This window comes from Phoca vitulina, unplaced genomic scaffold (assembly GCF_004348235.1).
Source record: "Phoca vitulina isolate PV1807 unplaced genomic scaffold, GSC_HSeal_1.0 scaffold9, whole genome shotgun sequence".
NCBI lineage: Eukaryota > Metazoa > Chordata > Mammalia > Carnivora > Phocidae > Phoca > Phoca vitulina.
The window spans coordinates 23,124,687-23,268,865 of record NW_022589712.1 but is presented as its reverse complement, the minus strand read 5'-3'; the positions used below and the strand labels follow the sequence as shown (position 1 = coordinate 23,268,865).

The window sequence follows — 144,179 nt, the reverse complement described above, 5'->3', positions numbered from 1 at the left end:
CCAATATGTTATATAGTATGAATTAATCTGTCCACTTTTCCAGGTGGCCAGCATAGATGTCTTCTCTTATATATATATTACTTCCCTCTCTTTGCTCACTTCTCCTACCAATAGCACTTAATGGTAATGAATTCTGCATGTCAGTGAGATCCATGGTATTTTGAGAACTATTCCAAGGATTAATGTTTCAGAAAGTTCAGAAAAAGTACAAAATTTGAGAAAGAATTATGAGAGAAATGGGTTCCCAGAGAAGTATTAATCATGTTTAACTTGCATCAAGTTAATATTCCTATGGTCTAACATGCTTCAAGTGTCCAATAAACTCTTATAGGCAGAAAATTATGCCAGTTTTTCCCCCAAAATTGGTTATCATTCCTTGAGTTTCTCTTGATGGTTTATTATTTGCTTAGAGCTTTACAGACCATTCATTGAGTTCTGTTAGAAATATTCATCTTTAAAAGATACTTAAGGATGGTAGTTTTAAATACAGTTGTTATCTGGGCAATGATAAAATAGTCTTAGGTAATTACATCCATCATCTTCAACTCACTGAAGGCAGGTGGCTTTAGTGAATGAATTGTTCATTTCACTGACCAATTTGCTTCACTTAGGGACCAACTTTGGTAGTAACATAAACCTGTGGAGCAATACTTCGTAGAAATACAGAATGGGCAAAAAGAATGACATGAAAAGACAATGAACCAATATCTAAGAACAACAACAAAAAAGGGATTTAGTGAACATTTAAAGTCTGAAGTGTGAAAATAATTAGCTTCTAATAAGAATGAAACAGAAACAGACTCTTTTTTTTTCCTGAGGCTATTTTTAAGATGCTTTTATGATATTAACTATATCTGAGAATAATTTCCACCATGTCAAGGAAACAATTAGGAACACCAACAACTGACAACATTTTAAGATTACTGGATTACCATTTAGGAAGCATAATAGGACATTTTAATAGCCTGATAACTCTTTTTATAAGCAGGAATCTTCCCTCTGAAATTTGCCATAGCCTAGTCAATTGTACATACACCAATCATCTAGTCTCTGTGACTCTGGCTTTCCTCACCCCCCAGACTCATCTCACAGACTGGTTTCATGCCGATGGCTACTACAAGATTGTATGGTCACTCTCCTAGAATGCCAGGGGAAACTTAAGAGCTGAAACAGAAAGCAGTTAGCCTAGGAGCACCACTTCCTGACAAGGTCAGGTTTTAGCTGGCTAAGGCACAGTGAGAATAACTCCAGACCTGAGGTCAGAAGTCCCAGGTTCAAATTCAGATTCTTCTGTGTTTTATATGTGCCATTTTGAGCAAATCACTCCACCCCCAAGCCTCTGTTTCCTCTCCTAAAACAGTCACGGCTACATCTAAATGTGAAATTGACATATGACACTTGACATACAGAAACTACTCGGAATTGTGGGTGAACCTAAATCTAAATGTTGAGAAGATTCCAGAATCCCTCATTTAATTTCTACTCTCACTCAAACCTAAGAGTTTATGTCCACGTTAATGTAAGGGACACTTTTTATATGTTATTGATATGTATTGATATACTTAAAAAGAAAATATGTTGAATGGGGTTCGCTTTAAATGTTCACAAAATGGAGGTGCCTGGGTGGCTTAGTCGCTAAGTGTCTGCCTTGGGCTCAGGTCATAATCCCAGGGTCCTGGGATCGAGCCCCGCATCAGGCTCCCTGCTCCGTGGGAAGCCTGCTTCTCCCTTTCCGACTGCCCCTGCTTGTGTTCCCTCTCTCGCTGTGTCTCTCTCTGTCAAATAAATAAATAAAATCTTTAAATAAATAATAAATAAATAAATATTCTCAAAATGTATGGGAGAATAGGTGAAATATAAGATTGGCAAAATATTCTTAATTGATGAAGCTGGAGGATGGGCAGTTGGGGCTTACTACACTATTTTCTCTAATTTGTGTATGCTTAAAATTTCCCATGACAAAATATGTTTTTTATACATTTTACGCACACACACACACACACACACACACACACGGGACACTTCTCCAGTGCATACACAATTTTAGTAATTATCTTGTTTGTTATATACAGGGGGTATGCAGAGCCCTGCCATATATTTCATGTGCAATCCATTTACTGGCAGAAGTGTTTAATAAATGTTACTGACTTGAATACAAATAATAGCAAACACTATGTGCCAAGCACTATTCTAAGTGCATTACCTGTATTAATTTATTTAACCCACACAATAAGCTAATGAAAAAAAAGTTAATTTATTTGTGTGTATGCCTAAAAGCACAGACAACAAAGAGAATAGAATCCCTTGTGTCTTAGAAATGCTTCTAAATAATGAGGAGCCTGATTTTGTGCATCTGTTCTCTGCATCCCCTAAGCTCGTTTGTTTTGAGAATGCAGGGAATCACTCCAAATCCAGGATGCAGGAGTCCATAGAAATGGTCCAGGTGGCTGGCTGTTTAAGAGAGAGGTACATAACAGTTACAGCTATAAGCTTTTGCTGCCAAGGAAGAAAAAAGGTCAACCTAATTCTATCACAATACATTAATCAAAACAACTTTTCCATAAATCACTGGGGATTATAAAGGATAAAGAGAAATTTTCTTCCCTTCACTTCTTAGTCTTTTGATTTTGTGTATGCTCCAAATCAAGAACTTTTTTTTTTTTTTACTTTGATGGCTGATATAGTCTTTTCTCAGATCCTATCAAATGGTTGGGAGTATTAAAACGATCTCATTTTAAGATGTCAAAGAAAAAGACAAGAAAGATAGGTTCATGTTGAGAGCACCCAGTGGCATTTGGTGACACTTTCACCTTTGAAATAGCTGTGCTTCTTATTGTTCTTTTCCTACTAAACTTGAAGCTCAAAAATTTTGCTTCAAAATATGAAATTTTAAAAAATTATTGTACCATCTACCAGCAATATGCAGCATTTATTATTCAAAATAGACATAAAACACTCAAAGACATTACCAGAATACACAATGATTTTGAAAAATCAACAAATTTTGACAGCCTTGTTTATATTAAATTTTCCAGTATGGTAAAGAGAGAATGCAAATTCTTCTTCTTCTTCTTTTTTTTTTTTTTTAACAATACACTATTGTTAACTATAGTTACCATGCTGTAACTTAATTCTCTGGAACTTATTTACCTTATAACTGAAAGTTTGTACCATTTGACCACCTTCATCCATTTCTTGGCACCACACACCAAATTCTTCAGCATGTGATTACTCTATTTTCAAAAGTATAAAGCTCATTTTTTATTTAATGTTTTCTTTTTCAGTATAATGCCTTAGTACAAATCCAGGAACTATGTTACTATGTTACCAATGCCTATTTTTCCACATAAATTGGATTCTCTTTCATTATACAATTAATTTTTTGAAAGGGAAACTGTGTTCCTGCTTCTCCAAGTTTATTATTGATAAAGATATTAGGCAGTCATAAAGCTTTAAATAAATTTTTACTGAAAGATTATTTTAATGTTAAGAATAAAGTAGATTTCAATTGTTTAAATTATTCTGTATCAATATGATGTATAAGGCTATAGTTACCATTTATTTGGAATATGCAATTAAGAATTTGAGGATTATGCTAAATAAGATAAAATGGTCATATTCCACATTGCTCTATTTGGACATGCAACTGCCTTTAAAATCCTGGATTACAAAAATGGTTAAGCAGGGGTGCCTGGGTGGCTCAGTCAATTAAGCAGAGGACTCTTGGTTTCAGCTTAGGTCCGGATCTCAGGGTCATAAGGTCCAGCCCAGTATCTGGGGGGCTCAGTGCTTAGCAGGAGTCTGCTTGAAATCCTCTCTCCCTTTCCCTCTGCCCCCCCCCCTACACTCCGTTCTCCTTTCTCCCCTATCTCCCCCAATGCTCTCCAGTGTGCTCTCACTCTCTCTCTAAAAAAAAAAGAAAGGTTAAGTATTCCTCTGATAAAGAAATGGGGAACACTGCAGATGGAAGGAACAATGTCTGGCAAGAGAAGATAGAGGGAGAAAGCAGGAAAGAAACCTAACCATTGCCATATGCAAAGGGCCAGTTACCAAAGAGGACTTGGTGAAAGCCAACAATCCTGAATAAAGGAAATGAATGCATTTTTTATATTGCTGAAGCAAGGAATTCAAGTTGGAGAGCAAGCAAAGGAAGCTTAGGGGAGAGGTAAATCAGAAAGGATTTTTAGAGACCCTATAAACATTCCAGGAGTTTGAAGTTCACCCTAAGTCAGTGGTTCTCAAACTTAGGTGTGCATGGGAGTCACCTGGAAGGCTTGTTAAAACAGACCCCACCTGGACCCCACCCCCAGAGTTTCTGATACAGTAAGTCTAAGGGAAGGGCCTGTGAATTAGCATTTTTTGCAAATTTCTGGGAATTGCTAATTCTGTTGATCCCCAGATCACACTTTGAGAGCCTCCTTTTTAAGAGAAACCACTGAAGGATTTCAATGGGAGAAGAGACTTTCTCTTTAGAAAATTCACCCTTACTGTACAGTAGAAAAGGGATCAGAAGGGAAGCAGTGTGGAGGCTACCAAGAAGATGTTGCTGCAGCCCAGGCAAAGCATTTGTACTTACCTGAACATCACTAGTCAAGAGTTAAGAGCACGTCACAGGTAGAGGTCAGAGATTGTTCTCAAGGCCCTGGCTTGAACACCATAGGTGAATGGTTGCAACATTTCCTGTAATAAAACTGGCTGAGGAAACACTTTTAAGGAGAGGAGAGTGTGGAACAGTTAAAGGTTGAAGGATAGTGATGTTCTGGTAATTGTTTAACACTTGCTGTCCAGAGTGGGGGATGAGGGAGGGGAAGCCTGATTTTTTAGGGCTTGCAAATTTACATAGGGTAAATATTCCCAGAATGGCTGATTCCCAGCTCCCAATGTGATGGGAGAATAGGGAAGAGGTATGCAGCAACACCTATTACGTAGCATTTCCTCCATCTAAATACAAAGCCAAACTCCAGAACCGAGAGTGCTACTTTGGAGTTGTGAGCATCATTTAGGAGCATATTAAGTTGCAAATACAGCTGTTAAGTTTTCATCAGACAAGCAAAACACAGGCAAGGGTCTATTTGTGACACCAGATCACAGTCTAGATGAGGCCATGGGTGACCAAGGCATTAAGGGAATGTATCTCAAGAGATATGGGAAGAGAGGGGTGGAAGGGGTAGTCCTGGAAGAACAGGCAGAGTCTCAGTGGGTACAGTGGGAGTCAACCATTAGATAGCATGCCCTTAGCAGTGACCTAGCTGTTGCTTGAGGCCAGAGTTCTTGTCTCCCCAGAACAGTAGCTAGAATAAAGCAGTGACTTAATGTTAAGGAATAGGGATAGTAGCTCACCTAAACAAGGGTTATGGTATGAAGCGAGAGTCCAGGTAATAGAAGAGAGACATTTGATAGGAGTAGATTTCAAGGAAAGTGAAAAACCCAGTTATCCAGACTGGTGTCCAAGGTCAGAGGCATACCAACTGTATGGTGTGAAAATGCTGAACCATACAAAGCTGGGTTAAACCAGGCCTTATAGGCCTTGGATCCTGATAGACTGTAGAGTCTAAGAGATTCAGCAGAGTCAGACATCCCAGGTGAGGCTAACAGAGGGTTTTAGAGGTTGAGAATCAAGGAGGGAGTAATAGTTATTCAGTTTGTATTAGCCCCTTTTAATTATCCTACAGAGTACCCCTTCCCTGTGAGTTATCCCTATCCATGGCCATGCGATTGTTTACTCCCAGCATAGAGAAGAAAGTGTTTTCTCAAAATGCAGTTTTTATATGTATTGCTTATGCTCACTAGTTAGCAGATTCCATGTAAAATTAGAATGTAATAAAACATAGGCTTCATCAAGTCCTAAATACAAGGAGAGACGTTGAGTGTCCTAATGTTAAATGTGCCATTGGAAGGGGGCGCCTGGGTGGCTCAGTCGTTGGGCGTCTGCCTTCGGCTCAGGTCATGATCCCAGGCTCCTGGGATCGAGCCCCGCATCGGGCTCCCTGCTCAGCCAGGAGCCTGCTTCTCCCTCTTCCACTCCCCCTGCTTGTGTTCCCTCTCTAGCTGTCTCTCTCTCTGTGTCAAATAAATAAATCTTTAAAAAAAAAAAAAGTGCCATTGGAGGAGTCAGAAATAATCATTGTAACTTGTAGATCTTATAATAAATAAATTCAACAAAAGCAATTGCAAATTATCTGAATTAATAACATCTTGAGGAGGAGGCAGAAACAGAAGAATTTTGTTTTCAAAGTCTAGCACTGTTTTGGACTATTTCTGTATTGATTTCCCTTATACCCAACTAAAAAGCATAAAAAGTCTGGTCTATTTCTTTTACTGAAACAAATAATTTCAGGTTCCATAAATTAAGTTAATTTGTTTTTAAAGCAATACACAATTTCAAAGTCAACTTGAATATATTTCTTAAAAAAAGAAAAAGAAAGAAAGAAAAGAAAAGAAAAAAAAGTTATCCAAAAAAACTTTTAAGGGCCCAGCATTTTCACAATGCTGCCGTAAGGGGAAAAAATTAAGTGTTTTGTTTTCCCTAGATTTTTTTTCCTTTAGTATTCTGTTTTTACCTCACTTTTAGACTGTTTCTTTAAAAAGAAAAAAAAGTTAAGTCATTCCATTTGGTTTCTATAGTAACAAAAACTAATTTCTGGCTTTCTTCATGAGCTATGATCATGTTGAAACAAAAGAGGACTCACGGGTCTTGCAAAATTCATAAAGTTGTGAACAAATAGGACTGCCATCTTCTGGCATTCGTCTGAAATGACAGATAATTGTATCAATTCTGCCTCCTAACCTTAAAATTTTCCCCCTCATATTTCCTTCTGTTATTTCTAACACAGCATAATCACGTGGCACAGTTCAGACAGTTCTTGGGTGACCTCATTAAGTTGCAAATAAGCCTTTTTGTCCCAAAGGGAACATGAAGAAGTGAGGATGTCTTAATGCAAATATTTGTCCCAGAAAGTTGGAAGATAAATACACTGGGAATTGAAAGAATCAAAATCTTTCCATTTCTTTCAAGAGGTTATTTAATTGTTGTAGATTAAAAACAATTCACAGCATAAGCCATGAGGTTCAGAGGGAAATTTTACCAGTGACTACTCTGACAGAGCTTTTCTCTCCAAGAAGGAATGGAAGGAGGACTAATGGAAGAGGGCATATAAGACCAGGGGACTTCCTCCCACCCTCTTCAGCTGACAGCAGTGAGTTATGAGGTGTTACTGAGTGAAACAGAGTTACCGTAAGAGCTGTCCAAATAACTTATGGCATTGAATCACAACACCATCTTCAGGAGATAATTCATGTCACCAGTGGAATGTTCAGTAATATGGATTTTCTCCAAAACACCATATTTAACAGGCAGCACCATTAATGGCAGAGTGAATTATTTAATAGAATTGAACTATACTCCAACATGGAACAAGAGCTGATTAAAATGTATGCATAGTTGATAAAGCCATTTAAACTAAATACTGGCTGTGGGTAGCAAATAATAATAGGTCCAAAATGTTAAAAGATGTCAGCGAAATCAAAGATTAAAGAGGGTAAAGAGTAATCTAATTAGAATGTGTCTATATTTCAACACTGCCTTTTTATTATTACAGACACAATAGTAAATTAAACTTTAAATGCATACAGCAGATATTATTCTATCAGAAGAGTTTATTGTTCCAATATCTGTTCTTTACAATATTAGGCACAATAAATAATTACTTGAATAAATGATTCACTTACTCTAATATTGATAAGATATTACCATTCCTAAAAGAGAATATTCCTCCATGATTAAGTCCAGAACAGTTGGGAATTTCAGACTCACAAAGTCAAAATGCTTCCATGAAACCTTTAATTTATGAATTAAAGACTCTGTGTAAGCTGTCCCAAATATGAGTTAGAAGCTGCTCATCAATAATAGATTGAGATAACTATGGAACATTATAATATGCAATAGTAGTAGTAAAATATTATTGATTCCATTTGAACAATATTACTACCACTTGCCTCAAGCAAAAACTGACTCAAAAAGACCAAAATGAGACTTTAAAGCATTTACCCCCAGATCAAGCCTCTATGAAAAGAGTCAAAGTATTATAATTAGCCACTAGTTTTGGCTCCATGATCAATATGGCATTCCATCCCAGTATGAATCCCTACCTCTGAACCATTGTTAATTGCATCTGGTCAGTTTACCCTGCGTGACTATGGACATTTCCCTGTAATTGTTGATGCTACTGAATTTCTCTGCACTGTATAAACAACGAGTTTCTTTCTCTGAAATTTCAGTCTCAGAGTGCCCTTGCACTCTTTTCAGATCAAGTAATTTTCCATTTCACAATCTGCTTCAATAAAAGAACTAATTGTACTAGTCCGTGGTCGTATATACAAGCAATTACAAAAGTAAAGAGCAAGTGCCTAGGGGCGCCTGGGTGGCTCAGTCGTTAAGTGCTGCCTTCGGCTCAGGTCATGGTCCCAGGGTCCTGGGATCGAGCCCCGCATCGGGCTCCCTGCTCAGCGGGAAGACTGCTTCTCCCTCCCCCACTCCCCCTGCTTGTGTTCCCTCTCTCGCTGTGTCTCTGTCAAAGAAATAAATTTAAAAAAAAAAATCTTTAAAAAAAAAGAGTAAGTGCTTAGTACAACTCTATTTATCCTATTGAATATTCTGTGTCCTCTATTTATCTTTAAGTTATCTTTTGCACTCACCATCTTCTTTGTATTTCCACTTCCAGTACCCTCATTCAGGTCTTCACAGATGTTTTTCTGCACTATTCCGGGCAATAATCTCCACCTTTCCCTAACAACTTCTCCCCTCTACAAACAGTCTTCCATTCTACTTTCATATTAGTCACCTGAAAAACAACTCTGATTAAGTCATCCCTTTGCTCAAAGTCAACAATTGCCTTTAACTTGCAACACAGAATCCAGTCATGGCATGTTTTACTAATGTGCACACTCTGACAGCAGCTTACTTTCCTAACTCTCCCTTCTACAATTCCATCTGGGGAGTTTATGCTGTAGCCAAAATAGACCACTTACCATTTCCAAGACCTGCCTACTGTATGTTTTCCTTCCACCTGACATTACTTCATCCCAGATCTTACGTACTACCTTGTAACTGTCTTCAAGACCTTGCTTAAATGTTCTCAAAATAGTATAATTATTAGTTCTTATTGTTAGCTCCACCTGGAAGAAGATGAATCCCTTTAGTCAGCTACAAAATCAATTCTCATTCACTCTTTTATTCATAAAGTCAATAAACACTTGTGGAGGACCTACTAAACACCAAGCCCCATGACAGGCACTACGGATTGAGTTATGCCAACAAGATACCTGCCTTCATGGAACTCACAGTCAGGTGGGCAAACAGACTGTACGCAAAGTAATAAATAAGAAGCCTAGAAATTGGTACAAATTCTATAAAGGAAATAAATACGGTGGTATAAATGTGAGAGGTAATTTTACCTAGGGTAACAGAAAAGACTGCCCTGAAAGAAAGACAAGCTGAGACTTGAAAAGTAAGCAAAAACTGGCTTATGAAGTGCTCGAAATGATCATTTCACCTGAAGAAACTACAAGTCCTGGATATTAATGGTTTGGTACACTTTTAAAAGTCCAGATGGAGTCTTTAATAGGGTTTGAGGTCAACTTGGAAATTTTGTTCTATCAAGCTGTGCAGTTCATGGATAGAGTTTGGGTTTTGTTTTAGGAGCAATGGGAAAACAGTGAAGTTTATTTATAATAGTATCCTTTCATTCATTCAACATTTATTAAGTACCCATTTTATATCAGGAACAATGCTAGCTAGTTATTAAGAACTTACAGTTGAATAAATGAATATTCCCTCTAAGAAAGAGATAGACATTCAGACAAATCATGTAATCTATGTACAATTCAGTCAGAGCTGGTTGCTAAAAGAACACACAAGAAGTAACAATTTCAACAAAGACCATCCTGAATCTGTCCATCCCCTTTCTAAGTGGCATAAAATACTTACCTTGCCTTAACCTGCTTTAATGGCCATGAAATAGACATAAACAAAGGTGATTTCCTTTTCATGGCTATGGTCAATTTTTGGCTGGTACAGTCCTAGAGAAAATTCTGGGGAAAAACATGAATGATTAAAATTAGAGAAAGCCATAGGAAGCTTGATGGTATTGTGTTATCAGATTGATAGCTAAAGTAAAGCACCATGCCTTCCTCATTCATCAAATAATTGGGACAGACTTTATGTCACAGTGGAGCCAGTTAATGTATGTAAAACATGAGGAGTGACACGGTATCTCATACAAGATCAAGTGCATCACCACAATAGTAATGACATGGTGATTACTTGTCTCTAGGCTCCTCGTTATTGCTGGCTTTTGCAATATTCCCCAAAATGAAAAGATGAGGAGAGAAAGAATTCCAAGAAGAGCTGGATGAAATTTACTGGTTGCTACTTGGTTATTTCTCTTAAACTTAAATAAAGTTTTGGTTGTTATTGTTATTGTTGTTTGTTTTGTATTTATTAATGATAAAAATACTGATGCCAATGCCCTCTGCTAAAGACCACCAGGAATAACATTATAGCTGAATGAGTTGAGTTTTTGCTTGTTGCTGTGAGGATAAATGCATATCATAAGGACCCATGGGGTTTCTCAGTAGGGAAGTATTAGGAACTACTTGTTACAGGATTTGGGTTTGTGTTAGGTGATGTGGGGAGAGGATCTAAGAAAGCAGGACTGGGCTCTGGATTGGATGCTCTCAGGAATCAAGGGTAATTCTACGATTTGGTGTTGTAATAAAAAACCCAGGCTAACCCTGCAATTGGTAAAGAAGCTGTATCTACTCATAGTTAGTCAAGATAGCTTTGGGGCAATTTGTGTGGCTTGGACAGTACACATATTTTATCTGTGTTCAGACATGGCTACATGGTATTATTTTTTCTTGAGCTATAATGGTCACAGCATTGCCTTATCAGATGTTTATGTTCTGCAAAATTGTTTATATCCGACAGAAGAACACTAACGGTCTTGCTTGAGTCCAGGCCAGCTCCTGAATGTCAAGTACTGTTTTTTGTCTTTCTATATAGTTGCAGTGGATTGCCACGGCTTTGTTTGTTTGTTTGTTTGTTTGTTTTGGTACACAGAGTAAGGTTTCCCTCATACCTCCATAGAGTAATAGCTGCTGCTCCCCAAGAAGTAAGCATATGCATCAGACCCCAGACATAATGCTTCGTCACTGATGCATAGGACACCCAGGAAGGACTTATCAGAATCCTTCTCAGAGACACAAAATGCAGATTGTGAATGAGGAAATTTCTCTGATTCCTCTGATGTTTTTAACTTGGTGCTGCCTGAGATCGTGTGCCCTGAAGCTTGAAGAAGGGTGAATAACATATTTTTTTAAAAAGACAGAAAAAAAGAGGTTGATACAACTTTCAAAAATAATCTATGGGCTTGGGCACAGTTTTGCCTAAAGCCCTAGTCCACCCTTAGATTTCCCAATCATACCAGCCAATAAATTCTTTTTTTCCTTAATCTAATTGTAATTAGATTTTGGTCATTTGCAGTCAAAAGACCTGAAATAATGCAGATATATCATGCACATAAGTGGAAGTTCTCCATTCAAGAACTGAAGGTCACTCTACTAAAATTAGTATATAATCTGTCAACAATTCCTTACATGTATATTCTCATCCATATCTTGAATTTGACCACTTCTCTCCAATATACATTGCCACCATGTTGATGCAAGACATCAGCGATATCAGTCACTGTCATGTGTAACATTGCTCATCTTCCAGCTTCTCTCTGATCTGTCTTCCGCACAGCAGCCAAAATCGCCTTTAATAAATAGAAATAATAAATATACACTGGGTTGGTTAAAACTCTTTAAAACTTCCAATTTTCCCTAAAATAGATTCCAAAGTCTGGAGTTAGGATCACTGCCTAACTCCCAAACCTCATCTCAGTTTATCCTCTCCCTCCCCAACTCAGCTTCAGCCACACTGGTCTCCTTTAAGCCCATCAAATAAATCCTGGCTTGCTTTCTCCTTCCTTCCTTCCTTCCTTCTTTCCTTTTTTAAGATTTTATTTATTTTATTTTAGAGAGAGAGAGAGAACATGCAAGCAGGGACAGAGGGACACAGAGAATCTTAAGCAGACTCCCCACTGAGCACAGAACCCCACAATCTCAGGACCCCGAGATCATGACGTAAGCCAAGACCAAGAGTCAGACATTCAACCAACTGAGCCACGTAGGCTCCCCAATCCTGGTTTTCTTTCTGCCATGACCACTTTATAAGCACTATTTCCTCTACCTGGAGCCCTTCCCTAATCATCACTGCCCACCAGACCCAGCCCTAGCCCCTAAATATCAGTCAGATTTCTTTCAGGTAGAATGATGCAATAAAACAATATTAATAATAAGATAATTTTAAAAAATCATTTTGGAAAAAAAACAATAAATACATAAATACATAAATAATCATTTTGGGAGGCTTCTTTTCATCCTTCTTCTCAGCTTAAACAGGAGAGTTTTTTTCCCTATTCTCACCCAGACATTGTTATTCTCTATCTTGGCCCTCTATTTCTTTAAGAGCACCAGCATCACATTATAATGATATGCTGATACTTTTTTTCTTGGTTATTGTATTTCTCCCACACTTCTCTATAAGGCCCATGAGGACTGACACTGACTATTCAGTATAAATAATTTGTTCTTGACTAGTTCTCCACTTTCCATTAATTTTGGAGAATTCTTAATATCCTTTCCCCAAGATTTCTCTTCCACTTGAGTTAAACACTATCTGTTGCCGACAGTTGAGATGTCTCTGTTCATGTCTGTTTTATTTACACTGTACACCCAGGACCTAATAGAGCACACATTACATACTTGTTGCTACATAAATATTTATCGAAATGAAATTTTTATGCTATTTCATGTAGAAAACACAAATCTAAGCACTGTTGCTATAATCCCCCATCAAAAAAGGAAAAAGAAAAGAAAAGTAATCAAATCAGTGTAGCTGAACGCTTTCTCTGCACAAGTTTTCAGGCAAAGAGGCTTACTCTAAGACCTTGATCTCAGGCAGAGAGAGATTTCAAAATCCTGGAGACCAGTGATTTTCTACTTGGCTGGGGCTCCAATCATTTGGGGACTGTGAGATTAAAATCAACATCATCAAATATAAGTAGTCATAATAGTGCAGAGTAATAATTGGTTTACAGGAGTTTCATAGGCTTAAATTGTATTGTTTGTACATGCCTTTCTTACTATTTGGGTCTGTTGAGTAGTTGTCACAATAAAGTGTCAAAACATCTTGGGAAGCTTAACCTTGAGGTTACCAAAAAAAGTCTTTTCCTCTCTAAGTTGAACAATAACAAAAAAAAAGGGGGGGGGGAAGGGAAAACTATCGAGAAAAATATTCTGACATTGAAGCTGTACATTGCTATACATTACCAAGAAAGCTGTACAGTTGTTTCTCATGGAGCCATTAAAGATAAGATACTTATCTTACACCCAGATAAAGCTTTGACGCAGATTATGATTCTAGTGATCTATGGTTGTTTATGAAGCTAATACAATGAATCTATAAGAAACCACCGTATTTAAACTTGCTTTTCAACTCTACAGTTTAAATGCCATTTTACCATGCAGAATTTAGAGATAGGAATAGGATTAGAATCTACATTAGACCAGCAAAGGACAGTCCTGAGTTAGCCTGAAGTGTTAGACTTCACATTTATGCCAAGGTTGATTATTTCCCCCCTTACTAGTGTTTTATCAATGTCTGATTCTGAGCAACTTTATTTTTGTTTTTATTACTAAACGTAAGAAGATAAAAAAGAAAAAAGACCATCCATGTTAATCTTCATCTACATTTTTTGTAAGTCAATGAAATAGTATTTCTTGATCAACAAAACACCTGGTACCCAGCTGGAGAACAAAAATAGAATTACAATTCTAGCCTTTCTCAGTGCTGTTACTCAATTATACCTGGCCTTTTTGGGCAACATGCCTCCCAATGGATAAAATAACCGAATGTGGATGGGTGGAAGATTGGTAAATCATTCAAACTATGGAATTTACAGCATTCAAAAGTTCAGAATTTTCAATTCAAGAACTCAATCAGAAAAGTAGACACTCACAATAGCAAATGCCCACACCTGACCCAAAGTCTCTGGCCTTTGTATTCTAATCAGTCGACTATATCCAACCATAAGTATTTAAATTGGAAAATATTTGACAGGCATTCATAACTTTTATACATTATCTTGAAAAACTTATCTGTGCTATATATAGTGTTAAGAATACAATCTAAGATCATATTACACAGTGACTCTTTTTAAAATTTTTCTCACTTACTGTATCAAGCAAAATAGAATGTAGTCAGTTTTTAGTTATAAGGTCCCAAAAAGGGAAGAGCTTTTCATGAAGATATAATGGGAGTCAGTGGATTACTATCCAGCTATAGTAGAGTTATGGTCCCACAGAATGGCTGCTTTTACCTGCAGGAAGGATTTTGGGGTACACAAAGAGATGTTTCCTGATGACCAACTGTGAGCTTTCTTCTCACTTCAAACCACAGAGCATTTAAGATTAAGGTAAATTCTAATGGTATGAGCATCCCATGTGGCTTTCAGGAAAAATATTCCAGTTTTGCTTTATGCCCTCGACATTTTCCCAGAAAAATATAATCCAAATGATATTTTGTAAGAAACCTCACACACTGTGACACCAAAGACACAAAACTATAAAGTTGTATCAGTACCTGACCTGGGGAAATCCATGTTTATTGTTGTAGAGTAGTGCAGAGGATATAGGCAGAGTAAAACATAATGAACCTAATACTTCATAGAGTTGGATCAAGTATCTTCTAAATCTTGTTCAGAGGAAGTGTTTCCATTTAGTTCAGTAAGAAGAAGGGGTGCAGGATGATTTCTTGAGACATTGCACAAAATGCTTCCACTCTTTATTTCCAAGTACCTTCTTTATCTTGTAACCCAGCACCATTCAACCCTTCATTTATTCAGTCTGCAGTTAGTTCGTGAGCACCAACTACATTAAACTGCAGTCCAAGAACTGTTTTAAGCCTTGGGGATATAGTATACATCAACACAGATAAGTGGCTGATTTTACAGGACTTTTATTTGAGATGAAGAAGAAAGACCATAGAAGCAAGTAAAGAAAAGATAAGTGCTATAGGAAAATAAGTAAGGACAAGAAAATGTGATGGAATGATTTGAGAGTGGCTACTATAAATTTTTGACCACAGATAGCTTTTCTGACAAGAGTCAGCCATGTGAATATCTCAGAAAAGAGAGTTCTAGACACAAGGGACAAGTGCAAAAGCATTGAAGTCGGAAGCTGTCTGTGTGCTGCAGGAACACAAATGAGGGCCAGTGAGGCTATAGTTCAGTAAGCTAAGTAGGAAATGATTTAAAAATGTAGTCAGGAGCCAGATTATGTAGCCCAAGCAAGTAATTTTGGCCTTATTCTAAATGTATTAGAAAGCCAAGGTGTGACATGATTTCTGTTTGCAATGTGGAGAATGGATTTAATTGGGGACTAGGGTAAACAGGGAGGTCAGTTAAGAGCTTACTGCATTAATCTAGGCAAAAAAGAATGGTTGTTTAGAGTACGTGCTAAGAGTTGAAGAGGAGAGAGAGTGAAAGACTCCAGATACACTTTGGAAGTAGAATCAGCAGGAGTTGCTGATGGATTGGACGTGGAGAAGTGGGGAAAGAATTAAATTAAATTAAACCCAGTCCTGGGTTTATTTTCCTTCCAAAAAGGGTGAAAGGCATGCCATTTACCAAAATATGGAAGAAAGAAGGATCAAGTTTGAAAAGAGAAGGATCAAGTTTGGGAGTAATGAGTTAGCTTCAGACACACCAACTTTGGGGTGGCTTTGAAATGTCCAGAGCAGATGTCCCCCTAGACAGTGAAATTTGCAGATCTGGCCCACAGCCGCTGCCCTCTTCAAGGCCTGCCCAGCACCCATGTCTCTTGCTCTTGGGAAAATCAGCCTCACAGTGACTAAATAATCCCTCCCCTTTTCTTCTCTTTTATTTTCTCACCCTTAGTGGAAATCTTTCTTTTCTTACTCCCGAAAAGTTAAAACTGTTCAGCCTAGGATACTATAACATAATTGAGCATAGCTTTGCAGTTTTAAATGACTCCCTATTTGATCCTAAATATACTCACTCTATCAAAAAAGAGTTTATTCTTACTTCTGTTTTAGTAATGACTGATGATGAGTCCCCTTCCATCAGGCTACCCTTAATGCACCAACTTCAGACTGCCACTTCCAAATCAAACCCGTACCCACCCCATCTTTAGTTTAATTGGCTGATTCTACTTAAGTCTTAGGATCCTCTTCAAAGTCTTCACTGCAGGTTAAAACAATAAACAATGTCCTCTTGATTTGTTTCACAAGTGTGGGCATTTTATGAAATATTTATTTACCACAACTATAAAGGGCAGTTTTTAAAGTTTTCTGGAACCTTCATAAAGAATGCATTAAAGATAGCTTATAGTCCATATTAATAGGATAGAATGCTCTTTGAAATACATAAAAGCTATCATATAAAACATTCTATGTTTCCCTGATAAATACCCAGTAGAGTAAGCACCATTAATTATATTTCTGATTTTTGTCTTACTCTATGAATATTTTTAGGTAAAATAAAAACAAAAACAAACAAAAAAATGCTAGTTTCTGCCTTTTCACAAGAAGTTATATATAAGAAGGCAATTTCCGGGGTGCCAGTCTACTAAGCGTCTGACCCTTGGTTTCAGCTCAGGTTGTGATCTCAGGGTCATGGGAATCGAGCCTCGTTTCAGGCTTACTGCCAAATTAGTGTTCTAGGAAAATTATAGAACTTGACCCTAGAACTTTGTGATTTTTTTGTCCTCATATTTGTAACTTCCAACCTAATTTTATTAAGTACTATTTTATTAATTAAAATGAAACCAATATGGTATTCTAAAACTGAGATCAATATAAAATGAAGAACTAAAAAGCATTAAGTGTTCAAACATTTATCTTTATTTCCTATTTCTTGATTTCATTCACTAATAAATTCTCCTAAAGAAAATGTATCCTCCTGCCCTGTGCAGTGAGATATGCCAGGTCATTTTATTTAAACAGTGATAGCTTTCATTGATATGCTTCTTGGAAAACTACCTGGAGACGGGAAATAGGTTCTAATTTATAAATACTCCAGACAGCTTATTATAGCTTAGGCTGAAATACAAAACTAATGCGGATCAAGCACAACTGAAATCCAGCATGCACTGTAACATGGTCCTTGTGGAGTCCAAGAGATTTATTTAATTAAACGCTTAGGGAGAAATAACGCTGGTCTTGGTAATTCGCTATTTGGATAGATTTATGTTTTTAAGATACGTTAGAAGTGTACACTAAACTTGATTCCTATTGAACTTTATTATGTATCTGCAAGATACCACACAGTTGTTTAACCAAACTCTTCTTGCTGTTCCATGGAGAAGCTTTTCCCATTGAAAACCACAAACTTAGGTGAATGACTAAGTCTAATGGAGACAATAGGGTTATCTTAAAATGATATGTAGGGTTTTTTCCTCCTCCTTCTGCATTCTCATAGGACCATGTTTACATACTCTCTTTTATACAGGCACATTAATAAATGTGCAAAATGATAAAAGATGGGTCATATTGGTGAGGACTTACACTTTTTGGTTTGAAGAATGCAGCAAAATATTACACAAAGTAAATAGATACATTTCTAACATTCAGCAGAAAATTAAAAGCTGTAAGCACCCTCAGGCTCGCAATTAAATTTTTGCAGCATATGAAAACAACAGTTTGAACATTCTAGTACTTGATTTTCATTTTTGATTATGTACAATTGCCAAAATACCTCGAGTGATGACAGGTTTCTCATTTCAAATAGTTCTAAGTACCATTAAATATTTTGTAAAATACTCTTTAGGTCCCTAATTGGGTTCAATTTATATTATTCTTCTACTCTGAGGAATAAAGGGTAAATATTATCTGTTTGTTGCCCAAGAGTAGAATTAGTTCCCAGAAATAAAATCTTGGTTAAATTTTACTATACACTACTTCAAACACAAATTACCCACCACAGATTAAGACTTGGCTCTGTATATAAGAAAATTTCCTGTTTGAAATTTTGGTAAGACAAAACATATGGAAAAAATAGGGCTCTTGGAAGAGCTTGGTAAAATAATATAGAAAATGAAATGGTGTAAAATGCTGTAACCACAGAATGTAAGTAATGTTTCCTCCAATAACCATTAAAGATCCACTTACAATCAGACTTTCTTTAGCACTCTTGTTACTCTTTTATCACTTTACAAAAGAAATAGTTTTCTGCACTAAAGTTGACCATATTTACTTACACCTCGCGCCTTGCTTTGAAAAAGTCTAAGGAAAACTTGCACAAATATTAATTTATTTAAAGTTGAAATACACATGCTTATTCTATCTAAGAGAAGCTTAATGGTTGAAACATTTCATTTCTCAGAAATTTAGTGGAAATATTTCCTGTGTGTGCAATGAAGCCATTAATAAAATATTAGTAAATGGAAAAATTATACTTGTTTAAAATCCATTAACTGTTTTACAGCTCTATACAATCATATAAACATTTAAGACATGTTCTAACAAGCAAATAGTCAAATAAAATATGTGTTTTGGTATCAAAAAAAGTTCCATTAATTTTTATTATTTCTCTTCTTTTTTTATATATCATGCACAAAATAGAGAAAAAAATTGGGAGCAGAAATTATGGACCCATATTTTTATATATGAAATTATTTTTATAAAAATATTCATATGGGGGCACCAGGTGGCTTAATCAGTTAAGCACCTGACTCTTGATTTCGGCTCAGGTCATGGTCTCAGGGTTGTGAATCTGGCTTAGCGCTAGGTGTGGAACCTGCTTAAGATTTTCTCTCTCTCTCCCTCTGCCCCTCCTCCCTGAGCTCTCTCTCTCTTTAAAAAAAAAAAAAAAAAAAGTATTCATTTGGGTGACCCAGAATTTAAGCTATTATTCTTACTCTAGAATGGATAAACATAGACTCAAAGACCCATTTGTTTTTGTCCTCCATCATCAGGTAACTTCCACATTCCAGGGAAGAAAATGTTCTCATACTTATTTCTATCTTCCATTCTATCTTTCAATAAATTAACTGAATTTCAGATTCTTGGCAGTACTGACCAGAGATAGAATATATGAATTTAAAGTCAGATAGATAAGAGTTTGACAAGCTCTTCCATTTGCCTACCAGTGTATTAACCCCCAGTGTCCACACCCATAGAATGGCAATCAGAATAATGCCTGCCTTTTGAGGTATTCCTGTAAAATACAGAATCTGGCACATAGTAAATTTTTAGTAAATTTTGTTACTTTACTACATGAAGAAAGATAACTTTTAAATATAATAATAGAAGCTACTCTTGTTGAACGCTTATTATTACTCCAGGAATCATGTGAGTACTTTACATGCATTACCCAATTTTACCCCTACAATATTGTGAACCCATTTCACAGACAAGACAATTAAAAAAGAGCATTCTCTGGTCCCAAGCATTGCAAAGATCCTATCATGCTGTAGTTCTTTTGAAATACACCTGGTTTAAAGAAGAGATTAACATAAAAGGACATTTATCTACATGAAAAATCATAATTGAGTGGAATTTGCCTCCATTATGGCAGATATTACCACACTAGACATATTTTTTCCTAATATTACCTTGAAATAAGATACTACTAGACAGAATTATATAAATCAGGAAACTTACTACCTTTTCAAAGGTCTGTTTCACTCTGTTTATTTTAACACATTTGGTTTTGCTTTTTGGTCTACTTCTGACTAATATGCATAATTAGTTTGATTTCCTTCTGTAGTTTGATTTCATAGATAAATTTAGGGTATACTTCTTTTAATTTCACTCTCTGGTATTAAAAACAGTCTTCAAATGCCCGGCAATAAATATAAAAAGCTCAAAAATAAATATGTGAAGCATGTATAAACATATAAAATCTAACCAATGCCAAACCTTGAGTTCTATTTTAATATGAATTCAATCTCATATGTGTGTGAGAGTATGTATGTGTGTATTAGGCATGAAGTTTTGTTTGACTTGAAAAGTATATGAAAAAAGTAAATATTAAATATTTGCCCTCATCATGCTGTATATAGAACATATGCTAATATATTAATTCTCAAGTGTCTCTTCCAAAGAAAATATTTGAAAAAATGGTGCAATTCACAGGACTTCTTGAAAATGAGAAATCATTATAGTTAGTGAGTGAATTAGGATTATAACCCAGGAGTGGAGGGCAGCAGCCAGATTCAAAACAAAAGTTGCACAATCTTCAACCTGCTTAATTTATGAACAGAGTTCAAAGTATTGACAGAGTGTCCAAACTTCAGGGCTCAACATTAAGAGAAAGTCTGACTTTCAGTATTAATAGCAACCAGAAAGAAAATTTTTAAATGTAGCCAATAAATAAAAACTTAATAAATAAAATAAAATGCAGACCAAAGTTTGATAATATTGATAATATTATATAATCAGGCATGTGGCTACTGTTAAAATTCTTTGTTTAAAAGAGGATAACTGAAGTTTGGTGCTATTTTTATTACATTAGTGTCATTACAGAAAAACATTTTTAACAAAATAAGTATAAATTAAAAAAATTTTCTAAAATATCTCCTGAAAATATGTTTTTCATTCCTGAAAAACAAATCAGATAACAGATTATATAAAAACATTATTCTCATAAACTTTAAATTCTCAGGACTTTATAATTAAGTTGAATGTATATCCCTTTAGCCTCATATATATGTATATATATATAGTTTCATACATATATAGCATATATCTCATAATATACGTGTGTGTGTGTGTATGAGAAATTAAAAGGATCTTGCAAGATATATTTGCATATACCTTGTAATATCCTTGTATTTACTTTCACCATCACCTTAATACTAGCAAAGAGAAAGATTCTGCATGGACCAAGGATTACCCTTGGTTCTTTAGATTTTAATGGATGAGCCTTAAAAGATTTAAAGACACTCAGAATCCATGTAAAATTTGTGTGTAATATTTTGCACCTTTGTGATGAGTAGATCAACAACTTTTGCAAAGGTTAAGGACAACTAATCCAGATAGAAGAGAGTTACAACTGAGTTGTGATGGAATAGTGGGAGCATGCACCATGGTGAAGCATCTGGTTTTAGATCTCACCTTTCCCACAAGGCTGTGTAAATCCTCTTTAACTTTCTTAATATTTCTGATCTCAATTTTCTAATCTATAAAATAAAGATAATGAGAGGATATATTTCAGAGATGAACTTAACATGAAGTGAATAAAGCCTAAGTTCAGTGCCCCGGCAATGTGTTTATGTGATGGGGTATAATTGTGTAAAATTTGCAAAATTGTGTATTTTTAATAGAGATATTCCTCAAATTGTGTAACTTCATGGCCTACCAAAAATTGATCTTTCTCTTTTTCATGTTAGCGTTTATACTGAGTATTAAATTAGATAAATAAAAAAGATAAAGCTTTAGGATTATGCCTAGAACAGGGAAAACACTTGATTAATGTTCACTACCATTATTATTATCAACCACCATAGGCAGTTTGCTTGTGTTTATTTTTCCCATTGCTACATACGATTGAATATTTCATATCTTAAAGAGTATGGCTTAGGGGTGTTTAAGAAAGAGCTTAGTATATTAATAGAATTTTCCATTTAGCAAATTTGGAAAGAGAAATAGTATGAAATATATTAATTCAAATGTTACACTTACTGATACAAATTTAAGAAGGGTAGCTTTTAGAATTTAATCAAGGCCATGTTTGCATTTTGGTGAAATATCTAAAATACTTATTCAGAAAAAACTGTGGTACTACACAGAGTAAACTTGCTTAAATGATGTCAGATGGCTGTTGCAAGAGAGGATGAGTAAATGATTGAATTCACCAGAATTATACTAATTATTGTATCTATAGAGAAACATCTAAATATCCAGGGATTTAGCAATGTATACAAAAATGGCCATGCCATTTTCTAAGTCATAGTTTGGGGACATATGATAACTAATGTAAAATCAATCATATTCATATGATATCTATTTTACTATTCATAATCAAATGTCATCATACCTTTTAATCACACACCTAAAAGTTACAGACATAAGCTGTCTCTATAAATTATGATTAATCACACAAAGAATCACAATAAATACATATGGACTTGTGATTAAGCTCTACCTTTTGAATTTTCTATTTTATTTAAACAAAGGAGATAAATACATGCTCTGGTTATGAATAAAATTCACCAGGAAAATATGACTTGTATTTCAAATAATAGGAGTTTGAATATTACCCTCATTGAATCATCAAATCAATATAGGAATTCATTTCATGCTTCAAGATGAAACAAATTTAAGATAAATACACTAGAGTTGGCTCTAACAACAGCTTAAATCCTGAAGCAATATTAATTTATACACATGTAGAATTGCATCTTGGATGACTTTTAACGTGAGATATATATTTTTCAATGTAATTTAAAGTCCTGCTCAGAGAAGAATGCTAGCTGTGTTTGTCTTGCCTTTTCTGAGTCAATCATGAAATCACCTCATGAATTAGCTGAGCGATAGTAAGAATGAGGAAATTGTTTCTGCTCTGCTCAATAGAGATAGAAAGGTAAGTTCTTTCCAGGTAGTGAGTTGAATGGCTCAAATCACAATGCCATTTCCTGCTTCATGCTGTGCCCATTTAGTAAAACTGAATTGGTCATCATGTTCTTAGCATTGCTTTTCAGAGATGTCATACGCACTGCAGAAGAGCTGGGAAGGTAGCTGGTTGATCTCTCTTGATAGGACTTCCTCCCACAGCAGAGCTGGCTATTGAAATGTCTCCTGAAGCTTTCACTGAGTAGATAAAGAGCAAACGGATTGACACAAGAATTGCAAAAGCTCAGAACACGGGCAACTAAGGTGACAATCATGTGGCCTAGAGATGGGTCAATCTCATTATAATTGAAAGACCTATACATGTAGAGAATGTGATTTGGAAACCAACAGAAGACAAAGCAGCCCACAAAGACCAGCACAATTTTAGCCAGGCGCTTCCGTGTCTCCATCTGCAAATACAAGGAAACAGTCCCATTGGTTAAAATGAAAATGGAACCATCTGCATGCAAAACATCATGGTGCAAAAAGAGTAAAAACTTACCATGGCATGCAAATGCATCCAAAAATACAAAAATTATTTTCCTCAACAAAGTGATAATTTCAACAGTTTAACAAAGCCTGTTTTGGTCATTCTACCCTTTCATCTAAAAATATCTGACAGCCTCTACAAGACTAGATGATAAATTATTAATAAATGGCTATGTCTTCATTTAAAACCGTGACCTATAAAAATTCTCTCTTATTTTTAACTACTTTCCTGTTGCTTACAGTCTTACTGTGTATACTTCAAATATAAATCATTTGTTTGTATTAAATCCATTGAATTAATGAACCACACAATATACTTAAGATTAGATTTTTTTAATCAGGGTAATTGAAATAGAGCATGACTTTTTATTTTTATTTTTATTTTTTTAAAGACTTTATTTATTTATTTGACAGAGAGAGAGCAGGAACACAAGCAGGGGGAGTGGGAGAGGGAGAAGCAGGCCTCCCGCCGAACAGAGAGCCCGATGTGGGACTCGATCCCAGGACCCTGGGATCATGACCTGAGCCAAAGGCAGACGCTTAACGACTGAGCCACCCAGGTGCCCTAGAGCATGACTTTTTAAATCCTTATTCCACACACACACACAAAACACCTTGAGATTTAAACTTCTGACTCACATAAATCACAACCTTCTGATGTAACTATTATTCTTATAAGTATTACTATGTTAGATTACCTTTAAAAATAAAAAGATATTTTCTTTCTTTTCAAAAACTTTACATACTGTGTTCACTGTAAGAAAGTCTTCAGGAATGTGATAGATAAAATTCAAATATTGGAAATAAATCTTTTTAATCTAAAAATCATTTTCTAACATCTAGAGTTCAAGGTTTAGCTCTTATATGTCTTACTTGCTTAAATATTTAAATAAGGCAACATGAATGTGAAAACTTAATTTATCAAAGGATATTGATAGTAGGCAAAATGATATTTCTGAGCTAAAACTATTGATAGTGAATTAGAATATTCCAAAGAAAAGTGTAGTGAGTGGTGATGGGGGAAGCAAATAAAGGTGCAGTAAAGAGGAGGAAAGCAAAATGTGGTACCCCAGATGTATCCTGGTGGCATGAGTTAAGCAACCTGGCAATATTAAGGGGCTCAACGTGAAATTTATTATGAAGCAGTGTCCACCCTACAGGTGGAACATGGGTGCAAGGATTTTAGGGCCACCTATACTTGGAGACTCAAATGCACAGGCAGGCTGTTGGCATTGAGAGTACTTCTTACTGATATCAAGCCTAGTTACCCAGCCAGAGTTTATAAGTCCCAATAGAGAAATTCACAAAAACAAGGCAGAACTAAGGCCACTTTAAAAAATAAAAGTGGAGGTGGGAGGGTAAGAGGAACTCAATTTTAGAAACCAAAGCAAAAACTCAAATACCCAAATTGAGATACAAATTGGATCACAAGGCAAAGGAAAAAGTGCATTGAGCCCATGACCTGAATTTTTTTGTTTCAATGATGCTAGATATTTAGATAATAAATCTATTAACTTATCTACAATTACTTTAGTGACTGATTGATTTTTTAGCTCTTAAAGAAGATGTGGATCTCTGATGTTGATGGTCATTAATAAGTAGAGGTTACTTTCCATGCAAGAACTCTTTCGAGATTCTGTTGTTGTTGAAGTGTGCAACACCCCAGCCTGTGCCTCCTTCTACAACCCAGCAAATTTTAATGATTTGTCATTCAACTTGCCTTTAAATTGGTGAAGAGCCAACCAAACCTCCTCGTACCTACAGAACCCTTTGGAAGAAGTTCCTCCCGAAGAGTCCACAAAAGCACAACTTGAAACTGTCCCGCTAGACAGTATGTCCATCTATTTGTGGATTAACACAATTTGTTTTACCTTAAGTTAGTATCTCTGTATATTCCTTAAGGAAGAAAGACTATGTAAGGTGCATTTGTAATTTTAAATTAGTGTATGATTTTTATAGGAGAAGCTATAAAGTTGAGTTAAAGAAAGTATGACCTCTTAATCACTCTCACCCTTGTTCTCTGCCCTCTGTTCCCAGAGCCCCATTCTGGCATCCTACCCAAATGGCATCCCCAGTTCCCAGACCATGTCCTACAGTCCTTTCCTGATGAATCCTTGTCCAAGACTTTCTGTCATCCTTAATGGGCTAATGGGAGAAGAGACAATAATTAAATAAATTTATACTTGAAATGTGATCATTTTCTGGTTTATTATGTCATTTTTTGCATGAACATTTGAAGGTAAAGAAAAGCCTTCAAAGACATTGAATTTTAATAGCTCCGGCCCGGATGGCAGAGAAGCTGGACTTCAGTGGACCTCTACAGAGCTATAACATGGCCACATATTGGAGATGCCTCCCCTCCTCCTCCCGGCACAACATCCCTTCTAGTTCAGGCTAATGCAAATCCCGGTGCCCTGGGACTCTGTTTAATCTTTCACAGTATTGAGAACCCACGAAATAGAACAGAAAATAGCAGTTACTGCCTCTGACCCACACACCCCGAACACACACACACACACCCTACCAAGCTTACCTGTTTTTTAGTATGTTCATTGTATTCTCCAGGAAGATTATGTGCACTTTTAATTAAGGTCTTTGCAATATGATAATAATAAACGCTAATAATAGCAAGTGGTATGAGGAAATAGACCAAGAAGATGAGCACCGAATGAATCTTTGGGTGTAATTCGTCCGTCTGAGGGTAGGGTATGCACGCCGTGAAGGTGCCATTTTCCAAGCTATCAATGCTTGTCACTTCCGAAAACACGGCTTCCGGAACCGCCAGCAGCACGGAGATCACCCAGATCCCCACCGCCTTCACACCGGTCCACAGCACCGCCCCGGACGTTTGGATGTCCATGGGGTTGACAATGGCTCTGTACCTGGAAAGACAACACGCCTCACATTACTCTCTTAGAAGGAAGATGTAAAGGGAGGGAGAAAGAGAGAGGAAGGAAGGGAGGGAAGAAGGAGATCCTACTTGCTAATACTCCATTATTCCCTAGCTGTTTTGTAGTGTATGGAATATTTCATATCTCTGATGTCTGTCTGTCTGTCTACAAGTCATTCCACTGCTTACTAGCACAGCAGACAGGAAGAGAAAGGGAAAGATTTTAAACTGTCATTCCCCAAATTGCATTCATTTGCTTACCTCTTTCACAAGTCTTATTCTAAATCAGTAATACAAAAAGTATCATTTATTGAATATTTTTATTTAAATCATTACATTTTCAAAAAAGGCTCTCAATACTGAAATTGCTCTAATATACAATAACCCTAAAATATAAAATGTTTACAAAATGATGTTACTAAGTTCTGTCTTGATACCCTTCTTCAGCTTTTGAGCCTGAGTCTCCTACTTTTTTCCTGAGGACATTAGTAAATCTTACAGACTAATCGAGACTGGGATTTCTGAGGTAATTCAATCATAAGAACTGAAAGAACTAAAGATGAAATGACATTCTGTCTTTGCAGCTCAAATTTATTTCATGTTGAGACCTCATGAAATCCTCTCTTCCTATATAAAACCATCATAATGGTAAAAGGAACCACACTCCAGGACACAGGGCTTAAACAACTCAAACAGCTAACTCAATCACACACTTTAGGGTAATAATAATGCAAACAAACCAAAATTATATGTGAACATCAAATTTTTATATTTTTCTGAAAGTATTTCAGCTCACAGTATACCTAGAAGGTTAACACGAGACAGTAAAAACTGATTCTAGTCAAACAAATCTGAACCATTGTCTCATCTCTGATATCCTTTGGAAAATCACTTAAGGTCTTCTTTATCTGTAAGGTGGGGATAAAAACATTTCTCTCAAAGTTTTTTGATTATAAAAAAATGGAGAGAGCACCTATTACTGTGCCTGCCAATTAGCAGATATTAACCATACCATGACTCTGTACCTTCTCCATATTTACATTTGATTTAGTCTGGTGTTCTACAAAATTCAGAATATTTCAAGCACCATAACAAGCAGGTAAGACATTCTGAGGTTCTATAAAGCTGTTTCCCATTGCCCACAGGAGAGGAACAGCTCCCAGCCTGAGGGGAGCCTCTCTTTCTCCTTCCTGATTTGCATCAAGTGTCCTTCCCAGGACCTCAATAAGAAAAAGTCCATATTTTTATCTAGAGAGTCTTCCCATGTATAACAAGAAACATATAAATTTTAAAGTAGAACAACAGCAAAGGGCCTTGACACCAAATTAAATAAAGAAGCATGCGTAATGCATTTATTTTACCCAGACTTTGCACATGGCAGAACACAATATACATGTGTTCCTTCCCCATTCTGCTTAATTGCACGTTCTTAAGAAACTAAAAGAAGCATTACAATCGGTAACTAGAATGAACTGTTTTTTTCTGTTTCTTTTAAATTTCTTATTAGATTAATACATTCAAAGAAGTTTTGTTTTGTTTTGTTTTTGTTTTTGTTTTAATCAGAGAGCACTACGAGCCTATAAAGAACAATAGAAGCCCCTGATTTCATTTCAGGTCCTGCTCCTGGGTTGAACCAATTTCACGTCATTACCTCCATATGTCTAAGAAATGTCCTCCTGCTACTGTCTCTTGAAATAAATATTATCGACATTTGTTCTCGACATCCTGTTATTAAAGGTGAAGATTTTCTCTCTTATATCACCTCTATTCCTCCCATTACCAATTTCCTGATTTAGTATGCTATATTCAATGTTTATAAAATAGTCCCTGTACTGTTATTATGACTAAACAAGTATCTCTCACTGCAGGATTAAGTAATATGTTATGTTGTCTTTCTTAAACATGTCTCTGATATCTAGAGTTGCTACTTGATCATTGTTTTGTTTGCATAATTTTCCATGTTCCCGAATTTACTTTTTTAAAAAATGTTCTTCTACCACCTTGTTGAATAATTGGAATCCCAGTGCTTGAATCTCAATTCCTCTTTCTTAGTCTTTTACTTTATCAAGCTCATCTCCACCTTCTTTTTGGTTTTACTTTCTAAGATACTTTATTAGCTTTAGCTTCCATTCTTTCTTCTGATTTTTTAAATTTCTGCTATCATATTTTTAATTTCTAGAAGTTCTTTCTAGTTTTCAAGTCACTCTTTTACATAGCATCCTATTCTTATAAATATATGTTCTTATTACATATCTATGGAACTAATTCAGAAAATTTTGTTTACTTCTCTTTCTAGTATAGTTTCAATATGGCTAACAATAATAGTAGCACAGCTTCTCCCAAGTTTCACGCAAAAAATTTTTTTCTCATATTAAAATCCAAGTATTGAATAACTCTTAGAAGAAAACCGTTCCCTTCACAAAGTCCAGTAACTGTATTTTAGTACCAATATACATTATTTTCACTGTGAATCCATTTTTTTCTTTTTACACGTTCAGATGTCCCTCTTTGTTTTTTTTTAACATTAATTGCAAGCTGTTATTCTTGGAATTCATGGAAATATAATTAAAGCAGATATTGAACAAACAAAAAACAAACTAATACATTCAAAGAGTTTTATTTGTTTGGTTTCTTTATGCTAGAATTTCTCCTCAAAAGTTAGATATCTACTACCTGCCAACTCATATTTAAGATCAAAGTACAAAACGCTAATGGTAAATTCTTTTGTACATGGAGGAGATGAAAAATGACCAGAGAAATTTTGGGGGTGATGATTACTAAAAATTGATCAAATAACTAGCTTTCCTTGTTAGATTTCAGAAAACTCAAAGAATATTCTGAACTTTCTTTTGTGGATTTAAAAAGAAGGAAAGCAGGGGCTCCTTGGTGGCTCAGTCAGTTAAGCATCTGCCTTTGGCTCAGATCATGATCTCAGGGTCCTGGGGTCAGGTCATGATCTCAGGGTCCTAGGAACAAGCCCAGCATCAGGCTCCCTGCTCAGCGGGGAGTCTGCTTCTCCCTTTCCCTCTGCCTCTACCCCTGACTCATGCTCTCCTCTCTCTCTCTCTCAAATAAATAAATAAATTCTTCAAAAAAGGGGGGGAGGAAAACAAATGTCACTCCCCACCCCTTATTCCCACCCCATATCTAACCACATAAACATAAAGCATGTTAGGGAAACTGCGAAGAGGAATGAAGGTTATAACTCTTTCATTCTGACAAGATTGCCATAGTAGAGCTAGCAACAGATCTAGAATTCTTGTTTTAGGAGAAGCAAGAAACCTAGTAGGAATGTAAGACATGGGTACAGAAGGCCTTTCCAACAGGGACGATTCCTGGTCATGTCCTGTAAGGAAGGGAAATAGACTTTGGATCTTTCCCTAAATGACATACATGTAATGGAAAGGGTAGTACTGACAATTCTATAAAGCCAGAAATCACAGTTTACAACAGTAGATTACTTAAGTGTCATTATTAGTACTTAAACATCACATAATTGCCAGAGAATAAGTTTTACATTGATGTTTCATGTGCATCTTTGAAAGGATAAAAAGTCAAACAATACAGTGCAAATTAGTATGGGCATGTTTAATCATCTTTCCTTCAAATATTTATAAAAATGTAGGAATGAAACAGTCCCTCAGTATGTAAATTATCTCATTAAATTTAGTAGCATAACAGGTATGTGTGAAAAGTTATGTGTTTTTTTCATTCAGATAGTCTCAGAAAGGTATCCCTAATGGAAAACTAGAAAATAATCAATCAAAAGGGATTAAAGAAAACATAATTACCATTTATGTATTAAATATTAATAAATAGTATGCTTCTTCATTAATTTCTGTTTTGAATCTTGCCTTATCATATCTGTGTATAGTCTAAATTTAATGTAAAGGGATAATGGAATATAATCATATTACAAAATATATAATGAAAATTAGATCATTTTAGCTTATATAAAGTCATCTCAATATCTCAAAATCTCCAACTACACATTTCTATAAACCTACTAGCTACATTATCTATAGTTTCTTTCTTTTTCTCATCATAGTTTCATTTATCAGAGGACAACAAAGAGTTTAAATGTGAACAATCTGACAAAGGAGAGAAAGGTATTGTGGAAGCAAGAGAAAGAGAAAATTTCAAAAAGATGTATAGACCCTCCGTGTCAAATACTCTGTAAAAACAAAAACAGAAACCTCCTTTGCTTACTGTTGTATCTAAAGTGCATAACACAATGCCTGACCCATAGTCATTTCTCAATGAACATTTGTTGAACTAATAAGGAAATGTGGCCTGAGCAGCAAGGAGATCACTTATTAAAAGCAGTTTTGGTAGAGTGGGGTGGTCGTTGGATAGTAGGTTAAGGGGAGAATGGACGTTAGAGATGGAGACACAGTCTAGTCCAGTGATGCCCAAGCTTTATCAATATTCAGAATCACCTGGAGCTGAAAACAGATAAAGTATTAGATTTTTCCCCAGACTTACTGGCACAGAGTCTCTAGGAGGTAAAAATATGAGGTTCTGCATTTTACTAAGATTTTCAAATGATTCTGAATATAAACCAGGTTTAGAAACCACCTTTCAAGAAGATTGACTGTGGCAGTGTGCATCTTTCCACAAGACCCCCGTGAACTTGTCTGGTGCAAAGGACATATATTCATCAGCGGAGAGTATCTGGAATCCAGCAAAAGTTCAGTGTTAAGAATTAGATGCCTGCCCTTTACAATATGTCACATCATGTTTTGTTTTTTTTTTTAAGATTTGTTATTTGAGAGAGAGAGAGTGCACACAGCAGGGGGAAGGGCAGAGGGAAAGGGAGAGAGAGAATACTCAAGCAGACTCCCTGCTGAGCATGGAGCCTGATGCAGGGCTCCATCCCAGGACACTGAGATCATGACCTCAGCCAAAATCAAGAGTCAGCCACTTAACCAACTGAACCACCCAGGTGCCCCACATCATGTTTTATTATTTTAATTCAATTAGCCAACTTATAGTACATCATTAGTTTTTGATATAAGGTTCAATGATTCTTTAGTTGCATATAACAGCCACTGCTCACTGCATCATGTTCTAAACGTATTTATAGCTTGTAGCAGTAAAACTTTTTGTGAATAAAATTAATAAATTTATTATTTAAAAATATCTATTCAAGACCATAGAACAGAATGTCTAAAACAATAATCTTTTTAAAATAATGTAATAAGTGGGATGTTAGTTTGGAAAGAATGAGAAATACAGGATTCAATTACAGAGGGCTCAGCAATTCCATTTGTTTTTTACACTCCCCCCACCAAATTACTTTGTTCTTAACCCATTAAAGTGTATGATTTAAATGACATATGAAAGTGTCATGAGGAGGAGAATGACAATGACAAATCGTGTTGGTGAAGGCAACAGGTTGGAACTAGCCAGTCTATGATTAAAGGAACTGGAGAAGGCCTATAGAAGGTAAAGAGCTCATTGTCATTAATTTTACAATAGGCTCATTTTGTTCTCCACTTTAATGTCTATTATCTAATAATTACCTGCATATGTGAATAAATATTGGTTTGAATTAATGGGTTATTTGTCATCCTGACACACAGCATAGTATAAGTAGTTACACAGCTACATACTGTTTAAAAATGCTTTCACATTAATTATGTCATTTGATAAAATAATCCTGTGCAGTAAAATTAATTAAAGTACCCATTTTACAGAAAATCTCATTGAGATTAAAGGATTAAATGATGTTGAAATGACTGCCAGTATGCAGATGATTGGGGATTCACACAAGACTATCTTGTGACTTCAGTCTATATTTTTTCAGTTTATGGCATGTCGCGGAAGATGCAACTGAAAAATTAAATGCTTTATCTGTTCTACTCATTTTTAAACATTCGATCTCCTTGTCCTTTAAAAGTCAGTGGTATTTTTAAATGGAAAGACTTGACTTATGTCTGTAATCACATTTTCTCAATTTAATGATCATTTTTATGGGAGTAACTGAGCCTCAATACTACTAGCAAGTAATATTTCATATTTTTTAAAGATTTTATTTATTTATTTATTTATTTATTTATTTATTTATTTATTTGACAGAGAGAGAGAGCACAAGCAGGTGGAGCAGCAGGCGGAGAGGGTGAGGGAGAAGCAGACTCCCTACCGAGCAGGGAGCCCAGCAATGTGGGGCTCGATCCCAGGACCCTGGGATCATGACCTGAGCCAAAGGCAGACACTTAACCACCTGAGCCACACAGGCGCCCCTATTTCGTATCTTTTAAGTCATCTCTAAAAACTGCATTTTCATCAAATCAATGTAGATACCTGCAGTCACCTCCAGGTCATGCTCTCATAATCTAAAACTGGCTTCTCATGAGATGTTTAATGCTTGGTTGTCTCTTAAGATGTGATTCTCTCGATCTCGGACTTGTAGACGCCGAGCCGCTCTGCAAGTCGCCGTGCCGCGTGCAAGCCGGAGCCGCACCTCCCGCATGGCCCCTCCGGCCCGCCGGGCACCTCAGATGAGAGCGGCCCCTAGACCAGCGCCGGCAGCTCAGCCTCTGGCAGCGGCTCCACCAGCTGCTGTCGGCTCACCTGCTGCCTCGCCCCCGCAGCCAGGTCTCAGTGGCCCAGATGGCAACCCCCGCAGCTGGCGTGGCTGTGGGCTCTGCTGTCGCGCACACGATAGGTCATGCCATCCCTGGGGGCTTCGGTGGAGGAGGCAATGCTGAGCCTTCAAGGCCTGACGTCACTCACCAGGAGCCTCAGGGAACCCGGCCAGCACACCAGCAGCAGCAGCAGTTGGCCCATGCCACTACGAGATGAAACAGTGTCTGGAGTGTGCCCAGAACCAGGGGGACCTGAAGCTTTGTGAAGGTTTCAGCGAGGTGCTGAAACCGTGCAGATTTGCAAATGGATTAGCCTAATCAAGAAGTTGAAATTGAAGATATGGAAAATCATCTCTCATAACCAAGTTAATTTAGCATAAAAATATAATTGAAGGTGAGTATATAAGGTGTAAAACCACCAGTTAAGCTTCTCCTTCATCATTAAATACAGCTTTCTTCAGAATTGGAATGAAAAATGTTGTTCTTACTGTATAGAAGTTCATTAAGATGGTTTGAATTTGGGGTTGGGCAGATGTTTGTGTGCCTCCTTAAATCGCCTTTTGTGATGTTCTCATTTGTGAATTAACTAGAATAAAGTGATTTTCTCCCAAAAAAAAAAAAATGTGATTCTCTCCTAAAAATTAATTTAAATTAAATCACAATTATTAAAATTTTCATTTTCAAAATATTCCCCCCAAACTTCCACAAACAATGAAAGTAAAGAAGGCCTACACTGAAAGTTGAAAGAATATTCTTTTTTTAAAAAAAAGATTTTATTTATTTATTCATGAGAGAGAGAGAGAGGCAGAGGCAGAGGGAGAAGCAGGCTCCCCACGGAGCAGGGAGCCTGATGTGGGACTCGATCCCAGGACCCTGGGATCATGACCTGAGTCGAAGGCAGACGCTTAACCGTCTGAGCCACCCAGGTGCCCTGAAAGAATATTCTTAATGAAAATCTGCAGAAGACAAAAATCAAAACCTAATGGCAAATAGAAGAATCAAAGGAAGGGCTAGGGATAAATAAATGGTTAGCATTTATTCTTGTTCCCCTTGAAGTTCCATGAGTAACTGGAAATAGAAAATACTGCCCAGAACCTCAATAAATCAGTGGTGTTCACAAAGATAGGCTATTAACCTAATAACAATGAGTATTTTGTATCAATAATTAAAACAGTAAGTTAAGAGACAGCTCATTAAGTTTGAACCTAGCAATATTAAGCTGGTTCATCACTTGGAGCCTGGACTGAAACTGAAAATAACATTGATCATACAAAAACAAATAAGAATATAGGAACAAAAACAATTTAAAAAAAGGAAATGTAATGAAGACATGTATCTTTTTGTATAGAAAATAAACAAATGAACTTTCCAGTTACCAGTTGTCAGTATATTTGGAATGTGGGTGAACTTAAAATAATCTACTGGCTACATAAATATTATCTAAAACCTATATATTGATTCAAAAGTAAACATAATAATGGAAAGTAAATACACAAATATAGCATATAACTATCTTGTACTGAATATTCAATCAACTGCTTCCAGAAGAGAATCATATACACCTCATATCAACATCAACTTTTCCAGAAATACAATAAATAAACAAGTCAGGACTAACTAAAAAACTTTAAGTATGAACTTATTAAATGGAATATTATACAACCACAATAAAGGATGAGATCATGTCATTTGTGACAACATGGATGGACATAGAGGGTATTATGCTAAGAGAAATAAGTCAGATTGAGAAAAACAAATACCATATGATTTCTTTCATGTGTGGATCCTGAAAAACAAAACAAATGAATAAAAAAATCAAAAAGCAGAATCAGATCCACAAATACAGAGAATGAGCTAATAGTTGCCAGAGGGAAGGGAGGTGAGGGGATGAGCAAAATGGGTGAAGGAGGGTGGAAGATATGGGTTTCCAGTTATGCAATGAATGTCACGAGAATCAAAGGAACAGAGAATACTCCCCACTTGCCCTTTTACCAGAGTGAGGACTTTTTTATTGTCAACTTGTTCCAAAAAAATTTAAGGGAGCTTAAAAATAAAGATACAAACAACATACAATGACAAGAGGGAGAGGGTGAGGGAATATAATCAATGTTATTGTAATAATGTTGCATTGTGACAGATGGTAGCTACACTTGTGGTGAGCAATAGAATAATATATAGAGAAGAAAAAGAATGTAGCAGGAGGGGAAGAATGAAGGGGGGGAAATCGGAGGGGGAGAAGAACCATGAGAGACGATGGACTCTGAAAAACAAACTGAGGGTTCTAGAGGGGAGGGGGGTGGGAGGATGGGTTAGCCTGGTGATGGGTATTGAGGAGGGCACGTTCTGCATGGAGCACTGGGTGTTATGCACAAACAATGAATCATGGAACATTATATCTAAAACTAATGATGTAATGTATGGGGATTAACATAACAATAAAAAAATTTTTTAAAAAAAGAATAATATATAGAGAAGTTGACTCACTACGTTACACACCTGAAACTAATATAACATTGTATATCAACTATACCCAAGTTTTAAATTTTTCTTTTTTAAAAAAGAACTTGTTGAGAATGAGAAAATAAAAATGCAATAAAAATTTTTAAAAGACCTTGGAGACTGGTCAACCCTCCTGAGGAATCAGCAACTGGAAGAACAAAAGTAAATTGTTATTTTCATTCCTGAAACACACACAGGAACTGTACTGCTGGGACAACTAACAATAAGGAAGGTGTTGCTGAACTTCACTGTCTCACCTCCTGGCTCAACCAGAGCAGATGGACCCTATTTAAATGTAGCACCACAGGCAAAAGACTGACAAATACATCTTAGAGTGTCTTTGTTTCCACTAAGAAGTGGGCCAAAGAGAATCAGCATAAATTATTAACTGAAAGACTTGTCTGAGATGTTGCAACATGGAGTAGAGTGATAGGTAGAGCCCCAGAGACAGAACTCACCATCCAGCTGCCTTACCAATACTAGTGTCCCTTCTCCTCTTTCGGTCTTTCTCCATTCAATACCCAGGTAGGGAAATAATAGGATCCTGGCTATAGTCCCTCACCTCTACAGTTGAAGACATCATTCTTAATTTGCAAATGAAGAAAATAACCACCTTAAGAGCATGTGTTTTGCATTATTTTATCATCTTCTCCAACTAGAACATCTGACCCTAACAAAGGCAGGACTAGCACCCACATTCCTGGCGCATTCCTTCTTATTTATAGTGTGTCCCAAAAGTTTCAGATCAAGGTGAGTGAATAATCTTCAAAAACTATAAAGTTTGCTCAAAAGCTAGAAGCATTTGAGACCAATGAATAAAAGATATCTGACTTATTGGAGTTAAATATAGCAACTTTTGTTTAACAAAAAAAAATACAAATTAAAATTAAAAACTAATAAATTAAGTGCAGGTTATAATTTATCTTGTTTTATGACTATATAAAAGTAACACCAAGCACTTCTTACGAAAAAAAAATGCCCTTTTTGCATCGGCAGATAGAATGCTTGCAGACAAACATGTGACTCACATTTTGTGATAGTATAAGTCAACTTATAGTCTTCAACTTTTATTTTTCCTCTACCTGGGTTTCCTCCCTTTTTTATTTCATTGTATGTTGTTTGTATCTTTATTTTTAAGCTCCCTTAAATTCTTTTGGAACAAGTTGACAATAAAAAAGTCCTCACTCTGGTAAAAGGGCAAGTGGGGAGTATTCTCTTAGGAGGTATTGCCAGTCTGAACTCTCCGGAAGAGTTGAGAAATACACTCAAAGTGCTAATGTCAGCACAGAGAAGCAAGGGCTTCTCACATACTACCCAGGGCTCCAGACCAAAGAAGAAATCATCTGCAGTCCGGGCCAGCTGGTTAATCAGTATCTGAGCTTCAGTCAGGAGTTTTGGTGAAAACCCAGCAAACAAGATTATGGCATGCCCCCCGCCCCCCACCACCCCATTACTGGACTGAGACTGATAAAAACGCTTCTGACAGCCTAGGAAGTATAGATCCAGGGCCTACATTTGATCTATTTCACTATTTTAACAAATAATTATACTGAAGAGAGTATCTGTTTGCATTGGTATAATATCCAAATAATGTTAATGATTCAAGGTTCATACCTAATAGAACTAGCTCAGTTATGGAATTAAATCTGATTATCTTAACTAGCAAACAAAAGCTTGAAACCATTCATATTTTAGCACTTTAGTCAGATTTGGTGCAAAATTATTTTTACATTCAATCCAACATTGGCTATTTAATATCAGAAAAACAACTTGGTCTGATACATTAAATTAATATTAATTTCACTTTTATTTTTATGGATTTTTAATATTTAATTTATAAATGCATTTTAGTTAACACATAAAAAAGAATAAGATATCTAGTTTTACATTTGTAAATATATAAAGTTTACAGTTCAGCACTAGGAATCTGAGAAATTTTTCCTATAAAAGAAAAAGAACTCACTCTTAAAAGTTAGTTGCATTCTAATTAGGGGCTTTTAGAGGCCAAAATGTCTTCAAGAATCAAAGAAATTGTATTCTACATTGTATTCTACTGTAATAGATAGTGAAGGAGAGATCTATAATGTCAGCCATAAACAAAGTATGTTTATGGGACCCCACCTACTCAGTATCACAGCATATAGGTGAGTGTGTGAGTGTGTGAGTGTGTGTGTGTGTGTGTGTGTGTAGAACTGTTATGTGTTTTAACCACAGAGAATATGCAAGTGCCTGTAATTCGCTATTTAATGTGAGCAAGCAAACAAGTACATTTTCAAAATACAAAAAAATTCATCAAGATAAAAGTAGAAAACAAACTGAGGTCACCATTCCCACCATCTCAGACCAATGCTGTGTATCCCCCCACACACACACTCTGGCTGTGATATGTCTCTGAGGCACATCTACGGTGGACACAAATGACCTTTCCTAAAGATTCATCAGTTGAAACTTCTCGAAAAAGTTTGGAAAGCCAAGGATTAATAATCTCGAGTACCAAAAGTGTCACCCACACAACCCTTTGGCCCTATCAACAAGGTGATTTAGGCCCTCGAGGTAGATTATAAGTATTATATTTCTTATTTCAGTCTCTGCTCTCTATAACATTGAAGTCCACATCACATTCGGATATGCTTTCTGAAATAGAATTATCTTCCTGTTCCTTTTTCTGCATCACTGTGATCTCTACTTCTAAATTCTCTATCTTTATTTTCTTAAGCAAAGACATTTAAGCCATCTCAAGAAAATAGGAGATTTGGTTTAACAATTTAAAAACTCTAACAACAGGGTTTTGCGGGGTTGTGTGTGTGTGTGTGTTTTGTTTTGTTTTAGTTTTCCTGTTGCTACAACTACTCCTTAATCTTGACTTTGAGATGTTTCTTTTATTTTACAATCACATTTTTATGATGTTCTTTGCTTTTGTTGAATCTAATGAATCAGCTTTTGCAATCATTTTTCCTTTTTTACTCTTGGGTGCTTTGTTTCAAACTGAACTTTTCAGTCTACCATTAGTAGGAAAGATCATTAATAATTTCTTATGATTAGAAAAGCAATAATGTGGCTTAATGTGAAGAGTATGGTCTTTGAACTGAGCTCAAAGGCTAGCTCCGTCATTGTAAGATCATGAAAATGCTGCTTAATTTCAAAAGTTAGTTTTCTCCACTTCAAAATGGTAATAATATTAATACCTACTTCATAGAGTTGTGAGGGTAATAAACTCACACACAAATAAGCACAGTGCTAAGGGAGATTAGTCTTCTACTTGTTATCAAATTGACAGGAAATCAAAATATTTGCTTAAATAAAATGTGAGGAGATCAAGTACTGATCAACAGTTGATTACTATGTTCTGGAAGAAAAGTAGACGTGTAGACAATATAGAGCAAAACATTTCCAAAGCATTTTAATTGAATATTGGGATGTATTGGGTCATTTCATCACCAGGGATTCCAGTTCCCTAATTTATGTTTCCAAAACATGCACTAATAGGCAAATCTGGACCAAGTAGAAGAGGCAACCCAGCTTTTTTTATCCTTAGTAAGTTATCTGTGCTGCATTTACAGAGTACTTGACACATATAACAAACCAAAAATGTCAGTAAGTACATGAGGAAGAGCATGTTCTCTCAGCTTGGTCAGAGCCAATTTACCTGTGGGTCTCCATGATAATAGGTTGAGAAAAATGGCATGAAATAAACTCAAGCCTTGGATCTTGCTACTCTTGGAATTAAAGCACAACAATAGTAATTTTAACTAGTGTAGTGATAGCTATTCATTAAGTTTTATTCTAATCATTAAGTAGAATTCTTTTAACTTTCTAATTAAAATAGGTCCTATAAGGAAGGGCAGCTAAACTAAAAAGTCACATTTTAATTATAGGAGTCAAAGAAAACTTCATAAAAGGTAATAGAAATGGTGTCATATTAGCAAGATGAGGTACATAATTTACCCGAAGTCACCTATTTTTATAGGAACGTGGTTTTAGAAAGAATACGACACAAACCAAAATGTCAATAATATTTGGTTTAAAAGGACAGAAGCTCTCAACTCCCCAGTGATTACTGTCTTTCCTTCAACGAGGAACAGCTCTTCAATGCCAGAGTGAGGGAAGGGTATTATTGCAAATACCAGGAAATTTAGATGGACTCATTTTCCATTAATAACAGCATGTAAATTGAAGAAGAGAGTGACCACCACCTTAATTATCCAAGTCCAATTGTTTGTCTAAATAGCTTACGTCCATACCCCATCCCCAAGGGAATTAGACCAGGGTTCCATGCACAGTTGCCTAATTGAACATTTTGTCCCCATCCCCATTCAGACATCCCTCCTGCTTAAAGGCCTGAAAGCATGATCATAAACAGACTGAGGTAGGGGCACTGGACCAGGAGTCAGCAGGCCTGGATTCTTCTCTCTGCTCTGCCAAGGGAACTTAACATTCCCTGGACCTCAGTATCTTCACCTGGAGAATGACATAGTTGAACTTAGCTGATCTGCAAGGTAGAACAGTGGACACTTCCCCGTGTTTAAAATATGTGAAAAGCAGATTTGATATCAAAAAAATCGGAGGGGGAGATGAACCGTGAGAGACTATGGACTCTGAGAAACAAACTGAGGGTTCTAGAGGGGAGGTGGTGGGGGGATGGGTTAGCCTTGTGATGGGTATTAAAGAGGGCACGTACAGAATGGAGCACTGGGTGTTATATGCAAACAATGAATCATGGAACACTACATCAAAAACTAATTTTGTAATGTATGGTGATTAACATAACATAATAATAAAAAAAACAACTAATGATGTAATGTATGGTGATTAACATAACATAAAAAAAAAAAAAAAGAAGCCTCCATAAAACTCCAAAAGGATGGGGTTTGGAGAGCTTCCAAGCTGCTGAACACATGGAGGTGTTGGGTGAGTGGTGTACCTAGAGAGAGCATGTGCATGGAGGCACTGTGCCCCTTCCCATGTACCTTGCCCTATGTATTCATCATCTGGCTGTTCATCGGTATCCTTTATAATATCCTTTATAATAAACTGGTAAGCATAAGTAAATGTTTCTCTAAAAAAAAAAAAAAGATACTGTTTTAAAGAAAACTAAATATAATCAATATGAATTTGTCTTGATTTATGAAATAAAATGTATTTTAAATGTCAAAAAAATGTATTTTTACAGCACCATTTTAAGACACTAAAATTGGGTACCTACCTGTTGGGGGCATCACTTGACTTGAAGTATTAAAACAAGAATGTATAGTCATCTGTCTGAAGAGCATTTACTATTGTAGTTGTTTGACTCCAAATAGATAACAGAATTTAGTTAATAAGTGTAAACAATGTTTCCCCATATTTGAAAAAACCTCAAAATCAAATATTTCCCTAATATTAAGTCAGACTTTCTTACCTATCAGGTTACTAAAGTACTGAATAAGGAAAGTGCACTTCTAAAATTTGGGAACACAAGAAAAGTTTCTACATGATAGTTGCACCGCTGCCCAATTTTTCTATAACTTTTCTATGAAATAGATAATAAAGATTTCCAATGTGCAGGGGAGGAGGAAGACTGGGATATGCAATTTTAAAACTGCTTTCAAACTAAGGCAATATTAATTATTTTAAAAGTAATAATTTTCTTATATATATTTTCAAGCTTCACATCTCAGTCGTTTTAACTCCTTTTACTCTAATTCCCAGATACATTCTCTCTCCCTCTCTCCTTGCCCATCCCCAGCCTTTCCAAACTACCCCCGCCCCTTTCCACCTCTTTTCCAGACCACACCACCACTACCTGCGCCCCTACCTGTCGGCGCTGAGGGCTGTGAGAGTGAACACGGAAACCCCCACGGAGGTGAGCTGGATGACCGGGATCAGTTTGCAGCCCACCTTCCCGAACATCCACTCGTCAAAGAAGTAGCGCGAGGCATCCACCGGGACGCAGGTGAGCAGCAGGAGCAAGTCCCCAGCGGCTAGGTTAGAGATGAAGATGTTGGGGACGCTCCTCATGGCGCTGTTGGTGATGAAGATCTTCACCAGCATGATGTTGCCCAGCAAGCCCACCGTGATGATGAGCAGGTAGAGGGACGGGATCACGCAGCGGATCGCGAACTTGGCGCTGGTCCCATCCGAAGCGGGCAGGAAGTCCCTCTCCGACACCCCGGGAACGAAGCCGCTTGGATTCTCGTCAGCGGTCTGGGAGAGGTTGCAAAGAGACTTGGGGGGCATGTTCTCCTTTCCAAAAGAGTCCACTGGAGTTTTCATGCGCCCAGGTGCCCTGAAAAGTGCAACACACACTGGGGCTTAATCCATTTCCCTGTCACAGGCACAAGTTTACTGCCTGGGGCGAGCTAGTCACACTGCCGCGTCCCAAAGAGGACCGGGCCTTGGGGAGAAGTCTGTCCACGCTCCTATGCTTCACTTCTGGAAGGGGCACATTGGCGCCTGCTGGCTCCAAATTAAAAAAAAAAAAAAAAAGGCAAAGCAGTTGCGTCTTTGTTCTAATCCTCAGTGGTTTATTTTCCTTTATAGCTAGCGGAGAACAGTCCTTTTGTGAACAAAGATTTATCCCTCCGGAATTAATAAAAGTACCTGCCCCACAGTTCGCGGGGAGGGGAGGAAGTCATCCTGCCGCTGACCAGCGAACGGCAGCTGAAACCTTGGGCGGGCACTTTGCTCTTCCACAGCTTTGCTCTTGTTTCTGCAGTTCCTGCTGGCATGTGCGGAATTGGAGGCGATCTGAGTCCTCTCTCTCACTCTGCGCCCCTACACAGTTCCATCCTCACCCGCCTCCGAGCGGGAGGAGCTCCAGACAGTTTTGGAACCTCCGAATTCAGGGGCTGAGCTGGCAAGGCCCTGACACTGGAAAACAATTTAGGAAAGAGAAAGTGACAAAGGATGGAGCAAATGAATGGAATTCCCTCCCCATTCTTCTTCCTTGACCCAATTTTTTTCACCCCAAATAGGGAAACTCTTTCCAAAAGCTGGCGTATTAGCTTTAAACATATTTTATTGAACTAGAGTATGCACGCGGTAGGCAATTCTTAAATGCACAGCTTAATCTAACCACCATTCAGAGCCTACAATCTAACCACTATCCCTTGAAGTGACCACTATTTATTCTGCCTTTTATCATCTGAGATTAGTTTGCTGCTTTTGAGCGTCTTATAATTGGAACCATAAAGTATTTAATCTTGTGTCCAGTTTCTTTCACTCAACATTATGTCTGTGAAACCCACTGTGATTTTGTGTGTACCATTTTTCATTGCCACAGAGTATTCTAGTATAAACATACCACTGTATTTATCAGTTCTAATGTTGACGTTTAGATTCTTTATAGTTTTAGCTAATTTGGACAATGCTTCCATAAATATTCTTTGCCTGTATTCTGGTGCACATTTGAATCCCAGGTGTAGATTTTTTAGATCACAATGATTGAATATGTTCAACTTTAGTAGAAATGGAGAATTTTCCAAAGTGAATTCCAACTTTTTTTCTTTTGGAAACTTGCTGGACAATATCTACTAAGGCTGAACATATGATTGCCTATGACTGAGCAATGCTACCCCTAAATATACACTCAATACATATAGAATGCACGATTTTTTTAGTTTCAGCTGTACAAGAGAGTGATTCAGCAATTCCATACATAACTCAGTGCTCATCATAAGTGTACTCTTTAATCCCCATCACCTGATAACACGACTTTCCAAATTAACACCATCTGATTTTAATGTAAACTTCTCAGAAGTGGCACAGTTCTGAAGTTAGCCAAATAACACTCTTCATTAGAAATGACGTTAGGCTGGTTCTTGTTTACTAAAGAATAAAATTGTGTGATAAAAAGAAAATTAGTCAAGAACTACTTACAATGATCTAGCCATAAGCTGATGAAATGTGCCAACCCATTTCTAAAATGTAGGCAATTTTTAAATATTTCTGGCCAATAACAGCATTTAAACATCATAGTTTCATTAGACAAGATAAACATTTGCACTGTAGTCAATTTTATGTTTTCTAACTTGATTACAAATCCTTATCATATTCTTCTTGGATTTCATTACTTAATTTGTTATTAGGTTAAGGTTGGCTAAATAAAATAAGTTTGAATATATGTATATAAATCATTTTTATATATCATATATATCAAGGCACTTAATATTACATATAAGTTGAGAATGTCTCTAGGAATTTTATCTTCAAAGTTATTATTTACATTTTGTCTTTTAACATCCAATCTTATTATGCAAAATAAATTAACTACCAAAGCAATCTTCTATATTATGAAATCTCTCACTTTCAAACTGCAACTCTCCCATTCTAACCTTTTTTATGTGAAAACATATTGTAGTCTAGATTGCTGTATGAATATCTGTATTCTCCTGAGACTATGTCTGATGATGCTAAGCATTTAGATGAGAAAAATGTTTAGTCTAAAAACTGGATTAATAAATATCCAATTGTTGGCATTATAGAAATGAAGCATCTAGATTATTGAATTTTTGCATTTTAAGTGAATCCATATGTATTTACTCGAAGTCTTAGGTTCATGAGATTGGAGAGTGTAATGAATGCTTTAATAATAATAACCTTACTGATATTTTATTAAAATATTATAAAATTATTATAATTATGTATGTACCATTTAGATATATCATCATATTACATATAGGTGCATGGGTATTGTCTCATTTGTATAGAATCAGTACACATCAGAATAAACATCTACCAAATGGACAATTTTTTTTTATTATAGTCTATGTTCTATACATCACATTAGGTTCCTTAGAGTCATATCTAATTTAATGTTTGTAAGTGTTCTATGAGATACATATTTGAGTCTTAATTTTGCATATGAGATGATCAAAACTCATAGAGGTAAGGTAACTTCCTTAATTTCCTAAAGACTTTAGTAAAACTGTATTTTGAAGTTTATTATATTTGACTTCAAAGTCCACTGTATCTTATTGTTCCAAGAGAATAAAATTGCATGAAAAAATGTGATTTTTATATAATTGAAGGACACATTTTAATACTGAAGTATTTAATGTTTATAAAATATATATTATACATTTCATTGCCCTAACCTGAACAAAATCTATTCAGAAGTATATATAAACATTCTTCGTTGTTTAAAATTCATGAAATAAGCTGGAAATCACAACCAAAAAAAAAGAAAAAAAGAAAAAAAGAAAAAAATCAGTCAATGGAAACTAAACCAATAATTATACACATGACAAAATAAATAGATAAAGATATTAAAAATGTAACTAAAACCTTATACCATGTGTTTGAGAAGGAAGAAGAAAACATTAGCATTAACATAGAGAAATGGTGAATATAAAAAGACATAGTGAATTTCTACAGAGGAAAAAACAATGTCTGTGATGGGAAATAAATTTTATAGGATTAAGAGCAGATCAAACACTGCAGAAGAGATCAGTGAATTTGAAATATAGTAATAGAAATTATCCAAATTAAAATACTGAGAGAAAAAAAACCTGAAAAAAAAAAAAAACAGTGTTATCAGTGCACTGTGGGAAGCATTCAGTGACCTAATCTTTCTGTAATTAGGTCCCTGAAGGACAGGCGAGAAAGAAAAAATCAAAATAGTGACCCAGTATTTTTTCAAATTTGATGAAAGCAAATCCCAGGCAGAAGAAACATGAAGAAAATTCTACCAAGAAGAAAAACTGGAGGCTTTCCCACTAAGATTGGGAACAAAGAAAGGATGATCTCTTTCACCACTTTTAGTCCACATTGTACTGGAAGTCTTAGCAATGCAATAGGACAAGAAAAGGAAATGAAAGTTATACTGATTAGGAAGGAGGAAATAAAACTGTCATTGTTCAAAAACGGCATGATTATGTAGACAACCCAAAAAATTCAACAAAAATCTCCTGCAACTAAAAAGCAATTTTAGCAAGGTTGCAGGATACAAGGTTAATATATAAAAGTCAATTGCTTTTTTATATACCAGCAGTGAATAAGTGGAATTTGAAATTAAAAACGCAATACCATTTACACCAGCACCCCCAAAATAAAATACTTGTACCAATCTGAAAAAATATATACAAGATCTATATGAGGAAAGCTATAAAACTCTGATAAAAGAAATCACATAAATAAAGGAATGAAATAAATGGAGAGATAATCCATATTCATTGATAGGAAGACTCAATATTTTTAAGATATCACTTTTTCCCAACTTGATCTACAATGCAATATCAATCAAAATCTTAATTTGTGGATATTGACAAAGTGAATCTAAAGTTTATATGGTAAATCAAAAGACCCAGAATATCCAACACAATATTGAAAAAGAACAAAGTCAGAGAACTTACACTACCTGATTTCAAGATTTACTATAGAGCTACAGTGATCAAGACAGTATGGTATTGGCAAAAGAATAAACAAATCAATGGGACAGAATAAAGAGTGCAGAAATAGATTCACATAAATATAGTAAACTAATCTCTGACAAAGAAGCAAAGGTAATACTATGGAGCAGAGTGTCTTCCAGCAAATTGTGCTAGAAAAACATATCCACGTGCAAAAAAAAAAAGAAAAAGGAATCGAGACGCAGATCTTACACCCTACACAAAATCAACCATCAACCTAAGTGTAAAACATAAAACAATAAAACTCCTAGAAGATAACATAGGAGAAAGCCTAGTGACCTTGGATGGCAATGTTTTTTTAGATACAATATTGAAAGCCCAATGCATAATCAATAAGCTTGACTAAATTAGTGAGTCGAAATCATACTTCTGCTCTGCAAAAATACAGTCAAGAAATTGAGAAGACAAGCCACAAACTGGGAAAAAAATATTTCTAGGACACATAGGTGGTAAATGACTGTTATCCAAAAATAAAAACACTTAATACTCAACAATAAAAAAAAACAAAAAACTCCAATTAAAAAATAGGCAAAAAATCTGAACAGATAGCTTTTCCACCCACTAACCCCTCCCCCAGCATGCCTTCTGGCAGCATACCATTTACTTCCAGGTCTGGGCTCCTGCTAGGCTAGCACTACCATTGACTCTCTCTAGCCATTGTCATGATCATCTATTGGGACCTCATCAGTCCCATGATAAGCTGGGTAGCTCCTGTGGGTGGAGGGGAATATGGCCAGTAAGACAGAGTTAACACTGTTGAGTCGCTCATTGGTGAAAATGTCTTCGTTGAAAGCCCCAAGGGCAAAGGTACCCAAATCACAGTGATCACTGGAGTTGATATTGTCATGAACCAACACTTGCAAGAAACCAGATTCACAAAAGAAACCCACAAGAAGTACATCAAAGATTATATGAAATCAATCAAAGGAAAACTTAAAGAACAAAGACCAGAAAGAGTGAAACCTTTTATGACCGGGGCTACAGAACAAATCAAGCACATCTTCACTAATTTCAAAAACAACCAGTTCTTCATTGATAAAACCATGAATCCAGACGACATGGTTGTTATCCTGGACTACCACGAGGATGGTGTGACCCCATATGTGATTTACTTTAAGGCTGGTTTAGATGTGAAATATGTTAACACATTTGGCTACACTTTGGATGTTATCATGTGTTATCATAACTGACTGCTATTTTTCATCCACACAACACCAGGACTTAGACAAAGGGACTGTTGTCATCTTGAGCTCTTCATTTATTTTGACCTTGATTTATTTGGAGCAGAGGCATTGTTTTTAAGAAAGAAAAAAAAAAACATGTCATGTAGGTTGTCAAAAAATAAAAAGCACTTAAATTCAAAACAACAATGAGATACAACTACACACCTATTAAAAAAACCAAAAAACTGATAAGAGCAAATGCTAATGAGGATGTGAAACAATAGGCACTCTCATTTATTGCTGCTGGAAATGCAAAATGATACAGCCACTTTGGAATAGTTTGGACTTTCTTACAAAACTAAATATGTTCTTATGATAAAATGTATCAGTCATGCTTCTTAGTATTTACTGAGATGAATTGAAAATTTAATGTCCACACAAAATCCTGTGTATGGAAGTTTATAGCAACTTAATTCATAATTGCCAAAACTTGGAAGTAACCAAGATGTCCTTCAGTAGGTGGACATATAAACGATGGTATATACAGACAATGGAATATTATTCAGCACTAAAAAATGAGCTATTGGGGTGCCCGGGTGGCTCAGTCAGTTAAGCATCTGCCTTCGGCTCAGGTCATGATCTCAGGGTCCTGCGATCGGCCCCGCATAAAGCCCCCTGCTCAGCAAGGAGTCTGCTTCTCCCTCTGCCCCTCACCCTGCTCATGCTCTCTTGCTCTCTCTCAAATAAATAAATAAATATTTTAAAAGTGCTATCAAGCAAGGAAAAGATATGGAGGAAACTTAAATGCATCTTACAAAGTGAAAGAAACCAACCTGAAAAGGCTACATATTGTATGATTCCAAATGTATGATATTCTGGAATACACAAAACTATGGAGACAGTAGAAGGATCAGTAGTTGCCAGAATTCACATTATGGAGGAAGCAGAGGAAAAGAGACAGTGCACAGAGACTTTTTAGGAGAGTGAAACTACTCTGTATGATATCATAATGGCGGATGCATGCCATTATACATTGGTCAAAAGCCATAGAAAATACAACACCAAGAGTGAACTCTAATGTAAATTATGAACTCTGGGTGATAATGATCTGTCAATATAGGTTTATTAATTATAACAAATATCTGAACACATGCAGGATGTTGATAGTGAGGTTGTGTACCTATGAGGGGAGGGGATGTAGAGAAAATCTCTGTAACTTTCCATTTTTTTTGTGAACCTAAAGCCACTTTAAAAATTGCTCTAAAGGGGGCTCCTGTGTGGCTCAGTCAGTTGAGTGACCGGCTGTGGATTTCAGCTCAGGTGGTGACCTCATGGGTCGTTAGACGGAGCCCCACCTGGGGCTCCACACTCAGTGGGAAGTCTGCTTGAGATGCTCTCTCTCCCTCTGCCCATCTTTCCCCACACTCTCACTCTCTCTAAAATAAAGAAAATAAATCTTTTAAAAAATTGTTCTAAAAAATAAAGTCTTTTTTTAAAAAAGATAAATAGAATAAAATCATATTTAGTTATAAGGTGCTGCATTTAACCTAGATATTTGTATCTATAAGAACTCCTTGATAGAATTATCTGTTCTATATTTTAATGTCAAAAGAAGTCTTGTTTGGGATTGTTTTTGTTTTTTTAAATAAACGCAATAAACTCTACCTGTGGCTTAAAAAAATTGTACCAAGGTACATCATAATCAAATCAGCATTCAATGAGAAAGAGATTTTGCACAAGGAAGAGATAAGCTATGAAAGCAGAGAGCTCCAAAGCTCTCCCTAAGGAAACTTACTGTATCAGGAACAGAGTATGAGCAAGTTCAAGATGAAAGACACTCTGAAAGACAATCAAACAAAGAAAGTGACTCTCATAGTAGTTCAAATCCACATGAAAATCAAAGAATGTGGGTAAATTTAGTTAGAAAGGACAGCATGTGCATATTTCTTCCTTTTTCTTCTTTTAACTTATTTTAAAAACAATTGTATAAAACAATATGTATAAAATTATATTGTTGGGCCTATAATATATAAAATATAATAATATTTGACAATTAATGCACAGAGTAGGTGGGTGGGAACAGAATTATACAGGAGTAAGAAAAGACACTAGATAAATCCATAAGAACAAATAAAGAGAATCCACAAGAATAAATGAAAAGAACCAGGAATGGTAAATAGGAAAGTTACTATAACAAACAATAAATACATACTTGGTCTTTCTTCTTCTCCCAGCATCTTTAAAAGGAATAATTATATAAAGTAAAAATTATAACAATGTACTGTTGGGCTTTTACTACACATAAACTAGTATTAATTTAGTATAAATCTGAAGTAGATTCTGATAAGATATATATGATAAGGCCTAGAGCAACCACTAAGAAAATAACACAAAACATATAGTAAAAAAATTATCGAGTAAGGGACAGGTGGGGCTGGGTAGGGAGAGATAGATAGGGGGCTATGTAATCAGGCTCACAGAAATCCCAAAAATGTGGAGGTGTGGCGAAACCAGAGATAAGGGAACAAACCAGAACACCCTGCCCTAGGCATGGGGAATGGCTGTCTTTTTTATAATAATCACCTGCATCCAACAAAGAATAACCAGACCCTAAAAAGGAAGTAAGGCATTGAAGGTGCTATCACTAGTCCTTGCTCAATGGTGATATCAATAGAGATGTTAAAAGGATTTAAGTTCCCTGGTTAGCTTTCTATAAAAGACCAACCCTAAAGGCCCTCAGTGGCAACCCTGTCAGAACCCCTCTCACTCTCGAGAGCTTTTTCTGTATCTTCACTTAATAAAGTTCTATTTTACTCACTCTCCTTTGTCCACAAGATTCATTCTTCGACTCCATGAGACAAGAACCTAGCTCTCCTGCATCATTATTTAAAGAATTAAAACGTTAAACTAGAAAATATTTACTTTATACAAAAGAAAGCAATAAAAGAGGAACAGAACAAAAAAAGTATGAGATGCAAAAAAACAAAAAGAAAAATGTCACACAAGATCCAACTACATCAATAATAACATAAAGGGTGAATGGATTAAACAATCCAAACAAAAAGCAATGGTTGGCAGACTGTGAATCACAGACCTGTACCTCTGAAACAAATAATACATTATATGTTAAAAAAAAAGATAGTAGGGAGGGAAAAATGAAGGGGGAGGAAATCGGAGGGGGAGACGAACCATGAGAGACTATGGACTCTGAGAAACAAACTGAGGGTTCTAGAGGGGAGGGGGGTGGGGGGATGGGTTAGCCCAGTGATAGGTATTAAAGAGGGCACATACTGAATGGAGCACTGGGTGTTATACGCAAACAATGAATCATGGAACACTACATTAAAAACTAATGATGTACTGTATGGTGACTAACATAACATAAAAAATAAAATTAAAAATTAAAAAAAACAAGATCGGGGGCATCTGAGTGGCTCGGTCAGTTAAGCATCTGTCTCGCTCAGGTCATGAACTCGGGGTCCGGGGATGGAGCCCCATGTCAGGCTCCCTGCTCAGTGGGGAGTCTGCTTCTCCTTCTCCTTCTGCCCCTCTCCCTCTCTCGTGCTTTCTCTCTCTCTCTCTCTCTCTCAAATAAATAAATAAAATCTTAAAAAAAAAAAAAAGACCTAACTCAGCATGAGACAGGCACACTTTAGATTCAAAGATACACATAGGTTTAAAGGAAAAGAATGGAAAAAGGATATGCAAACAGGAGCCATGACAGAGCTGGAGTTCTATACCAGCATCAGACAAAATAGCCTTTGAAACAAAGGGGTTACTAGAGATAAAGAAGGATATTTCATAATGACAAAAGGGTCAGTTCATCAAGGATATTTAAGAATTCTAAACACATTTGTACATAATAACCAAATCTCAAAATACATGAAGCAAATATTGACAGAACTTAAGGCGAAAACTGACAATTCATTAGTAAGAGTTGAAGATATTAATATCTCACTTTCAATAATGCCTAGAACAACTAGACAAAGGGGTAATGAGGAACTGGAAGACTTAACACTATAAACCAACTAGACCTAACACACGTCATTAGAACAATCCACTCAGCAACTGAAAAATACATATTCTTCTGAAGTACATATGAAACATTCTCCAGGATAGATCACAGGTTAGGCCAAAGAACAACCTTCAATGGATGTAAAATTATTAAAACCATTAAAAACATTAAAATGTTTTCTGACCACAATGGAATAAAATTCTAAATCAATAATGAAGAAATTTAGAAAATTCACAAATATGTGGAAATTAAATAACATATTCCTTAGTATCCAATGTGTCAAATAAGAAATCACAATGGAAATTAGAAAATATTTTAAGATGAAAATAAAGATACAACAAACCAAAATTACAAGAATGCAACCAAATCAGTGTTTAGAAAGAAATTTATAGCTCTAAACACCTGTATTAGAAAAGAAGAAAAATCTTGATTTAATATCTTATTCTTTCATCTTAAAGCAATGAAAAGAACAACCTAATCTAATCAAGCAGATGGGAGGAATTACAAAAATTAGAGCAGACATTAGTGGAATAAAGAACAGAAAAATGAGAGCAAACTTCATTCTTTGAAGAGATCAAAAAACTTGATAAAACTTTAGCTAGACTGATCAGAACAAGAGAGAAGACTCAAATCGCTAAAATCAAGTATGAAAGAAAGGCTTCACTTCTGTGCTTTCCAGAACACCATCAAGAAATGATACACAGAATAGAATTTATAAATCATATATCTATTAAGGGACTTTTATCTAGAATATATAAAGAGCACTTGCAACTCCATGACAAAAAGACAACTCAATATAGAAATGCACAAACGATCTAAATAAATCCAAAGAAGATACATAAATCCAGAGATCTCCAAAGAAGATATATAAATGGCCAATTAGCACATGAAATGAAGCTCAATATTATTAGCCAGTGGGAAAATGCAAATCAAAACACAATGAGATACCACTTGGTACCTACTAGGAGAGCTATAATCAAAAAGACTGACAAAAACAAGTGTTGGCAAGGATGTGGAGAAATTCAAATGCTTATACATTGTTTGTAGAAATGAAAAATGATATAGTCACTGTGGAAAACAGTCAGGCTGTTCCTCAAAAGGGTACAAAAAGAAGTGCCATATTACTAAGCAATCCACTCCTAAGTATTTACCCAACCAAATCATATATTACACAAAACCTTTATGATCACAGCATTATTCATAATAGCCAAAATATGGAAACAACTTAAATGTCCCTCAACTGATAAATGGATAAATAAAATCTAATATATCCATACAATAGAATATTGTTTGATATTAAAAAGGAATCAAGTACTGATACATGCCACAGTATGGATAAACCTTGAAAATGTTATGGTAAGTAAAGAAGCCAATCACAAAAGACCACATACTGTATGATTCCATTTATATGAAATGAAATGTATAAAATTTAAATGTAATGTCCAGAATGAACAAATCTATAGGGATAGAAAATACTTTAGTGGTTGCCTAGGACTGAGGAGTTAGAGGGAAGGGGCTGGGAGAAAATGTGGGGAAAGTTTAACGGGCTTGGGGTATGTATGAGGGTGATGAGATATTTTCAAATTGATTGTGGTGATGGTTACCCAACTGTGAATATATTAATAATTTAATTGTACACTGTAAATGGATGAATGATATGGTGAGAATTATATATCAATAAAAGTGTTGAGAAGATGAAGAAAGAAGAGGAGAAAGAAGAGGAGGTGGCTCAGTAGCTTATCATGTTTAATGATTAACTATGTATAGAAAATCTATGGACCCCCTAAATTATGGACGTTTCTAACTAGGGCATGTAATTCACATCAGTCTTCTTGACAACAGCTTCCATGGATAGATCAAAATAAGTCATATTCAATTAGGGAACTTGTGGGGACAAGAAATATATTAAATTTTTCTCAGATAATCCTACTAAGAAGTTGATTGGCTATCTCAGCAGACTCTTCCCATTGTGAAAACATTTCAACTTGATCCTATAACATGATCAAAGATCCTGGCTATGCCCACAAAATACTTGAATTCACTGATGCATGGTCTTTGGCTTATATCACTGTTGATTTATATCACAACAAAATCTGATACCTGAGAAGAGGTCATTTTTGTTGAGAAAAGGCAATGAATACAACAGTCATAATCTCTGATTTGTTGATAAAAACCAAAGTTAGATACCTTTCTTAATGAGAAGAAAAAATGCTCTGGTTATATAATAATGTGATTTCTATGAGTTTTATAATGTTACTTATAAAAAAATTAACTCAGTTGTCCCTTATGTAACAGTCTCTTAAACCTTAGCCATCTAGAGGAAGGTTTTTTGAAGTAGTTTTATGCATCGCTAGTTTCAAGTAGGATTCACAAAAATGTGAAATTGATCACTTTATTCAAATTAGAACACAGAATTGGGATGGGATTCGTTTTTATTGGAAGGAAATTGAGCTTTGAAAAACTGAGGATACCAGAAATGTCAATGACCACATAATCTGTGTAGAAATGTGACTTCAGAGAACATGCATTAGTTTGTTCTTAGTAAACTCTGCTGAATTCCCCACTTAAAACGCAACTCTTTCTTCCTTGGTGAGATACCTCTCAAATAACTTGCTCAGAAGCCACCAAGTCACTTCCTAACACATGAGCAGATGTTATTTGTGAAGCTTAATTGCTAAATTGACAAAATAAGCAAACAGTTCCATCCTTTCTAATTAAATAGCCTTTTCTTATTCTGAAAAATTAATTTTTCATTTAATGCCACAGTATATCTGGTTCCCATTCTGAATGTTTAGTGGAGCTACAAAACAAAAGGACTCTTCCACCTTTGAACACTGGGCCTAAATGTTGATCTGGTAAACAGTCTGCTAGGTATCCCTCAAAGATAAATAGGATTATAATTTCTTGGGAGTTAGTAGCTCCTAAGAATCTCTTTTGAATTCCATATTTTGTGCTTAAAGGAATAACCACAATGTCATTCATTTCCCCCCCTCTTCCAGCATATGAATGGAAGGAAGTTCATACAGGCAAATGACTAGGCTTAGTTTTCAAGTGAAAGAAGATACTCTCTTTTTTTTTTTTTTTTTTTAAGATTTTATTTATTTGACAGAGAGAGACACAGCGAGAGAGGGAACACAAGCAGGGGGAGTGGGGGAGGGAGAAGCAGGCTTCCCGCCGAGCAGGGAGCCTGATGCGGGGCTCGATTCCAGGACCCTGGCATCATGACCTGAGCCGAAGGCAGACGCTTAACGAACGACTGAGCCACCCAGGCGCCCGAAGATACTCTATTTTTTAAAAATATTATGAAGTAGACAAGAAAGAATATTATCTTCAAACTCAGTATAAAGAAAGGATTGGATAAATCTCTAAAATTATTTGATGTGGCATCAGTACTCCTCAAATGAGAAACAATGCAATCAGGCTGTTCTTATCCTCCAACATCCTTATTAACTACCAAATCTCGGGTTTTAGGAGTTGACTACTCAATATTTTGTGTCTCATTAGCGCCACCTGCTGAGTGCTGCTCACACTTCGTAAATCTCAGTTATGAATCAACTGCTTGTAAACACATAAAGAACAAAATCAAAATAACAAAAGAATGACAATAGAATTATTATATCTCCAGCAGTTTCTTTTCATCTGTGCTGTTTGAGTATAGGTGCAATAACCAGAGCAGTGACTGTCAGGTCAGAAAAAGAATTAGCTTTGAATTTTATTTCTATAACTATGATACTTAATTTGATTAATAAGGGTTTTGCCTTGGCAAAAGCAAATATTATTAAGCTAAAGCTGCCTTACCCATGTCATGAATTTATAATATAAATTATATAAAATAATGCATGCAAAAAATCTCGGCAAACCACAAAATATTAACAGTGTAAAACATTCTATACAATTTAACCCATAATGGAATGTCATTTTCAGTTTTACTTTAATTTTTTTCAAAAATTTTTAAAATGCCATAGCTGAATTTATGACCCAAGCTAGGCTACTACTTTAGGTTCAGTTGATTTAAGCATTTGGAAAAGCTGAAATATTTCATTTCGCTGAAAAGAGATTTCCTACATTTGATGGTTTGGAAGCCATTTCTTCTATCTTGTCACTTCTAAAAACAAAAGTAAAGGGGTTAGTCTTATAGCCTAAAGTCGTATTTATTTTTCAGTTCTGAAAATGCATTGAATCTCTGAGATTCTGTATGCATAAGAAGACTTCATTAAAAATGCATAAGAAGACTTCATTATTGGGGTGCCTGGGTGGCTCAGTCGTTAAGCGTCTGCCTTCAGCTCAGGTCATGATCCCAGGGTCCTGGGATCGAGCCCCACATTGGGCTCCCTGCTCGGTGGGAAGCCTGCTTCTCCCTCTCCCACTCCCTCTGCTTGTGTTCCCTCTTTCACTGTGTCTCTCTCTGTCAAATAAATAAAATCTTAAAAAAAAAAAAGAAGACTTCATTATCAAAAATGGAGTTGGTAATTCAAACTTCTGATTTTGCTGCAACTACTGAGTCATGAAGCACATGAAGAACTTACTGAGTTCATTGACTTTTGACTGTTGGCGAGTTTTATGAAACAGAATGATTTCTTGCAAGAAAAGTTCCTCTCACAAACTTTAGTTGTTTTACAATCTACCTGTGGATCATGTCTGAAGTAATAAAATAATAATAAAAAACAAAACAATATAAAATAGTAATTAATAAAATAAAAATGAAATAATCCCATATATTTTATTAAATGCATTCATTACACTCATTTTTTTCAACTATATACATAGTACAGGTAGAACACCAGGACTGAGGAATCGAACAATGCTAATGTTGCTTATTTTCTTATCCACAGTATCCAATTATATAACAAGCAGCCAACAGAATCTGGAAGCATCTAAATATCTCTAAACATTCAAATATTTGTCATTTTTGCCTGAATTGTCAATTTTTACTTGAATGTTTCCTTTTCACATGGAGGTTTTCATATTTCATAAATATAAACATAGCCCAAATATTGAAGTCACTTACACTCTCCAAATGCAAATATATGAATGCTTAACAGATACCTTCCTTTGGCCCAATTCCCTCCTACATTCACATCTTCCTGGCTGTCCCTCTGGATCCCCCAGAGGTTTCTCAGCATGAAGAGCCCAATTATGAAGTAGGAAAGTTTCACTCAAAGCCAATACAAAGAGCTCTGGAGAGGTTAAAAGACTGATATGAATTTGGTCCACCGAATATAACCTGCAGCAATATTGCCAGAGAAGACAAGAATTTGAATGAGCCTAGGTTAGAAAAATAAATTACTTTGTGGCCTTGAAGGCAATCTCCGTGGGTCAAGGTTAAGGTCTTTGTCTTTGGTGTTGTATGGAGAATCATCTCTATTGCTGTTTTTTCCAGATAACTAGGTGGTTTTGACATTTTTGTGGTCAGTAATCTGATATTTTTTCACAAATTGTCTTTCAGAAAATGGAAAGTGTTCTCATTAGTTGAGTGGGAATGTTTGATCATACTAACAAATGTCTTTCTCAAAATGTATCATAACTTTAAATCGAGGTCAGGGTATTAATAAGACTACTACCTTCCTCATATATATTTTCTGTGTCTGGTCTTGTATTTCTGTATGTATTGAGCTAATGTCAACAGCAGGAGAAAATAACATCTTGGTTCAAGAAATGTAGTCTTGTTAATATTTATTTAGGAAGTACTGATCTGATAAAGATCATCAGTAAACATTCCAGTCAAAAAAACAAAAATGCATTTGTGTCTACAAATATATTTAAATTCCATACCTGAAACTTTAATTCAAGGAGAAAAACAGACTAGCCCTGAAACTAAGGATGGTGGCATGAAACATAATAATTATAAAGGTCATTACAATTTACTGATTAGGGTTTATATGCCAAATATCCAGCTAGATAATCTACGTTCATTATCTCACATATTAGTCTTAGCAATGGTATGAATTTCATATTATTATCCCCATTTTCCAGGGAAGAAAACTAAATCTAGAGAGGTAAAATACTATACCCAAGGTCAGCCAGCTAGACAGTGACAGAAAAGATAACTAAAGTCTGGTGAATCTGTTCATTAAGCCCCGCATTTTGGCAAAGAGCTCCATCTGCATGGATTAAGAGGTACTTTTCCCTACTTCACTTAGAGTCATAGTCTGCTCACCGGTTTTTCTAATTTGTTCAAAGATGTTAAGTGGCCTAGTATTAGCCCTGTGCATTGCCAAATGTTTTGAAAATTCAGAGAGAAAATTTGCTGTTAGTTCAGTTGATCAGGGATGGAATCATTGACATAAGAAATGTAAATTTAGCCCCCTAAATGGGTAGGACTTTAGTGGGGAAAATAAACAGTATGGTGGGAAGATGAAATAGGGCGTTTTGGAAAATGCAAAGGATCTACATATGGAAAAGAAATAAGGCACATTTGAGGTGTAGGAGATAGTCTGAAGTGGCTGAAGCATAGATTTTTCTAGAAGAATGGGATAACAGAGTGAAAAAGGCCAACTTATGGAATACTCAAAATGCTAAATTAAGGTGTGTAGTCTACGGTCCTTAAAATTTGGGAAGCAAAGATGATTTTGGAGGGAAACAACAAAACCATATATAGAACAATTACTCCAGCTTTGGGTGTAGAAGCATTTGAGCAGGTAATAGAGCAAGAAGAAGACAGTCTCAAACTATTAATACCAGACCTGAACTGCACTAGTAGAAGTAGAGGAACAGGAGGGGAGAGATATTCAATCACTAGAAAGGCATTATTGTTCTTTCTTTCTATGAATGCTTTTTTTTTTTTAAGTTCTTAGTTCTAATATTTGGCATCAAATTAAAACACTGAGCTCTTTTGGAATTTGACATATGGGTAATGGTTGTGAAAAATTATCCAAAGACCTTAAATTATGATTTCACAGAAATGTTAAATCAAAGAAAGAATTTCAATACCCATTGCTCTCTGCAGTATCTTAATCTCACAAAAAAATACACTCATCCAAACACATATGCCCACATCCACACAAAAATTTATCTTCAGCCTAAAATTATTATAAGAAGCTGTACATAGAATATTTGGCTCCAAGGGGGTATGAAGAACCATTAAAATCTTTTTGGATACCAAGAAATTCAAGGATTTCTATACTTAGAGCCTTTTATAAAGGACTCAAGGATAAATTACTAGAACCATACATTCACTAACAGTCTTGAAACCCTCATAGGTTGTTGATGCTTCTGCTTCTGACAAATCAGCAATCAATGGAAGGTCTCTATAGCATATCTGTGATACCATTCAATTCCAAATTGCTCTGTCTACTGACTCCAGGGAATACACCCCAGCAAGGTCCTGCTTTTTCACAAGATCTTTTGTGTCATTTGATAACTGATGAACAATTTTCTGCTGGGTACTATTGAGACATTCTTTTATTTTCTTATCCATTTAAGTTTCTATTCATAATTCAGTGTTACATATTTTTAACAGATCTGTTGGCACAAAATCATCTTTCAGCTTATTGTTACTGTAAATTTTAACTGTTGTTAGCCAAATAACCCCATAATTATTTTCTTTGTCCTTAATACCTTAATATAATTGCTTTTAATAAATTAACTTCTAACATTATCATGATTAATATAATTAGAAACCTGCTACCTCACCCAAAATAAGAAGTCCCATATTAATTTTACAGATAAAAAGTGCTATTAGAAATTTGCAGCACACAACTCATCTTAAGCTATTTGTAACTCAATAACAAACAATAAAAAATGGGATTGGTTTCCATTCACTGGAGTGTCTAAAAATGCTTGTGATGACAAGTTCATTAGATACGCACAGGACCTTTTAATACCTTGAAAAGTTTATACCCCTAACATATAAAGCTGGAAAAATCACTCCTTCTGAAACTGTCAGAGAATATGCGATGGTTTTAGTTCATCTGACTCATAAAACTGAAATAATTATAGTTAGTAGCATATTAATAATGTCATCTCACATATGGTTTCATATTTTACTAGCTCCAGTTCATTTCCATCCCAAGATCTATATTAACATTTTAAAGATAAATTAGCACATTCCAATACTTAATAAGTAGGAATTCATAGAAAAATAGCCATTAAATTTTCTTTACAAAAAGAAGCAAAGGTGGTTTATATATTAGGTGTTCAAAACAGAGAAAGGCATTAATCAGCTTTCAAAAGCTAAATTTGTCTCAAGCTCATTATTATTCAAAGCAATGAATTTTCCCTGGTAACATGTCACAAAGGGAATAAGGAATGGAAATTCTAATGATAGCCCAGCAATTTAGCACAGGGTTTTAATTCAGTAATCTGGAATTTGTGCACATAAGACTGAATATATGCATTGAAGTTTGATTCTATAAGCATTTCATAAATTAAAGGAATGCTATGTATTTCAAAAATACAAAATATGATTCAACATATACTAAAATTAAGCAGCAATTACAGTACACCTTACCAAACATAGAATCATTAATTTTTCCCACACTAAAGTTTATGACAAAAGTACTGACAATTTCTCAGTATGTCCAACATTGAAAAATTACAACAAATTGATGACTTATGGAACTTACGGTGATGAAAATTGGAGTGAAATCAGGGACAAGCATCAACAAAGAGTAGTACTAAGCATGAGTTTTTTGAGTTTGACTCTATAGCAAATGATTTTACAAAAACCATTTGATGTCAGGCATGTACCTCCCTACAGATACCTGGTTCACAAAAAATAAAAAAATAAAACTTGGCATGCCCAAATTTAATAATTCCATATTTTTTCAGAAAGATGAAAATAACCCTCCAACTAATAAATCTAAAGCATCCAGCTACAGTGTCATAATGCTCACTAACTCTTTTACCATTTAAATAATTTGAAATCACATGAAAACTTGAACATGTTGAAAGGCTATGCTAATACACCCATATCTGTAGTCATCACTAAGTTACTACTAAGAATATTAATCATGGGCACATAGCCAATCCTGATGCCAAAGTTTTTCATTTGTCAATGGCAATTTGTGGTAACTTCAAGATAAGAGCCCTCCAAAATCACGTTTATAAGATGCAGGTTATTTCATAATGAAGAAGCTATTCATTGAGAAATTACCATAATATCCCTTAAGGTTTATCTAGGAATCACTCTTAGGAGAAATGCCTATGTTCTAAAGATCTTTTGGGATATAATGACTATTTTAAAAGTGTCAGGGGGCCTAGAAGTCTTTGGGAAGTTAATGCGAATCTGACAGCCAAAAAATATTCCATCTTCTGGTACAGCTGAGGGACAAACACCTAGGCTGCCTCCAGGGCTTTTTTTTTTTTTTTTTAATGTCAGGGGACTAATTGGTCTAACTACTGCTCCCCTTCTACATTTCCTCCATATATTTCCTTCCTTTTTAAGGTCAGGTGCATCAGGCTTGAGATGTATTCAGGAACACATGTTCAGTTTAAAAAGATAAACATTTCCATGTTCATTTGGGTGGCAGAATGTTGTAGTTAAGAATCACAGGGAAGGGAGACATAGGAAACCATCTGAGCAGTTATACAATAACGCTTGCTGTCAATACACCCAATTCAGATGCCTGTGTCAGGTCTCAGAGAGCACCAGAGCAATGGGTTTTTCTGCACTGAGAATACAACATCCTCTCATTTGTGTGTGTTTCACACTCATGTTCCCCAAGCATCTTAGGAACAAATTATGAGATGACAATGTGTATGCAGGAGGTTTATTGAAGAATGCTTTTAAGAATTGACCCCAGAAAGAAATGAGGAAGGCAGGACTGAGCAGATGAAGAAACTCCTGCAAAGCAGTTGCATCTGAAGGTTCCATCATCCCAAAAGCTGGGATGCCCTTCAGAGTTGTTCTGAAATAGAATGGGAGTAGGCTTTTTAGCTCTTCATCAGCCAGTTTCTGGCTACGTGTCACCCTCTGGGAAGGAACACTTGCTCAGGTGAGACATTTCCCTGCAGCAGAGGGCTATGCTCAGCGAAGGATGTAACTGGGCCCTGTCAGCAGCCAGTATTCCTAGCAGCGGCGGATGGTATGTAGGAAAAGCACCATAGCCTTTATCACACCAGAAAAGGAGATGTGACTCATCTAAATAAGAAGACCTCATCAGGCTTAGCCTTCTGAATCAAGCCAATTCATGGATAGCTTTGGCTGGTGCCCTAAGAGCTGGTCCAGTCAGTTGCAACCAAGTTAATTGGTCTGCTTTCATCCAAATGGTAAAGCGCCAAGAATTTCCAAGGACTCTAGCATGGGTGGGTCCTTAAATGCCTGCAGACTCATCTTCAGTACAACAAATGAACAACTTCTCAAAAACAATCATATCAACAACAACACAATAATGTTTTATGTTAATTTGGTACTTACAGTGCTAGATATTATGTTAAATACATAATCTATCACCCTATGAGGTGGGTACTATTATTATTTTTTGTTATAGATGGGAAATTGAAACCCAGGGAAAAAGCAGAAATGTATCCAATATAACACAACCAATCAGTCACAGAGATTGTAATGAAGCATTTCAGACTCCCTCATGCTAAGCAACTGTACTAAATTATCAACACAGCCTGACTTACTGCTGACCCTAAACTACTTGACACTCGGATAGAATTCTGTTGACTTCTTAATTTTAAGTGTAAAGTAAGATCTACTGTATTACAAATACTGCAAAATTGAAATTATATTTGCTCAGAGATCCCATGATCTTTACCCTTCAGAACATTATTGAGAATGATGAAATTAGTTTTAAAGGCTTTTGTGTTATAGTAGAAATAGAATGATACAAATTGGATGGGAAAACTAGAAAACTGGACCAAAAAAAGTAGCAATCGTTGTAAAATTTGGGGCAGCCATTGGAAAACAAGCAGCACAATACTGAAGTCACTGAGAAGAGAGAAATAAACCAGGCAAGCTCAGACTGCATGAGCTTATTCCCTAGGGGCAGCTCAGCACCCCTCCCCCCAGTTCAGGAAGTGGAAACCCTAACATTGCTCAGTGGCCTCACTGAATCGAGGAATCAGAAGTCAGTGTTTGAAGAGACAAAATGGCTAGAATTTAGAGGGCAGAGTATTATAGAGCCAGGAGCTAAACAGAGAACTCTAGAGATCAGAGGGGGTCCATTTGAGGCTTTGACTGAGTGCAGATCTGCTCATGAATAGAAGAAACTTCTCAAGGTCAGAGAAAATCACCCATAAAGAGTTGAAGTGCAAACTGGGTTGAGAATAGTTTGTGTTTCCTCAGCCAGTGTGGAAAGACTTTGTAATGCAATGTGTATCCTATAGAATATACAGGATACATACATACTTCTTTAGTTGTGAGCCTAGATTTGCCTGACTACAAGCTAATCTAAACCCATCTTTACACGCTGAAATCAAGCCTGAAGGTATCCAACTGACTCGAGTAATCTACCTGTGTACCAGGACAAATTCTAATACCAGTGAAACGAAATCAACAAAATACAGCAACCAACAAAATGTCAGCAATTCAGTTAAAAATTACTAGGCATACAAAAAACAGGAACGTATAATTCATAATGAGGAAAAAATTGATCATTAGAATAGACAAAAAAGAAAACAAAACAATTATTAAAATATACCCCTTCTACCTTTAAAATGGTAGAGAAAAATATTACATGATGACTGAGAAATGGAAGATTAAAAAAAAAAAACCCACATTCAACTTGTAGAGCAGGATTGGCCCTAGAAAGGTTGGCAAACTTTTTTCTTAAACGGCCAGATGGTAAATATTTTAGGTTTATGGGCCGTATGACCTCCGTTGCAACTACTCTGACCTTGTAGCACAGACAATACATAAATGAATGGGCATGGCTATGTTGCAATAAAACCTTATTTTACAAAAGGGGTGGCTGATCCATGGGCTACAGTTCACTGACTTTTGTCCTAGAGATAAATATACAATATCACAGATGAAAAATGCCCTGAGTAGGACTAACTTCAGATGAGACCCTGTAGAAGAAAATATCAGTGACATTAACATAAGAACTATTCACAATGAGAAGAAACATTTAGAGAGAGGATCGGGTACCATATAAAGCACTCTAGCATCTATGTATTTGGAGTTTCAGAATAAAAGGGGAAAAGGACAGAAAGATATTTGAAGAAATAATGGCTGATTTTCCCCCCAAATTTGTTGAAAACAAATCCACAGATCCAGAGAGCTCAACAAATCCCAGCAGTTGAGGAAAATGAGGCTTTGTGTTGTTAGCTAATTTTCCTGAGGCATTTTCATCACAAGCTGTGATTCAAATCTATGTTTGCTGATTCAAGAACCCACGTTTTGACCTATTTGGTGTACTTCCTCTCAAGTTTGATACAATGAGTCTAGTCTCCGTAATAAGAGCAAAAGTAGTATTTATTGAGAAATCAACTAACTAGTGTCAGGCATTGTGCTAGATATTACCTCATATATTCTCTCATTTAATTACAGCAGCTATTGGGTAAGAATTATTTTCCCCACTTTACAATTAGAAAAACTAAAACTTGCAGAGTTAACACAAAATGTTTAAATAACAACCCTAATGGTAGAAAAAGACACAAATTCAGGTCTTCTGGATTTATAGACTGTATTCCCCTATGGGGCTTGACTGTATGGATGAAACATCTGAAAAAGAAATAAGGCATATGTGTTATATAACTAGAAACCGTGCAGTATAGGCATATTGGAAATAGGAAATGCACAAACTCATTGATGAAGATGAAAAACGAGGCCTTCAATTTAACCATTAGGTCAAGCAATTATGGTAACATACAAATTACTCACAGTAAATCTCACAGCAAGTATAATAGCTCCAACTATGGTTATAAGACTTAGAATCATAAAACCATAGAATTGTGAAATTATTGATTGCGGAATCCAGCCTATTCCTTTTGGAGAAACGGAAATGCAACCCAGGAAGTTAAATCATTTGCCTAAAATAACATGATTGGTTATTGACCCTTTCTGCTAAGGCATCCCCAGTTCCATTCCAGAGAATATAAATTATTCATGCAGAAAGACAAACCCAATTTTGGCAGGTCAGAGATTTCAGTGAGATGCAAATTGGTTAAGGATTGTGATTTATGAATTGAGGCACCTGTCCAGATTGCCTTATCTCAGCTGTCCTTCTGTGAAATCTACTACTGGGAGTACCTAAATTGATCTCTATTTCATCCCATTCAACAGTCATTGGATATCTCATGAGGAGGAGAGTAAATTACTGTAACACAATGCAAAACTCTGAGAATCAAGGGATGCTAAGGAGGAAACTTATAGAGATTATTTCTCCTTGTTTGCCAGATGTAAAATAAGCCGAGATAGTTTGTGACTGTACTCTGAAGGATTAACTATAAATCATGCTTTATTTTAAACAAATTATCAGCATGATAAATGTCAGTCACATATATTTATACATTCATACATACATATATGTACACACAAGCACACATGCTCTGCTATAAACCCAGTGAAGGCAGGAGCTATATTATTCTCACACATTTCCAACAATGTACATAGCAGCTAATATTTTAGGTACTCAATATTTACTGGGTGAATAAAAAAATGAAGGTGAATAAGCACAAACATGTAAAAAAACATAGCTCTAAAACAATACCTATGACTAGGTTTAAAGTATTAATTTAGAACAGATTGCAAATAGTAATAATGAAAAAATATTTATGGGTTGGTATGTGTTAGCCAGCCTGACTAGTGCTTTCCTACACTGTTATTTCATTTGATCCTATCTTGAGTTCTGTGCAAAATTAGAGGTTTATCCCCTTTCCGGGCTAGACCACACAGGTCTTAAATGTTTTTAATCTCAGAAATTTTAGGACTCCAAGAATATCTGGCAAAAGATTATACATGACTCCCGTAGTTTAGAGCAGGACCGGAAAATAGTAGTAATCAATAAATGTCAGCAATTTGTGTATGCATTTGTGTGCGTGTGTGTGTGTGTGTGTGTGTGTGTGAAAGCAGTAGTAGTAATAGTAATAACAGTAGTAGTAGAAAAAGATCTGAACCTGTTTTCACTCCTCTGCTGAAGTTAAAAGCTTTAAGCAAGTTTGAGCAAGCAAGCCTCAAATTTTGGGCCATTTACTCAGGAAATTGATGGAGGTGACTGGGTCATTTTAAAATCTTTGGAGCTGGGACAGCAGAGTTATGTTTTAGTGATTAAATTTACTCAAAGCTTCCCTGGGCTTCAATCCCACTAGTCTTGGCATCTTAGTAGACTTTAAAGGAAGAGAAACTCCTTCCCAAGAAAGATTAAACAGAGACAGAGGAGAAACATTGAAAATAGACATGCATATTTCAAAGTTACTGAAAGAATAAATCTTAAAAGTTCTTATCACAAGAAAAAAATTTTTGTAACTATGGATGGCAACAAATATTAACTAGATTTGCCATGGTGATCATATTGCAATATAGACAAATATCAAATCATTACATTGTACACCTGAAACCAACATAACGTTATATGTCAATTAAACATCAACAAAAATTTTTTTTTTAAAAGTGGGATTTCCATGTTATTCATTCTTCCCAAAAATGTTCTTCATGGCCAATACAAATGTTCTTTATGTTGAAGAAAGCAGTGGCTCTTACTTGCTTAAAGTGGATTATTAATTGAATATTCTGTAGTCTGCATAACTAAGAAAAATTAATAGAAAATAACAGATGATTTGGGGTCTCATTAAGCACAGAAAGAATGTTTTCCCAAATACTTTAATAATCCTCATACAACAACTCTGTGAGGTAAATACTGCCATCATCCCCAGTTGGAGAAACTGAGATTCAGAGATGGTAAATAATTTCCCCGAGATCTCAGATCTAACCAAGTGGTAAAACTGGGGTTCAAACATAGGTTTTCGGATTCCAGAGCCCATATGGTCCGCCCTCCTCACATGGATACCAAATGAGAAAGAAATTTAGCTGGCTTCATTTCTGTGGAGTCCTTCACATTTCTCAAGTACTCCCCTGGCACGTATTATACTGGGTTAGTTCTCTGCTTGGCTTTTCCTCTTCACACTGAGATCAGGCCAGGAGCATGGGAAAACGGCCAGCCTCCACGGCACCAATAACCTCTGAGCTTTTTGCAGGAGAAAATAAGAAAGTCTGGACTTACTCCCCCCTAATTCCTCATGTTTCAGGGTCCTAACAATCAGCCTAATAATATTCTCATGTGCCTACAGCTCACCAGTTAACAACAAGCAATTCATTCACTATCTTTCACTACCTGGTTTTGCCATCTATTAACTGTAACTTAAACTCTCTAGGCTTTGTCTGTAAAATAGACCTAGAAGAGAACATATATCACAGAGTTGTAAGAATTCAGGGAGATAATTTGTTTAAAATACTTAATAGCAAATAGAAACCATTCCATAGGCTAATATATTATTATTGGATTTTTATTATAGGAGAGTTTTTTCCCATTTGCTCTCGTTCTTCTCACATCCTTTTCACATCAGGAAAGAAAGGCTCAGTGGACAGCATACAAGCAGGCCCCAAACTTTAGTTTTAATTAACTGATTCTCTAGGAAGAATGCACATATCCTTGATCTCCAAATTGCATTATGAAACAAGCAAGTTTCTTGAATATTAGCTTTCCTCACTTAATTACCCCAGTCATGGGGTTGATTGTAAAATCACTACACATTCTTCACATTTCCACATCCCTGCCATTGGAATGTAACTTCAGATCTTCCTACCAAGAGCTGGAATCCACACAAGGTTGCCATGAGACTTGCTTTGGCTACTTGGACCTTAGCAACTCTGAAGCAAGCAGAGGCTTGAAAAGCTCTTGCACTTTTGGCTTTTTCAACTCTCTGTTTTGGAAATTCTGTAATTCCCACCACAAGCAGAAGTCTGGGCCAGTCTCCAGAATGACAAGAGACATGTGCCTTAGTCACCCCGATCACTCTGGCCCAAGTCTGCCAACCTCCAGACATGTGAGTTAAGTCATCCTGGATAATCCACCTGGCAGCTGACCTGTTGACTAACCACATATGCATGCAAGAACCCAACAGAGATCACTAAGCCAGTCCAGACAAGGAGAAATAACCTCCTAAACCATGAGCAAAATAAATGCTTTCTACTTTGGCCATTAAATTTGAGAGTGGCTTGCTATGAAAAAATTCTTAACTGATACAGATATTGGTACCAAGGATCAGGCACTACTAGAACAAAACCCTAAAAATGTGGCATCATCTTTGGAACAAGGCAGTAGGCAGAAGGTGAAAAAGTAACAAAGAAACTATTACCAAAGGCAGGAAAAGCAATGTGAAACTATTAGTGGAAGCTGGAAAAGCATTGAGAAAACAACTGTAGCAGGCTGGAAATATGGTGACTCATATGATACAATACGAAGACAATCAGCACAATAGTCACCTGAAATAACATGAAAGATAAAAAACATACTAATGAAAATTTGATTCTGGCTAAGAAGCAATTCAGAAAGAACTCTAAAAGTTAACAGTTTGGTACTCCTAGCCACATTTGATAAGGTATAAGAAGAGAGTGATGACCTAGTGAAGGGACCTAGAGATGAGATTGCAGGCAAAATTTGGGGAAAATACAGAGGAATCAGGACTTGCAACATGGGAATTCTTTTTGGTTTGTTTGGTTTTTTTTCATTTCTAGTGTCCCTGGCCTGTAAAAATTCCTAAAGCAAATCAATAGTATGACTATAACATCCTTCGATAAAACTCAAAATATTTAAGACATGACTAATGACCATCCCAATTAGACCAAAGCTATTAAAAATCTTTAAAAGCATGGTCTCAGAGAAGCTTAATCCTTTCTTTAAAATAATTGTGGGTATAACTTTTTTCAAACTAAGTGCATTAAAACTGATATATTGGAAACTAAAAAAGTGATTAAGAGAGTTGTACCAGCAAACAAAACAAACAAAAGCAAAACAACTACTAGTTCGAATCAAATGGATATTAGTCAAACTAAAAAAAGACTTCTGGCCCTCCAAATTTCTGCAGGGAGCAGTCTGAGGAAAATATTCAGCTTCAAATGCAACCATTTTCTGATGAAAGTGGTCATATATTTTCGGCTAAGAACACAGAGGATGGAGCCACAGACTATTGACAACAATGCACCAGGAAACCACTTCGATTAAGAAGTACAGTACAGTAGACTGGGAAGCATCTTTCAAGGAGTAGCACTATGCCTTAATCATGGGATATTCTCTGCCTTCAGAATAGGGAGAACTGGCACTATGTCCTATGCAAAATTTCAGAATTGCTATGGGCCAGTGACAGCAGTGTGCCTCCTGTTCTTCCACTTTGGAAGTGGAGGTGTCTGTTAGAGTCATCCTATCCCTGTATCACTACTGTGCATTAACGTTGTGTGGAAGATAACTTTTCCTTTTGTTTCATTAGATTCTAGATCACAAGGAGCCACATATCAACCACATCCAGATTTGCACATGATGCAAATCACAAAACCTTGAACTTCAACCCTAATTAGAGCATTTGATGAGACTTTCACCATTCTGGAATGAGGGTGAAAACATGTGCAAGAGATATGAATATATGTGATCAGAGGGCATATTGTGATAGAATATAAAATTAGTCACAAATTTTTCCTATTTCTGTACCTATACCTCTGCAATGTGACTGCAGATCCGTCAAGAGGGAGTAGCTATTTCTCGAATCTGGGTTGGCGGTATAACTTACTTTGTCTAATGTAACATTAGCAAACATGAAGCAAGCAGAGGACTAAATAATGCTTGCATATTGGGGATTGTCCTCTTTTGCTGCTTCTGGTACCCTCAGCTGTTAGCATGTAAAGAAACTCAGGTTGTCATCCTAATTAACAGCCCTACCAATTGCCAAACATGTGAGGCCCAAGTCACTATAGCCACTGTCTTAGCTGGTGACTTTACCTTACGTTTGGAAGGCAAAACTGGGCATTCATCATTTACTTCTTAGCACTTTCCCCTTGCAAGCCAGTTGTCCACAGAGATCAGCAGTTCTACTCTGCTCTTCTCATGCAAAAATCTTAAAGAGGCAGGGAGGCACTCCATGTGGGAAAGGCAGCCGTGATACAGCATTGACGAGGCCTGCACCTGTGTTTGCCTAAGAATCACACTTTCCCAAAGAGATAAACCACATCCCTCTTCCAACATAATCTTTATGGTAATAAGAGTATAATAAGGGTGATATTTTGGCCTCCATGTGCTTTATCCTTTTGTCTTATGACTTGATTGGATCATAACCTATAAAGGGAAGAGCAGTATTATTTATCTGGTCCCTCATAGATCCCAACAATGAAAATGATACTGTGTTTCTCCCATCTACACATGCAATTAAGGTTCAAGCTAATTTTGTTCATCTCTGAAAAAACACAGGAAGACTTTGATGATTTTTACATGTCTCACCATAGTATATAATGGTCTAAACAAACACATTCATTTTTGCACATGGTAGAAGTCAAAGCAAGATTCCTGCCATGCAAAAGATAGTTTGGCTTTTGGATACCCCTTCATAGAAACCGATACATAGCAAACCTGGAATTCTGTTTCTGAGAAGATGAGAATATACAGCAATTTCTCTCATCCAACAGCTCTGAGAGAACATTACATTGTTTATTTTCCCTATCCAGTACAACACCCTTATTCAACAAGGCCACTGCCCCATGCCCATTGGCTATAATTGCATGTGTTATACAATCACTTCTCTGCTTGCTAAGCAGTGAAGTTGTCAAGAGTTACAACTTTCCCAGATCACAAACAAAACTAAGATGAGGAAGGCAGGTGAAGAAGCAGATCTGATCCACCATTGGCTGTATGGAAGTATAGGTGGGTAGAAGATATTATACAGATGTATCATTTGGAAGGCATCTCCTTGTCTGTTCTGGTCCCTGCTGATCCCAGCACTCATAACAATGTCTAGCACTTGATGTGTTTATTGAAGGACAAAAGAAAGGGAAGGCAGGATTGTTCACATGATTTGTGCTGATCCTGGTCTCATCTTGGTTGGCAGGACACTATCTTTTCACTCAGAATAGAGATCTAACTGCAGATTTTTCCATGTCCACGGCAAGCATTCAGCAAAAAGACAAATATAGCAACATATCCATAATATTCGATGCTGTAATAGCTGTCATAACCTGTGTTACAGGTTCTTAAATGTCCCAGAAATTAGTCCTTTTCCATAAAAGTAAACAAGAAAGAATCAGGAATATTTCCCGTGTAATTATCTTTTCAGACATACCTAAATGGGGGGTGGGGGGGAAGATCACTGGAAATTTTGGAGAAAACTCTAAGCTTAAGAATCCACTGATTTACATATAGGCAATTCTCAGGTAGTTGAGAGGCCCTGAGTGCTCAGAGCCCTTGTTGGACTGGCCTCTTGCTTTGCTGGCACTCCTGTCTGTCTGGCTGGCTCTGCTGACGGTGTGAGTAAAGGGATTATTACATTGACCACATGCCCTCTGCTTTTCTTTGTTTTTGTTTTGTTCTGTTTTGGGACAGAGATAGGAAAGTTGACTGGGGCCCCAGAGATCTATGAAAAAAAAAAAAAAGAAAAGAAAAGGAGGAGGGGAGAGAAATTTGCAGGGATAAGTGTTTTCTGCTGTAAGGGTCATGAGAGAATATGAGTTTTATTCTGGCAGAAGCGAAGTGGCAATGTGGGTCAAGAATTAACCCACAGGGATGCCAGGATAACAGCTCCTGAGACATGTCTCTAAATTACATCAAAAACGTCTATGAAGGATGTGTAAGTATTATACAAACAAACAAACAAAAAACAATTGTTTGAATCTTGTCTTGTATTTTAACCTGATTTCATAAGTGTTGATGAATAAGAACCTCTACATATATGGAGAATAATATAAATATCAACCGTATACTTCAGAATATTCTGAATTTAAAACTATAACTAGAATAATTCAGGAAGTACTTTTAGCTGTTAGTGTTTTAAAGTAGCTCACTCTCTTCTCAATCTGATAATTAAGAAGTGGAAAATAAGCTGTAATGACAATTAAGTAAACATCATTTGGTTGTTAAGATACTGTGCATACCAATGAATTTAATATTAGATTTGTTATCTAATTTTCTAAAAGAGGTCCTAGATATTTTAAGATTCTCTTGATTTTATTGCAAAAGGATTACAGGGGTAGGAAGGATAGTCATTGAATTCAGAGCTTTTTAAATATTTCCAAGATTATACATTTGATTAGCAACATGTCCCTATTTGACTGTTGCATTTCATATTTTCGGAGTGCAAAGTGGTGAGCAATCTCATGATGCAGAATTTGCATTGGGCTTAATGAGGTCTAAAGTTCTATCTTGCTTCAAAAATTCATGAATCTTAAATATTTTAAAATGTGAAAATGAAAACATCCTTTAAAATGTACTTCTTTAATGTTTGTTTTCAAAACACCTTTTTCTCCTAAAACCATTAACAGGTGAAGCCTCCAACCGTGATCGGTCAATTCCACACCCTTTTCTTTGGATCAGTAAGAATGTTCTTCCTTGGGGTGTTAGGTTTTGCAGTCTATGGGAATGAGGCTTTGCACTTCAGTTGTGATCCAGACAAAAGAGAAATAAATCTCTTCTGTTACAATCAGTTTAGGCCAATCACTCCACAAGTAAGTTTTTCTGTGTGCACGTAAACCTTCCCCTATGCCAGATAAAAATTGTTTTCTTTTTAAATGTAAAATAATGTCATAATAAGATGAAGAATTCCCTAACAGGTATTATTTCTAGAATTATTACTTGTTCTCTAACTGGCTATATATTTCACGTAAATTAATTTTAGTTGGTCAAGAGTTTCTTCCATCTCCACAATTCTGTTATCTATTGATGTTAGTATTATACTCTAGGCCTGTAATTAGAAAATGGAAATTGGGTAGCTACTAAAATAAAATACTTCATTATTATTCATAATTGGTAAGTGAGGACAGCAAAATAGGAATACATTTTTTACAGTTACTAAAATTTAAAATTTTAAACATCTTAGTAATTAAATATGCTCAACATTACTATCTTCATTATATTATTTTTATTGCTCATAAGACTTACGAACCTTAGAATTGTTAAGTTTGCCTCTGTTGAGAGTCAGTCTCTTTCATGTGTTTTTGGTAATATGTTGGCTGATTTGACTAAGATATTTCTGACATGCTTTAGGTGTTCTGGGCCTTACAACTAGTGATTGTCCTGGTTCCTGGAGCTATTTTCCATCTTTATGCTGCATGTAAAAGCATCAATCAAGAATGCATTCTTCAAAAGCCTATCTACACTGTGATTTATATCCTCTCTGTTTTATTAAGAATTAGTCTAGAGGTGATAGCATTTTGGCTTCAGATTCACCTCTTTGGTTTCCAAGTTAAACCCCTCTACCTGTGTGATGCTGGATCTCTTGGGAAAAAATTTACTGTTATAAAATGCATGGTGCCAGAACACTTTGAGAAGACCATTTTTCTCATTGCGATGTATACATTTACTGTGATTACAGTAATATTATGTGTTGCTGAAGTTTTTGAGATCATATTTAGAAGATTTTGCTTTCTAATCAGGCAATGACCAAAAGGGTAATTACCTACTGTCATGCCACAATTCTTTATCAATCTTTTTTTTTTAGTTTCATCTTATTCAGTGAGTATCTCAATTTCCAACATAAATATCTGTTCTTTAAACTTACTTCAGTGTGTCTGAACTTCATGTCTAATATAAAATATTATACTAAGTTCTAAGGCAGGTATTCTCGAACAAACATTTCATTCTATTTTAATTTTGTCATGTACTAGAAAATATATACAGAACTAATGTTAACTCGTTTTTAAATAGTACTTTTACAGAGTTCTCTCACACAAAACATCTTAAATAATCACAGTATTTTGTGGCCAGAGAAACTTTTATTATCTCTTTTACACAGAGTGGAAAATTGAGTCTCAGGGAGGTTAATATATATGCCCAAAGTCATATAACCACATTAGAATTCAGATCTCCTAAATGTAAAGGCTGAACCCTTTTGGCTAAACTTTGAGGGTGTAATTATACTTGCATTCATATAAAATGTAACTTAAGCACAAAAGTTGTAAATTAATTATTAAGAGTCATTCTATAGTTTGATCACTAACTTAAAGAAATGAAATAATTACATTTTTAGCATTATACTGTTTTCTTGACATTTTTAACATTAAATGATATGGTAATATAGCCACCAAATAAATTTAAAATGCTATGGCAAATATTGTGAATGGTTTCCTTGTTTCTTGTTGAAAAAAAAAAAAAAAACACCTCTCACAGATATCCTAACAACTATAGCTTTTATGTTCAAGATTATTGAACTGAAAAACTATATATTAAATTATACTTCCTGAAGAGCTATGAAATTATTTCAGAAAAACTTTTATCAGTTCAGTGTATTCTTTTTATCTGCCTGTCTCACCAATAATCACCTTTATTTGATATCATTTAAAATCTTTATGACTGCCTTGTACTGATGCCTTATTAGTAGAGTATAGTCAGTCAAATACTGAGATTTTCAATTTTTTCTTAAGCATTATTCAACCTATGTTAAATATTATGAATTTCTAGATTTAGGATTTTAAATCATTGAGGCTTTCTCCACATAGAAAGCACAGGAAAAGGGCCAACTTATTTTCATTCAACAAAGAGCTGTTAAGTATCTGTTATTGAATATACACTGTACTAAGAGTTCATAGACAAAGATAACTAAGATTTAGTACCTTTATGAGATATTTAGTGAGTAGTCCAGTGGCAACTTAAAGAGTGGAGGCTGTGGGAATAGCCCACCCTGAAAGGAAGGAGTATTTATTCAGTCTTTGTTTAGAATCACTGGCCCTATGTGCTAAGAAACAGCAACAATGTTTAGTCCACTTTATTATTATTTTTAAATTCTCTATAGGTAGCCCACCTTTTATTGCCTGCACCCAGGGTGGATTGCTTTCACCAATCCTCCCACAAACACAAACATGTTTATCTTGGATCTATTCTCCTGCACCTTTGGAAGTAAATTTTTTATTCGATGCCAGACATTGTGTGTTTTACCTTGTTGGATGAGGGATATTTTTTTCTTCTCATGAATAGTCTTAAACTTTATTCTGGGGCACAGTTAAGTTACTTGGAAATGGTTGATCCTCTGTGCTTCCTTTTAAGTTTTGTTAAATGGAACCAGTGTAGTTCTTCCTGAAGGATTAATTTTGCCACCTTACCAAGGCAAATCCTTTCTGAGGACTCTATCAGATAATCCTTTGGTATTTTGGACATGTTATCTTTCCACCACTCTCAAAATTCTACCCGCAAGCTGGTTGACTCCTCTCAGTCCATTTGGAGTGTTATAACAAGGTACCATAGATTGGGTGGCTTATAAACAACAGAAATTTATTTCTCACCATTCTAGAGGCTGGAAGTCTGAGACCAGGGTGCCAGTACAGTCAAGTTCTGAGATCCCTCTTTGAGCTACAGACTTGTCCTGGATCCTCACATGGTAGAAAGAAAGTGAGGGAACTCTCCGGAGTTCATTTTATCAGGGCACTAATCCCATTCATGAGGGCTCTACCCACATGACCTAATCACTTCCCAAAGGTCTGACCTCCTAATACCATCACATTAGGTGTTGGGATTCTAAAACATGAATTTGGGGCGCCTGGGAGGCTCAGTCGTTAAGCGTCCGCCTTCGGCTCAGGTCAGGATCCCGGGGTCCTGGGATCCAGCCCCGCATTGGGCTCCCTGCTCAGCGGGAAGCCTGCTTCTCCCTTTCCCACTCTCCCTGCTTGTGTTCCCTCTCTTGCTGTGTCTCTCTCTGTCAAATAAATAAAATCTTTAAAAAAATAAAAATAAAAAAATAAAATATGAATTTGAGGGGGGACACAAATACTCAGTTCATTGCACTCATGGTTGCTACATAAATTGTTGTAGCTACAGGAAATAGGTCTCTATTTTCCAAAGAAAGAAAGGAAATAGGTCTCTATTTCCCAAAGAAAGAAGGGAGAAGTAGCACAGACATTGTCTTGGTTTGTCTCTTAGGATTTTTCTCAGGGAAGACCTTTTTTTCTCTCTTCTCCCCAAAAAAACCCAACAGGCTTCTTCTTAATATCATTGCCCACTCATAGATGAGCACTGATTTATTCTTATTCTGATTTATCCTCTAGTACATTGTCAAAGTATGACTCTTTGTAAAGAGATTTTTTACCTTGGCTGTTGGGAAAAGCAACTAGTCTCAATCTTGTCTGAATTTTGGATAATGTTTCTTTCAATCTTTTCCTTGAAAGATATTTAAAGATGTTACACTGAGCAGAACTCAGTTGGAGACACTTTACAGGTCTCTGAAGCTCTCTTGTTTGCAATTCTCCCCTCCAAGGTATTCTGCCCTCCAAAATCTAGCCTCCTTGGCCCCCCTGGACTCTATCTCCTTGCTGGACAGGCGATGGCATTTCTAAGCCACCATAGAAACCCTGCTTACCCCTGCAAACAGTACCTGTTGTTATGTATAAGGATACAGATCCAGTGAGAGAGTTGGTTTGGATAATCTTTTTAATTCCTTACTGATCTACTACTTTAAGATTTCATTTTGTTGGTAACTATATCAGGATTGTAAGCACACAGTTATATACACCTGAATAATAAATGATATATATAAATATGACACTTATACAGTGTAAATATAAAATATTTATAAAAACTGACTGTTCTAACCAAAATGCAAATGTAGTAAAAATTAATAAGACTATCAATATTTCATAAAAAGCTCATGGATCAAACAAGGTAATTTAAACTAGTTTTTCTGTATTTATAAATGAATAGCAGTCAGAATACTACTTATTAAAACCCATGGGATAGGGCCAAGTCTGTAGTACACAGAAAATTGAGAGCTGAAAATACATTTATTATTAAAAAGAAATAGTAAATGTAATTTAAAAAGTAAAAATAAGAACTTCAAAATAAAACTAAAAAATACTAAAATAATCTAATAAGGATAAAGGCAGAGAATACAGTAATAAATTAGAAAACAAGCATGAAAAAACAACAAAATATAAATACAAAATGGTAAAGGAAAATAATAAAATAGACAAATTTGGTGAATCAAATTAAGTATGCAAATATACTATCATAAGATTCTTATATGCGAAGTTTTATATTATCACCTGAAGTATACTGTGATAATTTAAAGATGTATACCGTAACATATAAGATAACTGGTAAAGCAAAACAACAAAATTTGGGCTAAAAAGCTAACGAAGTTAAATAAAATCATAAAATTAGTTAATTAACATTCAATTAATCCAGAAGATGGCAAAAAAGAGAAAAAGGAAACAAAAAATGATGGGGCAAATTGAAAGCAATGACAAGGCAGTAGACCTAAATCTAAAAATACCAATAGTAACAATAAATATAAAATGTCTTAGCACCCTAAACAAAAGCAAAGATTGTCCAGATGTGTTTTTTTTTTTAGAAGCTAGACCAAACCATTAACAAGAACACCACCTTAAATATTTTTGAATATTTAAAGATTTAGTATTTAAACCATTCAAATATTTTTACAACTAGATAATGAGAAAAAAAAATGGAAAAAAATAGATCATGCAAAAGCATAAGAGAGCTGAAGTGGCTATAATATGAGAAAACTCAAGTAGGTTTCAGGGCAAGGGAGATGACAGGGATAAAAGAGACATTTAATAATGATTAAAGGATAATTTCATCAGGAAGCATAACAGTTCTAAATGTGTATGTCACCAGTTACAGAGTAGCAAAATATATGAAGCAAAACCTAACAAAATTCAAAAGAGAAATAAATTCAGTTACAATTAGAGATTTCAACACCCCTCTCTCACTAATCAATTGACAAAGTAGAAAGAACATCAGAAAAGAGATGGAGTACTTACATGTTACTAATAACTGACTTGCACTGATTGATATTTAGAGAACCCTTCACCTAACCAGCATTTTTTTTTCATGTACATGTGGAACATTCACCAAGAGGGACTCTTTGCTCGGTCATAAGAAAGTCTGAATAATGAAATCATATGGTGTATGTTAGCTGGTCACAATGAAATTAAACTAGAAGTTAATAAAAATAAGATATCAGGAATATGCCCAAATATTTGAAAAACTAGCAATAGCATCTATCAACCTATAGATAAAGGAAGAAATTATGTGGAAAATTGAAAACTACTATAAACAAATACTAATGCACACAGTTTCTCAAAATTTGTGGAAAGCAGCTAGAAGAGTAATCGACAGAATATTAGAAGTTATAAATATTCTGTTAGAAAAATTAAGTTATAAAGTGATTTAAACCTCTCACCTTAGGAAATTATAAAAAGAACAGTTTAAATACAAATTAAATAGGAGAGAGATAAAAAACACAAAACCTTGAAGTAGAAAACTGAAAGACAACAGAAAAAAATCAATGAAACAAAAAGTGGTTCTTTGCAAAGATTAGTAAAACTGTTTTCTCACTAGACAGGTTGGGATAATAAAAGAGAAAATGAAAATGACCCAGATCATAAATGGAAAAAACAGGGATATCACAACAGAATATTTAAATGATCATAAGGAAACATCATGCATGAACAATGTTATGTCAATAAGTTTGATACTTACACAAAATGAATACATTCCTTGAAAGGCACATATTACTAAAAACTTAACAATTAAACAGAAAATATGAATATCTTTATACTTATTAAAGAAATAACATTTAAAATAAAAAGCTTTCCCACGAAGAAAATGCCAGGCCCAGGTAGCTTCACTGGTGAATTCCATCTATGTCCTCCCCTAACTTGCCAAGATTTAAGCCCCAACCTGGAGGGTGATGTGAGATCCTTCAGCAACTGTTCAGAGCTGGATGGAGGAGAGTTTAGGTCTTTCTTCATAGTAAGTTCTTCATTATAAAACATCAACAAGAAGAAACAACCTCATGTTATTAATATTTATTTTCTTTCACACCATAATTTTAATGTGCTGTTATGCTAACAGTCTCTGTTACTTTTCTTCCTCATATCAATACTCCTCTCATGACGGGAGTACAGTACTTGGAAAGAAGAGAACATGTGTTGGCAGATGGCATAAAATCCATTTCACTTACTTGCTTATTTTGCCCCTTTCCTCCTTTAGAACACATGCAAATGAGAAAGGGACCTGAGCAACCTCCAGTCTCAAAGGGAGAGATCAGGAGAATAACAGGAAGGTACAGCTTTCACTAGGAATAGAACACATGATTTTTCAGACATAGGATCATTCAATAGGAAAAACTTAAAGTACAAGGATATATTGGTATAGAGAGACATTAAAGTCAATAGTGGTTAGATTCACAGGCTCTGAAACCAAAGGACATGGATTTTAATATCAAACACTCATATTTACTGGCTTTGATCTGCTGCAAGTTACATAATTTCTAAGTGCCTCACTTTTCTTATCTATAAAATAATGAAAATGATAATACCTTCTTCATAGGGTGTGGTAAGGATTAAATGAATTGATGTTAAGTCCCTAGAAACATACATGATTCATAATAGATGCTCAGCAAATGCTAGCTAGTTATTACTACTCTGTTGTGCCAGAGGAGAGGTAAAACAATTCACATCTCATGACCTTAATCTCAATAGCAGGAATTGCAGCTTCTGATCAAGGCAATTAGGGCAGAGAGTCTAGCTTAAAGAGACTGGAGAAACATCAGCTACATATTGATGATTCACTGGGGCATTGGTCCTGAACCCTGGATATACCATTAAAATTTCCTGAAGCCCTTTTAAAAACACTGATATTTAGGCTCCAACCCAGAACTATTACATTGGGGTGGCTTGGGGGTGAGACCTAGATAGGTCTTTGAAAAAAAAAAACAAAAAAAACTTCTTAGGTGAACTTTAAGAACAACCAGAGTTGACAATCAAGAAGAGGAAAATAATAAATGAGAATTCATAAGGACAGAGAGATGACATTTATGGTTATCACACTTTGCTTTAGTTCCTCTACCAATCCAACTATGGTCAGGTTCTAGTGAGCCCGCTCTTCTAGGCTGCAGAATGTTGCTTTCTTATTGTATCCTCACATGGGGGAAGGGCCAGCTAGCTCTCTGGGGTCTCTTTTATAAAGGCATTAATCCCATTTATAAAGGCTCTGCCCTCATCACCTCTCAAGGACTCCACCTCCTAATACCATCACACTGGGCATTAAGTTTCAACATATGAATGTTAAGAAGACCCAAATATTCAGTGTGTAGCATATACATTATCAAGTGGTAGTGAATGTTACCAAGATTGGGGAGAATACAGGTCTCAATTTCTCCTCGGGTAAAAAAAAAGGCAGACCCAGAGTAAGGTAATGTACTCTGCAAGCAGAAATAGACAAAGGATGTGGATAGGGGTAATCACAAGGACACAGAGCAGTTTCTGCGGGGAGGCGGGGGTAGATGTTTTGGTGATTAGAGAAGAGCAGGCAGGACAAATTTCAGAGGTTGAGATCTTTTTCCTTGGAGATAGTGTGATTTCAATAAAAACTAGTTTTAAGATGAACCCTCAAAACTGGGAACTGAGAAAATAAAGCAGTACAGATGAAGGTTACAGGAGGAGGCAAATAAAGTGTAAAGTCCTGGAAAATGACAGAATGGGATGGAAAAGAGAGAAAAAGAAGTCACTAATGGTGGAAGGAAAAGCTGATGCCTACAATGGTATGAGTCAAAATACTTGACAAATTATTGATCATTCTCCAGAAATAAATGATCTTCAGATTCTTCATGCACCAGTTCGGAACAAAAATTCAATTTTCTTTAAGCTTAATGTGCTTAGTATTTAAGTTGAAAAGAGTCTGGTTATTTTATCCAATATGTCAATACAGAAGAATTCAATATAAAAAAATCAATATAAAAAATTAAACACATCATCTCTCATCTTCCACAACAAGTGAATTTAAAGTTTCCAAAATCAGAAAAGGACGCTATTAAGATAATCTGAGAAACTGGAAGTGATAATTTCTGAATGATATTAAAGGCAATTCACGCCTTTACCCTTTCTCCCAATCAACAAACATTATTCTCTTCTTGCTTTTCCCTTTCTACCTTCCGTTTTGCGGAAAGAAAGAGGAAGGAGGGAAGGAGGGAAGGGAGGGAGGAAGGAAGGAAGGGAGGGAGGAAGGAACGAAGGGAGGGAGGGAGGAAAAAAGGCATGGGGGACACAACAAGGTAAAACAAACCAAAAACTCTTTTCCCTCCCACCCGCAGCCAGCAGAGAGCGCTGGTGCCACAAGCGGCACAACCGCGGAGCCGCTTAGCCTTCTCTGGGTTCTAACTGCCAAGAGCGAGGTACATTGAGGCTGTCCCTGTTGGGAGCCCGTAGTTGACTTGCTGTCGCTGAGCAACAGGAGAATGGGCGGGATTTGCCATTCGCGTTCGTGCGCGCGACCTACCAGACGGAAGCGGAAGTGTCGGTGGTGCGCGAGTAGGAAGTGGTGATTCCTGGAATAGAGATGGCCGAGCTTGCTCCGCTGCCCCCACTACCCCCTCAGTTTAAGAGCATACAGCATCATCTGAGGACGGCTCAGGAACATGACAAGCGGGACCCTGTGGTGGCTTATTACTGTGAGTCTTTCCGAGTCGCCGTGCCCCTCTTTACCCTCCAGGGCCCACACACCACCCCTTGGTTTTTAAGGCAGGCCCCGCCCCTTCAGCTTTAGACCTGAGCTTTGACCTCTGGCCTGCCCTGGGAACCCAGTGGAGCCCCGCCCTTTTCAGGGTTTACCCCACCTCACCAGCTCTCCGCCCCCTCGCAGGCCCCAGAGAGGCAAAACGTAAAAAGCACGGTTGGTGTTCGCCGCCTCTCTGGTCTTGTGCTTAAATATTCTTAAACTGGCTACATGGGCTCATGAGCTAACACGCTGTCTTGAGGTTTTCTGTGTGTACTCAAGAGAGTCTCCTGTCTCGAAAATAACCTGGATGGTTAAGTAATTGTGCTGAGGCTAAAACGAAGCTGAGTGTCCCAAAGACAGTAATGATGTGTACAGAAGGAAGGTAGACTAATCGAAAACATAGTAATAAGTGCAGGTTAAGTAGGACAACATGCAAGCTCATTAAAAAACTCATAAATGGTGAAATGGAGAGTAGTTGCTACAAAACTAGCACTTGAATTTGACCATTTTCCCACCAGTGAGGATTTTTTGTCTTGACTTCTTTGAATAATACTTGGGTTTGAGACATTTGGTAGTAATACTATGACTTTGGTTGGTTATGAAAAATATAGTCTACAGTTGGAGAATAGATTAGGTTGTTCAAACTTTTTCCTTTGCAGTAAGTCCAGTAGTTTTATGTAAACTTTAAACTGACTGCAAATAAAACAAGTGACCAAGCAACTGTAATCTTCTGTAAAGGGTTTTTAGCATTGAAAAGCTCAATATAATGTGTCCTGTGCTGTGAACATTGTAAGGTTTGCTAAAATCTGGTCTATTGTCTTCCCTATCATACTCCAGTACCCCATTTTCATGTCTCAAGTGTACAAGGCCTTTTTAAACCTCCATGTTCTTCAATACCTTGGAATGTCTGTCTTTTTTTTTTTTCACTTGTCAAACTCCTCATGATTCAAGATTTAACTCAAACGTAATCTCTTCTGTAGGCAGTAAGTTGATTATTCCCTAGGCTCTACTTCATTTTGTTCAAATCATGCCGTATTAGTTCCATTATATTTGTTCTTCCAGTTCCTCAAGTAGGGACTGTTAATCATTTATTCACCTTTTATTTATTGAGTTTTCTTCCTGTGTATCAAACATTACCAGGCACTGTGGCTACGGTTCCTGCGTTCATGGAGCTGGTACACAAGTGGGGGAAAGGGGATTAAACAATAAAATGAAAATATTATATGGAATATTAGAAGATTTTGAAGAAAAATAAAGCAGGGAAAAAGAATAGGGAGTACTAGGATTAGGGTGGTAGGGGGTGAGAAGGGGATTTCACTTTAAAGGTACTCGTGGAATGCTTCACTGAGTTCACATCTGAGCAAAGACTTGAAAGGAGTGAAAGGCTTTGCATCATTGGAAAAGAGTATTCTCAATAGAGGGAATAACATATGCAAAAGTCATGAGGCAGGGGCTTGCTTGAAGGAGGATCAAGGAGCCCATTGTAACTGAAGTGGATAGAGGGAGGAGAAAAGTGATAAATGTCAGAGAGGTAGTTTCTTATAACAATGAAGTAGGAACCCTTGTTCCTGTCTAAAACTAACTGCTATTCATGAGCTCTGTGTTACATACCTTTGTGATAGCCAGGGGCTTTTATTTTCTGTGTCATCATCTTCTCCCTTTTGCTATATCTTTCTAAATTTGCCCCAGTTTCCTTTATTTAAAAAATAAAATAAAATTTTAAAAGAACTCTCACTGTGACATTCTCCTAAAGTTATAGTTCTGTCTTCCTAACCTCAAAGTTAAGCTTAAAATAGTTGTCTGTGTTGTCTTTACTTTCCTATCTCATAGAGCCTTTCAGCTCATTGCAGCCTACTTTTCATGCCTTTTATTTCACTGGAACTGCTCTCCGCAGGGCCATAGACAAACATTTTCATTGCTAAATCCAAGTGGTACTTACAAAATATTTTTTGTTATAAAACATGCATATTAAAGAACACATACAATGTGTATACAGTTTAAGGAATAATAAAATGAACACCAAGGTACCCACTGTATTTGAAGTTATTAGACTTTTTAATTTTTGTCAATCTGGTGAGCATGAAATTCAAGCTAAATTTGCAATTCACTGAGTCTTAATGAGGTTGAGCATCTTTTCCTATGTTAATTACCCTTTGTGATTCCCCTTTGAAATACCTATTTATTGCTTTTGTCCTTTTTTTTATTTCAGTGTTTGTCCTTTCTTAAATGTAGATATTACTCTTTTGTTACATGCATTGCAAATGTCTTCTCCAAGTTCATAGTTTGATTTTTCACTCTATTTATGAAGTCCTTTGATGTTCAAAAGTTCTTAATTTTAAAGTATAGCTAATTTATCACTCTCTTATAACTTATATTCTGATTTTCTAGGACTTGATTTCTTTTCGTCTACCTTCTTTGGGACTTTGGCTTCCTGGATTTACAGATGGGTATCATAAATTCTGGAGAATTCTCTGCTATTATCTGTTCAAGTATTCTCTACTGAAATTTTGATTAGACATGTGTTGCACTTTTCTCCTTTATTTGTCTCTTAATATTTTCATAGTTTGCATCCCTTTGTCTCTCTGTGCTACGTTCTATGTAATTTTTTTAGGTCTGTGTTCACCTCCATATATCCTATTGTATCACCCATTTATTGAGTTTCTATTTTCATTTTTTATTTCTGGATGTTCTCTTTTTTGTTGTTTTTAAATCAACCTAGCCATTTCTGATAGTCTTTTGTTACTGTATTTTTTAAACGCTTGTATTTCTTTAAATGCTTTAAAAATACTTGTTTATATTTGCAGTCTCATAATTCCTGTAGCTGCCATATATATGGGTCTGATTTCTGTTGTGTAACAGAAGACTGCTCTTGGTGACTTATTGTGATTTGTGCTCTACACATACCAACCAGCGTTCTTCAAACTTCAGTATGCAAGAAATTCTACAGGAATCATCTCCCCAGGTCTCAGCTTGTTGCTTCTCTGACAAAGCTCCTTTGATCAGGGTAGCAAAGTAGTATGCTGCTTCTCTTTTCCCACATCCTGTTTAAATTGCTCTTCTCCTACTTTAAAGAAGAAAGGCAAGCTCTCATGTATCATGAGTATTTTTATGGTGTGTTGCCCTGGGAAGGAAGGTGGAAAACCTTCCAGGGTGTCCAGAAAAAAGGGACAATTCAAATTACTGGTGTAGTGAAGTCTCTGTTAATTAAGGTATTAAGGAGAGCATCCTGTCTTTCCCTGTTTTATATGGAAGAAGATCAGAGCAAAGAATAAGCATTTATTTGAAAATGCAGGGCATGAGAAAGGATGTCAAAAGCAACATTTTAATTTGGGGAATGAAGACAGAACATTTTATAAGGGGGAAGAGGAGGAATTATCCTTAGATATTAGTAGCCATTGTTTGATCATTTGGGATTTTATCTGGAGGGGCGGAGAGGAACAGTTTGGGACCAGAGTCATGTATCAGAGAGCGTGAAAAGATTTAGCTGTGGGGACGAGGACAGGGAAGGACCACAGTGGAAAAGTCTCTTTCATATGTCGCTTACATTTATAAGTGTATCTGTTAAGGGTAAAGCCTCATGTTAAAACCAGGCCTGTGTTGCAGTGTTCTGAATTCCCAAAATGTAAGAGTTTTCATGAAATGACCTAACCTTTTCATTTTCTATTCATTATTTTAAAGAATATCATTCCTGATACAAGAGCCAAACAACAAAAGAGAAATGCTGAAGTGGGTAGTGCCTTGTTTCATCCAAGTGACTTAAGGATCTGTGGCTTACTGAAATTTTGGAATTAGAATTCAGATGAGATGAGGCGAATGCAGACGTGGCTTAACATATTTATTCGAATTGAAAATTTATGTCATATTTTTCTGAGAAAGTAAGCCTCCACTGGCTGGCTGGTTTGGCATTAACAGGTTTTACTATTAATGTTATATGGCAGACATTCTCAAACTAAATGAGCCTAATCCTCAGCTCTGAGGTTTTTTTTTTTTCCAGAAATACATTAAAAACAAGTGATAAGAGAAAAACATTTAAATTGGTTTTGAGTTTTATTTGTTTGTTTTGTTTTGTTTTTTCTTTGCCAAAGGATGTTGAACAGTATTTCAGTTTTCCCAATCCTGTTGGTGTCTTAGAATAATCCTGTCTCAGTGTCATGAAAGAAAATGATAAATCTTTGTAAGATTTTTTTGTATGCTTCACAGAATTGAGAAAATGAATAACTCTAATGATGGGGTGACAAATCCTTTTCTAGTTTTAAAACAAATTTTGAAGCTGACCTATATGAAATGTCAGCTAAGAGATTATTAAAAATAGTATTTGATGATAGGTGATTATATGCTTTTTAGCCTATAACCCGGAAGGAAAGGAATTAAAAGAATTCAGTGATTTTGCTGTGATAAAACTTCCATTCTTATCTGCTGCTTTATATGAATGAATTTTCTCTCATGTTAAATTTGTAAAAATGAAAGTGGGAACAGAACCAATTCTGGTTCTGTATGACAATAAATCATACTGGTTCCTAGATACACAGTTTAGCTGTGTATAAGATGCATTTCCAATAAATTTTACCTTTTTTTAATGATTGAAATGTGTAGCATTGATACTGTTTTGATCAATTATGCATTACGATAATCACATAATTTTAACACTTAGAGGAAATCCAGAGGAAAAATTTTAACACTTAGCATCTTATCTCACAGGAAATTTTGATAAGTTTAAACTTCAATTTTTATACATTTTTTGTTGCAGAGAATTATGATAATCAAGTTAGGACTTTTGAGCATACAAATACATTCTTTTATAATAAATTCTATAGGATAAGTAAATGGGAGTATAGGTTAAAAAGTTACAAAATGTATTATTTCTGATGTTTAAAGAAGGAGCTTTGTATGTTTTAAAATTATATCAAGTTGTTATGATACAGTTGAAAGAACGCTATAATTTTTAGATGTATATATCTGATGTACAGAAATTACATCTTTTATACGTAAACATCTGATGAAAAGTGGTAGGTACCAACTTAAAAATGTGTGAAGGGATGTATTTCTATAATCTTAGTGCAAACAATTTTCTAAATTTCTAGAGCAAAGAATTTTTGGTGAGAAAAAAATCAAGATTATTACACTGAAATACTTGCTGACTGGTAAAGCTCCATACTCTCTTTTACATGCTGCTCCTTACCTGGAATCCCTGACTTCCTCTTAACCTGGCTATCTTATTCTTACTGATTCAGTACAAATTACACTTTTTGAACCGCTTTCATTACCTCATAAGGATGGTCTGGAAGTTGTTCCAGTGTGCCTCTCATCTTACTTACATTGTATCATATACACCGATTTACCTTTTAATCTTCTGGATTCTCCTGGAGGACAGGGATTAATATCTTGTTTTCTCTTACCACCCGGCACATAACTGACATTCGTAAATATTTAATAAATGCCATCTCTCTGAATGTTATTAATATTTCACTAGAGTGTAAGCTCTATGAGAGTAAGAAGTATGTCTTATATTGGTGATCTTTGAATCTCTAACTCCTAATAGAGTACCTAAGACACTGTGGATGTGTGTAAATTTTGTCTGTTGATTGAATAAATGAACTGTATAGTAACTATATTAATTTATGGCTTTTAACATGTTCTAATTACAGTGAGAAAATGCAATGGAAAGAATTCCAGTGCTCTATTTTATAACTTAACCTACTATATTTATAATGAGTTTTAGATTAAGTTATAGGTATGTTCTCAGGATGTACCCATTGTGCCTCCTCCATTTCAGTATTAAATGATTTCCAAAAATGATTTATCTCTGGCCTTAATGTGAATACTCTAGTGTTTTATCATTTTTTAATTGTTACCTTAATACTTCTGTATTTCTCTGTTGTTTGGTCTTTTGTTTTCTTTTTAAATCAGGAATGTATATTAAAGTGCTGTGTATCAAATTACTTTTTTTACTATTTGTGCAAGTGCAGATATGCTTATACTTCTTTGAACTTATTAATGGAGTATGTAGTAAAAAAAAATAGTAAATGTCCTTCTATTTGAAACACCCCTCCATCCCTGGAAAGAATCCCATTAGTTTTTTTTTTTTAATTAAACTTTTTATTTTGAGGTAATTATAAATCCACATGCATTTGTCAGAAATAAGACAGAAAGATCCTATGCCCTTTACCCTGTGTCTTCCAGTGGTAATAACTTGCAAAACTATACCATAATATTATGACCAGAATATTGACATTGATAAAATCCACCAATCTTATTCATAACTCCCCAGTTTTATGTTTATTCCTCTGTGTGTGTGTGTGTGTGTGTGTGTGTGTGTGTGTGTTGTTTAGTTCTAAACAGTTTGTCAGGAATAGGTTCCTATATCACCATGGTCAAGATAGAGAACAGTTCCCTAAGAATCCCTTGTTACTCTTTTGTAGCTACACCCATCTTTGTAGCCACACCCATCCCTTCTCAACCCATTGCTGCCCCGTCCCTTAGCAGCCACTAACCTATTCTCCATTTCTAAAATTTTATCATTTAAAAAATATTATATAAATGGAGTCGTACGTTACATACCCTTGTGGAGTTGACTTTTTGTCACACATTATCACTGGCATTTTGTGTGTCACTATTTTTTATTTTAGTCGCTCTGATAGATATGTTGATATCATGGCTTTCATTTTTATTTACCTGATAGCTACTGAAATTAACATCTTTTCTTGTGCTTATTTACTATCTGTATATCACCTTCAGTAAAATGTCTGTTTTTGCCCCTCCCGCTTTTTAACTTTACGTGGTTTTTAGAGTTCTTAATATATTGTAGTTACAAGTCCTTGTTTTGCAAATATTTTCTCCCAGTCTGTAGCTTCTCTTTTGTCTTTATAACAGGGTGTCACAAAGTTTTGATTTTGGTAGTACCCAGTTTTATCAGTTTTTCTTATATCATACTGTTGGTGTCAACTCTGTGTTTTATCATGTATATTTCTTAATGTCCTAGTCTATTTTTTCTGTTTTTCTCCTGCAAGAAGAGTTCCTAAGTAATACTGATTGAGTCTTTTTTTTTTTTTAAGTGTTGCCATTGTCAGATTTTTAGTAAAGATGTCATGCTAGCTTCCTAAATATTGTTAAGAAGGTTCTCATATTGGACCTGGATTAAAACACAGATTTATCTCTTTTTTTGATTAAAGAAAAGTAATTGATAAAGCAGAACTTTGTGCTTTTGCGGGGGGAATTATTTTACATATTTATCAATTTCTTCAATTTGAAATATTTTTGGCCCAGTATTGATATATTAAATAAAGTTTTCTGGAATATCTCCCATTTCTGTCAGATTTGAAAATTTATTAGCTAGAAATTATGAATTTTTTGAGATTCATGAGAGAGCACAAGCTGGGGGAGTGGCAGGGAGGGAAGAGAGAAGCAGACTCCCCACAACCCTGAGATCAGGACCTGAGCCAAAATCAAGAGTTGGATACCTAACCGTCTGAGCCACCTGGGTGCCCCAAATTACAAATTTTGCCTTTTCTCGCTTCCCTCATATCTCTCACAGTCAGTCGTTAAATTTTTAAACTTTTACTTATCTCCTCAGTTTCTTTGGTATATCATGCCCTCATCTTACACCTAAACTACTGACAGGGCTTCCTAGGTTCTACTTCAAACAAGTAATCCCTTTAGCCACCAGAAAGATCTGCTTTAAGTACTTAGTTTAAAAAAAAAAAAAGTAAAAGAATGATAGAGTTGACTGGAAACACTTAGAAATTCTGTATGACCCAAACAGTACAATTAATTTGAAAAACATTGCAAAGGAAAAATATTTCCAGTAGATGAGACAGAGGCCCGGTATCCCGGATATATAAAATACTCATACAAAACTATTTTATAAAAACTAACATCCCCATAGATAAATGGACAAAGAGCATGTATGTGTAACTACTAAAGGAGGGAATGCTAATTATTAACATTCAGTTTAATTAGTAATGTAAATTAAAATTTTTTTGGCTGTAAAATTGTAACTCAGTGCAAATGAATATATGGTGAAATCGCCATTGACAAGGCTGTGTGAATTGGTACAAAGTTTTGGAAACCATTTTGGCAAAATGAATGGAATTGTAAAAATATCTCTAATTCAGTAATTCTAGTTTTGGAAAGTTTGTGCTTAGGAAATAATCACAAATATACTGAGAGCATTATGTGGAGTCTTCTGGATGATTATTTATACATTTGTGAAAAATGCAAAACAACCAAAATATATGTCAATGTGGAAATGGTTAATTAAGTTATCTTAATCTACTGGGTGGAAAGTAATATAATCAGTTAAGAATTACAAAGCATCTTTTGTAACATGGGAAGAAGTTTATATGAAAATGCAGGATATAAAATTATATAATATGAATTGACCTTTTTAATGTGTATATACTTGGAGAAAAAAATTGTGGCTTTTAGGTTCATGGATACTGTTTCTTTTGATTGTCTTTTTTGTTTATTTTCTGTTCTATAAGTGAACATGTTCCATTCCATAAAAAATTTAAAAACAAAAGCTTTATTAAGGACAGATTCATTTTTAAAAGCCACCTATAATAGCTCCATATAAGTGCCCTTAGTGATTTGAACTCTGAATCATCTTTAGCAGTTCTGATCAAGCTGAATTTTATTCTGTTTCTGGAACCTCTCTCATTTTCTCTTGTCTTCAAGCCTTCCAACATTGTATTCCCTCTGCCTTGACAGCTCTTTCCTTCTCCACCACCCCCACTCCACCTTATCCTTAGGCACCAGCTTGAATGTCACTTTTTCAGGGAGGCCTTCTCCTAAACTTCCAAAGGTGCTTCTTTTCTGTGTCCTCATTGTGTCTTGTAAGGCTACCTTAATTGCTTTTCATTTATCTATTATCTCTTCCAGAGTTTAAACTTCAGGCTTGTACCCTTCTGGGTGCTTTTTATTTATTTACTGTGCCATGTAGTGCTAGGCCACTAGAGATATTTACATAATAAAGAAAAGGTGCTCAAAAAAAGTTTGTTAAATTGATCTGTATTTTAAGGCAACAGTGGTCCCTAGAGGGAACTATGGCCACATAGTTGTCACTGAATAAAGAAACCAGACAACTAACATTCATGTAGTTCTTGGCATTTGTAACAACACTTTCTTTCAGGATATCTGATTTGAACCCCACAATCGTCCTGGTTCTTAGGAAGTGATGGAACCAGGAACTGAGTGGCAAATGCTAGATGAGAAATAACTTATGGAAAATTGTTGATGGTAGGTAGTAATTAGAAAACCAATTGTGGAGTGAGTGAGGGTAAAGGGCCTAGTCAAACTGATGAAAAATGAAAGGGGGGCAGAAAGGCAGTGCAGTAATCTGGGAGATTTCTAATAAATGAAGAGTAGAAATGGAGGACAAGCTTGATGTTATTAACATAACTCTGAGCAGCATGTGTCTCTTTTTTTTTCCTTTAATGAAGCCAGAAAATTTTTGAGTCTCTACTAAATGTGGACACTGTATGATACATATTTTGATTCTATCAGGTTTGGTGTTGTAGATAAAGCTAAACCCATAAAGATTCTGTCCTTTGAAATTTGGTTAAGTAACTAAACATAGTTTCAAGTGTGATTTTTCAAAGTTTCCTCTAGGGGGTGACAGTGTATAATTAACAGACTTTGAATGAAAGTGTGTAAGTGCTCTTTGAGAGTCATTTGTTTATATGATCACTGGAAAATTAAATACAGTCGTTCAGGAAGTTGCAAATAGGTATGGCCATTTCAATTCTGAGATGTTACAGGACCTACAGTGTAAAATTTTTTAATTTAATTTAAAGGCTAAATAATATTGGATTTTTTTAATTGCTGTGTTAAGTCAGATGGATTTTAGGATTAATAATCAGTTGCCTATTATTTTTTCTGTTGTTAATGACACTGAAATTGGATCTTTTAAAGCCAGTGAGACAAACTTAACTAAACCTATAAAAGATAAGCAATTTTTCCCTGTTTTTACTGATTCCTGAATCTCTGTGATTAATTGAAGCCCATAGTCCTGCTGTCTAAGTACTTATTTTTTATTATAGGCTGACTCAGGATACTTTACTGTAGCAATGACAAGTTAATAATGAAAACACAAAGAGTTGGACACCTGATTTATCCATTAACATTCCATTTATTTACCTTATGTTTGTTTTTGCAGACGTGCTGCAAACATGAGTTTTACTTTGTAAAAAATGGTCATTTTAATAGTTACTCCTTTTTTTGAGTAAAGTAAATCAGTTTTTAGACTCTCAGCCTATCCCTAAGGTTGAAGGGACAGGGTCAGTGGTGTCAAGTAATTCGTCCTTCACTGTTACTGTCTTTCTTTGGCACCCATGCAAGTTTAAAGCATCTTTGGTAAGGTTCATTTTTTATGACAATTATGTTTGATGTTCAAAGTGAAAACTGACTCTTTAGCAGCATGTTATTATATAAGAGGTTTCATTGCTTAAGTTCCTGCTTTCATTCAATCCGTCATTTATTTTTCTGTAGCTTGTCAAGGTATTTTGGTGGTTAGATATTTTTTAACCTTAGTTACTGCTTCTCTTTGGGAGCACTTTGGATTCTTTCGTGCCTCCACTATGGGCTTACTAGATACTCCTCTTTGTTTTTTTTAGTAGTTGCTTTAGCATTCATGTTAATTTAGTCTACTACCATATAATATGCCCCCTCACATTCAAGGTAAAAACTTTACTTTCTTTTCCCTTCCCCTGTCCTTTGGCTATCGTTGTCATACATTTTACTTATAAATCTGTCATAAGCCCTAACCTACATTTTAATTTCTTTAGTTGTCATTTTTTTGAAGAAATTTATAAAACGAGGAAATGAAATTTTGAAATATTTTCCCACATAATTACCATTCTCAGCACTCATTACTCCTCTCCCTATATCCAACTTTTAAATCTGGTATCATTTTCTTTCCTGTTGAAGAGCTTTACCATTTCTTATACAGGCTTGCTGCCAGTGAATTCTGTCAGTTTCTATTGTGTGAAACAAGCTTTTATTTCATATTTATTTTTGATAGTTTTGCTGGGTAAGGAATTTTAATTTTTCTGTTTATTATTTTTCTTCAGCACTTTTTTCTTTTTCTTCTTCTTTTTCTTTTTTTTGGCCACACCTCTCCACCTGTCCTCTTTGGGGAATCCAGTTACACATATTTTAGAACACTTGGAATTTTTTCCTAACTCACTGAGACTCTGATTTTCTATTTCTTTTTCTTTTCGATCCTTTTTCCCTGCTTTGAGTAGTTTCTGTTGTTACGTTCTGAAGTTCACTTAATCTTTCTTTTGTGGTGTCTAAACTGCTATTAATACTGTCCAGTAAATTTTTCATTTCAGATGTTTTTCATCTCCAGACATTCCATTTGTATTCCTTTGTGCATGTTTTGTTTCTCTCCTCATTTTATTCATGGTTTCCATTAAATACTTCATCATGATTTCCCAGTAATTTAATGTCACTGCTGTTGCTGGTATTTTGTTATTGTTCAATCTTAATTGGGCTGTTCACATTCTCCTGCTTATTGCCATCTGTAGTAATTTTTGATTGGTTGCAGGACATAGTGAAGTTTAAGTTCTTGAATGTCTGGATATTATGGCCTTTGAACAGATTTGATCTGGCCAACAATTAAGTTAGTTGCAGTTAAGTGTGATATGTTTGTGTCTTACTTTGTTTGTTTTTTGTTTGGGGGCAAGTCTAAAGTAGCTCTAAGGACAGGATAATCCTACTAAAGCATACCATACCACTTGGGGTCTCTACTAAATATCTTGGGTAAGCATTTAGGACTCTTCACCCTGGTCAGAACTTGAATGCATCTCAGCTTTGGGGATGGTCCAGCTCACAGCTTCCACTCACTCTTCGTCTGACTTTGTGGAGTTCTCATCTACATGTGCATCTTGTAGTATTCAGTTTAGCCTCAAGTTTATCCCTGTACAGATTTCTGGGATTCTTTCCTGCATGGCTTCTCTTCTACAGAACTCTGCCCCTCCACTTATAGCTGCTTCAGTAGTCCTGAGCTTTAGTCTGTTTTCTCAACTCTACTAGAGTGTATTCTGCTTGAGGCTCCCCCTCCCCGTTCCTTAGTTTAGAATGTGCCTCCAGGAAGAATGCTGCACTGATTATTGGTGGAGTCATCTCATTTGTTTCCTTTCTCCAGGTGTCATGGTTTTCCCATCTATTTCTATTTGTGAAAAAGTGGTTCATATATTTTGTCTAGTTTTTTGTTGTTTATCGTGGAATGTCAAGTCTAGTTAGTGCATCGTGGCCATCTGGTCTCATTTTAGTAATCAAGTAGTCACTTAGCTTTTGCTCTGTACCAACACAATCTTTTAGTAAGAACTCAAGAGTAGCTCACTTTTTCTTAAAGCTACTATATTATGACAGGAGCTCCAAAAATATTTGTTTAATGAAGGAATGAGCAAAGTAAATACCCTTTATTGAGTAGACCCTCATTCATACTGTCCTTTTTGTCTTTGACTCAGAGTCCCTTCACAAAAGCTAATACTAACCATATAGCAGGTATTTACAATATACTTATGAATAGAGTAGTATATTCAGTTCTGTTTATTGGAATAAAATCTTTTAAACATAGCATAAATCATAATGATTCCTATTTGAGTGCCATGTTTATTTAACCTGTCAAAGCATCACTCTTCATAATTGCTTTTATATGTCTTTTTTTTGTGTGTTTATATCATGCATTTCATAGTTTTATATTTCTTATGTATAAGCAAGGATGTGTTAGAATGTTAATGTTTAGATTTTATGGAACTTTGAATTACACATACCTTCAGGATTAGTAAATGTTTATCTCTTAAATGCCTCACATTAAATTAAAGTTAGGTTGGAAAGTGTTTAATCCTTTTGCAAATGTGCCTCATTACTCATTTTCAAATAATATTTATTCATAAAAGTAAACACATTTCTTTGATGAAATAAATCAAATATATTTTCTTATAGATGATTTTAGCTACATATTTATTCTGTTTTAGTAGGTAATTTTCCATGTTAGACATTAATTTTTCATCATCCTGCTGCTGCTACAATGAATTACTTGTCTTGAGCTCTATATGAAAGTGATTCCTTTCTCCATCCTTTATGGCAAAAAGATCTTCTGGTGTACTTATTAATTTTCACAAGTAGATTTAAGGTCTTTTTGCTTTTATTAATATTAAAAAATGTATCACAAGATAATTTTCTGCATTTAAGAAGTAAACTGCATGAGATATTCAAAAATGTTAAAGCCAGGCCAGTTTTATCATAAATATTTCCAATTCTGAGGTGATTCTTCCCAGTTTTTCAATTAAAGGTGTTGTTATGTAATAATGTCCTTGTAATTGCAAAGACTTAAATATGCATGTAAACCAAGAAAGAAAGTGCATGCCAGTGAAACCAATTAACTATATCATCATTACATTGTATTTCAGATAACAACCATCTGTGTTAAGGTTAACTTTTTTTTTTTTTTTTTTTAAGATTTTATTTATTTATTTGAGACAGAGAGAATGAGAGAGAGAGCACATGAGAGGGGAGAGGGTCAGAGGGAGAAGCAGGCTCCTTGCTGAGCAGGGAGCCCGATGTGGGACTCGATCCAGGGACTCCAGGATCATGACCTGAGCCGAAGGCAGTCGCCTAACCAACTGAGCCACCCAGGCGCCCCCAAGGTTAACTTTTAAAGGATAGGAGCTGATACTTGTTTTTATTTGTGTTGTGAGGGAGGATCATAATGGCTGTGGTGATATGAATCGGGAATAATTTGATTTTTGCTTCAAAGGAGATATAGATATTCTCCATTTTTATTGTAAACAACAGAAGTAGTTAAAAATAATAACAAACTAGAAACTGAGAATTGTACTTTTTACATATGAATAAATCACTTTCTCATGGTAACAAGAGAACTGCCCAATTAATTTCTGCATGTTTGCTTAATGGTTAAGTCCTAGATAGATGGCTGCCACTAAAGCCAATGTGAACCTAAAAATCAACCTCATTTTTTCAACCTATCTATGCTGAATAGCCATTTATCCCCAAAGTTGGTTCACCAACTACACTCTACAACCTACACTTCATGGATTGTAGGATTCGTACAGTATTCACTACTCTGTTAGGAAGATAGGAGAAAGACCTCCTAGGAACATGAAACTGTACTGTATTTCCTCACATTATCATGATATCCTGTTGGCCAATAGTATATATATAGGTAGTGAATAATTAATTAACGTCTGTTAAGTTTTCTGTGCATGTTTTTGGGTGAGATGGTTATTAAAATAGATTGACATGTGTTTGAAATAGTCATTTGGGAGGTTGGGAAGGCAAGTATTAAGCTCATTTGAGGTCGACATATTTATATTTATTTATATTTATATTGGTGCTCATCTGCCAGTGGTCTCTATTGCTCATATATAGGCATAGAGAAAGAGGATAGTTGGGTTTAAATATGAGTGTCCTTTTGCCATAAGACTATAGTAAAAAAATTAAGGGGTAGAAGGAGCTAGCGCAGTAAAGTTTTAGAAAAATACAAAATCAAAGCTGGTTGCAGAGAGAAGTTAAAGGAGAAAAGACTGTAATTAAGAAATAGACACCAGTGAACTGGCCACCTGTTTTAACAGGCATAGTTTCAAGTTGGAAGAAATGGAAATTGTGTTTAGAGTTGGTGCTTAATATATTGATTTTGGAAGTATAGCAGTTTGAGATTGTAATTTAATTATGGAGTGAGTGGCTTGTATGGGAGAGTGCATATAATCATTAGAGTCAATAAGAATTGAGAACATAGTTCTGTGTATTAGGATTAGATTTGCTTTCTTATTGCTGAAAATCTAAAATAACAATAGCTAAGTTAGATAAGGACTCATTCCCTCATTTAAAACAAAGTCTGATGTTGTCAGTACCCAAAGTGTCTCAGTTCCATGAAGTTATCAGGGACCCAAACACTTTCCAATTTCAAATATACAAGCCAACACATGATTACCACTTCCAAGGTTGCCTTGTGGTCTAAGATGTCTACTAGTGTTTCAGTCATACCATTTCTGTTTTAGACAGCAGGAAGAAGAGGGAAAGGGTCAGTAAGATCTTTCCCCTCCTGTCATTTCCCTTTAAGATTACTTCCAGAATTCTCTCCCAACAACTTCTGACAACATAGCATCAGTCTTAGTTGAATGGCCATATGTGGCTTTGAAGAATACTGGGAAATGTACTATTTGATTAGGTACATTACAACCCCCCCCTTAATAATGTAGGGGTCTCATTAGCAAAGAAGGTAGGAAGAAAGAATGTGGGCGGGCAGTTAGTAGTCTCTGCCACAAGTATTGATTATCCATGTGAACAGCCAAATTTTCAAGATGATGGAAGGACAAGGAAGGACCTTGAGGTCCTTGGTCAATTACAAGAATTAACAAGATCAAGTGGAAGAAAGGGGCTTGAGCTTTAGGTCAGACATTGAGAGAATACTGTAAGTAGCAGTGGGATGCAAAGAAAAAAACCAATCATACTTGCCAATCCTGACATAGGAAGAATTATGTAAGAGAATTTCTTCAGGTGACATCTAGGGTTTAGTTAAGACAAAGAGGGAGAGGAATCTGAGGAGATACAGGGGATATTGCTGATTATAAAGCAGTAATTTCATGTAATATGGTAAAAGAATGGGGCCCTGTGGAAGAGGTATGGGGTAGGTTGGGGTAAGAAAATACAGTTTATAGTTGAGGGGAGTAAGGATGTAATGAGTAATGATTCTTAACCTTATGATCTCCTATCCATATGAGTTAAATTAATCTCTAATATATTATATAAATTATGTATTATATTTATATATTGATGCACAAATACTATATTCTAAAAATACTGCATGTATTTTTTTTTAAAGATTTTATTTATTTGAGAGAGAATGAGAGAGAGCACATGAGAGGGGGGGAGGGTCAGAGGGAGAAGCAGACTCCCCGCTGAGCAGGGAGCCTGATGCGGGACTCGATCCAGGGACTCCAGGATCATGACCTGAGCCGAAGGCAGTCGCTTAACCAACTGAGCCACCCAGGCACCCAAAATACTGCATGTATTATTAAAGATACAGAAACATAGATAGACATTTTTAAAGAGTGATTAAAAATTATCAGTAGAAATGCTAAGATTTTCTTTCCTACACTCTAGCCAGTCCCTGGGATCATGTAGGTCCCAAAGGCTGCAGTTTCAATATAGCATAGGGTAGGGACTCTGTTAGGGGAAATATGAGTAACCTGGCATGGAATTGATCCCTACTCTCAAGCAGAAGCCTTCCTCTTAAAAATAAGATCAAGAACGCATAAAATTCTTGGTAAAATTTTGGTAATACAGTAAGACATAGCAAGATTAAATTTGGAGGACGGTAAAGCATATTATCAGTGGAGATACTGTCATGTGCTAGAGATGGCATTTGATCTGTGATCTGAGCAAATCAAACAGCCCGGAAACATAAAAAGTAAAAATATGCAGGGGCACTGGGTGGCTCAGATGGTTAAGCATCGGACTCTTGATTTCAGCTCAGGTCATGATCTCAGGGTCTTGGGATTGAGCCCCGCATTGGGTTCCGCGCTCAGTGCATAGTTCGCTTGCCCCCCCCCCCCCCCGCTTCTTCCCCCACTTGCACGCGCGCATTCCCTCTTTTTCTCTCAAATAGTCTTTTTAAAAAGTAAAAATATATTAAAGAGGGAACCACAAAATCATTAGAGAAAGGAAGGATCATTTATTAAGTGTATTTGAGATAGGTGCCCGTAACTTGTGGAGGAGAGGAAATGCGAGTTAAAGAGTTAAATTTGAAAATTTAAAACCATAGGAAAAACTAGAAAAATCATGTAACTGAGTATCTGGTCCCTTGGAGAAAGAACTTTCCCAAGCTTAGAATTTACAAGGGGGAAAAGAAAGGAAATAATAGCTTTGAGTACATAAATATTTCAAGTCTCTGTGTTTTAAAACAGATTCAGAAATTGAAAGATGGCATATTTGCAGCCAATATGTTTGTTTTCCAAAGAGTTCATGTGATGCACTATAGAAGAAGAAATGCAACAAAAACCCTGGGAGAAGAAACCTGAACAGCTCACAAAGAGGAAGTGTTGGGGAGTTCAGTCACAGATCTAAGAAGAAAAGGACCTAAGACAGGCACAGATCTTGGACAGCTCAAAAGAAATGTGACTGGTTTAAAAGGAGAGGGTGTTCAACCATGCTTTAAGAGGTGTGGGGGGATGGGGAGGTAGGGAGAGATCATTAAAACCTTATAGACAAATGGGTAAAGGACCTAGCCATGTTGCTAAAAGAAATATGACTGGTTAAAAAAAGAAAGAAAAAAAATTTGGTCACATTTGTTATCAAAGCAGGAGACATTTAAAATGAGCGGGTTTTTCTGTTTTTCAAATTAGAATTTGGTCTTGGGTCAAAGTGATACCCTGTGCTGGCTGGTATGCAGAGAAAACAAAAGCACTATGCTTTTTATACTGTGTGGCAATGTAAATCTGTACAGTACTTTTGGAACTCCCATTTTTCTTCTCTTGTTAATGACTAGATGGATCAAACCCTGAAATTTGATATGTGAAAATAAATACATTAATAAATTAAACATCAAACTCTGTAATATGAGATAGTCCTAAAAGCCTAAGTATTAAAAAGTAGTATCTTCAGATAAAGCTTTTAAAATTAAAAACACAATAAATAACTGTGTATCATGTATATCTTAATACATTTTTAAAGAAGATATCATTGAGTAGGCATAATTGAATTGGAAATCTTGAGAGTAACTAGCAGATACCAAGCTATGTTATAAAGCTCTAGTAAATAAAGCAGTGATAGGCCAGTAGACTAATGAAGCAGGATAGACAATATACAGAATTGGGCCCTTTTATCCCATGGAAGCTTAATATATGATAATGAATGATAAAAGTGGCATTTAAATCAGTGGGGCAGAATGAGCTTTTCTTTCATCCATGTATTTATCTATTCAGAAAATGTTTATCGAAGGCCAAGCACTATCCTACATGCCAAGGGTACATCAGCAAACCAAATAGACTAAAATCGCCATCATCACAGAATTTAAATTCAAGTTGGAGTAGAGATGGTGGATAAATAAGTAGAAGATGATTACTTGCTGAGAGAAAAGTAAAGCAGGGAAGGGGGATAGTGTTCACAAGATTTCATTTGAGGGGAAAAACATTATATCCCTCCTTTATACTGTGTAAAGAACTACCACAAGGCAATTTGTTGAAAAGCAGACAACCCAATAGAAAATTTGGCAGACGGGGCGCCTGGGTGGCTCAGTCCTTAAGCATCTGCCTTTGGCTCAGGTCATGATTCCCAGAGTCCTGGGATCGAGCCCCGCATCGGGCTCCCTGCTCGGCGGGAAGCCTGCTTCTCCCTCTCCCACTCCCCCTGCTTGTGTTCCCTCTCTCACTGTGTCTCTCTCTGTCAAATACATAAATAAAATCTTTAAAAAAAAAAATTTTGGCAGATTTTTTTCTTTTATTTTCATAGCTACTCCTAATTCGTTAAGATGGATATAGAGCTATCCAGTAAATATGCAATACATTTTTAGTAGTGAAAATGAAGTACCATGTAAAATCTTGACACTGATAAGTTTAATAATACCAGTTGTTTTTTTGTTTGTTTTGTGGGTTTGGAGAAATGGTGCTTGCATATGTTGGAGATATAACTGCATATTGGTAATCTGTTTTGGAGGACAGTTTAAGAGTAGCTCTCAAAAGTGAAAAAGATACACATACTATGACCCGGGCATTCCATTTCTTTCTTGGTATTTGCCTCCGGGAACTCTTGAATGTGTGCACAAGAAGGTATGGTAACACAGCAAGATTTGTAGTAATGAACATCTGGGAACTACCTAAATGTGCTTTCATTAGAATGATGTGAAGCGCTGTCACAGATTTCCAGGACATATTTGGAGAATGTAAGAGTAAATTACAGTGGTATGAACACACCAATGGTAACAATTACCACCAAACCTTTCACAGCTCCTATCACTGGAAAAGCTATTAGGATCATGGTGTCACAGAGGTTTTTTTTAGGTTTAGCCTTCTCTCTAATGTTTTTATTAACTTTTTTAAAAGGGTATATATATATATTTTGTATATATAAAAATAACTAAAATAGTTCTCCCTGTTAGCCTCAGCTCAAATTATGTTTCCCAGTCTTCTAGCTCATATTACATATTTTGTCAGTATCACTTTCAGGCACTGGTAAGTGCTCTTGTACGTGTCATTTTTCTGATTGCCTTAACTTGCCAATTACAGGTCTTTTTGACAGCTTAGGTTCTGGTCTTTTCTTTTCTTTTCTTTTCTTTTCTTTCTGCCAAAAGAGAAGGCCTTACTTCTTGATTTAAAAAAAAAAAAAAATTGCTATTATCATGCGTCTGTTTCATTCTTTGGATAATATTTGTGTGTTCTTTATTTTTGTAAATAAGATCCATAGTAAATCAAAGTTTTATTTTTAAATTCACTTAAATTTTAAGTTATTTATTAGAACATGTATTTTAAACATTCAGTAATGGAAATTGTTCAAGTCATCTCATTTTTCTTTTTTTTTTTTTTAGGTCGTTTATATGCAATGCAAACTGGAATGAAGATTGATAGTAAAACTCCTGACTGTCGTAAATTTTTATCAAAACTAATGGATCAGTTAGAAGCTGTAAGTTAAACACTGATCATTTATTTTCTGATTAATGTTTTAAGTGGCACTTTATTATATTTGTGTATGTGTATTTTGCCATTTTAGTTCATCCTCTTGGCAGCCATCAAGCCATGTCATTACAGCTGAGGAAAAACTAGACACAATTTTTTTTTAAAGATTTTATTCATTTACTTGGCACAGAGAGAGAGAGAGCACAAGCAGGGGGAGTAGCAGGCAGAGAGAGAGGGAGAAGCAGGCTCCCTGCTGAGCAGGGAGCCCAATGCGGGGCTCTGTGCCAGGGCCCTGGGATCATGACCTGAGCCGAAGGCAGATGCTCACCTGACTGAGCCACCCAGGTGCCCCGACACAATTTTTTCATTTACATCTTACTGCTAAGGGAGTTGTAAGAATAAGTTAAAGTAGATTTCAGTGTCTTTGCATATACCACTATATCTTGTTATCGTAGATGTTATTATAGATGACCTTTGAGTCATTCTTTCATAAGTGACAAACGCTTTCTAATCTACTTCATACAGTCACATGGATGATTGATTTGGGAATTCTTAAATAGCTCTTACAATAATGAAATGGGCTACTTATTTAGTGAAAGGGACAACAAAGGAAATGGTATCAGTTGACTATAGTCTCTTTGTCTCACTCTTGGTACCAGGACAAGATAATTTTATTTTATGGTCCAGGCATTCTTCCCTGCTAGCAGAAATGTGGTAGGTGATTAATGTATGAGTCACCTTCTTGAACCATGATATAATTTCACAGGTTATATAGAGGCAGCAATCCAGAGAAAATTGAATGGGTTGGATTGGGTGTTAGTGCAGGCAGGCATGGGTAGCCATAGTAATACAACTTAATAATCAGGACTCCACCCTGTCCTCCCCTGCCCAGCTGTCCTGGTTTTTCTTTTAACAATGTCAGGGTCTACTCCTCATTAATTTATTTCTTTAGAGGCTGTTATATTAATAGCTGCAGCTTTTTATTTAATTAGTATGTGACCTGCTCAAGAGAATTAGAAATCTAAATATTTGACTAGTTGCATTATTTTGTGTGGAGAGACAGAATTTTAGATATATTAAAAATCAAAACATGATAGTCAGCCCAGAGGTTTTATAAATGTTGAAAGTTACTCAGATCAAAACCTAGTTATATTAAACAGCCATGGGCAGTAGGGTTCTAACTTGGTATGCGTGTCTGGCCTTCTGACCCAGAGTCCCTGTCACTGCTACTATTAACCATCCATTGGACCTAGTGGCACTGCTGATGGGAATCCAGCTCCCTTAAAGCCTGTCTGTCCTTCCACTTCTAACATGGTTTCTGTAGGTAAATTTGAGTATTCTCAAATTTATTCTCAGGAAAAATTTGAGTATTCTTTTTTTGGAAGGTGAGGTTAGGGGGTAAGAGGAGGAATGTGTCTCACACATAGCAGTACATTTATAAAATCATGTTGCTAACAGACTTTATATAGAATATATCACTTTATTAATTTCACAATATAACAGTAATAACTAAAATACCTTATGGATAAGACAGAACTCAGAATAGTTCTTTATAAAAAGCAAAGTATAAAATCACATTTGTAAAGGGACTCAGCAGGAGTTTATTATTATCTAAATTAAATAACAGGTAAAATAAATCTATTCCATGGTGAGTCTATCCCATCTGCCTGTGCTTTAATATTTAGATTACAGTTGGAAAACTGAGTGTATTATGTTTTTGCTGCCAGATATTTCATGTTGAAGATGAAATGAAGTGACATATTTCCACTTTTTTCTAGAATTAAATCCACTTCTAGAATTAAATCTAGAATTGAAACATTTCATAGTGTGGAAATAGTAAACTAGTGTTCCATGTGGGGTTTTTTCCTGCTTTTGTTCAGGATAAGTATAGCTAAAACATCCTTAAATTCCAACATTAAATCTCTTCTGGAACTTACATTATTCTGTTGTAATTATGAAAATATTTACTTTGCTGATTTTGTGAAGAATCCTGAAGCTTTTTTTAAATTTAATTTTTTAGTTTATAACGTTTTTGAGAAAAGCCATCTTTAACCAGTAGTGTGGTACTCCGATCTAATATTCCAGAAAGCCCTTTCATTGTAGAACAACAGTCTGAGTAAGATGTAGGAACTTTGTTGTGTTTAAAATATTTTAAATTATTATATGTGTAGGAAAAGGATATACTGACTGAAAATTTACAGTTGTGAATTGTGTTAACGAGGTATATATTTGTCTAAATTTTAAAAACTCCTGTAATCCTTTTCTGAGTTTGTGATCTCATACTGTAGAATTATATCTGTTTTTTTACACAGTATGCTCTGGGCGATACCCTTTTAGGATATAATGATTTCCATAATCATATTTTTTAATATTTGATAGAAGAAATTGAAATGAGAATAAATTAAAATTTTAAATTATGATTAGAGAATTTCCTGATTCTATTTTTAGGATACCTCATAGTATATTGGCTATTACTTTGAAATATTTGTCTGATGCTTTACATAGATTGTTGGATGTGTTATCTTTTTATTCTTGGTTATTTTGATTTTTAGAGTTACATTGTCCTTTCAGGTTATCATGAGTGTGTTTCTTCATAATTTTGTAAACATTGGTTTTTATTCTAAAAAACCTTGGGCTGAGGCAGAGCAGTTTTTGTGAGATTTCATTCATACCTCTTTTACTGAAATGAATATAAAATAATTTTTAAAGTTTAAAATGATTCTTAGGATTATTTGTACTTAAGCATACATTTCTGTGAGTCCAAAATCTTAAGCTTTGTATCTGATTTAATTTTAGCTTAAGAAACACTTGAGTGATAATGAAGCTATTACTCAAGAAATAGTTGGTTGTGCCCATTTGGAGAATTATGCTTTGAAAATGTTTTTGTATGCAGATAATGAAGACCGTGCTGGACGATTTCACAAGTAAGTAAAGCAAGAGAAAAATTAAAATTGTACATTTTATTACTGTGTAACTGGAATTACCCAGTTTTCCATTGGACACTTTCAGACTTCTTGATTAATGATTTAGATTTTTTTTTTAATTACTTGTAGAATGTCAAAATGATTTTGGGTACAAGAACAAGCCTGTCTTTTTAGGCTGACAGAAGAATAGCCAGGGCAGATTTATTTTTTCAGTAATTATACCTCAAGTAGCAATTCTTTAACATTTAGTAAAATCTAAGAGTTGATTTTAGCCAGTGACAGCCTGGTGCAATGATACTGATTTTTTAAATTATCACAACCTGCTAATTCAAATGATTTGTCATTACTTAAATGCAAAGAAACGCACATGGCTTGATACAGGTTCAGATAATACTGTAATTGCTTTTTTTTTTTTTCCTCAGAGCATGTGCATGTGTCGGTGGGGGTTGGGGGGCAGAGGGAGAGGGAGAGGGAGAATCTTAAGCAGACTCCATGCCCAGAGCAGGGCTCGATCTCACAACCCTGAGATCATGACCTGAGCCAAAATCAAGAGTCAGACAATCAACTGAGCCACCCAGCCACCCCTATAATTGCATTTTTTAATAAAAAGTATACTATAAAACCTTGCTATAGTATATTTATTTGTAATATGAAGGTTGTTACTTTCTCCTAATAACAGATTACAGAAGGAGTTTCATTGTGTTCTTCAAATCTGATTTTATTTAAAACATTAATTTCAGAGTACTTTTGTAAACACTGTAATTTTTTTTTTCTTATAGTTACATGACTAATTCTGCAGCTTAATGTTTTTCATTTAACTAAACCAGCTTTCTCTTCTCTTTTAGAAACATGATCAAGTCCTTCTATACTGCAAGTCTTTTAATAGATGTCATAACAGTGTTTGGAGAACTCACTGATGAAGTGAGTGTACATTTTTTATTGTTTTGTTAGCCTAAGCTCAGTATTGTTGCTCTTTATGAGTTTTGTAATCGCATTGCTTCCTTAGAGCAGCATGCCTGTCAGAAATGTAGTAGAAGCAAAAAATGTTATTTTAAATTTTCTACTGGCCACACTTGTAAAGTAAGAAGATGAAATAATTCTTAATAATATTTTATTTTTTGTAGTAAGTTCTTTAAATCTAGTGTGAATTTTACAGTTTAGCAGATGCACAGCTGCTGTGTTAGGCAGCACAAGTTTAGGGTTTGATTTTATTAAGTGCTTAAATATTACTAATCCTGTATGCTGTTAAATTACTGCACTGTTACCTGGTAAGTAGACTGGAGGCAGAGGCTTTTAGGACTTTTTTTTTCTTAATTTCATTTTTAATCAGAAATATTATGATTTGTTTCATTGTAAAGTACACACAGAACTTGATATTTTCTGAGATACTTCATATCCATTTTAGCATTTTGTTTTTCATAACCTCTAAGGTAAGTAGAGCATATATTCATTTTATACATGAGCAAGTTGAGGCTAAGTGACAAACTGAGTTTATTGCTGTGAGTTCAGTGTTGTTTTCACAGTAGCATGCTTTACCATTGGCATGGAAAATGTGTTTTTTGAGAGAGATATTAATATAGAAATAGAGAAAAAGCTACAAATGAAACTGATAAAGGCATGTTATATTAATGATTTGATATTTATGAAGAGTATCGCTTTCTGTGACATGATTTTTTTCCCAAATGATGAGCAGCTCATAGTAAAGTTCCAAATAAAACAAAGTATAATCTATCTATGAGATGTTTACATTTTCATAAAACAATATAGCAAAACTATGCAAAAAAATTCTTTATATTTAAAACAAAGTTAAGCTCTGGGCTTGATGATATAAGCTAGGTTTTTGCATTACTGCAAAAGAGATGTGCAGGACATTTCAAGGTTGTGCCCAATGAAGAACGATTTTTTATTATGTGGGACTGTCCATTTTGTTTCAAAACATCAAGCATCCCCGGCTTGCCTACACAGCATTTCCCAATCATTCCGCTAACCAGAAACCACCCCCAGATATTTCCAAAACACTCTCTAGGGTATGGGGCAATGCCCGTCGAAAAGTCATGTTTTCTAGTTGCCTTGAGACAGAGTAGTAAAAGAGAAAACTGAGACTTGCAGCATGAAACCTAAAATGCTTCCTAGTGGTTATACCTTTTTTGTATTCTGAAGGCTCTATGGATCCACTCTGTTTAGCTCCCTCTCTACTCCCGTCTTGTGTTATGGCTGATCTGGAGTTCTTTTTCCTCTGTTTTTTTGGTGTGCAGCACTATACTAGCTACTTGAGGATACAGAAGGGTTTAAACATGATGATGGACTAGTCCTCTTTAAAGTTTTAGATAGTTAAGTATGGTTTTAGAAAGTACCAGGTAGGGTGAAGGAGAATAGAGTTCAGATTAAAAAATAAGTTATAAGACAGATCAGACAGACTATAAAAGGCCTGGGATCTTCAGTTGGTGGGTTTTTTGAATAAAGAACTATACTCTGGTGTGCTTTGTATGATAGGAATCTGTGGAATGAACTAGGCTGAGGAAGAACTACAAGTCATTTGACAAAAGAACTAGTTAATGATTATTGTGGAACTTTGTACAGGGTGGGTTTTTTATTTGAGGAAAAATAATATGGGCAGACAGATTATAAAATCTGAGGTGTAGATATGGCATCCAAGAATAAGTCAGCACAAGTCTCTTGGAAATAAGAAGACAAGAAATCTGCAAAGCAGAGATGGCAATTCAAGTTAGATTAGACACACCCTCACGTAAGAGGATAGTTTTGAAAGAGAAGATGGTCATATAAACATCCTGGTAAACACTTAACATTGAAAATGCAAGAGGAAGACGTGCATACAGAAATAAAGAAGTGGAGACACTCAAGATATCAGAGAAGATCATGATACCGCAGAGTGGCAGAGTAGCAGATCCATTTGCCCAGTACTTCCAAGAGGGCTCTCCTTGCATCACCCACCTGCTCTTAGGGAAAGTGCTCCCCCATCTCAGAAGAAAGACCACGGTCCTTTGAACTTACAGATGCCAACCATGAGGACCCCAGATAATAGGTAAAGTAATAGATACAGGAAAAACAAAATATCTAGAAGTCTTAAGTGAGTAATGCAGGGTTTGCTTTAAAAAAAAAAAAAAAAAACTTAAAAGATACATACATAACATGCATGCATAATTAGCATGAGGTTCATCTGCATTTCAGAAAAAAATCTAGGTTTATATTTAGGTATCCTTAACAAAGAACAATTTCGTTAGTTATTTGAACATAGCAACTAGGACAGGGACTCTGAATGGGGCAAATGATAGGGCTTCAAAAGGTGTGGGGGAGATTGTTTAGGGACTGAGGATGCTAAAGGATATATGTAGCAACAGAGTAAAGGGCCATGTTCCTAGAATGTTGGCACTCTTTTCTTTCCCTGTCTCACCACGCAACCTGCTACCCGAGCTCTTTTACCTTGCACTGGTACTAGACTAAAGTAGGAAATAGCATCTGTGTTGGTTAAAGGACCCAGCTAGCTGGAAGGGTCTGAAATGGTACAGAGAAAAGAAGTTAGGCATTCTAAGGCCAGCCTGAAAGGGAAGTTCTTGTTGTTATTTGATTGGGGTGAGGTTATTCCTTGGGCCTTCATCATGTAAGATGCCATGTAAGTTGTACATACTTAAATCAAGAAATGTATGTATGCACAGTTAGTGTGTAATTATATGTAGGTGCTTTTCATGAACTTTTTTTTGTTCCATTATTTTCCATGTCTGGAAATGGCATCTTCATTGTCATTACTGAGATTTCGGTTTTTCAGAATGATGGTGTGAAATGTCAAATAATTGTAAATAAAGTTCCACTGAGTGGAATAGGGAGAAATCCACTCTAGCTGTGGCTTTACCAGCTTGTCATCAGTACAGATGAGCAGGATGGTGATTGGCATCAACCGTTTCCCCTAAGTCCTTATGGTTATCTTAAGAAAATCTAGGACTTGGGGCGCCTGGGTGGCTCAGTCGTTAAGCGCCTGCCTTCGGTTCAGGTCATGATCCCAGGGACCTGGGATCGAGCCCTGCGTTGGGCTCCCTGCTCCGCGGGAAGCCTGCTTCTCCCTCTCCCATTCCCCCTGCTTGTATTCCCTCTCTCGCTGTGTCTCTCTCTGTCAAATAAATAAATAAAATCTTTAAAAAAAGAAAAGAAAATCTAGGGCTTGTACTTATTTACTTGTGATTTAAGCCCGATATGCCTAAAACAAGGCACAAGCTCTTACAACATTTTTTTTTTTAAAGATTTTATTTATTTATTTGAGAGAGAGAATGAGATAGAGAGAGAGAGCATGAGGGGGGAGGGTCAGAGGGAGAAGCAGACTCCCTGCTGACAGCAGGGAGCCCGATGCGGGACTCGATCCCGGGACTCCAGGATCACGACCTGAGCCGAAGGCAGTCGCTTAACCAACTGAGCCACCCAGGCGCCTCTTACAACATTTCTTATCTGAAACTAACTATTAAAAAGATGAGCTGTTTTAAAAATTATGGGTATAAACTGGTTACTCAAAGCATTTAGCAGTTTTAACTCATTCCCTGCTTTCCACTTCCACTGTAGTTACAGCCTGTACTTGGAAAACACTAGCAGAGACACAGACAGGAAACAAAGGTGGGAAAAGAATGAGTTTAAGGATTTCAGGTAGGCAAGGTTTTGTTTTTTTTGTTTTGTTTTTTAATATATCCTCCTATAGGTATAGTTCAGGACTCTAACTTATTTGTTCATTTATAAGGTAAGTACAGTGCTGCATTTAACTAGAGAATATGCCATAGTTTTTAACAAAGCTAAAACTTTCCTCAGAAATAGTTGTTTTCCTTGCCTCTCAAAGAACGCTGTTTTGAGAAACACTAAAATTTGTAACAACAGAAAATGGGGAGGGGAAAGGCATAATTGTCGCATAATTTTTATTTGTGTATTTTTAAATTCTTTTAATTTTATCATCTTAATAAACAAGGGAATGGTTTTTAAATTAATGTTTTCTAAAGTTTTTAAAATACTACATTTTTTCACTATCAGCTCTGATAATTTATTTTAAAAGAGATAGTGGTTGTGAGAGGCAGGCCCCACTGAACTCAAAACCAAGAAGTCATTTTACTTCTTCGGACTTGGTTTTCCTTCTGTAAAATGGGAAGCCTGGATGAACAGGTCTCTGCGGTCCTCTGCAGCTGCACCAGTCTCTAGGGGTATATGTTCCACATGTGGAAGAGGTGATGGGAAAGGAACAAAAAACAAAGACGAACAAGCAAAAAGAAAAAGAAAAGGGGAGAGGCAAAAACAGTTTTAGATTAGAAGCTGCAAAAGGAGGGGTGAAAACTCTATAGGAGGTTATATAAATGAAAGTAAAAAGTAGACCCACTGAAAATATGATAGCACAAAACAAATTTCTAGTAGGAGGGAGAAGAAAGCTAGCATTGCAGCATGGGGAGTGGGCAAGCTAAACACCTGGGCCCTTCTGTATGACATTTGTATGTGAAGATTTTGAGTCTTCTAATTAAATTCTTTTTAGCTCATGTTCCAGTCATTTTTTTAGAAGTCCACTGGTTCACAAGCTACGTGACTGCGATTTACCTAATTTATCTTCCTATTTGGGGTTCTTTTTCTCTACAACGTATTTTCCTCTGTTACTGTTTTATTGAAGGACCTAACAGGGACTGTTCACTTCCTGGCATTGCAAGTCCAGGCTCCGACCTGTGGTACTTCTTCCCAGTCCTCTTTTATGTTCGTCAGACCAGTCTCCTCACTGCCTGCTCGGTTTCTACCACTGATAACTGTTGTGTGTTTTGCCTGCTTGCCTACGCCTTACCTTCTCTTTGAGTCAGCTACATTACTCTCGCCCTTACATGAATTTCCCCATTCTGTCAACTTCCACCTTCAGAGTCTTAACTGAATGAATATTACACATACTGTATTGTTTTAAGTTTTATAGATTATATTTTGGAATAAATTATACTGCGAGTCCTTACAAGAGGGGACTTTGTCTCATTCTACTCTTACATCTTCTTTAGCATTAAGTGTAAATTTTCACCCTGAGTAAAATCTCAGAATAAAAAACAGTGGCTGATAGTTGGTATTTCGGATGTTGCTCCAGTTCAGCTTTTCATTTTTCTGTCTGTAGATGGAGATAATGTTCAGACTTGTTTACACAGAACTTCTTTCCTAAGTCTTCTAAAATGTAATAGATCTCTTTTACTCACAGCATTTTTCTTGGTTATTTCCTAATATTTTTTCACATCATTATTCATAGATGCACAAAAATAAAGTCTACATTTTCTTTAGTCTGCAACTGTTTTTTTTTAATATTTTATCTGCCACTATTCTGTTTTTTAATTCTCCTATCTCTGTTTTAGTTATACCTATTTAACTCTTTTAACTGTGCTTTGTATAAGTCCATCTCATTATTTAAATATGTTGTTGTATAACTTCTAGCATTTCTATAGCTATATAGAAATCAGTGTCCCAGTTTAGGGATAGAATCACCAGAATATATATTAATATTTTGTATTTTAAAGCAAGGGATGTTCAAAACATAAATATTTTGTTTTCCTCCTATAGCATCTTGTGTAGTCTGTTCATGGCCAATGCTATTGATAGACTTTTATTGTATTTTAGATTTGTTTCACTTCTAGCATGTTGGGGAGCAGATAGCATTTTGCCTTTTTTCCTTCATAAGTCTTTTGTTTAGGTTTAATAGTGCTAATTTAGGAAGAATATAAAAATCGCAGATAAAAGATTCACTTCTAGCATGTTGAGGAGCAGACAGCATTTTGCCTTTTTTTCTTTCATAATCTTTGTTTAGGTTTAATAGTGCTAATTTAGGAAGAATATAAAAATCTCAGATAAAAGATAATAATACTGTTCTTGTCTATTGAGTTTCTGCTAATTTGGGGGGAATCAAATGAATATGGTATGCTTTCCTGCCTTCACAGAACTTGTGTTCTAATGTGGGAAGAGAAGCAAAATAACTAATTATGAGGACCTATGGTATAGTGATGATAGAGTACAAGGAAGACATTTCACTCCTGCCATTTGCCTGGCACAATGCCTAGACAGTTTAGATATACCTTATTTCACCTTTTACAACTCTGAATTACGGTAAGAAAACCAAGAGTCAGGAAAATATAAGTACCTTGTCCCCAGATGCTATGGCCCAGAACAGTATTCTCAAATTCTGTGTGAACATCCAGCTTTTTTTCTTTGTAATTTCCATTCTGTTGCAGACTGATAGTTTTGTAAAATACAAGTAATTATTGAATTATTAGAAAAGTGAAACTTAAAAAAAGACCTATAAAACCCAAGCCTAATTTGTTTTAAGTTTCCTAAATACTCTCAGTGTCTGTACTGTCTTGTCACAAACTTGTAAACAGTTCGCACACTGGGGCTGGGACCACATTTTGATTGGCACTGATCTAGAGCCTTCTCTGGAAGCCCCCAGGGAATCCTGTTTTTATACCAATCTGACTATCCCTGCCCAGAAAACAGAGGTTGCAACATCTCTGCAGTGATTATGTATAGGAATAGAAGGTTGGGAAGGAGGTAATCTGTTTAAAGTATCCATTTGCACTGAAAGGTTCTGAATTAAGCAGCATCTTATTGGTAACCTAGAAAGCCATGGTAGACCAGGAGAAATTCATCTGCTTACAAAAGCATGTGTTCAGGACATACACCATACCTTAGGTTTTCATGCTTTTATTGTATGTACATTGAAGGTCTCATTCTTAGCAGTTACAATAACAGAAAAATATGAAGGTAGTATCTCTCTTACTAGAGTAGGAATTCCACATACTTTGAATTCATTTCTGTGTAATAATTGCCAAAAACAGTGTCTTGCACCTAACGCTTAATCGTGAATGAATGGTGTATGTTTGCATGCAGTGTTAGGATAATGTGACTAAGAATACTACAGGCATTGGCCTCAGAAGTCCATACACCACTTCATAACTGTGACTTTGGTAAGTTATTTGAATTATGTAAGCCTGTTCCATGTCTATAAGGTGAAGGAAATTGTAATATCAATTTTATCAAGTACTCCTAGACTTCAAATGAGAAATGCATGTAAAGCCTTTAGTAAATACCAAATGCTTAAAAAACATGAGTTCTTGCTTTTACTACTAGATGAATAATGTTCTAGTGTGCTATATTTACAAAGGGCATCAGTGAATGCATGAAAACTATAATGGAAACTATCCTAAACTGCTCAATTTTATGTACTTATGAATCTATTCAAAAATAGGCATTATATATTATTACTACTATATTTGGAGGTCCAACATGTGCAATTGGAGTCCAAAGGAAGAGAGTAGAAAGAAAATGTAGAAGAAAAGGTATTTGAGGAAATAATGACCATAGATTTCCTAAATTGGATCCAGCAAGTTCAGTGAACCCTAAGTAAAAGAAACCATACCTGAGAACATTATAGGCGAACCAGTGAAGTTGGCTGATGGAAGAGAAAATCTTGAAAGAGCAGTCTTGGCAAACAATACATTATACACAAGGTAACAGTGCTTTGAAGGATGGTTGACATCTCATTTTTTTAAAAAGTGGTGGCAAAAAGATAATGAAATTGATATGTTTAAAGTACTGAAAGAAAAAAAATAAGCAAAAAACCCTGTGAATTCAGAATTCTACATAGAACAAAGCTATCCTTCAAAATATGAAGGTAAAATAAAAGACATTTTCAAACAAATTAATTCACTGCTAGCAAATCTGCTCTAAAGAACTAAAGAACAGCAGAAACAAAGTTTTTTAGGCTGAAGGAAGTGATACCAGATGGCAACTTAGATTTATAGGGGGGAATGAAGTACACTGGACATAGTATGTAGGTAGAAATATTTTTTAAAAAGCTATATATTTTCTCTTTTCCTTAATTTCTTTAAAAGATAGATGCCTATTTAAGTAAAAATTATTATAGCTATACATATTTGGTAAACCCAAAAGAAGGCAGAAAAAGGGAAGAGAGGGTAACAAAAACAGATGGGACTCATATAAAACGATCAGCAATTTTAGGCCTGAATACAGTTATATCAATACATACTATAAATGTAAATGGACTAACACTCTAAAAAAGAGACCTTCAGACTAGATTAAAAAGCAAGCTATAACTCTATACTGTTTACAAGAGATACCTTTTAAGTACGGAAACACAGATATTTTAAAAATGAGAGGGTAGAAAATATTCAATGCAAATACTAAGTAAACAAAATTCCAAGTGAACACATTAATATTAGACAAAGTAAACTTTAAGAAGATGTGTTAGTAGAGGTAAAATGGGACATTTAATAGCAATAAAGGGTTCAGTTCATCAACAGGATATTACAGTTATAGATGTCCACATAACAGTTTTAAGTTATATGAAACAAAAATTGATAGAAATAAAAATACAGAAAAATTCATAATCATAGTTGAGATGTTAACACTTCCTCAGTCATCGTTAGAATAAGTAGTTTAAAAACAGTAAAGTTAATAAAGACTGGCCAAGTATTGGCTAGAATGTGGAAAAACAAGAGCTTTCATACATTGCTTGGTGAAAATGATAAATGTTATAACCACTTTGGGAAAAGATTTGGCAGATTTTTATGAAGTTAAATATACACCTATGCTTTTACCCAGCAATTCCTCCTTGGTGTTTATCCAAGAGAAATGAAACCTATGTCCAGAAAAAGACTTGTTCAAGAGAGCTCATAGGAACTTTATTCATAATAACCCAAAGCTGGAAACATCCCAGATACCTACCAGCAGAGGACTTGATAAATGAATTGCTCTGTACTGTGATCTAAAAAGGTAGTACTGATACCCTTACAACATGGATGAATCTTAAAGGGATTATGCTGAGCAAAAGAAGACTCACATAATACAAACGGATTCCCTTCATACAAAGTACTCCAATATACATATTTATTCTAGTGAAAAAGTTAGGATTTATATGGGGGGGGGCAAATTGATCTGAAAAGGGATATAAAGGAATCTTCTGGGGAACTAGAAGTATTATATTTTGATAGGAATATATTTTATACAGGTATATCTATTTGTCAGAACTACTTAAATTATACATAAGATTTATGCACCTCAAGGTATATCAATATTACTGCAAAAAGTTAAATATTGATCTGTTGTTTGTAGGTTTGATTTTTCTTAATGCTATTGGGTTGGCAATTCTAAAACTGCTTACTCTGTATTCTAGGATTGAGCAAATGAGTAAGTATATTGAGAGAGCTAGGTTTCTCACTTCTGGGGAAAGAAGTTACAATACGATGAGAAAAGACTAGATTGTATTATGGTGTTGGATTAGAATTGGAGGTGTCCATATTATTCATGCTTTTAAATATATTTGATAAATAGAGCAAAGTAGATACACGTGGTAGTATAGTAATCGTGTAGTAGGATAGGTAGTATATATGTACACTATAACTGTATATTACAGTATGTATATTTGTATATACACATAAAGCATACATATAGATGTGTTTATACATGCACATAAAATTTAGTTCTTATATCTCTGTATTGAAGGGACCTAGAAGCAATGATGCACCAATAGCAGTGAAAGTGTCTGATTTTGGGTTCTAAATAACATTCATCTCTAAAGGAACCAGGACTTTTACAGAAAAGGCTGTATTTAGGACTGGGTCAGGGAAGGTACTAGATGAATTGGACCTTCGTCTTGTGCCAGAAAGTAAAATCTTCATATGATCTTGGGGACATGTCAAAAGGATCCAGAAGCCAGCTGGAAAAGGTTTCCACTGTCCATGTCAGGGACAATTTGAGCATCAAAATAAGAATGATATTAGTGGATGAAAACTCATCGAATAAAATAAGCAGCAGTGGGTCTATACTGAAACATACAGAGAAATATGTGAATGAATGAATGAGTGAATGAATGAATAATGGAAAAACAGAGAAAGCCCTTTATAATAGGATTCTAACAAATACAGAAATAATGATGAAGGTAGAAATCATTAATGGGTTTTAAAACTAATAGGTGCAAAGTTTGATGAAGAGCAAGATATTTACTTTAGTCTCTAATGTCTTCCCTCAAATTGCTTATTAATTTTAAAGGGGGAAGTAGTAAGTCTCTAATGGAGAAACCTGACACGACTTTAACCAAACGTTAACACAAACGTTAATCAAATGTAACACAACCAAATACTTCAGTATTTGAGTCATCATGGTAAATAAATTTGTTGAATATGTACTTTTCAATCATTTCTCATTGTATTTTGTCCATTGTTCTGGGAGTTTAATAGAGCCCTTGTTGTTTGTATACTATATTTGGGAGAATTGAGGGACTAAGAATATAAAAGTATTATCTTTGATGTTACCACCAAGTTGGAGATAATTCCTTTCTTTTGTATCATTAACTGCTTTGAAATGTTATGAAAACTATGGATTCTCTCCCGTGCATATATGTATTGCATTTTTCCATACAATTCAGGGGGGTTCACAGACACCCTCAACCCTAGCCACTGACCTTTCTTTGTAAGCCTAAGTCAAACTGTGTACTCAAGTGTAATATTCACACTTATTGATTAGCAAAAATGTTTTACTCCAGGTTTGTGTTTTTCAAAGTGTGGTTCCAAGACAACCACCTTCAGAATCATTTGAGGTATTTGATTTTAAAAAAACATGGATTCCAGATCTACTATCCTTTCCTTCATCATCAAATATTTATTAAGCTCTATACATCAAGCATGGTTCTAAGCACAAGTAATGCAGCAATGAATAAAATCCCTGCCCTCATGGGAATCCCATTCCTCTGGTGAAGACAGTGAACAAATTAATAAATTAATAAATAAAATGTATGTCAGATGGTAAGTGCCATGGAGAAAGTCAAGGTAGGGATAGGAAGGTTCATTTCAGTAGGTGGTTGGGGATGGCTTCACTGAGAAGCAACATTTTAGCAATGTCTTGAAGAAGATAAGGAAATGAAATATAAAGATGTTCAGGAAGAGGCAAGACAAAGTGCAAACCTTTTGAGATTGTAAAGAGGGTCTATCCAAATTTAAGAAGTATCAATGAAGGTAGTGTAGTTGAATCTGGAGTGAGAGAGGAAATAGGAGGTGAGGGTGAGGAGGAGTTCAACCAGAATTGATGGGATTTAAGTGCTATTTTTAAAGTATTTCATAAATAATTTATTAAAATAAAATAGAATATTTCTTTCTAATGGTCAAGGATGGAAGTAGGGAGACCCATTAGTTCATTTTTAAATAATCAAAGTGAGAAGTAATACTGGCTGAGACCAGAATTTGCAGTAGATGAGGTGGTGAGAAGTAGTTGGACACTGAATATATTTTGAATGGAGAGCTGACAGACTTTAAAGATTTGTTGGTAGATTTTAAGAGAAATAGAGGACTAAAAATGACTCCAGTGGTTTGGGCTTGAACAACGGCAGGAAAGGAATTGCCATTTACTGATAGGGAAGAACAAAATTAGTGGGAGAAGATCAGAAGTTGGTGTTGAACTTTGAATGCTTTGAACTATCAGGCGTACAAGTAAAATGTTGAGGTGAATTGAAAGTTCACAAGAGAAAACTGAGCAGAAGATATGAATTTGGGAGTTGGCAGCATAAGGTGATATTTAAAACCATTACACTGGGGGCACCTGGGTGGCTCAGTCGTTAAACGTCTGCCTTCGGCTTGGGTCATGATCCCCGGGGTCCTGGGATCGAGCCCCACATCGGGCTCCCTGCTCGGCAGGAAGCCTGCTCCTCCCTCCCCTGCTCCCCCTGCTTGTCTTCCCTCTCTCGCTGTGTCTCTCTCTGTCAAATAAATAAAATCTTTAAAAAAAAATAAAACCATTACACTGGATAAGATTGCCCAGGTAAAGTGTTAGAAGAGGGGAAGTCCAAGAACTGAAGCTTGTGGCATGTTCCCCACCCTGTAGATAAAAAGAATCAGGAGCACCCAGCAAGGCAGAGAAAACCAGAAGACCTTGATAACCAGGAAACCCAGTGAAAGGACATTGCAAGGAGGAGGAAGTGCTCACCTTTTCATGCTGATAGAGTCAATTAGGATGATCTCTAAGCTTTGGATTTTGCAAGAGAGAAGTAATCTGTAATCTTGACAAAAGCAATTGTAGTGGGATAGAAACTTGACTAGGTGGGTTCAAGACAGAAATCCAAGAGGAAGAATGGGAGCATTCTCTTTCATGGTGGCTTTTTGGCATTATAATAGAAAATGATTTTCATCAGATTTTCCATAGTTTGGGCTAAGAATTTATTTTTTTATTATATCGTCATGTGATCCTTATATGTACCAGGTTTGAGAACCCCTGCTGTAGCCTGTGGTTGGCATTTGCTAACCAGTCATTCTTGCGTGTAGCAAGTGCACATGATTTAAAAATAAAATGAAAATCCTTACCACTGCTGACTCTCATGGCCAAAATTTGCAGTTGTCAGTGACTCTCATCAATCCAGTTACAAAACAGGAACTTAGAGGCCAGGGACAAAAGTAAAAGTTCTTTTTGTAATTCCTGTTTCCCAGAAAGGATGTCTAATCAGCCAAAAGGAGTTAAAAGATCTCAAAAATATTGACATCTTGAAATTTTCCTCTTCAAATATTCTTTGATATCTAGCATCCTTTATTTTAAAGAAAACAAAATTAAAAAACAAATTAATTTTGAGTTACAACTGCCAAAATCTTCTGTGAAGTAGTATAAGCTCCAGTTTGCAGGGTTGTCTTGAAATAATTGCGGAATAAAAAATAAACGGTTGTATTGATTTATCTGCTCTGGGGAAATTTTGTAAAATGTATTTACTAAAATGAAACCATCTCAGGTTAGAGTAACGTTTTTAAACTTCACATACTAATGAAGGAACCCAACGTGGTTTAAACATCTTTACACTATTTTTTACTATGAAATTAGGAATGAAGGAACCTCCTAAAGTTATCACAATACAACTTAATCCAACTTAGTCTTTAGATGGTGTTAAATTGTTTTGAGTGAAGAATAGTCTGTCCTATATTTAAAGATCCCAAAAGAAGGCAAATTAAACTTTCCTAAGCAATTTATACATTTTCTTTCAAAAGGGTCCTCTTAAATATATACCAAGTTATAGCCTATGTTAATATGCATTAAGTAGCTGACGTTTTAAAGCCAGTTTTACCTTATTTCATATATTCCCATCTGAGTTGCAAATTGTAGTATGCTTATCAAGGTAGCCCTGAATTGAGTGGATCGCTTCACTGCAAAATAGTGTGACCTTGGGTAAGTCATTTACTTTTGTACTGCCATTTCCTCATATTTATAATAATGGGATTGCAGAATCCTAAGAGAAGAAGGTGAAGAAAATATCATAGATTTCAGGTAATACAGATGCCACATTTAGTGATGGAAATTACTGCCTAGCTTTCACTTTAGATTCTGAAGTTCAGACCTACCTTGTTCATCCTGTTATCCCCAGCACTTATCATCTGTAACTGACTTGAATAAATGATTACTTCACTTGCTGGTAGTCAGGGAGGTTGATAAGAGAGTAAACATTTGAAAGTCTACAGAGACTTTTATCAGAAGAGGAAGCCATGTTAGATAGGAAGACTAGCATGAGAAAAGATTGCAGGTGAGACAGAATCTCATCTGGATTGAGGGGAGATATTAGGAAGTAGAGCAGACTGAAACAGTATCCACAATGTGGAAGGCCTTGAATGCCAGGTTAAACTGTCTTTACATTGACCCAGTCTTTTAATGTCTCAGAGCCTTGGAGTAAAATGTGACCTGCCTAAATTTCAAGTTTATTGTGAGGACTGATTAAGAGAAAAATGTGTAAGTGCTTCAAAACCTATAATAGGGTACTATAAAGATGTTGGTCCACAGCTTTACTCTTGTCTTGGATTTTTCTTACTTATCCAACTAGTCCATATTATGTATCTTCCACCAATGGCAAATTTACTTCTTCACCATCATTCTCTAAACACTTCATTTACTTCTGCCTTTCTGCCTTTGCTTATTCTTTTACTTCTCCCCAGTATAGTCTTACTGCTACTTTCCATCATACCCATCCTGTAAGACCAAGCTAAAAGTACCATTTACTTTATCATTTGTCCATTATTATGGACGTATTAAAGAAACAAGTTCAATACTTTCTACCTACTAAATTTTTATAGTAATATTCTTTTGTATTTTAGATCTATATCCATAATAAGATGATCAGCTCTCTAAGGGCAGAAGTCACTGTATTGGCTTGTTTTATGTCTCCCATATTACCTATCTGAAGGTCTTAACTAATAGCAATTATTAAAGAAGCCTAAAAAATGTTGAGGTTATCTGTAGCTTAGGTTTTCCCAAAAATAGGGAAATTTTAAATCACTGGAAATTTGAAGTAATTCCCTTCATTAGTAAGTGACTTTCCTAGTACTTAAGTATGTAGAAACATAATTCATATTTAAAATTATATATGAATCCATTGATTGAGCCCACCCATTTACAGTATCTGCTAGGACAGGGTATGTAAATTTATTTGGAGATGAGACAGAGGATTAGTAGCCAAAGATAGGAGGGAAAGCAGGAGAACAAGAGTGTCACAAAAACCTGTAATAGACAATGTTTCAGAGTTTGGAATGGTTCGATGTTTTGTATGCTGATGAAAGGTTTGGTAAGGTGAAGCTTACAAGTGTCTGTTGGATTTGCCAGCGTGGAGAGGGCTGTTGGTGACACTGAGCACATTCCTTAAGTGAACTAACAACTTAAGTGAGGTGGGGGCTGGCACACGTGGGCTCACTGCCATTAAAAGGCATGGCGCATTCAAATTCTCTGACCTTTTATGTGATGAAAATAAGAACCAAACGAAAGAAACTCTTTTCTCTCTAGAGTGAATTAGCTGGTGAGGAAGTGAGAATGTTAAATGTGGATGCTTCTTTTGAAAAGCTTCTTTGTGAAGTAGAATAAATTATAATCATACCTGGAAGAAAATGGAAATCAATGTAGAAAAGTTGTTTTTAGTGGAATATAGAAGAGGATTGTTTGATAAGAAAAGGGGAATTAAATATGATACAAATTCAGTAATTTGGGCGTTACTTCTTTTAGGTTTCTATATACTTATCTGTAATAGTATCTAGATAATTTTGCATAAAATGCTCAACTAAGTATCTGTGCTGTATGCTATGGTTGTACTTATCCCTGATGTAGTGGTTCTTTGTAAAAGGCACATTACAGTTGTTTTCAACATAATGAAAAGTGTCTTATCTCAAACTCTAATGTGCATACAGATCACCTGGGGATCTTGTTATAGTGCAGATTCTGAGTTAGGTCTGGAATGTGTTTAAAGATTATGCATTTCTGATAAGCTGCCAGTTGATACCAGTACCACTGGTCCATGAGTGTCATAAAGGTCAATTGAAATATAAAGTAAAAATTACTAACCCATCCAAAATTCTAACAGATTATACTTTTTTTATATTTTTAAAGCAAATTTTTGTCTTAATTTTATAGTGTGTAGCATGAATTTTAAGGCAGAAAAGAAAAGGCAACTAGCAGGTTCTTTACTGATATTTTCAGTTCTTACAACAACCCCATGAGGTATTATTTTCCCCTTTTTGGAATTGAGGTAACTGAGATTCAGAGCTGGTAAGTAGCGTGCTGTGGGTTAAAAGGTCAAGTTTGCTTAGCTGTCTGTCTAGTGTTTGTTTGTTTTAACCCCTGCATCATCTTAGTTTTCCTTTTGTTTTCACAAATGTGTTTTCATAGAATTGTTAAGATCAATTTTTTCCTCTTTGGTGGAAATAGCTCAATCTACTGTTACTATCTTTTATATTTAATTTTAGAATTCCATTTAACCTAGTCCTCCCAGGTGCATAAGAGTTACAAGTTTTGCTGAAGGACACTCCCATATTTCCATTGCAGACCTTTTCTGAAATACAGAATCATAAGAGAGGACTAGGCATGTGTTTTCAGGAACATAGCTTTTTGTGGTCTGTTGAACCCTAGACAGTTGGTAGAATCCAGTGGTAGGGTGGGGAGGTTGCCAGATTGTTTCAGAGATATAACATGTAAAAATGGGTTTTATCTCAGAAATACCATATAGGTTATCATAAATACATATTTTTACTTCTTACTGAAATTTAATATTGATATAAAAATATTCCTTCTAGAATGTGAAACACAGGAAGTATGCAAGGTGGAAGGCAACATATATCCATAATTGTTTAAAGAATGGAGAGACTCCTCAAGCAGGGCCTGTTGGAATTGAAGAAGATAATGGTATGTATTTATTTATTTAAGTAAAATGATTTAGTAGAATCATAATCGTTCAGAATATTATCTAAGGTTTTGGGAAGAAACTATACATTTTCATTTGTCCCGTCAGGTCCAAAATCCATGAAAATTGTGTAAAATAAATTTAGGGACACTGAGAGATTAAAGCCAAACTGCTCTAATATCTGTCTTTGTCAACAAAGATGGCCTGGCCATCTCCTACCTGTAATCAGATTTCATTCTTACATAGAACAGGTAATCCATTTATAATTTATAAAATATTTCCAAACCACAAGGAACACTATTATTTTTTACATATCTATTTGAGGTGAGTTTTTTTGGTCAGAGGAGTAGGTAGTGCATTCACATGGCTCAAAATTTATAGAGGATATAAAAATATGAAATGAATTTCTCATTTCTACCACATCCCTCATTGGCCAGATTCTACCAAAACCCAAATAAGTAAATACGATTTTTTTTTTTTGGTTTTTTGTGTCCCTTTACAGATGATTTTTTTTATGAATTTACAAATAAATAGGAATACACATCCTCCTTTTTTTTAATACAGTTGGTAATAATAGACACTTCTGCACCTGAGTTTTGTTTTGTTTTGACTTAATAAATGCATGAAAGTTTCACCATTACGTAATAAGTAGTTTTATAAAATTAAATCATGAAAAAATAAGGGTCTTATTTCACTTCACCTTTCAGTTAATGTGTAATTGAAAAAAAAGGAAAGACATTTTTTACTTGTTTTTATTGATTAGACATACAGGAAATTGACTGTTAGGAGAACAATCACTGTACCTTGAATTAAAATTCTAGGTGATCCTTGCATTTTGTTATACAGATTTTAGGCATCTATGAAAATGATCCTTGAATGCACGAGTTGGTGAACTTTTTCTTAAATGGTCAGTAAATATTTTAGGCTTCTAGGTCATAAGGTCTTTGTGGCAACATCTCAACTGCTCTTGTAGTGCAAAAGTGGCCACAGGCAATATGTAATCAAATGAGCAGGTCCCTGTTCCAATAAAACTTTACTTACAAAACAGGCAGCCAACCTATTGGCCAGAGTTGGCTGACACCAGCCTAGTCCATCTCCTTAGATGTTATTACACTGAATTCTATTAAAAGATTGCCTAATACTGAACCAGCTTTACATTGTGTAATAAACCTCACTTGGCTCTGTTTTGGGTTTTTTTATTGTTATATGGATGGATTCAGTTCACTGCTACTATATCATTACCAGCTTTACATTGAGTAATAAACCTCACTTGGCTCTGTTTTTTGTTTTTTGTTTTATTATACTGATGGATTCAGTTCACTGCTACTGTATCATTTAGGATTTTTGCATTGACATTCATATTCATAAGTAAGATTGGTCTACAGTTTTACTTTTTGGTGTCAATATTCTGCTTGTCATAAGTATAATCTGAAGATATCTAGTTTTTTTTATGCTTTGGAATCACTTTAGAATTTCCTTTCCTTTAAATGTTTTCTAGAATTTTTTTCATGAAACCAGCTGGTCCAGGTGCTGGGATGGCTTGTTGGCACTACTCTTCTATGTAAATTAATCCTCTTAAATTTTTTTTTTTAATTTTCTCAATGCCCAGTGAATGAATGTACATTGATGAAATGAATATTTTAGTTCTTGTAGGCCATTTTAGTGATTTCTGCATATATGTGCTGTCCTCGCAGTTTTTCAGGTGACAATTATATTGCAGTTCTGCATAGTGGTATATTTATAAGTACATGCTGTATATGTATCCATAACAAAATATAACAGCTATGTTGAGTATTTCCATATATCAATTTAGAACAAATGGGTAGCAAATAAGCACATGAAAAGATGCTGAAATCTTTAGTCATTAGGGAAAAACAAATTAAGACTATAGCGAGATACATCATACCTACTAGAATCTAGGGCTAAAATTGAACAAACTGATAGTCCCAAGTGCTGACGAGAATGCCAGGTAGCCGGAACTCTCATACATTACTCATTGGAAAAGAAAAGGAAAACGGTTTGGCAGTTTTGTATAAAATTAAAAATATACTTGACACAATATCTAGCAGCCCCACTTCTAGGTATTTTTTTACCCAAGAGAAATGCAAACATATGTCCATACAAAGGCCTGTTAACTGTTACCGCAGCTTTATTTGTAATTGCCAAAAACTAGAAATAATTCAGATGCCATAATCTGTTGATATTTGCAACAGTATGGTATGGACTAATTTCAGAAGCATTTTGCTAAGTGAAAGAAGCCAAACACAGAAGACTACATATACACTATATGATTGTATTTATATAACTTTCTAGAGAAGGCAGTGCTCTAGGGACACAAATCAGGTAAGTGAGTACCTGGGGTGAGGGAGGGATTTACTACAAAGGAACATGGGAAAGGTTTGGAGATTACCAGAAGTAGTGGTTATACATTATATAAGCTTTATGTCAAAACTGTATACCCAAGAGGTATGAATTTTACTGTATGTAAATTATACCTCAATAAACCTGCCTTTAAAAGAGCAAAGGAGATGGGAGGAGAGAACAAGTGGGGAAGACAAGAAAACCTTTTTGTTCTATTTATTTAGTATGCAGAGGACTACTTAGAATGTTATAATGCCATTGGGTGAAAAAGGTACACTGCAGTTTTGTATATGAATACTCTGTAAATTATTTTGCAGTTTATCTTCTAGAGATGCAAGCTTTCATACAGCATTTCAAGTTAACTTTTTGCTATCTATTCCTGAAGCACACTTCATATGTCCTTATCTAATGTTTTAACAGTCTTTTTCACATAGAATTCTTCTTACAGTCATTTTCTGTAATAAATAACCTTGCATTCATATAGTGCCTTAAAGCTTACAAATCATTTTCACTTATCTCATACCCATAGAAATCCCTTGGGAATAGCTTATGTTATTACTCTTGTACACAGGAGGAAGTTGAGGTTCCACATGGGTTAGGGCCTGCCTAAGGACATAGACTCACAAAGGAGAACTAGAACTTGAGTCCTGGCCCTCTTACTCTTGAGTCCTATGGGTGTTTGGTTTTTTTGTTTGTTTTTTTATACCCAGTGCCTGTGTTTTTTACATACTTCCTTTCCTACTTTAATACTGACCATTATCAGGAACGTTTTATGTCTGTCCTACTGTTAACAAGTGTCCACAAGAAAATACCCAAGATCCTCAGGCTACCAAGCAAGAGTCACCACAATGTGGCATCAACCTACTTTACCGGTTTTATTTTCTGTTCCTGTCTTGTATTTTCTTGAGTGGGTCAGGCTGCCATAACAAAACACCATGGACTGGGGTGGCATTTATTTTCTCAGGGGCCTAGAGGCTGGAAAGTCCAATATCAAAGTGGAGCAGGGTTCAGTTGCTGGTGAGTGCCCACTTCCTGGCTTTCAGACATCAGCCTTCTCTTTGTTCTCATATGACAGAGAGAGAAACAGATCTTTCCTTCTTTTCTAAGGCCACAGTTATATTAGAATAGGACTCCACTCTTATGACTCATTTAACCTTAGTTACCTTCTGAAGAGCCTATCTCCAAATATAGTCACATTGGTGATTAGGGCTTGAGCATATGAATTTGGGCCGGGGGGGGGGGGCACAGTTTATTTCATAGCACCTATATATTATAGTCATAGATGTTAAGAGCCAGAAAGTACCTTTGTCTCTTTAATTATAAAACCATTTCTGCCTCCTAAATTGCTCATCTTTTTTTACCTATCTGAACGCTGCATATCTGTGATGTTTTCTCCTTCATCTGAATTTCTGCAGAGCTATTTTATGTATGTATATAAAGTCTTATAAAATGTATAGCACTTAATAAAGTATCTTCATAATTTATGTTAATGTTTATTATTTATGGAGCACTTGGTATTATTGGGCATTGTGCTAAATATTTTACATGTATTAGCTAATCTAGTTCTCATAGCTTCTGAAGGTAGCTGGGCATCCCTGTTCAAGCTCTAATAACTAGTTAATGAAACTCAAGATTTGAACCCAAATCTTCTAATTCTAAAGTCTGTGCTTTTATTCTACATTTAAGCAGATGCATTTTTTTCCTTCAACCAGTTTGATATTTGATATTAATACATATGTCTTCCCCATTGAGTTTTATAAGAAAATTTCTCAGCCAGGAAACATAACTATTAATTTCACATTCTCTTGAGAACATAGTACCAATATTATGAGGAACATTTCTGTGCTTTAGACATGATGTAGAGCCCTAAATTTGGAATGAACTCCCACTTCCCAGGACATATCCTTGTTCTTACATTTTTAAAATGTAATTGTTTTTCATTCATTTTTAAAGAAACTTACTTTTTTAATGACATTTTGTCAGCGTTAGCTGGATACCGGGGATGAATAAAAGACATGATCCTTTACTTAGAAGAGCTTACATCCTCATGGGGTACAATAGTTTTAATAAGCAGTTATAATACATGGTAGTAAGAGATTGTGCCTGAGCTGAGTCTCAAAAAAGAAGTTGAATTAAGTCAGGTAAACAAAAAGGAAGGATGCCACAACTTTAAAAACAAAACAAAAACACTTCAAAAGCAGCAGGGAGGCAGATTGAGAACTGGCTAAGACTGTAAGATCAGTGTGTGGGGGGATGATTTTTGAGAGTGAATTGGAGAAAGATAATTCTGCAGATTGTGAGATGAATTCAGGGGCTATTAGTGACCTAAATTATAAATAACAAAAGCCTGGGTGAGATATCGACCATGGGGATAAAGAGAAGGAAATGTAATCAGTAGAACATAGAACACAGAACACTTTAATGAGGGAGGAAATGGAAGATGATCCCTAAGTTTCCAGCCTTTCAAAGAAATGACTAATACAAGATGAGCAGGTTTGGTGGGAAAAATTAAGAAAAGATACTGAGATGCTCATGTGATTACTACTTGCAGAACTCCCAACTGGCAATTAGATACTCTTCCAAAGATTGCAGGAGAAAATTCTGGGCTAAAAATAGAACTTTGGAGTTGTCAGCCTAAAAGCAAGAGATGAAGCCAAAGTAAAATGTTTCTTCACCCAGGGAGGATGGATAGTTTAAGAACTAAGGCCACAGATGGAACCTTTCTTCACATTTAGTAATTATATTAAATTGGAAACTGAAGCTGAACCACTTTTATTACCTGATTATATTTAAGGTACCTTTTACACACACATATTTGTAGTAAATGTAATCATGTTGTATTTATCATTACCTTCAAACATCTGATTTGAAAGATACTTTATTTCTTGTATATGGTTATACATATATTAAATATACCATGAAAATACATTTTTTGTTTTAAACATATTTTACTTTTCAGTAGCATTTCAGATGTGTCATTTTAGGTACATTGATATGCCTAATAAATAATCAGTGTTGTTTTTTTTTCCCCTAGATATTCTTTCAGTATCAGTGACTTCATTTTGATTATTATCATGATCTCTTTTGTTGTGAAATGGTGGTTTTAGGCTCTTTATAATACTAACTTAGTAGATGATTAGATATATGTAATTTTTGTTATGTTTTCCAAAAATTAGCTTAAGTAGAGCTTGTAATTTCTATTCATTATTTTTATTCAGTTTTTATAGAGCCTCTAGGTAGTAGAAAATTGGGAGTTAAAGAATACCAATAATCCTCTAAAATATAAAGGAGAATATTTTCACTGTATGCTTTTTCAAAATAACTTAAAATGTAACCTGGTAACTTAATCAAGTGTTAATGTCATAATATCTAACAATATCTGCTCAGAAGTGGTTTATGGCTCTAAGAAGATGTTCTCAAATCTGAATATGTAAGAGAAAAGTCTTCTTTAAAACCTTGATTTTTCTTTTCTCAGTATACCATTATATTCTCTTATGTTCTTAAATTAATAAAAGGTATTATGTTTAACAAAAGTCTAATTCTCTGTTATTCTGGAATTGAATTTCTAGTAAAACCATTAAAAAATAATAGATATTACACCTTAGAGTAAGAAAAAAGAGAAAGATACTTACTTCTGAAAATACTGCTATGTGGAATTAAGTCATATTTCAAAAAGTACATAAGGAAACCATATGATTAGTAAAAAAAAAAAAAAAAAAGTGTTCCAGGAAAAAAATAAGGCTCAACTGAAGGGAAAGAATTCTGTTAACATTCACACTCTAGGTTTCATGTCCATTTCAATTCAGTATCTGCAAATTGGTATTATTTTTAAGTGGTCGTAATTAACCAATTATATTCAGTAAAAACTAAAGAAGGTAATTTCTTATATTTCTACTAATTTAAAATTTTCCTCTTTTGGGAAACCCTAAGATACAGTTAACTTCAACATTTTTTAGTCTCAGTAAGTATTTGCTGCTAATTAAGACCTGTAGTTGGAGAACATAGGAGATATAAAGTAAGTCAATACATTGTTCATCTAAAATGTAATCTTAAAGTGCCCTAATCTAGTGTTAATGTCATAACTTTTAACAGTATCTTCTCAGAAATGGGATATGGCTCTACAAAAGGATATAATTTTACATATATACATTTTTTGAAGTATTTGAAAATGAATTGGAGTTACGCTCTTTTGCTTCTAAGTACTTCATTCGAGTTTGATACAATTGATTTAGTAATCTCCTTTGTGGCTTTTTGTCCCTCATCCAAGATACAGTCCAGGATCAACCACTGCATCTAACTTTCATGTCTCCTTAGTTCCTTTCATGTGGAATGGTTCTTCAGCCTTTCTAGGTGTTTCTTGGCCCAATGTTTTTGAAGAATACAGGCTAGTTATAGACTGTCCCTCAATTTGGGTTTGCCTGATGTTGCCTCATAATTAGATTACAGTTATGCATGTTTAGCAGAAATATGCCAGAATGAGATTGTGTCCCCTACCTTGCATTGGAAGTGTCTAATATTGGTGAAATATTGGTGATATTAACTGCTGCTCAGATAATGTGGTATCCTCTGAGTTATTACACTTTAAAATGATTTTCCTTTGTTATTAATAAGCTGTTTGTGTTAATAAGTTATTGTGGAATAAGTCCCTTTGAGACCATGTAAATACCCTATTTTTAATGGAACATTACCCCATTATCTTTAGCATCTACAGATACAAATTAAAGTTTACTGTTTGCTTAGTAGTGTAATTCAGTGACTCAGTGACTTTTGACACACACACCCTCTAAATAAAGAACATTTCCATTATCCCCCAAAATTACCTCATACTCTTTCCCAGCCCATTCCCACCTTGAGAAACAACTGATTTAGTTGTTTGTTTAACCAAAAATTAGTTTTGTCTGATTTAGAACATTATGTAAATGGAGTCCCACGATGTTGTTATGCACCTAGCTTCTTTCAGCACATCTGTGAGATTCATCTGTTTCTTGTGTCTTGTGTATCAGTAGTCCACTCTTTTTTACTGCTGAGTAGTATTTCATAGTATGGATACCATAATTTGTTTATCAGTTCATCTGCTAATGAACATTATGGCTGTTTCTAGTTTGAGGTTATGATGAATTAAGCTTCTTGACATTTAAATACATATGGTTTTTAGACATACTTCACATTATATGTGAACAGGTGGATGTGTTTCATTGCTGTGGGTCAATAGCTAGAATAGAATTGTTGGGTTATATATAAAACTCCCAAAGCATTTTCTAAAGTCCTTGTACCATTTACAGTTTCATCAGCCATTTATTAGAGTTTCTGTCTCTCTCTATCCTTGCTAGCCCTTAGTAATTGTCAATATTTTTAAATTTAGCCATTCTGATCCTTATATAGTGGTTCTTCATTTGTGGTTTAATTAGCCTTTTTTCCCCAATGGCTAAGCGATATTGAACTCTCTTATATGTGTTTACTGGCTTTTCATATATCTTTATTTGTGAAGTGTCTGTTTAAATCTTTTGCCCATTCTTTTTTGTTGGGGTAAATGATACATAACAAAGTTTACCATTTTAATCATTTAAATATACGGCTCAGTGCCATTAAGCAAATTTGTATTATTCAGCCTGTCACCACCATCTATCTCCAGAACATTTTTCGTCTTCTCAAATTGAAACTCTGTACCCATTAAACTGTAAGTCCCCTTTACCCTATCCATTCCTAGCCCCTGGTCACTGACCACTGTTCTGTTTTCTGTCTTTGTGAATTTGACTATTCTAGGTACCTCATATACATGGAATCCTACAGTATCTGTCCTTTTGTGACTGGCTTATTTCATTTATTGTAATGTCTTCAAGGTTCATCCATGTTACAGGATGTTTTAGAATTTCATTCCAAAGGCTGAATAGTATTCCATTGTATGTCCCTACACATTGTATTTCTTCATCCATTGATGAACATTTTGGTTGTTTCTACCTTTTGGTTGTTGTGAATACTACTGTGGACATTAATATACCTGCCCATTTTTCATGGGTTGTCTGTTGTTTTATTATTGAATTATTTATAAATTATGAATAGAAGTCCTTTGTCAGATACCTGTTTTACAAATATTTACTCCCGGTCTGTTGTTTCCCTACTTGTTTTCTTAACTGTCTTTTAATTACCAAAAATCATTAATCCTGGTGAAGTATAATTTATAATTTTAAAATTTTTAGGGCTACTTCTTATGTCCTATGAAATCTTTATCTACCTCTACCTTAAAAATTCTTTTATATTTTTAATCCTGAAGATTTATCATTTGAGCTGTTACTTTTAGGTTTGTGAAAGACCTTAAATCTTTTCATGCATATAGTGTGAGGTAGGCTAGATTCAGGATTATTTCCCCCATAAGGATAGCCTATTATTCCAGCACCATTTGCTATGCATTTTCCTTTCCTTGTTGAATTTCTTTGGTTCCTCTGTCAAAAATTCAATTAACCATGTAAGTGTGATTCTATTTCTGGATTCTGTTCAATTACATTGGTCTATTTTTCTGGTCTGTACCAACAGCACACTGCCTTCCACCTTTTTACAGTAAACCTTAGAGTCAGATGGCATAAGTTGTCCAACTCTTCTCTTCTTTCTCAAGATGTTCTTAGTTATTCTATGGCCTTTGAGTTTCACCATAAATTTGGAAGTAGGTTTTTCAGTTTCTATTAAAATAAAAAACAGCTGGCTGGAATTAGGATTGATATTACATTGAATTGATAGATAAATTTAGGGAGAATTGATACCTTAACAAAACTGAGTCTTTCATTACATGAATATGGTGTATCTTTGCATTTATTAAGCCTTCATTAATTTCTATCGGCAATATTTTGTATTTTTCAGAATAGAGATTTTGTGCCTCTTTTGTTAAATTTATTTCCGAGTATTTGGTTTTTTTCATTCCCTTGTTTACTTCTAATGTATGAAATACAATTGATTTTTGTATAATGATGTTATATTGCACAACCTTGCTAAATTTACCTATTCTGGTGGTTGCTTTATAGATTCCTTGGGAGTTTCTGTGTAGATAATCCTGTTATCTGCAAAGAGAGGCAGTTTTGCTTCTTTCTTTCCAATCTTTATATCTTTTCTTTTTCTTGTCTGTTGCACCCGCAATATTCCTTGAAATGAATTCTGTTGTGTCTGTTACTGGATTTAGCTACTTCAGCTTTTGTCTGCCTGGTATTTACATAATTTATCTATGTTCATCCTTTTACTATAAATATATCTGAGTCTTAAAGCATATAGGTGTTTTTTGGTTTGGGTTTTGTTCATTTGTTTGTTTAGTCTGTCAACATCAGCCTTCAAAATTGTGTTTGGTCCACTTAATGTAATTATTGCTGTAGCTAGATTTAAGTCTGTCGTTTTTATCATTTGTTTTCTGTTAGTCCCATCTGTTTTTGTCTCCTCTTAGTTTCTTTTCTCTGGTGAGTTTTTCCTCTTTCATTCATTATGACTACATTTGTCTCTATGGCCTTGAACATATTTATAGTGCCTGCTTTAATGTTATTTATTTATTTATTTTTCACTAATTAATTTTTTGCTAATATCTGGGTCATTTGGGGGTCTTCTTCTATAGACTCTCTTTTTCTAACTCGGGTCACATTTTCTTCCTCCCACCCCCCTTTATTTCTATTAATTTTTATTGTTGATAACGTCTTGTAGCTCCTCTGCATTTTCTCATCTTCCTCTGCAAGTTCTTGATTCTTGTTCTAGCAGGCAGTTAACATGCCTGAACTCAAACACTGCCTGTCCTTCTTTCAGCTTTAAGGCTCTTGCTCTCACTAGGACACTCCAGAATCTTCCCAGAGTGTGCATGCATAGTTCACGGTCATACAGTATTTAGTTGGGGTTTATACACACATTTCAAGGCTCACTTCTCCGCAGCTCTTTCTTTTGCATAGACTGTTGAGTGCCTGCGGGTGAAAAGCTACATGAAAGCAAACCTTACCTTGTGAGATTTCCTCTCCAAAGGGCCATCTTCACTCTAGTTTCTACCAGCTTTTAGTCACTTTCTAGTGCCTTTAAAAATTGGAGGGAGGGGCTCCTTCCCAGGATGTATAAATGTTATAGTTCTCTAATATAAGAGAGAATAATTTTAGTGTATATAAAGTATGAATACGTCTACAAGGTTACTTAGTAAAATGTGTATCTCAGAGTAGGTAGGATTTTTTTTTTGGTTGTTTAAAATTATCCACATTGAATATGTAATATGGTTATGATCAAACAAAAAAAGTTATTTAAAAATGTGATAGGAAATAAATTGACTTCAGAAATCTCTTGCTCTCGCTTACATTTTAAATTATGAAGATTCCCAAAAGTGGCTAATTGTCATTTTAAATAGACTATCAATATTTAATTTTCCCAGAGTAGCTTTCAGATTCGGCTAATAATATAGTATATTTTAAGTCTGTATTTCAGAACTTACCAACACAGAATCTCTACACTTGATCTTAGCCAAAAGACCGAGAAGCGATTCAACACAAAGTCTCTTACTACTACTTTCTGTGCAGGTAGCTCTGTGAAATTTCATTCCTTTGTTTTTGTTGATTAACCTACAACAAACACACAGGTAATCATTTAGTAGCTAGTGTGAACAATGAATACTGATTAAAAGGCAGCTGTCAGAAAAATAAAGTCTAGGGGCGCCTGAGTGGCTCAGTCGTTAAACGTCTGCCTTGGGCTCAGGTCATGATCCCAGCTCCTGGGATCGAGCCCCGCATCGGGCTCCCTGCTCAGCGGGAAGCCTGCCTCTCCCTCTCCCACTCCCCCTGCTTGTGTTCCCTCTCTCTCTGTCTCTCTCTGTCGAATAAATAAATAAAATCTTAAAAAAAAAGAAAAGGAAAAGAAAGTCTATGGATAGCATAAATGTGACATGTCTTGCCAAAAATACCCTGTTCATCTTAAGTTTAAAGACTGAGTTTAAAGAAAATTTATTTTTAAGAAAAACATACTATATGCAAAGATTTTAATAGAATTGTAAAGTATTAACTTGAAGTGACAGTCATATTGCCAGGCATAATTAAGTGATTTAAGAAAAGAAAACAATTAAAACTATTATTTTAAGAGCTAGAGCCTACTTATCAATTGCATTAAATAGAATTGCATCAGAAGGTCTGTTCGTCATGTCTGTATAGCAAAATAAGAATGTTTGGCATTTTTCTTCCAAATACCTAGTTTAACTTTACATGTAAATTATATAATAGATGTTGAAGAAAATGAAGATGCTGGAGCAACATCCCTGCCAGCTCAGCCATCTCAGCCATCATCTTCGACTTACGACCCAGGCAGCATGCCATCCAGCAGCTTCTCTGGCATACAGATTCCTCCCGGCGCGCACGCTCCAGCTAACACACCAGCGGAAGTGCCTCACAGCACAGGTAGGAAACTGAAGCTCAACAAGTTTTGAACTCTCCTTTCATAAATAAGGACTGCACTTTTTATTGTGTTTATGCCTGATCGTGATGGTCATGAAACATAATAAGATCTTTAAATTCTATTTGAACCTACAAAAAATGTTCAGTCCTTTTTGTTTAAGTTTTATTGTTGTTTGTCCTTTAGTTTTTTGAGAAGTGACCAAACATTTACATATGTTACTATTAACTTTATATTTTATTACTAAGAAGAGCTTCTGTGCTTTTCGTGTGTGGTACTGTTTTCTCTTTCTTCCCCTCCCTTTCTTTGCCCTTCACTGTCCAAGATTAGCACTGAGTTGTGCGCATCTATCATAGTATGTGCTGGTCAGCGTCCCACTGTGTCAGCAAGATTTGATTTTTCTTGCCTTATTTCCTTAGGACCCGACCTCTGCCCTCAACGTAGATATTATTGATGAAGGGAGCAGGCACTGAGGCAGAAAATCTCAATAGCAGTGGAATCACAACCAAAAAGAGGGGGTGTGGGTTATTTCTTTTAATATTATAAACAGTTGACTGAAGAAAAGAAAGGGAAGTGATAGCTACTGTCTTTGAATAAATCAGTACTGTATGTCTGTGTTTTCATGGAAAAGATCTAACAACACTAGTCTCTAGTAATGAGTCAGTGTCAGTAAATGAAAGATAATTTTTAAAATTGCAGACAGATACTCTTCCATTTACTTGTATTATTGACAAAGTGTCATCCTTACCTTGAGATAGAAGGGCATTTAAAGCCATAATTTACATGTTGAAGTTTTTCCAAAAATTGTTCTTAAAATATTTCTTTTATCTCAGCATAAATGTAATCTATGGTAGTAAACCATACAAACATTTCAAAATATTTAATTCATAGGATGAAAGTCATTCTTTGAGCCCTCATTTCTGCGGTTTCTGTTAAGTACCACACCATTACTTCACTGACTTTCAGATTTTCAGCCTCAGTTTACCCAAACCATTTTAGCTTATTTTGCATGAGTTGAATAACATTTAAAAGTTTTCTATTTGACTATTATAGCACCAATTATTATTAATTTCTTTCCTCCTATTTTAAAACTTTTAACTTTATATTATCTACAAATATTGCTGTTATTTTTGTCTTGAAGAATATTGATGAATGTGATTAACACTGATCTCTTTTGTGTCATCATTCTGTATATTTTACTCTGACTTTGCTTTGCTTTATGGTCTGTATGATGAGTTTAATAGACCAACTTGAGTTTGTTTTGTAAGTAAAATTTCGCAGAACACCGTTATAAATATTTTATTTTCTTACAGAAATATTCAGTATTTCCAGTGTAGGATAATATAAGCAATACCAGCTACTTAGATGTATTTGCCTTAGATAAATACTACTCTATTCTTTTGAATTTAAACACTAACCAGGAGCTCCTGACGCACTATTTTTATAGAAGGGCAAAGTGTGAATAAAATGTATTTTGAAGTCAAATAATATTGGTTATTAGTTCCTGCCCCTTGCTAAACCACAAACTCAGATGTTATTCAGCTTCTCAGTCTAGGTTTTGCCTCTTTCTAAAATGAAATTAATCATACTTCTCATAGTGATTTTAATTATTAAAGGAGAAAAAATTTGAAAATTCACTACTACTGTGCCTAATCACACAATCATTGTTCAGCAAATTAGCTTCCTTTTCCTTTTTTTTTTTTCTTTTTTTCTCTCTTCCTTCCTATCTCTGTGCCAAAGACAGGGTATTTAAGAGCAAGCTAATGAACACTTAAAATCATTTTGTGAATCAAGGGAAGTGTCACCTTTGGGGGTAGGATATTGACCTTAAAAAAAAGTTGCCTAAAGGGTACCATGTTAGACAGTTTATCTTAGGGCAGAATCCTGGTGCAGGCACCTATATACATATATTTTATATATAGTCACAGTGTGTATATAGAAGAGGGAAAGCTCACTTCTGGGAGGGCTGTATTCGATTGGACCATATGAAATTGCTGCTTTTATATAACATAAGTGATGAAATCTTAGTAGTTTCATATGTTCAAACTAATAGACCGTTATCTCCTGCTTAGAATATCTTTGATATACATAAACAGATATTGAGGAGGTAGTTTCTATTAGAAAGTTTTCTGGCATGAACAGTTCATCTTTCTCCAATTAACTCTGGCATGAGCCTTACTTTTTTTTCTTTTTTGTTCCTCAGAGTGAGCACATAAAACTAAAAACCTTGAAACTTTTTTAGGGTGAGGTCCTATCTTGTTGCTTTATATACACTCTTACAGACTTAGCATTTACAAAATTATCATAGCTATTTTATGAATTAATTCTTACAGCAACTATATTAACTATATTAGATATTGCTATCCCTAGTTTACACACTGTAAAGAAATTAAACAATTATCCCATGAAAATAAACATACAAACATATCTATTAGTGACAGAGTTTGAACCCACGTCTTTCTGATTTCATGTTTTTGCCACCTCCTTTCTGTGTCTCTTCCTCCAAGGAACTAAAACCCTGTTAAATCAAAATCTACTTTTCTCACAGTATTTTGCCCCATAAAATTGGTTTGCGATATTGGAATCTCCTCTTAGCTGGCAGATTTTTTTTCTATTATATTTAAAACAGTAAAACATTTTGGCTAATAGCAAATGAAATAACATTTTTAGTTTATAAGTATAGCAGATGTTTCCCCTCTTACTCACTTTAAGATTGATTTACTTTCCCTCATATAAAGATCCAGGATGTACTTTTATCAAAGGGAAATCCTCAAGATAGCTGAAAAGAATAGTATGTACTAATATACGGTTTTTAGTTCTTCCACCAAAAAGCACAGGGGTGCGAGGAGTGCAATGAGCGATTGTTTAAGCAAGCAGAGTGCCTCTGGGCTCTAACCACTGTGGACGGTCAGATGGAGGTGATAGAGCGGATGATTTGTCGTTTCTTTTGAAACACATGCTTTATACAGCCTATACGTATTGAGGACGAAGGTCTCAGTAATTAGATCAAATATTAGAATTATGTTACAATGAATGCTAGCCTTTTGATTATAAATGCGGCTCCTTATACGTAGATCAAAAACTTAGCTCTTTTATTGTTGTTCTTTTATGTATGAGAAGTACTGCATTTGAGTTTTCCTACACAGCTTTCAAAGTTGTTAATATTTTGTCCTGACCACTTCTATCAATGCTATTTTCCATGATTATACTGAGGTATAATTGGGTTACTCAACCTAATCCTCCTATTTTCTTAACTTTGCTTATAGTGTCCCTTGTATCTAGCATGTCTTTCTCCCTTTTTCTCTGCCTCTCCAAATGCTACTCCGCTAAGGGGTCTGTTTAACTATAATTCTGGATAATCTTCTCTAGTTTTCTAACCAACACCCATTTCTCCCTTTTCAGAATCCCCAGACTGTGTAGACAATAGAACAATTTAAATTCAGACCTTAATTAGAAATCTTGAAATGTTTAATTCTTGAATGTGTATTAATCCCACTTAATAGGCTACGTAACCATCTACTTAAAAGTTAGCCAGAACTTATTTGTTGACACTTCTTTTTTGTTAAATAATAGAAAGGAAGAAATTTCCAACATAGTTCTGCTTTCCCCCATGAATGTTTTTATGGTCACATCACTCCCAACATATTCCCAACATACTGCAGTCTTTGGGGTTGCAGTCCATTTGTGAATTGACATATGAGACCTTTCCAGATCCAGAAAGAAAAACAGATTTGGGCATCTCAAAAAAAAATAAATAAATAACATAAACTAAAAGCCACTTTTACTAATTTAACAAGTATTTATGAGCTTATGTTGGACCTATACACTAGGCCCCCGTGGAAACGTGTCATGACGGCTGCTGAAAGGACAGGCCTTGGCTCATGTGCATCAAGACAAATGGAAGCAGCATCTTCTTACTGCTGCTTGAGGTGTGTTGAGCACCCTCTGCTGTCAGTTCAAGCTTTAGTTGAATGACTGTAACCAGAAGTTCTTAATAAAATGCAGACTACCTATTTTTTTAATACCACTCAAATAAAATTTTACTACATAACTAAATTTTCTCCCTGTAAATTCTGTTTTGTTCTTGTTAATTAATATTGCCTACTTAATTAATCATATGAAGATGTACTAATAAGCATTTAAAAGTTAATAATACAAGATGCTGATCAGTAAAAATATTCCTTTTCCATAGAGAAACGGATTTGTTTGGAAAATTTTAATTTAGACAAAAACACAAATTACCTAGCAAGGAATGGCTTGATACCTAGATTGATCTGTGAGTGGGTTGTAGATTTACCTTTTTTTTTTTAACGTTATATGAAAAATTTATAATCATCTACCTATGCTTTAGGTACAGCTGCTTCAGAGCACTAGGCTTGACTAGGTAGTCTCTGAAGATCCCTCTCAAATCTTGCATTCCTTTTTTTTTTTGATGTAATTATGTGTCTTTAAAAGCAAGTTTTGTGGGGACATTTATGTTGGATGGTGATACTTTAATATATTTGGTTAGCACTTACCAAAATCAAGCAAAAGATAGTCATTGAATTGGTCAGTTTAAAACTTGTATGCCCCTGACTTTGCAGGTACACTTCTTTAAATTTTTTTCCCATAAATGAATTCATATATATGTGTGTGTATATGTACACAATGTGTAAGATTATTCACTGTAGTATTATCTATAGTAGCAAAAGATTGGAAACAACCTAAATGCCCATCAGTAAAGGACTGCTTTGTAAATTGTGGTTCATACCTGGAATGGAACACTGTGTGGCCATGTCAAATAACAAGGTAGATATATATATATATATAGAATTATTGCTAAAACATACTAAGTAAAAAATGCATGAAATAGTATGGTATGCAGACATAACGACCATCTGCATTAGACATGTGTGTATGTAAACACTCAGAATGTATTTCCTGCATATTTTCTATACCAGCCTCCAGCATCAAATAAGTATGTCAGATTACAATTCATTAAGATTTCAAAAAAGTAATTAAGAAATGGAATTCCTTCATGATCCTTTAAATATTTTCCTAGTATATAATTAAGAGGTATAACTTTTACACCCATTTGTGGTTTTCTGATGCAGGTGTAGCGAGTAATACTATCGAACCCACTCCACAGACTATTCCAGCTATTGATCCTGCACTTTTCAGTACGGTCTCCCAGGGTAAGTCAGTTGACTGTTTTTTGAGATATATTGTATCTCTTGTTTTGGGTGTTGTTTTCTAATTGTAACTTATTGGAATGTTTACACATTTCTTTGAATGTCTGTATTCACTGGATTCTCCAGAACCAAGATTCTTTCATATTATTAAAAATATCTAAATTTGAAGGCATTCCCCCCCTTTTTTATAGTTCCTTTTTTTGGTATACAGTGGATATAGTGGCAGAAATAGCCAAAGCTATCACGAAAGCTGATACTAGATTACTTTAGTTCAAAAGTTACCATGTCTTATGATTATGATCTTCCTTATCTATACTAAATTATTAGATTATCCAAAAAGAGGAACTGACCATAGTTGAAAACAAAAACAAAAAGGAACCTGTAATAAATTGGCAAGTTACCCAAGAACATAGTGGAAAATATTTATCTGTTAGTAGACAGACCAGATAACCTGCCCAATGAATACTATATTCCTCTGTTAAACTTGGTGTCCAGACTCTCCTCTGGAGTCCCACCCAATTTTAAAAGCCCCACCTAAAATCTGATGTGAAAATACCTGAAATAGATAGATCAGTGAAACAGAATAGGGACTCTGGAAATTAGACCACACGTTATAGGAATTAAATTAATGATGAATGTGGCATTTGATCAGTGTGGCAAGAATATATATTCAAAAGTGGTGTTCGAACAATTGGGTTATTCGGGGAGCACCTGGGTGGCTCAGTCAGTTAAGTGTCTGACTTCAGCTGGGGCTGTGATCTTGAGGTCCTGGGATGGAGCCCCGCATTGGGCTCCCTGCTCAGTGGGGAATCTGCTTCTCCCTGTACCTCTCTCCCCACTCGTTCTTTCTCTCTTTCTCTCTCAAATAGGATCTCAAAAAAAAAAAAAAAAGAACAATTGGTTATGAGAAAAAAATATATATTAGATACTGTCTCTCAATACTTGTATGTGATTTAGTTGTGTCTTAACAGGTTTGACAAATGAAAGATGAAAAATTCATGCCACAGAAGACTCCTTCTTCCCCATTACATTGTTAGAATGCAACTAATAGACCAGGAAGAAATTGAAATTTAAAAATAAAGAAGTAATGTCCAGAGCATATATAAAGAGCTCCTACAAATGAATAAATGAAACTTAATTCGATAGAAAAAAAACAGGCAGAGAATATGATAGGGAATGCAGATACTCAGTGAACACATGAAAGCTTTCCCAGCCATATTCATAATCAGGGAAATTGAGAATTAGAATGAGTTTGGTTTGGTTTATGTCAATAGATAAAAAAATATTTTAAAGGATCAATAATCTGTAGTGTCATTGAAGACCTAAGAAATGACTCTCACATGCTGTTGGTGGGAAATGTACATTAGTAAAGTTTTTGCAGCAGCACTATGTCACTATCAGAATTGCAAATGTAATTTTTTTGAACCTGCTATATTCTACTATCTTGAAAAAATACTCAGACGTGGGCACAAAATTTACAAGGATATTTTATTTCAACATCATTGCAATAGTAGAAAATAATCTTTTAAGTGCTAATTAATGGGATATTATGGTTCATTTGTCATAAGGAATACTGAGCAGATATTAAATATATATATATGGTAACTTTGATGTGAAAAGATCTCCTAAGCATATTAAGTAAAAAAAAAAAAAAAAAAAACAGGTTGCAGAACATTATATATAGTATGACCCTATTTAGGAAAAAAATATTAAAACTATCTTCCTGCATGTATGTATGTGTTTAAGAACATAGAAAAATTCTAGATAATACTCAGACCAAAACTAGTAGTTTCGTAACCATCACTGTCTTCACCACCACCTCTAATAAATACTCGCTGAGCCCCTTTCCTGCTACATTTTTCTCTTTAGTGCTTAGTACTTATCACCTTTAATACACATAGTGTATGTGCGTTAGTATTAATATATTAAACATTTCTGTAGTGAATTTGTGGCTGACTGTGGAAAGGCTGACAATGGAACTGGAAAGGTGGTAGGTAGTTGAAGCAGAACATTTCCTTTTTTAACTTACATATCTCTATCTAGTATTAGAGTGTGAATAACCGCTTACCCCATGAATTTTTTTGAGAATTAAATGGAATATCTGAAACGAATTTATTAGCACAGTGCCTGACCTAATCAAATTCTACCTCTAATCATTCTAGTGCTGCCATTTCTAAGAAACATATCTTGGCAATGCCTGGATGTAAGGGTTCAGTCCTGAGCTTTATCTTTACTCCCAGGACTTACTGCGTATCACGTGGTTCCCCTGTGATTCTGCCCATGCTTTCCATTCAAGTCAGAGGATAATAGAGTACATTAGGATCAGATTATCCAAGGCCCCTGACATGAATTTCTAAAATTACCTAGCTAAGTAAGAAAGAGTCTCTAAAGACCCATTTTGGTAATCTTTACAATTAAGTATTCTATGGTCTATCATAACATTAGATAAATTAGCCTTAGAAACGGATGCTTATGTCAACTGAGTGTGCAGGGATTTCTCTTCACACCAAAAATGTTATCTTTGATCCAGTGCTGACCCAGGCTCTTCCCACTGTGATAGGGAACTTGAGTAATAGCTCTAGCTGTCTTCTGCCTTCTTGTTCTGCCCCGTGGAGGAGAAAAGCAGCCCCGTGATGAGGACGGTCTTCTCTGAAGCCATCGGCAACATATTTATAAACATAGAGTTCAGAAAAGAGATACTCTGTTAGACAACCTCTTCACTCCTTCAGAGACCTTTTACATCCACAGTGTGCTCTCTCTCTGGTCTGATTATGGCCTCTAGTAAATTTTAATAATAGAAAAAATAGCTTTTTTTTGGGTGCTCTAAGCAGTATTTACTATTTTGTATATAACATCAGATACTGAAATTGAACAGTTGTTCTCTTCTCCTTTTATATATTTTCCACTTTATCAAGTTTTCAAATGCTAAGTTAAAAGAATCATAATTAGGCAGATTTTCTTTTTATTTAATTTAAAATTTTAATCACATTTTATTATTAATGACTTTTAGATGATATTTGTTAAATGAAGGGAAGCCTGAAGTGTTATAAAATAGCAAAAGTAACTATTTGACATGGCTTTTTAAGTTCTTTCTATTTTTAATTAATAAGTCTTGCATCTCTATTTAAGCCTATAAGTTACATTTTGTATCTGAGTCTGTAAGTTGGTTATTATCTAGTTATATTTTATATGATAGTTACATAATTTCATACATGTTTATAAGCTATATATATTACATACATGTAATGATATTTTTCTATTAAAATATTTTCATTCACATTTTCTGAATATTGAAATTGTTATTTCATGAAAAGTGCAATATTTGTGTTTTAAAATAGTTTTATCATTGGTGGATAAGTTTAGTTTATAAAAACTAAAATAGTAATGGAGTTCTTACCACTACATACATCTCATTAATAAATAAGTGATATATCAGCAAAACACTGCTAAGGCTAATGCTGTAAAAATAAGATTAGTTCTGATCATTGGGGCTTTCTTCCAGCAGGTCCGATAAATTCTGAATGGTTTCCCTACATACTTAAAGATTGCCCTGAGATAAGAGGACAGGCTATTCAAGCACAAAATGAGTAGTGGGGTAAACTCAATTTTCAAAGGCGTCTCCCTCACCTAGATAGGATGTATAGCTTTAGATGACTAGAACCTCTTAATATATTTGGAAAAACCATTGAAGAACCTAAAGTGTCCTGACTAAATTGTCAACAGAACAACTGCAGGATAATTGTTTTTTAGGTTTAATGGGTAAAAAATGCCAAGGCACGAAAATACTAAAAGATTTGTGGAAAAATGTTTATACATATATATATATATAAAATACAAATAATATAAAAATAATAAACATAAATGTAAATAAATATAATAAAAATATAAATAAATATAAATATATATGTATAATTGTATTTTACTAGTGTATTGATTTGTATTTCTTCCTTTTTAAGCAAGACTGAAATTCAAGAAAATTGAAACAAGATCTGTCCAAATTGGAATATATAATCTCTCACTCACAACAGTAAAGACCAACCACTGATCTTTAATAATCAAAAAATTTTTGAAGACTTTATATGTCACACACTGGGCTAATTACTACATGTAGATCTATGTGTATTATCTTAAAATCTGAAATTTCATTAATGTTTAATTCTGTATGAACTTTATTTTAAAATGTAGGAAATAATGTACACACAGCATTTTTATATTCATTCATTAAAGTTATTCAGTACTTACGGGTGCCTGGCTTTGGCCTAGAAACTTTAGGATACATTGTTTCAGAACTCTTGAAAATTTTAGAAAATAATGATTTGGATCAGAACTTAGTATCTGGATACCTGGAGTCATTACCTACTTTGTAATATCAAAGTTTTCATTATATGCCATGTATGTGTGTGTGTGTGTGTGTGTGTGTGTGTGTATGTATACATACATATAGCAAAATTAAAAGCAACTAAATAAAGATAGTCTGTTTATAAGTACATGCTTATAAACAGAATAGAAATATATTAACTTCATTTATAAACAGAATTTGAAATATATTATTTGTTTGTTATATTCTGTGCCCCAGCCTTCTTTCTGATCTGTTCTTAATATCCTTATAAAGAATTCTAAAGAAAATGAGGCACAAAGTCAGTTTTTAATTTCATCTTTAGAAATACATATTCAAACCTTAGATTGATTGAAGTTTTTTTGTTTGTTTTCTTAAAGATTTTTTTTATTTATTTGGAACAGAGAGAGACACAGCGAGAGAGGGAACACAAGCAGGGGGAGTGGGAGAGGGAGAAGCAGGCTTCCCGCCAAGCAGGGAGCCCGATGCGGGGCTCGATCCCAGGACCCTTGGGATCATGACCTGAGCCAAAGGCAGATGCTTAATGACTGAGCCACCCAGGCGCCCCAAGTGAAGTTGTTTTTTTGGTTTTACCCAGATTATTTAGTCGGGTTCTACCCTTATTAATCATATGTGTAACTGGAAAACTTGGTGAGAATAAATTTTGGACATAATTTGTAAAGGTTGTTTATATGTTTAGTTTTATAATTTAATGATAATTAAGCTAGAGGTTTTTATATGGATGGCACAAAAACAAAGTATTTACATGCTAAAAAAGTTAAATGACTTATGTAATTTTTTAAATAATTTTATTTATTTTTTTCATTGAGAATTATATTTATATTCTAGCTCAAGTGAGGGTTGAATGGTTTAGTCTGTGTGTATTGTTCCATGAAAAGAGAGGCTCAGCAATTCTAGTATAAAAACCAAAGCTACTATTCTTTTTTTACACAGAATATAATTTTTTTGCAGTTAATTTATCAAAATATATAGGCTTCTAGTTTATTACTTCTGGAAGAAAAATCTTTTCATATAAGTTATTAGTATTGGCATGTGTATGGTTTATGTTAGTAAGAAAAAAAGTGAAAAGCATGAAAATACTTAGTTAAATATTTACACCTGGGGTTGAAAAACCTTCATGTTTTTATATAACCTACAATCTTAAATGTAAGCATTTACCTAACCTAATAGAATACTTTTTAGATTCCTACAGATATCTTAATCACTCTGTGTTTCTTCTAGGGGATATCCGTCTAACACCCGAGGACTTTGCTAGAGCCCAGAAATACTGCAAATATGCCGGCAGTGCTTTGCAATATGAAGATGTCAGCACTGCTGTGCAGAATCTACAGAAGGCCCTCAAGTTACTAACTACAGGCAGAGAATGAAGCCTTTGTACAGTAGATCCATGCATTTTTGGCTTAAAGAACTAACAGTCCATTACTCTATCTTCAGCCTATCAGGAGCACAGTTTTAAGGAAGACTTCAGTTGCATTGACTATAACAATGAAATCTGTGTCTGTGTATCAGATTCCTGTTGAAGCATTCAGCAGCAGCCTCAGCCAGTTTTCATTGTCCATTTAGTGGATCCAGTAATCTCCGGGTATACAGGGCTGATGTGAGCAAAATCCTAAAAATGCCCATTGAATCCTGCTTCAGGAAACGAAAACACACTTCTATAAAATGTATTGGGGTTCGCATTGTATCTTAATATACATAAATTAGGGATTTTTTTTTAATCATAATTTGGACACACAGACTGTATTATTTTGCTATAAAATTCTAAATTTAACTTTTAATAAAAATTGCCAGAATATGCTAGATTAGAGATCATGTTTTTGTTTTCCTCTGGATTTATAAAACAAATATGAACATCCTAAACTGTTCGATAAATCCGAAAGGGATTATGTTCTAAATTAAATTTATGTTCATGTTTAATATCACTACATTAAAAGTTAAAATCTTTATGGAAGAAAATACAAGGTAAAGAGGTGGAATCACTCTTAGATTTAAGAATAATGTTGGTCTCCCAACTGCTTTTCCTTCTCCATTGAAGCTTAAAGTGAATTGGTATTTATTCATAGGCAGTTTGACTGCATGTACTAGGGAATGAAAAAAAGACATTTGTAGTAATGCCTGGAAATTTGGTGCTTAAAGTTAAGGTTCTCCTCTGCTGCTATGGAATGGATTCCATACAGTGTATAGCTAGGAGCGATGCAGAAGATGGTAAGAATTTAGACTCTCAGTTGTTAAGTTTATAAGTTTTGTGGGAAATTATGGACTTACTGTGTGTCACCTGCATTTGTGCTGTGTAAAAAATAAATACAAGGATTCTTTTAACTTGTTCAGCTTATTACAGAGCCAGATGTGTTTTAATTTGCATGCTAGAGTTTGTCATTATTGAAGTCATTATGTTTATATAGGAATATGGATATTTCTATAGTAAAAAAACAGTTTTTAAAAGGAAAGAGGTAAATTTGCCAAATTTACCTGAAATTTATCTGGTCCATTTCATTCATCCCATTGAGATTGGAGTCATTTAACATAGGGGTCCACAAACTATGTATAGTCAGTGGGCAGACCACCTGTTGTGTAAATAAAGTTTTATTGAAAAAAACCCATACCCATCATTTATGTTTAATCTGTGTTTGCTTTCCCTGACTGCAGAATTAGATGGCCTGCAAGTCTAAAATATTTACTATTTGGCCCTGTAAGAAGAAGTTTGCTGACCCCTGTTCTAACAGTCTCTTTGAAAGAAAATGAATCATTAACTCATAATCACTTGTCTTTTAATTTTTCTTTGCCTAAGTGTAATGCTATT

The 144,179-nt window shown here is 35.3% G+C and overlaps 3 protein-coding genes and 2 pseudogenes across 4 annotated transcripts; 4 read left to right on the top strand and 1 right to left on the bottom strand.

The window, feature by feature from the left end:
- Window positions 1-20,790: 20,790 nt before the first annotated feature.
- On the bottom strand, window positions 20,791-41,926 carry NMBR (neuromedin B receptor). The gene is made up of 3 exons (XM_032407779.1): window positions 41,001-41,926; window positions 25,761-26,109; window positions 20,791-23,148 (listed from the first exon to the last, which is right to left on the bottom strand). Exons 1-3 carry the CDS (start codon window positions 41,456-41,458, stop codon window positions 22,747-22,749), a joined length of 1,209 nt encoding a protein of 402 aa, XP_032263670.1. The 5' UTR covers window positions 41,459-41,926; the 3' UTR covers window positions 20,791-22,746.
- LOC116634670 lies at window positions 31,486-33,235 on the top strand (annotated as a pseudogene).
- A 2,126-nt stretch (window positions 41,927-44,052) lies between the features above and the next one.
- LOC116634691 lies at window positions 44,053-46,784 on the top strand (annotated as a pseudogene).
- Window positions 46,785-70,446: 23,662 nt separating this feature from the next.
- Window positions 70,447-72,293, top strand: GJE1 (gap junction protein epsilon 1). The gene is made up of 3 exons (XM_032408233.1): window positions 70,447-70,485; window positions 71,177-71,359; window positions 71,898-72,293. The coding sequence occupies exons 1-3, from the start codon at window positions 70,447-70,449 to the stop codon at window positions 72,291-72,293; spliced, it is 618 nt and encodes a 205-aa protein (XP_032264124.1).
- Window positions 72,294-80,125: 7,832 nt separating this feature from the next.
- On the top strand, window positions 80,126-143,175 carry VTA1 (vesicle trafficking 1). 2 transcript variants are annotated; one of them, XM_032407777.1, is made up of 9 exons: window positions 80,224-80,310; window positions 82,746-82,804; window positions 99,904-99,998; window positions 102,788-102,915; window positions 103,761-103,836; window positions 120,000-120,108; window positions 131,683-131,856; window positions 136,945-137,025; window positions 142,601-143,175. In XM_032407777.1, exons 2-9 carry the CDS (start codon window positions 82,801-82,803, stop codon window positions 142,744-142,746), a joined length of 813 nt encoding a protein of 270 aa, XP_032263668.1. In that variant the 5' UTR covers window positions 80,224-80,310; window positions 82,746-82,800; the 3' UTR covers window positions 142,747-143,175. The 2 variants fall into 2 exon arrangements, with proteins under 2 accessions (XP_032263667.1, XP_032263668.1); XM_032407776.1 differs by lacking the exon at window positions 82,746-82,804 and having other exon boundaries at window positions 80,126-80,310.
- The last annotated feature ends 1,004 nt before the right edge of the window (window positions 143,176-144,179 follow it).

Bases quoted from the DNA above. Each gene is read 5' to 3' on its own strand.
- NMBR (XM_032407779.1), bottom strand. From the start codon at position 41,458: ATGAAAACTCCAGTGGACTCTTTTGGAAAGGAGAACATGCCCCCCAAG. The intron at 26,110-41,000 runs GTAGGGGCGCAG...TTGTCTTTCCAG, and splicing joins ACAGCCCTCAGCGCCGACAG to GTACAGAGCCATTGTCAACC. The intron at 23,149-25,760 runs GTAAGCTTGGTA...TTGTATTTGCAG, and splicing joins ATGAACATACTAAAAAACAG to ATGGAGACACGGAAGCGCCT.
- GJE1 (XM_032408233.1), top strand. From the start codon at position 70,447: ATGTCTCTAAATTACATCAAAAACGTCTATGAAGGATGT. The intron at 70,486-71,176 runs GTAAGTATTATA...AACCATTAACAG, and splicing joins AAAACGTCTATGAAGGATGT to GTGAAGCCTCCAACCGTGAT. The intron at 71,360-71,897 runs GTAAGTTTTTCT...GACATGCTTTAG, and splicing joins TTAGGCCAATCACTCCACAA to GTGTTCTGGGCCTTACAACT.
- VTA1 (XM_032407776.1), top strand. From the start codon at position 80,199: ATGGCCGAGCTTGCTCCGCTGCCCCCACTACCCCCTCAGTTTAAGAGC. The intron at 80,311-99,903 runs GTGAGTCTTTCC...TTTTTTTTTTAG, and splicing joins CCCTGTGGTGGCTTATTACT to GTCGTTTATATGCAATGCAA. The intron at 99,999-102,787 runs GTAAGTTAAACA...ATTTAATTTTAG, and splicing joins TAATGGATCAGTTAGAAGCT to CTTAAGAAACACTTGAGTGA.